The 121,896-nt window shown below is 36.5% G+C and overlaps 2 protein-coding genes across 4 annotated transcripts; one reads left to right on the plus strand and one right to left on the minus strand.

The window, feature by feature from the left end:
• Positions 1–14,812: 14,812 nt before the first annotated feature.
• On the minus strand, positions 14,813–102,252 carry kctd16 (potassium channel tetramerization domain containing 16). Of its 2 annotated transcripts, XR_002753505.1 has the most exons (3): positions 100,620–102,252; positions 75,261–75,375; positions 21,610–21,687 (listed from the first exon to the last, which is right to left on the minus strand). XR_002753505.1 is itself a non-coding variant. In XM_005805442.2 (2 exons), exons 1-2 carry the CDS (start codon positions 101,446–101,448, stop codon positions 21,224–21,226), a joined length of 1,293 nt encoding a protein of 430 aa, XP_005805499.1. In that variant the 5' UTR covers positions 101,449–102,249; the 3' UTR covers positions 14,813–21,223. The 2 variants fall into 2 exon arrangements, 1 of the variants encoding a protein (XP_005805499.1); XM_005805442.2 differs by lacking the exon at positions 75,261–75,375 and having other exon boundaries at positions 14,813–21,687; positions 100,620–102,249.
• A 14,452-nt stretch (positions 102,253–116,704) lies between these two features.
• Positions 116,705–121,486, plus strand: yipf5 (Yip1 domain family member 5). 2 transcript variants are annotated; one of them, XM_005805443.3, is made up of 6 exons: positions 116,705–116,788; positions 118,454–118,573; positions 118,793–118,965; positions 119,674–119,819; positions 119,933–120,114; positions 120,299–121,486. In XM_005805443.3, the coding sequence occupies exons 2-6, from the start codon at positions 118,464–118,466 to the stop codon at positions 120,459–120,461; spliced, it is 774 nt and encodes a 257-aa protein (XP_005805500.1). In that variant the 5' UTR covers positions 116,705–116,788; positions 118,454–118,463; the 3' UTR covers positions 120,462–121,486. The 2 variants fall into 2 exon arrangements, with proteins under 2 accessions (XP_005805500.1, XP_023197488.1); XM_023341720.1 differs by having other exon boundaries at positions 118,457–118,573.
• Positions 121,487–121,896: the final 410 nt, after the last annotated feature.

The following is a 121,896-nucleotide window of genomic DNA, read 5'->3' on the forward strand; positions in this document are numbered from 1 at the left end:
CTGTTCAGGTTATTTTACCTTTGTTTACCTTTGCTGTGCCGCATTACAGCCGCTGTAGTTTCTAAACGTTGGACTAATTACCTCATTCCTTTGTGAGTTTACGTCATTCACAACAAACATCAAATAGAACAAATATATTTCATAAAATTTTAATAAACAAATGGCTTCTACCGTGGTAATTATGTGAAATTAAATGAATTATATCCCAGCTTCAGAAGATTTGTCTTTACCTTTACAGAGCTCTTTGGTTCCTCCTGTCAGCCTGTAGCTTCTCACATTGACGTCATCAAACCAAATTTCAGATCTACCATAACTGACTGACACCTGCTGGCCTCAGGTTTGCAACCAGCTTGTGACTGAGAAACCAGTAACCTCCTTCCAGATGATGACATGAACTTGTTAGTTCCTCTGTCCATTGTAGTAGCTGGTATGTTGTGAAAATCCGGTAGAAATGATGCACTAATCGAGTCACGTTTACATAGAAACAACTCGTCGTGAGGCTTTGCTTGTGAGACTTGCCGTCACGTGGGTCGGTTGTGGGCGGAGCTTGGTAAGGTAATAAACAACACCCAGTGCGCTCTGATGACATCACCACCTCATGTGACTCCCTCCCGGCACGCCACAATCCGGAAACACCCTACTCGAAATCAGAACCGGGAAAACGTTTAATGCTGAAAACAGGTTAGAATGAATGTTTAGCTGAAGCAGGAACACCGCGTGTGCACCCACGATGAACCGCGTCAGGTTAAACTGCAACAAAAAGTAAGTTAGTGATTGTGTACGTGGGTGTGTGGGTGTGTGTGTGCGCGCATGCTGACACGGACTCTATAATTAAGTCTTAGCTCGTGACGCTCCTCTGTCACATCCACCCTTACCTGGGGAGACGAACATTGGAGAAATGTACCACCTCCCCTAAAACCCTGCAAGTAAAAGCAGTTATATAACTAATACGGACAATGGATGAATAGATTTAGCCTATCTTAGAATTTACAAAGCTGTTGTTCTTTGGTGATACATTTAATTTAATCTTAATTTTGTCCTAAAAACATTGTATTGTATGTTTTGGCCATTTGACCATTTACATAATTTTGAAAAATAAATACTGCTTTTACACTCTTTAGCAGTGCTACAGCTACTAACATCCTCAAACTTATGAATAAGTACAATATTTCTTATATTAATTCATCACATATGCTTTTCATTTGAATTTAGGTCTTCTAATCCTTGCATTTGCTATTTTTCTTAATTATCAAGCAGCTGTTGTCAAAACGTTCCACACTACAACTCCAACTCTGCACCTTTCATAGCTGTTCCCACAACTGATGTGATGAAAGGAACTTTTTTAAGTGGAGTGTTTTATAGATTAGGCCAGGACTGTAGAATTCTGCATTAGTGGGAGCTATTCTGTTCGACATGGTGCTGTGCTCTTTCACAGTAGAAGAAAATTATTTGTTGGGGAATAAAGATTGTGAGTTTTTCTATGATGACTCCAAATGGGAACTGCAACCACGGTGTCAAAGCAAAAGTGGCCCATGCATTCAGAGACCATGGGGTCCAGCCTTGTTAGTTTGTACGCTTTAAAAATGAGGTCAAGTTAACAAATGCCTTTCCTGTTTGTTACTGTCTCTTTAGGGTACAGACCTAATAACTGAATATTAAACATGATTGCCTAATTTTCTTCTTTTTTTTGTGGGTGAGTCCAACTTCTTGTTCCAGACTGAGCCAATTTAATTGGATGGAGGGATGAAAGTGAAAGCTCTGCTGCAGTTTCCTAACAGTTGAGGGCATTTTGTCTGATTTGTCACCCACTGGATGCAATAAAGTTTCACATGTTGAACAGGTTTTACTGTAATTTTTTTTTTCTTCTATCATCACACTTAGGGCAGCATAATGACAGACTAAAATAAGTCTAATTGGTGCATCTGAAGGTTTACTTAAGGGAGCTGTAGCAGTCTGTTCCCATCAACATTCAAATATGAACACATTTACTTCCCAAAGAAAAAGCACATTTCTAAAGAATTAAACTCTCAACAAAATCACAATTTGGAATAATAATAATAATAAATTTAAATAATGTCTTTTTCTGTTCTGTTTCCTCAGAAGCCACTGAAATTTTACAGATGAAGAATATTGTAGAAAATATCTATTTTTCTATGACCTCTTTCCATTTGTTGCATATTTTCCACATGCTGAACAAAAGGAGTAAAATTTTCTAGATATAGAGACGTTTCCTTGTTTTTGTTGCAAAATCATAAAAATTAGACCACTGAATAATAAAAAGAAATAATTTGTCTTTGTCTTTTTCTTTTATCTTTCCAAGCACATAAAAGCTTGGCCATAAAATGAAAGGTGGAAGTTGACCCAGATTTCCACATTCAGTGTTTGCTTTTCATTGTTTTCTGAGGCTTACAGAACAGAAGAAAAAAGTAGATGCCTGGCTGCAATATCTTGTGAGGCTGAATGTTATTGGAATAAAACATAGTAGTTAACTGGCTGCAAGGCAGCAAGTAGACATTCAAAATATGAGGAAACAAACTTGTGTTTATTTGAGTCAAAAGGGAGATGTATCCACTTCGTTTAACAGTGGAGGAACTAAAAATGAGAAATTTTACATAAGTCTTTCTAGTGATAAATATTAAAATGATGATACCTCACTGCTAAACAATCCAGTGAAACATTTTAAAGGTGCCTTCAAAAAGTGTTCATGTATCTTCTGTTCTTTGGTTTTTACATCATGACATGCTACAACCTCAAACTGCAATAGATTCTTCCAAGATTTTATGCTTTAGACCAACACAAAGTAGTATATATCTGTAACGTAGATGCAAAAGAAAATGTTATTGTTCCTAATTAGAGCAAAACCAAAAAGTAAAGGACACCTTCTTTAGAAAATATATAATTTAAATATCATGTTCCTGTTAGGCAAAACATACATATTTTTATTTAATTGTCATTATTTAGTAAAAATCAATTTCATCTTTGACATTAAAGGATTTGTTTATTTTTATTGTCAAAAAAGCTCAGTTTTGTTGATCATGATTGATTAATAAAACAGTAAAATATCTAAAGGGGTGAGTACTTTATATAGGCACCACAAATTGCTAATGAAGCTGGAAGAGAGAAAATGTAGAAAACTTTAAGGGGTGTGAATACTTTTGCGATGCATTGTAAAATTTCCAACATCATTTTCTTTTCTGCCTTGAAATACTTTTGTTTAAATCAATATGAACAATGAAGTGCTGTGAAAATAATTTGTAAAACTCTGAGCTGACATTATTTTAGATTTTATATCACTGTAGTACAGGGAAGGGAACTGACTTGACTAATGAGCTCCATGCATGAAAAAGTATCTAATTTGTCTCTTTGCACCTGTCTGCCCTCAGCTGCTGACTCCGGTTTGATGCATATGGAGTCGAGTGCCTCTTATTCTCCACAGCATTCACCTTGCCAGCCTAACACAGGCCCCTTCCGACTGTCCGCAGAGCGAAACTCAGCCTTCATGTTCCATAAACTATAATAACTCAGCTGCCATATTGACTAGCCCCATTGTTCTCCACAATTAAAATCACTGGTGGCCTCTTTGGCAGCGGTTATCAGGCATCCACATAAAGACTAGCCCCTTTCCAGACTCTCTTCACTGCTTTTTTGGTTGCCTGCTGGCTCTTACGTTTCACACTTTATAATCGTAGCCTAAACCTAAATATAATGTTGTTGTCATTCTGCCCAGAAGAGAGAAAAATTGGCTATTTTAGAGGCTTTTGCCACATTTTGCATCCTCCTATGGGAGCTACACAGTGTGAATGCAAAATTACGTCAGGTGGCAAAACACATTTTATGATCGTGCATGGTATCTATTTTTATACAATTCACATCTTAAAATCAAAACTGAAAACACAAAGATGCAGACACACTTTAGGCATTTGTCAATGCTCCTACAATATATTAATCCTAACTGCAGTATGACTTGTTCATTCAAGTTATAGTGGCAGCTACAGTAGCAAGTCTTCTTAAGAGCTGATGTGACTCCGTATTTTTGGCGAAATGTAGAAGCAGTTTTGTGATACACTTTTCATTTCCAGATGATGAGTTAAACATAAGATGATCAAAGTCTTGGATAACATTGTTATACCTGAACCTGTTTTGGACTTTCTTATATTATATTATATTATATTATATTATATTATAAAGAGGACATACTGTGGTCAAATGTAAAAAAACAAAAACTACAAAAAAAACATACTCAACTTATCTGACAGTTTATTAGCCAGAATGATTAGCCTGACACAGTTAAGTACTTTATCTGTACAGCAACATGGGTACATAGTGCTGCGCTTCCAGTGGAGCTTACACAATGTGATCCAAACTCATAAAGCCTTAAATTAATTTTTTCACAAATTTGATACATACAATATTTCACAAACATTCCGATTAATGATCTTTAGGAACTTAAGTACATAACATTGGTGAGAAAAGTGACAAAGATTTCATTCCATGCTTATGAAATATGTTTGATTATTCTCCCTGGGGCTTTATAATGAACACATTATATATTACAATATGCTTCAATAATAATGATGTTTCATACACAGACTGAGAGACTTACCAATTAACCCCAAGGACTCATTCTATGATTGATTTTCGGTATGCATAGCATCTATTTAGGTTTATATCATTTTTTTAGATGTTAGAAACATATTAGAAGCTTGAATTATACTTGCAGAAAATTGCTAAAAGTGCTACATATGTAGTGGCAGCTTCGTTTTTTTTACATGTCTCTTTTTAATTCAGCCTTGGCACCTATGAATTTTGGCATTTTGTCTTGGGACTGAACAACAGAGCTTTCCGGAACAAATTTTGTGGAATATAATTTCAGTCCACTATCCAACACCTTCAAACATCACTAATAACACATTTTCCTGATTGAGCTGCCATGAGCTGATTGGCTTCCTTGTTCTGGGATCAGCTGCAAAGATACACAAGCTGTCGACAGCACAGGCGTCCACATAATGTGAGTCAACATATCTAAAAATATTATCAGGGCAACAAAGAGATGAAAATAGGAGCCAGTTCAGATTGAGGGAATTTGGAGTGTGTGAATATATATATATATATATATATATATATATATATATATATATATATATATATATATACTATCCAGCAAGCATTTCTTTTTTCATTTTTATGCAAGAACTGATGCATTGATTGATTCTTGCACTTCCAAAAAAAAGCACTATTTAATTAAATAAAAATGATCTGCATTGTTACTTAATAAAAAAAACTACAAAACTTATTTTTAAATCAAAGAATTAGAGGCATGCAGTGTTTTAGAAAAAACATAGCAACTTGTGTTTAGCTTGTATTGGGAATCAAATCAGGAAATTTAGAAATTCACTTTAAAGCCCTCTTGTGCTTTTTTTCTTATTCAGTGGTGAATAACAAAAGACATTTTGATATAAGGCATGTATCCTCCTTGATGAGCTACATTGATCTTTTAAACAAACAATTTTGATTTGTCGCAACTCAAAAACTTTCCTAAATAACAGTTTAACTAAAAATTAGCTTTCAAAGAGAATTAAGCATTATGGACTCAAAACTTTACAATTTGTGTCATATTATGATGAAAGTGATTTTTGGTTATAAATCTGTCACTGAATATAGCCACAGTTTTCCAAACATAAGCTGTGTTGTAAAAAATATATATATACCAAATAACAAAGAAATAACACTCACCGAAGCAGCATATAGCATAATGTCTGCCTACAAAACAGATGGCAAGGAGAAGTGTTATGGTCCCAGTAATTTATAATACCATCAGGATGAGAGACAGAGAAGTATATAGATAACTTAATATTGTCAGGTCATATAAGATGATCAGTCACAAGACCCAATTTTTTATGTTGTAAGTCCACCTATCCATTGTCTAACACCCTTGACCCTGGCGGGGTTAGGAGGGGTGCTGGTGCCTATCTCCAGCAAACTTTTCAGGTGAGAGGCGGGGTCACCCTGGGCAGGTCGCCAGTCTGTCGAAGGGAAAAACAGAGACAGACAGGACACACAACCATGCACACACACTCACACACAAGGAGAGTTTAGAGAGACCAATTAACCTGACAGTCATGTTTTTGGAGTGTGGGTGGAAGCCGGAGTACCAGGAGAGAACCCACGCATGCACAGGGAGAACATGCAAACTCCATGCAGAAAGACCCCAAGCCGGGAATTGAACCCAACTGCGCCACTGTGCAGCCCTGGTGTTGTAAGCCGTTCTACGTTATGTGGGGAATATTTAAGAAAGGATCATTTTCAAAGCATTGAGCATATACTGTATGTGTTTTATGTGCTTGCTTTGTTATAATTTTAATTGATAATTTACAAATGCAGACACATAGTTGTGCAAACAAACTGCCTAGAGAAGCTGCCACTGTGGTGGTATTTAGCGAATGCTCCAAAGCTTTGTGATTTAGGCTTACAAATCAAGCAAAACATGATTCTTGCTTAATTATTGCCCATAACTACTTATTAGAGAAATAATAAAATGGAATAACATAACATAAAGAGAAAAACTTCCAGAAAACTGTCCTTTCTATTTGATGTTTGTTCAAAGGGTAAGAGGTAGATAACAATGATAACAATGTTTATGCCTGCAGGTCTGCTCACATCATATTTATCTTTGTAATATAGATTTGTGGTGCATCTCTGACCTACAACCATAATTAACACTGGAAGCAGAGGGGTGCTGTCTGAGCATAAGAGCAGGAGATGTGATATATGTTGTTTGGTTCATAAATACTTAAATCCTCCTTTATTTTTTGTACAAAACTCAGCAGTTTAAAAACATCTGATTATGACTGTAATACTGTGTTTTAGTTTAGTTAAGACATTATTTAACACTTTAATTAAAACGGATATTTGATTAACATGAAACACTATTTTTATTGCCTTATTTACTGTTTTGAAAATCTGCTTTTGTGAATCATTCAGTTCCCTCATTTTTATGCTTTTTGAAGAAAGAGTAACTTTCAGCTGGAAAATGTCTAGATAGTGACGCAATCAGCAGGGGAGCTCTGTAGGGCTCGATTTGCTCTGTAGGGCTCGATGTACTGTGTTGCTTATATGCTCCATCAAAGGATTCTTGCCTTAAGAGACTCATTTTTCATCTCCATGGTCTATCTGCATTGAAATTGTACAAATCTAAATTGTTTGGAGCATGTATTACTGGAGATGTGTGTGTGTGCATGTGTGTAACACTTACTACATTGTGGGGACTAACTGCTCTTTATGGGGCTCATAGCCAAGGCCCTATAAGAAGTTTTCAGGTCATGGTATAAGTGTAAAAGTAGTTTAGGTTAGGTTTAGGGTTAGGTGTGTTCCAGATAATAGTTAGGTGTAGGTTAAGGGTCAGGTAGACTCTAGAAATAAATGACAATGAATGGAAGTCAATTCAAAGTTGTTCTGAAGACAGAAATTCGGAATGACTGAATGTGTTAAGAGGGCATAATATTACCTCCCTCTGGACTTGTAAACAAATTGTAATTAATTTCCTACATTTACCTAATAAAGAAAATTATCAAAATTCTGTAAGAAATATCTGAAACATTGCCCAATAACATAGTTTTTTTTTCTGCGTTAAATATCAAGTTACCAACCCTTCACAAGGATAAATAAAATGCACACAATCGTCTCAAACCAAAACAATTTTGAAAATTCTAAAACAGATGAAACATTAGGATCCAAAGAAATCTGGCCATGCATGGGGAGGTCATGCTTCTCCTCACAAAAGGTCACTGCCAAGATTTGTTACTAGCAACATCTCCATGCAGTTCTCAAAAGCAGTTTTTACAGCCGAACATAAAGATGTAGGTCAGCATGAGGTATTTTTATATTTTTTCAGGAAAATCTGTTTAACTGCACTATGAGTAATCACCTTAAAGACTAGACATGACTACAATGCATAGACAAAAATTGTGAATATATAAATTACTACTGTTATTGTGGAATGCCCCAATGGCAAAATTCTATAAATAAATGAAATGTTACATGATTATTAATATGTATTAAAAAGACTGAAAATGCACTGAGATATTTAATGGTGCTCTTTATTAGTGCAACATAAATGAAATGCCCCTTTCCAGAGAGACCCCAATATCTGAATGGTTAACCTGCACTACCAGTTTAGTTCGGAACATTCATGTTAGCTTGAATAATATTTGTCCCAACTACAAACCTAGATTAGTAAGGTCAATAGAATAACTAGAAAATTTCGGAAGAAATTTAGCCGGGGCCTGCCGAGGCGCGCCAGTGGGGTTTGGGCACGGCGTCGTCGCTACAAATCGGCATCGACGCTAAAGAACGCCGCGACGTAATCAGTGGCACGCGAAGAACCGCAAGAACGTTAAGCGAGGTGGACGTGCACCATTCGGTACGATTTAAAATGTTGTCAAGGCTTTTATTTTGGAAGTTTTGTTAAACTTCATTTCAAAGGGACAAACTAATCCCATGCGTAATAGTCCTTGGGTGAAAATAGTTATATAATGCTCAAAACACAAGTAGCTGATGTAAAAATATTCAAGGCTTTTATTTTGAAATTTTCAGTATGCTTCATTTTAAAGTTCCGAACTAATACCACGTGTAAGAGTGCTTTGGATGAAAAAGTCAAATAAAGCCAAAAAGAGCAATTACGTCATGTAAAAATATTCAAGGCTTTTATTTTGAAATTGATGAAAAAGTCAAATAAAGCCAAAAAGAGCAATTACATGATGTAAAAATATTCAAGGCTTTTATTTTTGGAAGTTTTGTTAAACTTCATTTCAAAGGGCCAAACTAATCCCATGTGTAATAGTCCTTGGGTTAAAATAGTTATATAATGCTCAAAACACAAGTAGCTGATGTAAAAATATTAAAGGCTTTTATTTTGAAATTTGCAGTATGCTTTATTTTAAAGTTCTGAACTAATACCACGTGTAAGAGTGCTTTGGATGAAAAAGTCAAATAAAGCCAAAAAGAGCAATTACGTCATGTAAAAATATGCAAGGCTTTTATTTTGAAATTTTCAGTATGCTTCATTACGTCATGTAAAAATATTCAAGGCTTTTATTTTGAAATTGATGAAAAAGTCAAATAAAGCCAAAAAGAGCAATTACATGATGTAAAAATATTCAAGGCTTTTATTTTGAAATTATTATTATGCTCCATTTTAAAGTTCCAAACTAATCCCATGTGTAACAGTGCTTTGTATGAAAAAGTCATATACGGCCAAAAAAAGCAATTACATGATGTAAAAATATGCAAGGCTTTTATTTTGAAATTTTCAGTATGCTTCATTTCAGAGGGCCAAACTAATACCACGTGTAACAGTGCTTTGGATGAAAAAGTCACATAAAGCCAAAAACAGCAATTAGCTGATGTAAAAATATTCAAGGCTTTTATTTTGAAATTATTATTATGCTCCATTTTAAAGTTCCGAACTAATCCCATGTGTAACATTGCTTTGGATGAAAAAGTCATATACGGCCAAAAAGAGCAATTACGTCATGTAAAATATTCAAGGCTTTTATTTTGAAATTTTCAATATGCTTAATTTTAAAGTTCCGAACTAATCCCATGTGTAACAGTGCTTTGGATGGAAAAGTAAAATAAAGCCAAAAAGAGCAATTACGTCATGTAAAAATATTCAGGGCTTTTATTTTGAAATTTTCAATATGCTTAATTTTAAAGTTCCAAACTAATCCCATGTGTAACAGTTACTGAGTTAAATCAGTTATATACAGCCCATAGCAGCAGGTAGTTCTAAAGGCCAGTTCTCAGTCCTGATCTGTTTCAACTGAGGATAGATAGAACTACAGCGATGCAAATTTGTAGTCCTGACCACCAGCCAATAGCCTCTTGAGTTCCGTTGCCATGGTAAATAATGGTCTCAGCAGGTGTGAGCTGTGAGTCATACATGCTCAAACACACCATTGTGTGTTTGAGCCTACACGTTTTACTGAAAAAAAGCATTGGAAACAAATCCTTCGTGTTCGGGAACCGTAATACATATTCGAAAAGCGTTTCGAGCGTATGAGAGGTCAATGTGTCTTCTGCGATAGTCCCGAGATTCATATCTGTACCTCAGTCAGAGCATTTACAGTGATGAGAGAAAGAAATGTTGTGCCCAGATCTGAAATTCTATTCAAATACATGGGAGAGAGCCTCAGACAGCCTCAGAAAATCCTGTCGCATGACTTTGCTCTGAAGCACCGTGACAGAAAACCGTACGGTCTAGATAAATTTCGAAAACATTTTACCGGAGCAGACAGGCGTATCAATGTCAGGACCGATTTTGATACTAATCGTGCGATATTTGTGGGCGTGATGGCGATTTCAAAAATGATTTGGGCTGAAAAAGTTGTCTTCATCTCTCACTCTAAGCAGCCAGAGACGCACTCTAACTTTAGGAAAAATGAGAAACTTTGGGTCGCTTAGAGGCAAATTGTGGACAAACCGTAACTGGTATCGACGAGCCGTCTTCACTTTCGAAGAGATCACAGACGTATCTACAAAATGAAATTTGAATGGCATTTCTAGGTGAAATTGTGACGACACAGAAAATCCTCAAAAATAGGGTATTTCTAGGATTTTTCCCATTGACTTATAATGGGGTTTTTTTCGTAGTTTTTTGCGAATTATGTCGCCACGTTAAGCCCAAATCCCACCAAAAGTAATAGCTGGAATGGCGTGAATTTTCTGCACGTTTTGATACCTCATTTGTAGGTGTGCACCCAGCGGTACGAGCCGCATTAACGGTTACGGAAGAAAAATAAAGAAGAAGAAAGAAACACTTTCTCCGACAATAGTAATAGGTTCCTGCCATTGCTTTGCATGGCAGGCCCCAATTAATAATTTACCTGTGCATCAGAATATTAACTAATTGAATGGATAAGTTACAATATATTTAACAAGTCATGTGTCTATGCATTTCAAATTTTAGATAAGAATATTTACATAATATCCTTAGCACGTTTAGCTCTCAATAGATTTTAGCCTGTTATTAATGTCCCTGTTCGACTAAGTTCACAATCAGTTGTGAGTTTTATTGCATACCAAGACCTCAAGTAATCTTTGGCTCATTTCAATTCACTGAGAAAAGGAGATAAGGGATTTAATGTGCTTTTACTAATCTTGTCACTGTGATTATGGCTCCAGGACGCAGCTGAAGCTGGATCAGCCATTTATGCACAAAGCTTTGTACCATTGTTTGCTCCACAATGCCTGGCAGTGCGTCTAACTTTCAGCAGTGTTGCTGAGAAAAATCTGCCTGACTTGTGGTAACAACGGCAATACTCACGGCTGATCTGACTGTAGTGCAGGAGCGCACACTTTCATCTGTAATGTGGAAAAAAATCATGTAACTGGAGTTGTTATCCTGGAGATGGATCCTGACAGCCAACATAAGCTCTGCATGCTTTCGAACACACCTTGCTCTCGCTGCTGTTGTTGTTTCTTTGGCTCTTTGTTTTCCCTTTTTCTTCCTCCAACTGTCTTGATACCCCACGCTTCATTCCTGCAGTCTTTTTTTGTTTTATATTTTCCTTCTCTTTTCTGTAAATCCTTCCACCAGCCTTCTTGTCATCCTTTCCAACCACTTATCTTCCACTCCTTCCCTCACTTCACTTTGGCTTCATTTTCTCTCCTTTCTCACCTTTCATCCCAATTCAATACCTTTTACTCTTTTTACACCCTTTATCGCCATCTTCCTTACACTTTTATCCCCTCGTCCATCTTTTTCTTACATTATCAGTTTCTTCATCCAGCCAGCTTTGAGAGCCACATGCACTCCCTCATTCCCTGATCTTGAGAAGATAGCTGATCCCACTGATGCTATTTTAAGCCTGTCATGCATACTCATCCTCCTCTTCCCTACCATGGAAAGCTGGCAGCCACAAAGAGAGACATGAAACGCACATTCTTCCCTCACAACCAGCTCTTCTCCTCCCGATTGAGACTTTGAAATCTGTATAATTAACCATATTGTCTAGGGATAAGCTAGCCTGGCAGCAGATTGCTCTCCATATGCTGATACTAAATAGATAATTTAATGGCCTTGAAGATTTGGTCTGAGGGCTTGGAAAAGGTAAAAGGCCTGCATTTATTAAGATTGTATCTCATGTCATTCATTGTTTGGAAAAGGTCAACCTAATTTCTGATCTATTCTCATTTCCAGATTATTGTTTCAAATCCCAATGTTTGAAAAAAATAAATTAAAAAAGTACAAATGTAAGGCATCATCTGCATTAACAATGGGTAATTTGTTGTTTTTTTATATGACAATTTTGGCAGGGTGACATTTTGAAATAACTGAAGTTGTTCAAGGCCAGTTTTTAAGATAGTTTGGAGAAAAACTGATTATTGATGATAGGAAAAACAAGTTAGAAAATTCATCTGTGGTCTTACAATTATCTGAGTTTGGGTCAAGGCTTAGTTAGCTATTCTAGGGGGGAGACCCAGACTCATTCTGGAGAACTCCAAGTCACTCTGAAGACAGAAGGTGCATATAATCATAAGCGAGTTCTGAGTGTGTCTTCAGATCTCTTTCCATTGTCACAAACCCAGGAAACCCCTTGGTCTTGATCCAGCGTCTTGAAGCGTCTTGATCAGGTGGTGCAACTCCTTCAGCTTATTTCTTTTAATAAGGAGGGGCAACATATCTATTCCAAGTTTTCACCATTTGTTGAAGCAGCTCACTATTTCTAGGACTCAGTCCACATGTAGATGGTGCCAGTCTGCCTATCCAGCTGCCCTTTCATCCAACCGTCACTCACAAAGAAGACACCAACTCACCTAAATTCCTCTGCTTCAGGTAGAATTTGACCTTTGATTTTGAAAAAGCAGTTTATCTCTTGTCAGGTTGAAAATCATAAAATGTTCAATCCCTGTAAAGAAATGAAACATTTCCTCTTTTCACAGCATTGAAATTTAGTCTACAACGTGAAACTGGGCCTTCTGCTGATTATTTGATAAATTTACTGAACCCGAAATGACAGACCAGTACAATAAAACATGAGACAGTAAATACAGTAAATACCATTGAGAAAATTCTGCCGTTATTGCAAATACTAAAAATGTATATAGATTACCGCACTTTAACAGTAAACATATTTAAGCATAATAAAAGTGTACATGTTTTCACTCTATGTTGTACATATAGACATAATTATGTGTATTCTCTAGGAGAGGGGATTATACATAGTCTAACCTTTAGTGATGAATCAATCACATAGTCTTTTTAGTGTCTTGGAGAGGCTTTCTGTCTTAGCAAAAACAGCATTGTGCATCTTGTTTTGCGTGATAATCAAAATATTTCCTCACTTGACTGTTGTGGGCATGCCTAATCTTTTTTGGCAAAATCTTGGTGCTTCATTATTGTGGTGATGGCACATCTGTGAATTGAGCAGCGCATAAGGGGCAATTTCTGTTAGCAGCAGTTGTAGGTTATCCATGACATCTGATCATATGAACCTCTGCAGCTTGATCAGATCTAGTTTGTTATGAAGACTTCGTGACCTGCAGGATACCTTCCTTACTGCACTTTTCTATAGCTGGCGTCACACTGTGCAAATATCAGCCATCAAAACACAAATTTTGTCATGAAAAAAAATTTCTGGTCGTAAAATTTAATTGGTGCATGGTCATTCAGTTTGATAGAAAAATGTATCTCAACCAAGGATGACCTGACAAATATCACATCATGTCCAAAACCTTCTCAGAAAAGTGTGCAGTGTAACAGTAGTCTTATTTTTTGACTTATTTCACCCAACAATGAGGACATCTATCGCTGTATTTTTTTTCTCCTCTCCATTTTTCCAGCGTGTGATCTTAAAAATAAACACATTAGGTCTTGTAAATTGCTATCTATTTGTCGTTGGACTAATGGGTCTGTCGTACCTTTCTGACATGACAGTGTGGCAGCAGTTAATCATGCATTCTGACAAGAGTTATTGTCATATTGAACTTGCTCAGTGTGATTTGTTCAAGCTACGTAATTTTTTTTTTTTTACATGGCAGAGTATGTTTCAGGCTTATTTATGGGTTTTCTTACATCTTATAGCTTCCTGTATTGTCTGCATGTTGGTAAGATGTTGTTTTTTTTTTCAAAATATTTTTTGTGGCCTTTATTTAACAGTAACCTGACAGGAAGTGGGCAGAGAGAGAAGGGGAGAAAGACGTGCAACAAAGGAATCAAGCATGGGAGTTGAACCGGGGATGGCGGCGTTGAGGTCTGTAGGCTCTGTATGCTGGGCATCCGCTCTAATCACTGCACCACCTGATGCCCCAACAAGATGGTTTTCATCCAGCTTTTTTTGCCCTAGTTATAGTTATAGTAGGTTTTTTATTGTTCTGATTACAGATATAAGGAGGTTGGACAAGTGCTTGTTTTCTTGTTGCCATTTCCTGAGGATCAAAATACATGTGCCACTTTTGAATGAAACCTTCTTCCTCTTCCTCCCCATTTTAAGACTGGCCAAGAGAAATGAGAAACTGTGCTACTCTATATTAATATTCTAAGGAGACAGGATGTCTCGGTTTACTAATTGTTACCTAAAAATATTTAAATATGAAACATTCCTTGAATTGAATATGTTAACCTGAAATGTTAGTGTTGATAAACATCATAGCACTAGTAACTTTGCTAAAAAAAAACGTTTCCAAATAAACTCTAATTAATTTTTCTAAAATGTCCTTTGCATGATTGCTCCACTACAGTAAACAGGATTTTAATCAGTACATATACAGTATATTCATGATTAAAAAAATAAGCTTTACTTATTAGTAGCTGTATAGTTCATCTTGTTTATTGGTTGTACTCATACATTTCAAAATGACAGCTTTTTATCTAAAGACTTTCAAATGAATTGTACTGTCTATAAAGGCAGACATAGAAACAGAACATAACACCTTAAATACAGAGCAACTCTCAGCACAGATGTCAGACTTCTTGAAATTCAGTTTTACTGTGTTGAATTACTTTTATCCACAGTTCAAAGGAAAAAATTAATATTTTTAAAGACAGGGTTATGAAATGCTACAGTTAGCAAATAATGTTTAAAAGTTCTATGATGATTTGTAGTGTAACAAGTTTCTATTAACATCAAGCTTGCCGTGAGAGTTGCTTTGTTTTGCAGGAGTTTAGTCATGTTGCAGAGTTGTTTTATTAAGAACTTTATACACCAGTGGAGGAACAGCAACAATCGACACATTTGTGCTTATCTTTTTTTTTAAATGTTCTCTTTTCTGTCAAATATTCGTTTGTCACATACTCATTTCACAAGAACAGACTAATTTAAATCTGTCATAAGTTTATACCAACATGCTCACAATGTTTTGTTGCTTTTTTTCTTTTTGTAATGTGTGTCACATCAACATACATCAAAACACACCCTTTTGCTTCAAACACACGACTCCAGGTCTGCCATTGTGATGTTGGAATATTATGACTTCCTTTTTTTGCCTGGCAGGGTCGTCAAAGGCAGCATAAACAAAGCAAGGGCTTCAGTCATGTGCTTGGGTTTCATTTAAAGGCCATGGCCAAAACGTTAGGGGAGGAAATCAGTTTGAGACATAAAAAGTACTGCAAAATAACATAAACTGGCAAACTTTACATTGGTTCAGGCTCTCCTCATTTTCAAACATCACATTTGTCCTAAGACATAAATTGCACACGTGATTTACTAATTTACATTAATCAGTATAATTTCAAGCAGAAAGAACCTCATATAATCTCATGCACTCAAAATGTTTGAAGATAGATATGAGTTGGGTCTGTGCTGATGTGCTGGACATGGATGCAACTCTTTGCTTTCAAATACTTCCCTGTTTGTGTGTTGTAGATTATTCTATACATTGTGCAAAAACAGCTATAGACAACTCTAGAAGGCCACCAGGTGTCAAACGTTCGTTTAAATTTTCAATCATTCGTATGTTTACAAATGACTTTTACTTTCAGCTGCATGGATGACCTTGTTTCTAGAATGTATCAAAGCAAAACAAAAGAAGAAGAAGCAGCAGAGTCAAGCAAACACAGATCCTGGTAGCAGCTTATTTTTTCCTGTTAAACATGGACTGAAAATGAACTGTGCAAGAAAGCCAAATGCAACTTTGCAGTTTTACAGAGCCTTGCAAAACTATCAATACACCCTGATGTTTTTCCACATTCCAGCAGGAGACAACTGCAAAAATTAATACATTTTTATGTAGACAAGTAGCATTTAACTTTGAATGGGAAGGAAAATAGTACATGGCTTTCAAAACTTACAATTTTTTTTAACTCTGAACAGTGTGGTGTGCACCTGATTTCTGCCAACTCCTTCCTTATTAAACACTTGTCATAGTCAGCTTTAAACATTTAGAAACTGAAATAATTATCCGTTTTCTTGACAGTATAACTAAAGCTTAGTCACACTGGATGGAGAGTGTTTGTGAGCATTACTTTTAAAGTTTTACCAAACAATTCTCATTTACATTTAGATTTATCCCAAAATTACACCACCAATTATGTTAAGTATGGTGTGTTCAGAGAATTCTTTTTCCACCACACATAATGTTTCCCAAAGTCTTGCAGGTAGTCTGCATTACCTGGGTTATGAGTTCCTGCTCCTCCTTCAGAGTTACTACGCGCCTCTTTGCTGCTCCTGTGATTCATGCTCCCTTTGCAAGGCCTCTGAGTTTAAATGGATGGCTATGCCTTGATAGGTTTGCAGATTTGTCATGCTCTCCATTTGGTGATGTTAGTTTCAACTTGGCTCCATGTTGAAAGGCTGGGTAATAATTGTATAACCTAACATTGCTTTAAAATTCTCTATAGCTTCTCCCTGACCTATCTGATGTGTCATTTGTTTGTGCACTAAGGTTCTTCAAAAAAACCTTTGAGACCTTAAAAAAAGCTCAATTTATACTGAGATGAAATAACATATCAGACTCTAATCTCTAATTAAATAACTTATGAAGGAGTTTTATCCAGGGATGTCAGAGTAGGGTACTGAATACATATTCACACCACACTTTTCAGATTTTTATTTGTCATAGTGTATTATTTTACAATGATACACTATTCTGTACAAGCAAACATAAATAAATAAGTACAGATAACTGTGTGTTTATGTGAAATCTGAAAAAAATATATAAGGGGTATTAATATTTTCTAAACTCCATATGAGCTAAAAGCTATGCAACCTTTCTCTCTGAGACAATCAGACATCTCTCCCTGTAATGTAATGTGTGTTTGAACCTTTATGCTTGTCAGATATGTGAATTCAAGCATTAAACAATATTGATGGAAGTTCAGGTAACAGAAGATTGAACTAAAATTAAGTGGTTTTTAATCCAGTGATCAAATAATTGATCCTGAATATTTTTTCAGTTGTGCTTCAGAACAAACAAACTAATATGTATGTTCACCCGTTGAATTATTGAAAACATATGTTTAATGTCAGCTGGCATGTGACATAAAATGAGTCATATTGATCACATGTTTTATATTATAGTTCTATGAGCTTGCAGAGAGTTTCAAAGGTATTGACAGGAACGATGTCAAAAAACCTGTTCCTTGACACTGTATTCAATATTGCTGACAATTCTGGGCCTTAGGAGAAGAAATTTGATCCTTTTTCCTTCTCTTCTGTCTTGTACATGTATATTTATCAAAAAAATTAAGATGTTTTTTCAAAAGGCCCTACATAATATGTACTCTACTGTGGAAAAAAAAAACATGTGGATGCTAGCAACATGAAATAGGTTCAACTTATTGAATTTTAGCTTGACATTACTGTTTCATTTCATGCAGAAAGAAGAACAGCAAACATGACTATTGAATGTATTGAGTAGTCACAAGAACTCAACAAAATTACTCATTTTATCCTTGTTGGTTTTGAGTACACTTGGTTGCTGTTATTCTTTTGTGCAGATGGTTTTTCACTATTATTTTTCCCTGACAATGCACTTTTATTGCATTCCAACTTTACTGAAAAGGTTTTTCCACGCAGTTATGGCTGCATAATCCATGACTGATGCTTTGGACTAAAATATAGAAGACCTACTGATAAATCACTGTAAAACACGTTCAGCACCATACAATTTCTTCCTGTTCAGCTTGCATTTACTTTCACATTTCAAATTTAAACTTACTTTTAGTCAATTATCCTTTTTGAACAATTCAGCTTACATAAAATCTGATTATTGAAATATCTTACTGATATTTGACTTTTTCTGCAGCATTCGGAGACAAAAAGCTGACTGTTCCCTTTAATACTGTTGTCCTAAATGAAATGACAGAAAATTTGTTGTAATATACAGATATGCAATTCATTTTCTTTCACCTGTGATGGCCAAGCATTACATGCCAAAACAAAGAGCGTCATACACATTTTAAGCGGACTACTGGATCACTGAGATAACAGAGCAGCAGCGCCCTGCGGATCGAGATGTTTTATATACACAGTATATTACATTGTTCTACTTGAATATGATTTATTGTGCTTATTTACATATGACATGTAGCCCAGGTGAAAAGAATTGGTCTTTAAACAAAAATTATAAAATACATTAAAGTAAAACTGAAATATTCTGAAAACATAGAAAAATAAGCCTTATTATACCTCGCATTTAACATGAGGAGAGTGGCTGTTTCTCATTTGGAACCTACTGCAACACGTTTCCTGAGCCCTACTATAAATTACTATAAATCTGAGCTGATAAATGGGCATCTGTGAATAATAGCTCTCTGCAAACTCTCACATTAAATTCATTTTGTGGCCAGCATGAGAACATTTCAGTAATTATATTGAAATAAAAGTCCTTTGAATATAAAAATAACTATAGTAATAAAGCATTTGTAGGGGCATTTTTTAAATAAACCTATATCTAGATAAGTATTTAGTAAGTTTGTTATATGTGTTTTAATAATGCGTGCTTTGAAATAATAAAAGAATAACAAACATTTTTAATCATTTCAAAACCCAAATCATTTCAACTTTAAGAATATTAAAGTTCAAAAGCAATAAAATAATTTATGTCAGATTTCTATTAGTTCTTTTCCAAATATATTGCTGTTCTTTGAAGATTTTTTTTTTTACTTACACACAACACAGATACCTTGATGACACCTAAAATATCCTCCAACAGACACTACATTTATTCCATATTTATGTCATTTTAGGAGCCTTTCTCTGAGTGCTTCATTTCTTTTTTCATGCGCAGTTAGCTGGGGACCAACAGTATTTCGTTTCATTGTTGTTCTCACTGTTTAATATTAAGTGTATTGCCGTTGTCTAGGGATTTCTTGATTGACAATTTTTGGTCACAGATTTTGATTCTATTTATTTAACGTAAAGTATTTGCGGATTTCTGCATTTTCTATAAAGCATAAATTTCCACACTTACTCTCAGTGTAGTAATGGTTAATGTTGATGTCATCTTATTGACCAATTCCTCTGGAGTCCTGCAGCTGTTTGAAGTCTTTTAAAGGACCAACTATCCTCCTCTCAGTAGCTTCTGTTACTATGTTATGCTGTGCAAGATGTTTCTAAATATCATTAAGAGTGGAATGTAACTTAAGTTCATGTTTGAAAGGGGACAAGAAAATACTTTAGAGAATATAACATATCAAGAGTTAACTGCAGCCAACTACTTTAATGCAATCATTCAAAAATCTCAATAATGGGGCATATTCTCTATTTTTATTTTTATTTTTGATGAAATGTCTCTTCAGATGACCCAGTAAGTGAAATGTACTCTGGCAAAAAGAAAATAATTAGTTTGACAAAGACTTTTTTTTTTTAAATAAATACAAAAACTTTTACCAGCTGACTGTCATCAATTTTAAACCACATAATTTAAATTGGACTTTAGTGTTTTCCATTATAATTGCAATAAAAAGGTAAAGTAACTTTATTTATCTAGTATGGTAGCAGTTTTTTTTATTAAAGATCACTGCTATACTAATGTCTGTTGCTGCTTTGCAATACATTCCCTTGCCTCTACTAACTTAAATACAAGAGTAATGACTAAAAGAGTAAATTAATCACGAGTTGCATCTTTTTGTTAAAAACCCAAAGACTTCATTAGTAACTGTAAACAAGAACTACATATATCAGCTCTTTCATCAGACCGATCATCAATAACTATTGATTAGCTTGTCAACAGTAAGTGTGGAAGTGTGGCCTTGAACCGTGTTGGCAGAGTTAGAAAACACCACTAGTACAGCCTTTTCTGTCTGTATGGCACTGTCAAACGAAGTGAGGCTTTAATTATACCATGATTTATTGTTCAGTGTGAGTAAGGAGGATTTTTTTTTGTTTTGTTTATGTGAATATGATGACTGTGATCCAATTGTTGGAGTTTTACTCCGTTCTACCAAACCTTTGCTTTTTCTCTTTCCCTCATCCCTCACAACTGACTGTTGATCTACATTCAGGCAGCTTTGTAAAAATTAGAGCAATGTGCTGCTGCTTGGTGCTCTTGGGGCACATTTGCAACATAACCTGCCTCTAAGAAGGGGAATTAATTTATATGCTGATGAAATTGTGCCTCCTTCTGGCTCAAGACTCTCCAAATGTTACCTAAAAGTAAAGTAATCAGCCCAGCTGTTTGTGCCACTGTGGCAGCAGAGATCTCAGGGAGTATTTATGGTGAGAGCTCTGTTGGAACTGCATGAATTATTGATGAGTCCCGATGCAGATTTATCTTTGACCTCCAGGCCACCTGGGCACAAACACACACGTACACACCACCGCACTCATACAATCACGCAGTAAATCAGTGTTTGTCTTTGTTGGATCAGAAATGTTGCTTTGTAATTTTTTCTGTCAAAAGGATGGCTGATTACAGTCCGTGCAATCCATTAGCCATCAGTAACACCAGGTGCAACCAGTAATGATTTCAGTTGTTTGATCAGTTAGCTGATCTGCTGTTTTGGTCCAATGCTGATGCAGTCTGCAAGTTACTGCACATACATAGAGTATTTACTTGGTCTAAACTACATATAAACACATACTGTACATACTACATTTACCAAGAGCCTTTGCAACTGCCTTTTTTGATGATTATTTCTTTCTTTTGACTTTCAACATCCTGTCATGAAGTGTCCTCCTCAAAGTTGATTTTGTTTGAAAAGATTCATGATGGAAAAACACGTAAACTGATCCTTGGCCGTGTGCTTGCTTGCTCCCTCCATGCTTCCCTCCAAAATTCAGGCTCAAAGGCGGTACTTTCTCAGCAGGTCGGTCTGCCACACGTACTGCCTTCCAGGAAACCTCTCTGGGATCTTGATCTTGTGGAAGTCTTGAATGCATTTTTGCAGCTCCTCCTGAACCGTTGGCTTTTCTTTTACGGGTCGTTTCTTGCAGCCACTGGTGTCTCGCGAACTGGCTGTAAGAGTGCGCAGCAAGTCACTCTTTCGTCGCTGGTCAGACTGCTGAATCATGCTAACTGGGCCTTTCTTAGGTGGCCTGTCGAGGGTCTGGACCTTGGCATGAGGGTGCGACTGACGGGTGACTGGACCTCTGATGACTGTTCCCTGGGGAGAGCTGGTCTCCGACTGGCTCTCTGAGCTGGAGGTTGAAAGCTCGTTGAACGAAGTGCCACTCTCGCCTTCGCCATCACCCTTGTGGTTCTTGCAGCAGCAGTCACATGGAGGAGAAGACCAGCGTGATGGACCACCTGTGGAGACAAGACAAGCAGAACAGGAGCTAATATTAGATTCCATGGGGAGCTTCTTTTCCCCCCCACTTTTTCCTTTCTTTGTAGATCAATCTGCTTGAAGAAAAAAAACTTGACAATAGGACAAAGGAAGACACAAATTATTCAGAAAGAAAAAGAAAGACAAAGTAAGAAGCCATAGGGAAGACAAAGATGAGCAGTCAGCCAGTGCCAAATAGTTATCACCTAGAACAAAGTGACATGGCATCAGGAATAACTGGCTTTCCACCACTCTAATCCTAAAAGAGAAGAGGGCAAACGTGTGGCATTCCTGCATTGTTAATCCTGCATTGCACGACCCACTTACATCAACAAAGAGCTAAAAACCTTTTTAAAATTGAAAGCAGAAGTTCAAAATTGATATATGTACATGTAGAGTACTGTGAAAAAGTATCTGCTCCCTTAAATACTTCTTCTGTTTTTGCTTGCTTGTTTCACATAGATGTTTAAGATAATCTCATCAATTTAATGTGAGACACGTATAACTAGATTAAATGCAAAAATTTGTTTTCAGATAGATAATGTTACTTTGACCGGCGATGGCTCAGCAAAATGCAGTCAAGGTGGATTTATTCAGAGCTGCATGTTACATTTGCACCGACACCCATTACACAGTGAGACAAAGAAGCTGGCTTTAATACCTTGGGCAATTTCACCACTCATACCAAGTAACAGGGTTGTCAAAAACAAAACAAGAAAACATTATTTACACAAACCTAATACAAAACAATAAATGGTACTATAAATATTTACATGCATGCAAATCATTAGAATTATAGAATTAAACTAATCTAAGGTCAAACAAAGAAGAAATTTAACTTAATATAAATCCTCAGAGCATTACTCCTCTTAATTGACATGGTCATGCTCCAGGAGCTTTTCAGCAGCACCTGAAGCATTTGTCTCCCTTTGCCGCTCCACCCTGCTGAGGAGACGCACCAGAAAAGGTAAACACTCAATTACCAAACTCAAATTAAACCCATAGAAATTATAAGAAACAAACTGACATTTTCTCCCACATTCTCCCTGAACAGGAAAGATTGCAAGTCTCCCTACCTGAAAGAATGTTCAGCCAAATGTCACAATGCAACTGAAATAAAGAACTGAAACAGAAAACATTTAATCTGTAAATAAACTAAACACAACATAATATCAATAATTCTTTATTAGTTATGTCATTTCATAGGATTTGTACACAGATTACCATCTTGTGACCAGCACAGGTCTTTAGTAAAGGTATAAGATCATATGAGGGAGACAACAGCCAAGCGCTACATTGGCTGCAGTTAGGGGAATTTTTCACTGGAATAGTGTTAATCAGAAATAAGATGGGGTCTTCACAGCCCTGGCTGGGTCATCCAAACATTTCTGATCTTTTTAGAGACCTAAAGCACTCAATGACCCCAGAAAACATCCTAACAGCAAGTCAGAGTGCCAAACAAGAAAACATTTGAGTTTCTTTGTATTGATGAGATCGAGGCATCTGTCCAGCAGCTGTGGTCTCAGTCAGTAATGAAACAAAAGCACCCATCCACATATCACCAAGAGGAAACCGTCGCCTTTACTAAGATCTGTTGTAAACGCACTGGTCTGCCTCAATCATTCAGGCACCAGTGCAGCACCACACCTCTCACTACAGGAAGCAGCCATTCATTTTTCATGCTAACCTCCTGAATAATTGAGAGTGTATCTGTTGCTGATGGACTCTTCGTTGTTTAGTGAGGGTAGATCAAAACCCTGGAGGCAAACACCCTCCATGCCCCACCCTAACCGATGATTGTAGGAAATGCTTTACTTTATATTTATTTCCACATGGTCTGACATAAATGTCAGACCATGACAGCCAGAATCATGACAGATTCTGGCTGTCATGCATCTTCTACTCATTAGGTACAATATTGGCTCATTTTTTGTTTTCCCTGTATTGCTAAGCATTTAAATAACTTTATGTAAAATAAAACTCTGCCTGCTTTTAATTTTCTTTATTCTCTGAAGCATATTTGGATTGTTAATAGCTGTGGCGCCTGCATAATAGACAAATATTTGCTCCTCAGAGTCTTACTCATAAACAGCCACTATAACTATATTTATGAGTATAAATAGGTGGACTTTGTGGACAGCTTAACACTGGGTCCAGATCCCATATGCACACACACACACCCCTTCTTACACACTGTGCCTTCTGTGTTCAAAGTAAACCTCACCCATCAAAGCTACTGACAGAAATAGAACACAACCCCCTTTTTCAACCATCCCAGCTCTGGATCTCCTTAATTACCGCTGGCATTTACACATCTCAGCTCCTGCAGACACAAACACACATTAGTGTGCACGCCTTCATACAGAGAGAGTGGTGCTTCCCAGTCTGGGGTCCATGCCCTCCCCTTAGGGGGGCATCAATGATCACAGGGGGTGCATGAAGCTTTGATAATGCTGAGGTTAAAACGTCACAGTGAAATTTCAATATTATAATTAAAACCTCTTATAAAATATTTGGTGATTTAATATGAGTTTTTATAAGGATAAAAAGCTATTTTTAGCAAAGTAGAGACTGATAATGGCTACCCAATAAACCCAAGAAAGTATTATAATTTATTATTATAATTAAGAAAACAAGTTTCAAACGCTTTGTCACAGACTCTTCCCTGCAAATACAAGTGGAATAGAGAGAAATGAAGTTAGCAAAAAACCAGATAGTGTTAAATCTAGTTTGGAAAGACTTTAGAAATCTGTCTAATTGTTAAGTTCAAGTCATGGTTAACAACTTTCACTCTTCCTGTGTGATTTGCAAGCTTTTTTCTCACCACCTCAATTTGCTAAGATAAATTTTGCTCCAAATAAGAAAATCTTTTCCAGAGATATTTAGCTTAAGTTTGACCCATTAAAATTTTAATATAAGCAGAAGCAGAAGTTATCCAATTGAAGTATTTCCGTAATTATTCATAAAATGCCTAAAAATGTTAAAGACAACAGAACCAGCCATCACTTTCTGATCACACTCTTTAAACAGTCTAAACAGAAGTTGATCTATAAAACCAACTTCACAAGTAGACTTTGCAAAACATATCAAATAAAGATGTTGAGCTGCTCATAAACTACTTGTCAGTTTTGAGCAGCTGCTTAATCTCAGCAAATAATGATTTTGTAAATATTTTTGATCAATGTGAATCTCTTATCATTTGGTATCTTGTCTTTTGTGTGGCACAAGACTTTTGTGTGGCTTCACCAGTAACCAGTTTGGTTATTTTTTGCACAACTGCCATTAAAACATTATTCATTTAAAGCCTGAAGGAACATTTTCTGTCTTCTGTACTTCAAACGGCAAACTATAAAGCAAATAAAAACCTTGGGTTCTGCTGGTGAAATACAACAGTGTGAATAGTTGCCTGCAACTATGTGTTAGAACTACAGAATGTGAGGAGAGCTATAATGACTGTTTGAAACTCAAAAAACAACTAAACCCTTGTAATGACATGAAGGATTTTTTTTGACAAACAGCAATTACACAGTTACACATATGAAAGTATATGGACAGCAGTTGTCAAATTAACAATACACACCTCTCTGTAAGAATCTTTACACAAACTAGTTTTTGTAGAGGTCATACTCTCATTTTCCTGGGATTACTTTTCCATATGTTTGTATATGTTAAATATTATTTTAATGTATGTTTAATTATGTATTACCTTTACCACTGTTAAAGACACAATCTCACTTTGGCAGTAGTTCATTTATCATGACCAAATATTTCTTAACAACATATAGAGTTTGATGCAAACGGTCTTTGGTGTGAATATGTTAAAAGTATTATGTGAATGACAGAAATTAATGCAAATATTAACACTAATACCACAACTATGATGACTGCTACTGCTACTACTAATTTCCTGTTTCTGCACAATTATCCAAGTTCCTTGGTGCAACCTTGGTGCAATAATTTAATCTCCCAATCATATTTTTGAAATATTTTCAAGACATTTTTACAAAAGTGCAATAATACTGTGCTGTGCACAACAATTTCAATATCTTAATATTGGTCAAAGAAAAACTGTCACATGTATTCCATGGAACTGCAAGTAAATAACTAGCATAACTAATCAAAGTAGCACAATATAGAACAGCTAAATAGCATGCTCAGGACAAAAACTGCCTCCCCAGCAAACATTCACACTTTATCATGAGACCAACAAGTGGATACAAGGGGATTTAGAGCGCTGGAAGCCACTGAGATCAATAATGCAATCGGTTAGTGTAAAATTTGCAGCTCTTCTAAAAATGCATGACCTGTATGAAACAACGCAATCATCTAGGTCCAAGAAACAGAATTATGGCAATGAGAATCTCCTTCAAGGCTGTGTTTAGGAACACGAGTTAATTCATGTTGCTCTGAGGGGACAGTGAGTCCGCTGATCGATGAGATGCAGGCACATAACCAGTGGTTTGAAAAATGGGCCCAGTCTCTGGAGAGTCAGCTTCAAGACAATCAGCTTGTCCACATAAAATGAACCTTCTGGCAAACACTGTTATAACAAATGTCTCAAAGAGCCTTGTTCTGAGCATGAGTCTGTGGAGCCTTGTGTCTGTACAGTTGATATATGATTTTGTGATTATACTCTGGCATTTGGTAATTATATCTACCTCCTTCTAGTTCTTCATTTCAAATCCAATTTAATTCACAGGTTTCCAGTGTTGCTAGCAAGGAGTTAGATTTGTAATTTTGACCACTTTTTATTCCTATGAAATCCTAAACTCCTTGACTATCTTATATGTAAAAAAAAAAGGAGGGAAAAAAACATTTTTCAGCAAATGGAGAAGTTAAGCACTGATAATTGAGATCTGTGAAATAAGTGAGTGGTGTCTCTGTAATTTCACAGTAATACCCTAATTACGTTCACAAAAAAGGAGAGTTAAATATGCGGTGTTGATGAGTGAGTCAAAGCAAAGCACACCAAGTAATGGTAGTGGTGATTTTTTTCTTTGCTAAATGAAGTGAAGAATGAAACTGTAAATATGCAGATGAGCATTTTCTCATTGGGATTAACACTGAATGGTTTCGTGGTCATGCTAATGGGAAGGGAGGATGAAACTATAAAGTTTGTTCCTGTGGCTTTCTTTAATGTTCATATTACTTAAAGACATTATCATTATCTTGCATAACTAAGTTAAATGACTATCTATGTAAATTAGGTACAAAGGAAATTGACTCGTGTGTGAAATGATACTGGAATCATATATGAAGCAAAAAATATAACATAGATAGCACTAATATGACTTTAAAGTAAACATTTTCAGTAGGTATTATTTTCACCATCACCTTAAGATTTGAACGCTCACACATCCTCAGTCTAGAATTTTGAAATACAAACACCTTTTGAAAGTGTCAACATTTACCTTGTTAGAGGTTCCTGCTTCAAAGGTCAATGTTTCATATTTTAAAGTGCAACATAAACTGTTCACATTTAATTATCCCAGAGAAAACTAGTGCATTTCTCATCCAAGTTGGAGGTGTTTGTATAAATTGTCAGTTGTTTTGCTAAACTTAGTCATTTAAATTGCAGCATGTCCATACCTTGTTATTCACACTATTTATACAGTTTGCAATGACCATATAAATGGTCATTATAAATAATGACCATATGCCTCCCTATTGTTTAATTTGTCATACTGAAGAATAAAAAAAAAATAGATTATGCAGATCAGAAACCTGAGGAAATATAATGTACTTTATAGAACATGAAGTCTTTGAAATATGCATGTGACTTTTGATGTGCTCCTGTTTTGAATAGTGTGAGCATTTGGTTCCAGAGTGGGAATTTTATTCTAACAACTGCACCTATGTGCAGCGTTTAACTAGATGTTTCTAGTTTTTTCTGTCAATAAGGGCAAAAAAGGATCTAAAAGGAGAATATTTAGTTTTTATTCAATTTAAAGTAGAACCCTCTGGATAAAAGTTAGAATGGAAGTGAATCAAAGATATTTGTTAGGAGCCTTTAACAGAGTGCTTAATCATCCAATGTGCAGAAGGGACCAATAAAAATAATGGGAAAGTAAACCTTTTACAGTACAAAAGGGGCTTGCTTTGGGTTTGTTTGAACAATACTGAAAGTGGAGAAAATGTCCCTTTTGCCCCTCAAACTGAATGGTGGCTTGGATAAAAATGGGTCATTTCTAAACAATTGTTGCTACACATTTGGTGATAGAATATTTTTCTAAAACAAGAAGGTGAATTATGCAGCTTACATCATTAGAGCCTTTGGGTTTGTGAATTTCTACTTATAGATCTGCCACAGGTCATGTCAATGTGTTGTTGGCAAGCGCTAATGTGAGAACATGCTCAAGCTTGACTTCAGGCTTGAATACATGCATGTGTGAGTGTTTGTTTAATCATGGATGATAATATTTGTATGTGCATGCAGAAACATGCCAAATGATAAAGTGTTATGGGTCAGTTTGTGCTTTTCTGTAAGTCTGCCTTTTTCCACATATTTTGTGCATTATCAGTGTGTCTGTGTGCAGATGTGTTTGAAAGCAGATCCTGCACACCTTTTGTTCTGCGTCCCAGAGCAAGTGACAACGAGGTCTGGAACTATTATCTGTTATGTTGTGCAGAAAGAGGAATTCTGGTGTCAGGTGGCGTCTCCATTCGTGTCATCAGAGGTGCCAGACTGTCAGCCATGCCTCTAGTATGCATCATTCAGCGTGCACATTCTTCCTCTGTACATGTCTATGTGAGACGTGTGACATGCAGAAGTGGAGTTGTGTGGTCACTGACTTGTCTTTTTCAGGCAGGTGGGCAGAAGGTCTGATTGAAGTCTAATGAGTGTCACATGCTATTAGACACACACATAAACCCACCACAGCTCCCGACAACAGCTACAGGCACTGATGTATTGATCTCAGCAGGAACCTCTACTACTCTTGTCAGCTCTGGACAGCAAAGCTAATTCACACCACACTCTCGAGATAATGAAATAAATAAACTCAACAACACACAAAGTCAAAGCTAATGGTATGTACTGTAATGAATTTATCATGCTCTCTCATTAGGAATTAGTTGGTCTGCTTGTTTTCTAAAAGGAGCAGCTGCAGGGCATAAAATATATCCTTTGAACAGCTTATTTATTTTGGGGATCAAGCTGAATGAAAGCAATGCAGCAATTATACAAACACTGCATAATCAAAAATAATGTTTGCAGTACAATAAAAAAGTATCCACATCTTTCTTGCATTTTGTTGCTGTAAAACCCACAAACAGCAATATGTAACATCAACACAAAGTCTTGTATGATGGGAAAATGGAAGAAAAAGGAGGCATAATATTTCTTACACTTAAAAATCTGAAATAAAATGACATGCATTTGCTTTTGACTCTTCAGGGAGTGATGAGATAAAGAAGCACCTTTAGGTGCAATAACAGTTAGAAGTCGTTTTTGGGACCTTTGCACACCTAGAGACAAAAACTTTTTACTCATTGTTTTTTGCAAAATTGCACAAGCAAAGTCAGACTAGATAGAAAGTATTTATGAACAATAGTCAGTTCCATCACTGCCATTAAAATTGATTTTGGTTTGAACTTTTACAAAATATTATAAAACTATGCTTTTAGTTTTATGTATTTTAGTTCAGGTTGCATGTTTGAAGGTGAACCTGTGCCACAGCCTGAAGTTCTTTTTTTGTCCCTAAAAGATTTCAAGTTTTGTCAAGAAGTTAAATTTGGCCTAAATTCATCAGAGCACTTTTGTCCATGCTAGCTGTGTCTCCTCCTATATGACTTGGGACAAACATTAAACAGGTTGTACAACTTTGTCTCTGACCTGTCTAATTTATCCTTTGGTCTGTCAAGCTGGTTTTTCAATAAAGTTCACTGAAAAACCTCTGAAACCTTGACAGAACAATTGTATTTATACTGAGATAAAATAGACGGACTCTATCTACTAAATAAGTGATTTGGAAGAAAGTTATAGCACAAAGGTTTTGATTTTAACATAACAAAATGTGGACAAGTTCAATGAGTATTTATGTATACGTACATAATTTACCAAAAACAATCCCTTCTTTGTCCTTTTCTCTTTTTACTTTGTGTTTGATAGAATTGTTTATGTCAGAATAACTGTTTGTTTATTCTACACTACATTGTGCATTAGCTGGATTTCCTAAATCTGTTAAATTGTTAGCTATAAAAATGAAATCATGATACATATTTTTAAAGTATTGAGCAACATCATTCCACCTTGTTTCATCATTTTGTCAGACACAGTAAACATGTGGAGAAGATTTTCTCATTTCCATTCGTAAATGGCAGACAGTTTGACAAATTAATGCAATAGATACAGAAGCTGACAGTAACTAAAGGATTTGACATGCTTCTCCCTGTCTGTGTACGGCCTCTGTTTAGATGTCAGCAACAAGAACTACAAGAATTTATGCTATTTTTGAATCAGCTACTTTTCTTCCACAATTTGTGGCTTGACTCAGCTTTTATTATCAGCCCTGCATTGTTCGGCCTATGGACACCAAGGCGAAATCAAATAATAAATCTAGGCTGCTTATATTCTACAAGAGGTTCTGAAGGACCCTCAAGCGCAGTTGAATGGAGAGTTGACCAAACTGGGAACTATGAAGTTACTCATTGAAGCTGTGGGAAACATGAAAATTTAAATGTCAGATATCAACAATGCATGAGCTGATGGAGCACATAATTGAGGATAAAGGCTACTTTAAAATGCCTTCACTAACTCAAGTGGAATCATTCAACTTTGCTTGACCCAGAATGTTGAATGGTAAATCAAAACAGACTCAGATATTAACTTTATTATGTTGGTTTGTTCTGAGAAAAATATTTTTGTTTCCTTCTTACATTGAGCTGCAGGAAAAATAAGGTTTCCACCGGAAATGTTTTCTTACTTAAGGAAAAGCCCAGAAAACCTCATCTGCTTTTTTTCACCTTTCTCTTCCTCCTGCAGTGCTTCTCCTCTCTGCTCTGCCTGTATTGATAGGTTGGAACATTAGTGCCTCTGTATGGACGATTGCCCTCTGATTGATTTCTGTCATACAGCCTTTCTGCACTCGGAGGCTGTTCAGTGGAGATAAATGATCTTGGCACAACAAAATCTCAACTCCGCCATCTGGGTCTGTGTCCCTTCTCAGTTTCCTACATCTTTTTTTCTGTTTTATCTTTTCTTCCGAGAGATTTCTATTTTAAATGTTTCTGTAGCCTCAGAGAACCTTTTCTGGTTCCAATGGTTATCCAAAGCTAGAATGTAATGTCTACTGAGGATTTTGAAAGCATGTTGGTTATTAAAAATAAAATCTCAGGCAAATGACCAGCAATCACTATGAATGGGTAAACATCATGACTGTCAGATGCCTAACAATGCTTCCCACACCATCACCCCATACAGACTACCTCTGTGATCATAAAAAGTATAAAATGCATAAGAACTACAATCCCATAAAGATACATATACAAGTTTCAATGAGTTCTTTTTGAATACCTTTAGTTTGTGAGAACAGCATAAGCTGGAAATTAATGTTTTTATTCTATCATATAAAAAATTTACAAAGCACTAAACAATTTCAATTCATCTGTACTTTTGACATCAGCTGTAGGATTCGGTTAACTGCTAATCAGTCTTTTCAATCTGTTCTGTTCTTATGCAAATATGTTTGACTATATGTATTCTACAATACTTAATCAGACTGTGTGGATTTTTAATTTTACTATAAATCTATTTAACAATTATATGACAAAGTGGAATGAATTAAAAATAAATCTAATTGAACTACGACTAAACATGACTATAAATTAATTAATTAATTTTTCCAGTTTTTATATAAACACCATAAATTAGACTGGTGCTGTATGAACAGAACGCTCCTTTAAGATCTACACATGTTTTACAAACACGACTCGACAATCAGCTGCAAGGTGACAACATTGCTGTTTCACAACAAATTTACTCGTACTGAATAAGTTTCAGCAAGATAATATATTGGGGAATGTTTCAACACAGATTTTATGAATGCGCTCATGCCAATTCAGCTCAACTGTATGCCATGCACCTTTGCTTTTGTAACAACAGCTGCACATTTTGAAAGCACACATATGCCTGTGAGCTTGCTGAATTAAAATCTATGATATTTAAGAAAAAATTGGATCCATAAAGCTTGGTTTATGGTTTATGGTAGCTAAAATCTGAGAGGGGCTAAACATTTTGGGTTTTCCGGTCAGTTTTTTACAATAAGGTGATCAGCATGCTCAATCTGTAGTTACTTTGTGCAGCTTTACAGTGTTAAATTAACTATTTTTTTATTTGAAATGTATATGTTGTAATCTTTAAGATGACATTGACAGCATGGTCCTCCCTGTGCCACATCATTCTGCCATAAAATCATTGGTAAAATAGGAAAACAAATCTACTTTCTGGGTCAGGATCTGTGTGAGCATAACAAAATGGATTCTATTTTAGTTCAGAAACTCAAATACAGACTAAGGGCACAGAGAAGATCTAAGGTACGTGTCAGCTCTAGTTTTTCACAGAGAAACAAAAGAGGAATCTCATCTACGTTTGATTTCCTCTCACATTTCCCTGCTACTAAGTCACATAATTTGTACAAAGTTTTTGACTAAATTTTACTCTCAAATTATGCGTCTATGCTTGAAAACTGGTTGAATCACATCGATGAAGTGATTTTTGTCTACATGTATTTGCTTCCAGAAGAGGTCAGAAGAATATTAATTACATCTGGCAGTGATTCAGTATCTTATCCAAGGACACTTCACCATGACAGATGCTGGTCAAATCATGTGTCTGCTTTACATCTCTCCTGTCTACCATTTAGCTTTGAGAAGATTAGCTTGTTTGGTCAGCTATTGATTAAACTGTCTGTGTTCCTGAAATGGAGATCTGGGCAAAGATGTCAGTTTTTAAATAATAATGCTCCTTTTCAGAATGCAACGGGCTGTTTCTTCCTATAAGCATCTTTTTGGTCGGAACAATATTTGCAAGCTTGGCATAATAGATAACAAGAATGAAGAATTACATCGCCTCCTTCCCACTCATTTTTCTTCTCGCCTGTCTTTCTTGCATTGCTAAATTATTAGTCTCTTGCACAGCGGTGTAAAATGATGCATTTGTGTGTTGAGCTTCATAAAACAATTTGTTTTTATCTGCCAGCATTTTCTCTCTTCTGTATGTTTTGTAGTGTTTTTCATGGCTGCATCACATTGTTTTGTATTGTTTATTTGGTTGAATTACATTTTTTTTCATCCTCAAGTACAAGTGTTGCACGTTGTTTCAGAGCAACACTACATGAGAAAAGTACCTTACATAGATATATTTTTCCTTTTTTTATTTCTTTCCCTCCTTCCCTCTGAATATCACTTCCTCCTGTCAGTTTGTGCTTTAGGACATCAGCAAACTCCTTCATCAATTAAAGCTTTATGTTTCTGCATATGTACATTCATTGATTGCACATTTACTATGCAAATTCACCAACTGTCACAGAAACATAAACACTTGGTAAAAAGTTTTCTTTGAGATCAAACAATCAATTCTGGCAAAATGCCACTCAGATTGTCAAGCCATGCTCTTCAATCTAAAAACAGCAGAAATCAGTATGTACATATTTGTTGAAGTATATTCAGGGTTCAAAAATCTATGTTTTAAATTTTGTCATAATCTAAATAAAAATTATAAACACATTCCAGAATTTATCAACGCAAGCTCTGTTAAACATCCAATCCAGTGATGAAAATCTTTTAACAAAAGAATATAAAATAAACAGAATTACTAAAATTTAAACCCCAAAAACACAGTTAGGATTCCAGAGGAGAAAATATCTTTTTAAAGGGTTTTTTTTATTATTTGAGAATAGTTAGACAGAAAAGTGGGTAATGAAAGAGGGGGAAGACATGCAGCAAAGGTCATCAGGCTGGTAATTGAACCTGCAACATGTTCCTTAGGTGAGTTGTGCGCTATCCCTGCGCCACCACAGCACCCAGGAGAAAATATCTTATTGGTCAACAAGGTTCACAAACACTGCAACCTTTTTCACTTTGGTGCCTCAAGCTTGATAATGCGAATAGTTTGCAAAATCTGGTGATATGAATGGCAACAGAAAAAGTAATTTCTTATACTTAAGGTTTGGAACACATTACATAAATTTGCTGTTTGACAAATTATTCAAAATGACGACTCAATTTGTCTCATTGAAGTGAAAATTTCAAAAATGCAGGATGAAATAAGAAGCTTAAAAAATAATTTTAAGAAAACTAAATGAGATGTTTCTGTCCATGGTGTAAAAAACATTCAGAGTGATCTAATTTCAAGGCCTGGAAAAATAATAGGAAAAATGTTTTTTTTAAGAAATAATAAATAAAGATTGTTCTAGATTAAGTGTATCATTAATCTTCATCTCAGTTTATTATATGTAGACAGTTATGTAAAATACGAGTAGCTTCAGACCCTAAACCCACTTTTTAAAATGTAGCTGAATTTGTGCTTGTTTATGCAAATGTTCTCATGTGAGCTCAAGTTACATAACATGACTGTCACAGGAAATCCTTGCTTTCATTGAGAACAAAGAATTTTCAGGAGAGAAACCCAATTACAGTTGATCAACTTCAGCTGTGCCACCTACACATGAAAAGGTTTTTAAGCATCAGATAGTGATTGCATTTTCAGGTAGCAACAGGAGCCATGGGTTGTGTTGGAATCCTGTTCACTTGTGTGGTGGCTGTGTGCCTTCACAAAGGTTTGTATGCTCTCTGTTTCTCTTTTCAAGGTTTGTATGTAATTGTTAGTGCAATGGGGCTTACTGGTGCTTTAAAAAAAATCCAGACCATTTTTTTAAGAACACATATCATGCTAAATCCACCTTTTTAGCCTTTTTTTGTTTTTTAACTTATCTCCTGGCATTGTGTAGCATTTTATTTTGGGTAAGATTTCAGTCAATATCTCTCTGTTCACTGTGACTTTTCTATGATGCCACTGCATTTGCTGTGCAACTTCTAAAAAGTTGAACGGTAAATGACTAAATCCAACTTCAGTTGTGCTGAAGTTGCATGCAGACAAGTCAAAAGGCTCATTCTGCTGTACTTTCCGCCCCCAGGGAGTGTAGCCACATAAGTTGAATTTGTTTTGGCACACTTGCGAACCACTGCCTCTGTATCGAGGAAATTTCAAAAATACTTTCTATGAAGAGGTCAGTTCCTCTTTGCTTCTGAGACTGGGGGGGACACAGCAACGCCGTTGGCTCTAAATGAAACTAAACTGACAGCAAAGCTGTGTTGAGACATGAATAATGTACACCATGGCCTTCGGATTCTGCTCAGAACGGGTAAATTAGGAGTTAAGAAAAACAAAGGAATTGAGACCAAAGTATCTGAGTTCTACATTTTATAGCAAAGTGAATGCTGTATAAAAGGATTTAAAAGCATGATATGTCCACCTTAATGAGATTTGAACAACCATTTCAAATGTACAACATAACTAAGTCTTGTCCATAGGATCAAGTTGGCTGCTCGCTAGAGATGGTGTGCAAAAGATTCAAGACGGTAAGTTGACAAGTGAAGCCATCTTTTAAAAGTGTCAGGAAAATAACAATGTGGTCTGATTTGCAGAATTGTCAGAAAATGATATTTCTCTCAAGAGGAGCACTGCCATTCAACCAACCATGACTGTTATGTTGAAGCAACAAGCTAAAGAAGGTAAGGTCTGAAATCTTTTTATAAATGGACCTCAGGGTTATGGTGGGGGAGCAGCAGCCTAGGCTACTAAAGAAAAGGGGGAGAGGGAGTACTGCATGTAAAATTGAATCAATCAGTGCAAATGGAAATTGATGAGGTGGCTTTGATTAGACAACGTGTCAAGCGACGCCGCCCACAACGTGTCAAGCGACGCCGCCCACAACGTGTCAAGCGACGCCGCCCACAACGTGTCAAGCGACGCCGCCCACAACGTGTCAAGCGACGCCGCCCACAACGTGTCAAGCGACGCCGCCCACAACGTGTCAAGCGACGCCGCCCACAACGTGTCAAGCGACGCCGCCCACAACGTGTCAAGCGACGCCGCCCACAACGTGTCAAGCGACGCCGCCCACAACGTGTCAAGCGACGCCGCCCACAACGTGTCAAGCGACGCCGCCCACAACGTGTCAAGCGACGCCGCCCACAACGTGTCAAGCGACGCCGCCCACAACGTGTCAAGCGACGCCGCCCACAACGTGTCAAGCGACGCCGCCCACAACGTGTCAAGCGACGCCGCCCACAACGTGTCAAGCGACGCCGCCCACAACGTGTCAAGCGACGCCGCCCACAACGTGTCAAGCGACGCCGCCCACAACGTGTCAAGCGACGCCGCCCACAACGTGTCAAGCGACGCCGCCCACAACGTGTCAAGCGACGCCGCCCACAACGTGTCAAGCGACGCCGCCCACAACGTGTCAAGCGACGCCGCCCACAACGTGTCAAGCGACGCCGCCCACAACGTGTCAAGCGACGCCGCCCACAACGTGTCAAGCGACGCCGCCCACAACGTGTCAAGCGACGCCGCCCACAACGTGTCAAGCGACGCCGCCCACAACGTGTCAAGCGACGCCGCCCACAACGTGTCAAGCGACGCCGCCCACAACGTGTCAAGCGACGCCGCCCACAACGTGTCAAGCGACGCCGCCCACAACGTGTCAAGCGACGCCGCCCACAACGTGTCAAGCGACGCCGCCCACAACGTGTCAAGCGACGCCGCCCACAACGTGTCAAGCGACGCCGCCCACAACGTGTCAAGCGACGCCGCCCACAACGTGTCGTGTCAAGCGACGCCGCCCACAACGTGTCAAGCGACGCCGCCCACAACGTGTCAAGCGACGCCGCCCACAACGTGTCAAGCGACGCCGCCCACAACGTGTCAAGCGACGCCGCCCACAACGTGTCAAGCGACGCCGCCCACAACGTGTCAAGCGACGCCGCCCACAACGTGTCAAGCGACGCCGCCCACAACGTGTCAAGCGACGCCGCCCACAACGTGTCAAGCGACGCCGCCAAAAACTGATGAGATTTTCTATGGGTGCAAATTCTTCTAAATGGATTTGTAGACCATTAAGCTTTATCCTGTACCTCATTAAATCATGCTAATTTTGTTACCAGTGCAACATTGGTAATATGAATCTGCAGATTACTTGACTTCTATATAGTTTGACTTTTTTTGTCCACCTCCAGTTTATATTCCAAACTGCAGGAAAAATTGAGCATGACATTTAGGATCAGTATCTAGCCAATATTTTATTTTTCCTATATTTTCAACACCATGCAAAACTACCATGCCACCTACATTACTTCAGTTTAACACTCAGTCTTTTGCTACATCAGTGTCACATGACCAATTTTGATTAAACTGTTTCAGAACTGGGCCAAATGACCTTGGAAATAAAAAAGTGGTCACTAATTGACTTTGCATACAAGTATAGTCAGCTGCAATTAATTCTGGACAGAAGTGATGAGGGCCAAAATTTGAAGGTGCTATTTTGCTTCCAAAACATGAAGGTTTAGCGCACTGCCTGCTAAAACTGCATCTTCAGAGAAGCGGTCTAGTCAATCCAGAAATACAAAAGTACAAATGAAGTGGTTTGGTTCCACACACAAAAATGGGACTAAATGTTTTCATGCAATACATATTGTGAATAGTAAACAAGGTTTCATTAGGTTTAAAGGCCTATTGCAAATGTATGTGGAAATTTGCAAAACATTGCTACCTGACCTTCACAGATTGAAAAACATCATTGTAAATGTTGAATGGATTTTAAGCTTTTGAATAAATTTTTTTTGCATATTTCACTGGGGCCTGACCCTTAAAAATTAAAATAAATGAGAAACATAAGTTTAAAAATGTGGCTGCTCTGGACTGGGCACTCTTGCAAACATAATGAAACATGCTGATGGTACCAGACTGTGCAGGCGTGCCACTGATTGCAGCTGTCTCTGTTTACTATGAATCCCAGGAGGTTAGGCACTCTGGTAGAGGAACATCCCAGAACACTGGCTGTTTTTTATCAGCATTGACACCACAGTGTTGAGTCAATTAAATCGCACAACTTGTGCGCCAAGATGCTACAGAAAATCTTAGTGAATACATGTATTTAACTTTGTGGAAATATCTAAAATGAAAGATTTAAACTTGTATAAGAGTCTTTCATCTTATTTCCCTAAAATATTTTCAAGATATATTTTTTACATACTGGAGTAAGAAAATGGTCAATCTCTTTCATGCAAGAACAATTGTATTTAAATAATTCAGTCTGTGGACTGTGCAAACAAAGTTATCAAGTGCTTGTGCAGCAGTTGTGTTGTCCATCTTGTGGTTGGTGTGTATGTGGATGAAGTGACTGTTTGGAGAGTTAAATTATTATAAACAATCATTACTGACATATTCCAGATACAATACATAATCGATTCAGTTGGCAGGTTTTGATGTCAGTTGCAACACATCCATAAATGACCACAGTACAATGACGAAGCAAGCATAACAAATATGAACTCTTCTGCATTATAGGTTTTTAGAGGACTTAAAGGTTTGATAGGTCTGCTATGAGAGAACTGCTCAGTGTCAAGAAGAAGAATTGTGAGCAGGAGCACATGCTTCAAGTTTTGGAATGATTGTGATTTTGCAGTCCTGCAAGCAAAACGTCTCTCCGAAGAATGAAGAAGTGAGAAAAGATGTTTGATCAATGTTCTGTTACAGATTTTTCACCAGCCAGAGGGAAACGCCAGAATTACATAACATCAGTTTGCTGTGATGTGCATTTTATTCTTTGTTTTGATTTTTCTTTTCAATAAAGTTCATGTGTGGCAAATGGTTTACACCATTTCACTGATTTACCTAAATCCAAATGTTGGACATGTTTAAAAAATAAAGTGTCACAATATAAATTTATTTTACGTATAGCAAACAAATCAGCTAATCTAAATTGTTTTAATTTTATTTGGGCCAGCAATGACTTTTCATAAGACAAAATTAAATAAACCATAATAACACCTAAATGGAGGATGAGATGTAACATCATTTTAGCCTTTAATCTGAACTATGTGACATTTCTGGCTGTTTGTCATTAAGGCAGAAACACATTTCTGAGTTTATATGAGTCCATCAAAACCACAACCTCGAGGTCGTCGCTACCGAGTGTCGCTGCAAACAGCATCGTTGGATTGTCGACCACAGCTCATGGCTGCCCATAATCACCCCATAATAGTAAAGAACATACTGCAATTTAGATGTTCCCTACTTGGATGGTACCAAACCAGACATCACTGGTTAGAGTAAGACTGGACAATGGAAAATGGGCTTTAAGGCTGTAATAATTTACAAGAGAAGCATTCTCATGGTCATATAAAGACGGAAAAAAAAGAAGAACCTGTATGACCAAGGTAACAAATTTCATTGGTGCTATTCTGCAAGTGAAATCACATTTTATGGGATCTCATGTCCATGAGCTTTCTCTTGAAACAAAAGAAGCTGAGTTATTTTTCCTCTTTACAGTTCACTTTAAGTATCCTCTCTATGTTACAAGCATGAGTCTGAATATTAGCGGTGAAGAATGCTTCATTGCTATTGTCCCATTTCACCTGAAGTATTCTCAGTAGGGAAGATTTCAGGAAAACAGCTCAAAGTGGGATATGGAAGAAAAGCATGGTCGGTGAACTGGAAAGAATCTGACTTTTCCTTCAGGGAAGGTGGCATTCTTCATTGCTGTAAATCTCTGCATGTTTGTGCTCTCTCCATCTAGACGCTCATTGTATTGCTGAATTGCATGTATTTGTTGAGTGTGAAGCAATATCTTCACTTTTTATGGGACCTCTTTGTTTTAAGTAATCACTGAATCTCTCCAAGAGCACTCATGATGAGACAGAGAAACTGGGGAGAGGAGAGACTAAATTAAATCAGCTCACATAAAGCAAAGGCTTGTAACCAGATGGGTGCGTGTCGGCTTGTTTGTCAGGGAAGTTTGTCAGTTTGTGCAAACACGTGTGAACAAATGGATCTACAGCGTTATTTCAAATATCCTGGCAGCCATGCCAAATCTGCTGCTGTTAGCATTTGTAAGAATGGTGACAAAATCGGACGGCTGGTTACCAAACCTGGCAGTTCATAGGCTGTGCAGCCTTAAAGGCAAAAGCTTTGAAATCGACTTGGAAGCAGAGCTGTTTGGGAGAAGCACAAGCTCTTGACAGCTTCCCAGGGGCCTCATTAGGGACTCTGTATGACTGGTAGGTGGAGGAAGTAGGACACAGCAACCAAACACAGAGAGACAGGAATATCGCATGTTTATCTCTCTCTATACACATTCATACATAAAGACAGGAGTAGCAAGAGAACCCTATCACAGAGTACAAATGTCTAAGTGGCAGTAAAGTGATGTGTCATTGCTAATGTGTCCACTAAAGACCATCCGTTTGGCAAAAGAAACCTTGGGCAGATTATAAGTAAAAAAATAAGAGAATGTCACTTTAAATTTCTGTGCCGTAAAAGCTAGAGGAGTGAATCTCAGCCAAAGTGTTCAGAGAGTTTTGCTGCTGTTTTTGAAGTTAGTTGATTCATGGGCTTGCATCATGTGAATGAATTTCAATGTTTGCTGGGTCATTAACTTTAAACAGCTTTTGGCATAGTCAGACTTTCACTTGGTCTGAAGAGTTGGTGTAAGGCTAAGTGTCATTAATACACTTGCCTTTTTTCAAAGTTCTAGAGTGCATGTAGGTCTCTATTTGATGTGTTTTTAGTTATTCATGCATGAACACACATGTATCTACTTGAATATACTTGAGGCAGGCTATCTTCTGACACCCTACATTTACCTCTTCCACAGCCTTCTGACATTGCCCCGTGTCCATATGCATATCCAAATGTTTTTTTTAATTTTCCATACAAAACGGTTTATTCTTTTGGACTTGCAGACACATGTACCCACAGGCAGGAAACCTACATCCTGCTGTAAAATTAAAAGTAATGTCTTCCTGGGAGCAATTTGAAACTGTTTTAAAAAGATTTAGAAATGACTCAGTGCAAGTTGTCATACATTCTGATAAAGCAATCCAATGAATGTAATAGATGTATTAATGGTAAGTCGCACACAATTTTCTGAATTCATACATCAAAGGTCTAAGAAGGGTGCCCTGTATCTATATTAAGCCCCTTTACTTTTACAACCTTGAAATTTACTGGCACACTAATAATAACTGTAAAGGCCTCAGCAATTTGGGAATAATAATAAAAATGACAAGGAGAACATTAACCTGGGATGCAGCCAAAACGCCAGTGCAACTCTGGAGGAACTGCAAAGATGAACAGCTCAGATGTGAGGATCTGTCGATAGGACAACTATCATTCATAGGATCTGACTTTCATGGAAGAGTGGTAAAAGAAAAGCCATTGTTGAAAGACAGTTATAAGGCTTCCTGTTTAAAGTTTACCGCAACCCATGTAGGGACAGTCATGTAGGGGAAGGTGCCCTGGTCAAATGAGAGTGTATGGAAAAGTTAAAAAATAATCAAAACATAAATAAACTTAAAACTAAAACATACAGATCTAAATTTAGATTGGAAATGCACACATATTCATCCTCTATTTTTTTCTTGATTATGTTTCTGTAACTTTTCTTGTAAATCTACCACTTTATCTCAGTGTTGCTGCCACCTCCAGTCATCACACACCGACTAATGTTGTTTAAAAGTGAACTTTTAAATAACATTAAAAATGTCTTTGTTGGATAAATGTCAATTTCTTCTTCAGTTGTTTCCTCTTTCACAGTGTGTACCATTCATCCTGGTGTATCACATAGCAAAAAGCTTAAGGTTGTAATGTGACAATAGATGAAAGAAGTAACAGTGTATGAACACTTTTGCAAGGCTCGGCAAGTGTATGGACAGAAGGATCTTAAATAAGGAAACGGGATTCCCACTGCAATAAAAAAAAACACCTTCCACAGTCTTTTTCCGTTTTTACAAACATTTTGTAAGAAAACGAAAATATAGCATGAATGTTGACGTTATTAGTGAACTTATTTGCATGTCCTTAAAGAGTTATATTGTGTGAGATTTACATCCCTGTAGCAAGAAAATATATCTCTGTTTTGCTGCTCTTTCTGTTGTATGAATTTGTAATATATCGCTACATTTTGAAGGCTCTCCATGAACTACTTCATCATCATCAACTTGGCTGTCCTTGTGAGATATAGGCCTACTACAAGCCTAATCTTCTAATGGCTAAGTGGTCTCCTCAGTGATGACAGGGTGGAATCGATAAGAGGCACAAAGCTAAACGACACGTCCTGCCTTTTCTGTCTATCTCTCTTTGACTCCTTCTCATTCTCAGCCCATTTTGCTTCTCCCCCCCCTCCTCTGTTTAAATTCACAGTATCCTAGGCAACAGTTTTTCAATCTCAAGCAGTAGTGAAATGAACGCTGCTTTAATTTGTCTTTATTACTGCTTCGTTGGTCTTTTTTTCTCTCTCTCTTTCACAATATTTTGCACATGCTCAATATGAAATAGCAGGCAAGGTTTACAAAATGTCTTTCCACGCTCCATCGGCTTAGAGGTAATCAATGTAAACCAGGGTTCTCAATCAGTGCCACTAATTTACCCCCACCAGCTCCCATCAGGCCAAAATGATGCATTATTCGCCTAATGTCATAGAGTGGCCTCTCAGATGAACGGCTCTTTAATGGACCTTGATGACTGATGGAAATGCTGGGAACATTATACTTGAGAAAGGCATAGATGAGAAAATGTATGAGAGGCGCATCAGACACATCTTGACTATTTGGCAAAATGAGGCCAGTTGGATTAATTGTTTTCCTCACTAGAAATAAAGAAATGGAAGATAATCTAAATGTCTCCAGTAGTGCCTACTTCTACTTCCTTGCCTTTGCTCTTGTTTTAGCATAAACAAATGAGCATCGTCATGAGCACCAGTTGTCACAATCACATGCTTTAGTGGCATGCATTTGGAAGCATATGAAAAACCCTCTTACAGTAGACCTTCACTGTTGGTGAGCAGTTCTCTGACAACCCACACAGCGTTTTGATAAATGCATGTTCATTCGAAGTGTTTAAATGAAATGCACCTTTTACTTCTGAGCTCCAAGAATATATGCATACACTCATGCAAAACAGCAAATGAGTACATTCCCCTGGGAGAATTATGTAGAGTTGAAAACCTAATTTGAAGCTTGCAGCTAGTGGTTGCACCAGATTATCTCCCAAAGCAGGGCTAGAAAATTGTAGCAATCACTGATTTCTAGCACAGTGCAGAGTTTTATAACACTGTGTCACAACTGACCAAATGCCAGTTAAAACAAAAAAAGAAAAAAAAAACAGGAAACAAGAGAGTGGGGGGAGGAGAGGATGGATGTTCTTTCCCATGACACAAAAAGCAAACAGTCAAAGAAGTTCAAGAAAAAGAAAAAAGAAAATAAAACAGAATAGGAATTTGAGTTCTCGAGAAGCGAGCTTTATCACTTGTCAGAGCTTTATTGACTGATATAGCTTCATCACATGAGCTATATCAGTCGATGCCATCTGTCCACAAGAAAACACTGTGGGATCTAAAGCTTCTGATGTGTAATACATAAAATCCTTTGATTTGCTGTTTGATGGGCGATGCTTCAAATTTAATCTGGAAAACAAGCCAATAACATGTCAGGAGTAGCATTACAGTAAAGGTGGACAAACCTCTGAGCGCATATAACAGAAATCAATAAAGCTCAATGAAGTGGTATATTTATGATCATATATGAAAATAAAGCATTTTTACCAATTTTTTAAACATTTTGATATATCATTTATTTCCTGCACATTGCCAGTTAACGCTTATACTATTATTTTCTTGATCTGCTGTAGATTTATTATTTATTTATAGTATTAGTCAGTCAGTTAACCAACACCAGTACATTAGTGTCACTTTTAAACATAATGCACTGTTTCCTGTCAATCAGCCACCACACATTGTCCACACTGACACTATAAGAGCACAGGGTTGCTTGATGGATGACAACCCTCATTTGAACACAGATGGGTTTTTGCTAAGTGGTTCTTTTTGGTCTCAAGTATATGCTCAGCAGTGAAGGAGAAAGGAATGCGCTGATTAAACATAATTCAGTGAAGCGTTTTCCTCTGCTGCATACAAAAATGATAACGTTAGTGCCCAAAGCTCTTTAGGATCATGTATTACATTAGGAATACAATTGTTTTTACAAAGTAATGTCTAGATGTATGTTTTCAATATTGAGCTTTTACAAAAACTAAACTTTAAAACAGTAGGAAGTAAGTTAATGATGAAATGATAGTAAATTACTCAAATTTGATTATTACAGAGTAAATGTACTATAGTTTTGTGTAAACCAGTGTGTTTTGAAGTGATATTACATCCATCTGTTGCTGATGTTTTACCATGTGGTCCAAGATGTAAAATTGTGTGCCGGTATTTTTACATCAATATTCAGAGTTGATTCAACAGAGGTCTATTCTGAAAGCAGATATAACACACACACATATACTGTAACACGCTGCTATGATGTAGAATAAGTAAACAGGCCATCCAGACACAATCTGAGCTTCCAGGCTGATGAATGAAATGACTTACAGAGGACACAAGCTCTGTGACACTGATGGACAGTCTGATATCACCTCCCTAATCTTGCCCCCACTCCTCTCTCTCTCTCTCACACACACACACACACACCCACATCTCCACACTGATTTTTCATCCACTTTCATTCTTCACTCTTTCCTTAAAGTTTTTTACTCTCACTATGTGACTCACACTTTTTGTCTGAGCTTCTTTTTTTCATTTCTCTTTTCTTCTCTTGGTACTCTTTCTCTCAATTGTTTATCTCTTATTTCCTCTTGTCCCTTTGGCCTTTTATGTCATCTCACTGGGGTTTTTTTCTGATTGCATCTCCATCACCCTCCCCTGCTCTCTGTCCCTGTCACACTGTTGTTCCACTCCCTGTCCTTTCTGTCGACATGAATGCACAAAATCTGCAACCACTACTTCGTGTGGAGAGCACAAGGTAAAAACAGGCATTCAGCAACAGTCAGATGAACATGAATAAAACATACAGTAGTTGTCTGACTCTCCTTCACTGTCTCCAGCAACACACAATCTGAAGACAGGTGTTTCATTTTCTGCAGAATCTTATTTCTCATTTCACTGTATTTCATTTAAGCCTTTCCTTTGTCAAGTAAATTTAGCCACTGAATATTTAAGAAAATTTAAGAGCTTCCCTTAAGCTTTGATGACAGTCCATCATATTCTTGCGTAATAATTCCGGCAGAACATTTCACCTGTCTTCTTGGCATAATTAGTAGAGTTAATTTAAACTGTCTGGTTTTAAGCACAGTCCTCATAATTTCCTGGATCATTGCAATGTTAGCCTGCTTTATCCATTTAAAAAAATAAATGAGGTGTGATTTGGGGATCATTGGCCTGGCAGTCATCAAATCAAGTGATCAAGTTGATCATAATCTGGGAACTGTTGAAACATCACTCTTTCTGTCAAGCAAGGTCAATGTCAACTTGAACTGTGATTGTGCCAATCTAGAAAGAAAAACCTGTAATCTGGAGCTATCCACATAGATGAGCCAGATGCAATTTGGATACATATTTGCTAAATATGCCAAAGACTGAACAAAAAAATCTTTGAAGGCATCAAAATGCAAAACCTGAAAACACTTTAAAAACAACCAAATATCAAACAGAATCATGTGAAGTCAAATCAGCAGAAGAGGAAGAGAAGGAAAAATGGAAGAAAAGTGAAAAGAAATAGAGTAAAAAGAAAAAAGGAACAAGAAATAAAGAAAAGACTTGTGGTAGCTGAAGAATTGACAGCCAGAAGAAAACATGGCGGAACAGTCGTTGTTATACTCGGACCATAAAGAGGGACGGACAATGACGGAAAAATTAGAAGCGGCAGGCAAGGCAACACAAAGCAAAAAAACAACAACAAAAAAAACGGGAGTTTGGTGTCAACTTTCAACATTGATCTGCTGGTATGATTCATCTACAAACAAGCAGAGAGTCAGTCGGTAAGGCAGAAACTGTATTATTATTGTGGGATCACTAAGCATGACTGCTTTAGCTTTAGCCTAGCCACCGGCTCGTTAACACCTGTGTTGTTTTTAACAACAATCATGCCGTAAGATTCCTTCATTGCCACTTGTATGTGCCGATTGCACAATATGAACTGAATGATTAAGAATGAGTACTTCCAAATTTTTGTCTTCACTTCAACACTTAGGTCTGATATTTATTTACAGTTGCGTGTTCCAGTGAAAAAAACCCTCCCAAAAACACATTGTCACTTCTTTTGGGAAGAATTGGAAAGCTTAATATTAAACTATCTGAACTCCATTAATATGCATGGATATTGCTTAAAAGCAGGGTTCATGCCAGGAAACAAAACAATGTTAAATAAGCTCTGCCATTTTTGCTAAACAGAATGATCAGATATGTTTGGTGATAGCTACAAAAACAGTGAGGGTGAAATGTTGTTTTTGATAGAAAACAAAATACATTAGTAAAATTGTCTGCTCCATGATTTTCATACTTAGTGATTGTAGACCTCTGCAAGGAACTGTTGGACACAATTTTCACATTGTATGCACATTTTCTAGTTTTTTATATTCCTTTGCTGGCACACCAGTAATATCATATTTTGAGTCTTTAGTATGTTCCAACATCATCAGGCGTAAGCCTAAATTTGAATGATCTTGAAGGTTTCTGGTCTACATGGAGCATTTGTGTAAAGCAGCTTGTTCACCCTGATTCCTTACTTGCCAGCAGATTAACCTGTTGGCTCTTCAGCATAACTCCTCTTAAGCAAGAAAATAAAAAGATTTTTATTCTTTCTGAAAATATGTAACACTCAATTGAATCTACTGAGATAAAATAATTGTCAATTTTGTCTGCCACCCACATAAACTCAAAGTACTCATCTCACTGTTTCTTTAAAGAGAAGTTGTTTTTTTCAATGAAGATGCTGCCTTTTTTCCTCTTTCTTTTTTTACCTGACTTGTTTTCCATCTGACCTGGTTGAGCTGAAATTGAGAGTATTCCTACCCTTCATGGGTTAGTAAAGTGGAAAATAGCGTGGCACTCTCATAGAGCTTGACTGCATCCCACTGATTAGAGCAATCAATCGAGAGATAAAGAGAGGAGGAGGGAGTGCGTGCGTCCATGTGTTGACAGGAGGCTATTGTGACTAAGCAAAATAGACAACCTCAGAAGACTCTTCAACACACTCCACCTTTCTCTTGTACTTATATGAAGTAAAGAAAACAACTATGCATCAGATTCCAGCAAAAGCCCCTATCTTTTCCCCAGACTATTTGCAGTGTATGCTTTCCACAGTTCAGTCAGTAGGAAAATTTGATTTGACATTCATAGCTCTCTGCTCTCTGTTGACATATGTATGGTTACCTGTAATGCGTTACTGTCCTACTCCAATAAGATGTGGCGCACGGGACAGGGCTATGGACCACTATGACACATTATTTGAGGGATGAAGCAATTAAATCTTTTTTTTTTCCTAAAGAAACAGTCATGCTTTGTATGGTCTCAGAATAAAATTTAACATTATATAACATCCTGAGTTGCAAAGTCCAGCTATTGGGTCACATTTCATCTTGAATATTACACAAAACTATTTAGAAACTTATCCTCTGATGTCTGTTAAATGATATGGAAGTAAGACTACTGATCCCGTTTTAAATGCTCTCATTCAACCGAATGACTTTGAGGAGTGTAATGATGCAATCTGAATTTTTAAAGAGAGATGCGTTGCAAGTCAATTTTTAAAAAGCCATAGAAACCCAAAGACTCAGAGACAGACAGATGTCTCCACACTTTCATTACTGTAGCTTGAGTTTATCAGACTCAATTTTCTGTCTGGTCTCCCTAAAGCACTGGGAGGCAACACAGAAACATTCAGAGTTTTGAAGCTCTGGTGCATGTTGTGACTTGACAGTCAAGCGCTGGCATGAATTCTGTACGTCTTCTGAGAGCGATATAGTTGCTGGCAAGGGAAGAGATTAGGTTTTGAAGTCAAACACTTGGACTGACAACAACATATTCTGTCTGTAATAAATCACTAAGGTGACCTTTAAAAGACAACTCAACAGCTCCTAATACTAAAAGTTCAGACTTAATGCAAATACTAAAATGATCAGAAGCAGATAATTTAAAAAAGAACAATTCAGTTTCCTCGCTCATGTCTAGTGCTTTTAAGAAAATTGCCCTAGAGTCAAAAGTTGGCTTGTAACAAAACATTTTCTATCATAAAGAAGTTTCAAGCACTAAGGCCAGAAGTTTATAACTCAGCAGTCATGTTACAGTCTTTCTTTTGAGTAAATCATTCTACAGAAGCAATGTTTAGATAGATGTTGAAAGATTTATTCTTGGTAGTTGACTCTGTGTCAGCTACTGTTTTATTGCTGCTGATTCTGAGCAAAGCTTTTGACACAGAAGACCAGACTGGACAGACCTCTGAATAGTTTAGCTACTCAGGTCAGGTTTAAGGCTTTTTGTTCTTTAAATGGGGAGGAACACCTGGATCAAATGGATGAATTGCCTAATCAACATGACAAAGTGACCTTCAAGGACTGGAGTTGAACAACCCTTTACAAATATTAAATCCGCCACTGTATTTTTCAAAGCTGGTGATGCCCCATACATGTGCACAGAGTTCCCAGGGCAGTTTGTCAAAAGAACTGTTGGCAAGGTTTCATTTTTTCTTTCTTTTCCATTGACCCTCAATCTACCACTATACAGTACAGTTAAGCCCAAAATGTTTAATAACCTCGTCATTTTCAAATATTTCGAACATATTCTTAAAAAGTTTTTTTTTAAAAACTGGATCGAATATTAACAATTTGAAGTGTCCCAACTGTTGAGCCCTGACTTGAATCTGAGAGAAAACTTGTGAAGAGAACTAAGACAGACATTTGTTTTAAATAAAATGTTGATACACTGATAAATTATTCATTTAAAAAAAATTAATACTCCTTTTCAATGCTGAATTTTCTTTATTAGGACACTTACCCCCTATCTGAAATAAGCTTCTTATTGAATAATTTTACATTTAATATTATAAGGGGTATAAATACTTTTGGAATTAATTGTATACAAGACAAGAAAATGTTCAGATAATAAGTTAAGTCAAAATTTAACATGGGAGATGGGCATGCCAATATTTATTTGTAGTATTTCATAATTATGTTTTATTTCAAAACATTGTTTTTACCCTTATTTTAACATGCTTTGTTAGAATTGTTTTTTTTTTAATTAATATTGCATTTTGAACAAAGTCATTATTATTGTTTAATTTGCACAACCACTTAACATCACACTGCAATATTCTGTTCAATCTTGGACTCATTACAATGTAAAATGCTTTCTTCTTTTTTTCATAATGTTGCATTTATTTGCAATGCAGATTACTTCAAAGTTCAAGAGCTAAATCTGACATCAAAGGCAAATCACTTCGGAGCAAGATGAATGAGCACTACGCAACTCTGTAACATCTATTAAATTGTTAGCATCAGGAATAACAAATATCCTTATCTTAGTGTAGCTTATATTCCCTATTCTTCCATCACATATTATTATCTTTGTTTTAGTTTGGCCAAAAAATATGGAAGGCTATCTGGGTTAGGTTTTGCATCAGTTTTTGATGATAATCCAAGCACTAACCAGCATGGCACAGCAAAAATAATCAGCATTCTCCCATTCATGTGAAAGATTATTGTAATACATGTTTTATTTTATTGTGATTATTTTTTTTTAATTTTTGGCCCAGAATAGGCACATAATGTTTTGTACCACTATTATTAAACCAGTGTTTTTATTTTTCCCTGTTTTTGGTCAGTCATTAACTTTGTAAAATGAGAAAAAGTTAGTAAATCAAAATTTTATGATTCAGATAAGTTTCTGTGCTTTGAGTTTTCTAATAAATAGTGTCTCATCTGTTCAGCAATTCTAAACACAAAGTTAAAGCTGAAGAATCAGAAACTTGGATTTTTTTTCTGTATGCTCTATAGTTGTTCACCGACTACGACTGTGATTAGTGCCCTAAATATGCCCTCATTGCTCAGAATTTAATTTGAGCATAAAAACATGAACTAATTGTGTGCATATTTAAAGAGACACTTTAAAGCTCTCTCACAATTCTTTAATTCATTACTCTATCCATCTAATGATTTTATTCACTGATCTCTGCTTGAAATGCTGAATCTTCCCTTCTTTACTCTTGATCTCTCTTCTGAGTTAAAAATGGATCACTCTGGAGGCATCCTGAAGACTTTTCAGGCATAACCCTAAACCATCTGAGCTTAAGGATTAAGAACATTAGTTCTACTAATTTTAACCGTGTAGGACAGTATGTCTTGCATGTGGATGAAAAAAAAAATCCATAGAGAAGCACGGTAGTACCTATTTTTAAGATTGCTGCTTGCTGCTGCCAATCTGAATACCACTGCTTTTCTCTAGAACCTTATTTTATAGTCTACTGGACATTAATGACAAAGTTTCAAAAATACATTTTAAATTGCATTATGATGTTTTTGGTACATTGTGTTTTTCTTGGGGCGTTCTTTAGTTTTTCACCACCGTTTCTGTTTTTGTTTATGTGGATGAATATATTACAGGATCGTTGGTGTGTTATTTGAAGAACTTGATAAACACCATAAGATTAAAACCTGATTACTGTTAGAAAATATGTTTTTATGATGACCACTTTCTGTTTCTAAATAATTTCTATCTTGCCCATCGCCCTAAGAATCAACTTATTAGTTACTCAGTTGAAAAATTGTAAATAACTTCAATCAAGCAACTCTGTGCCACCTAATGAAATAAATAATAAAGGGGTACAAGCTATGTGAAAATCCACCTCCCTAGAACACTCTGACACATCAGATATTAGCTTAGTTTTAAGGTGTTGAAATGCTGAATAAAACGAGAAGACCAACATTAAAGATCTATTGTCTGCAGAGTACATGCAAATGAATTTAGTCTGAAATGAGGCACATTAATACTGTTATGAACAGGAATGAGTGGAGATGATTAATATAAGTGTAAAGATGTGATATTTCTGCGGTAATAAATAGAACAATTGAAAAGGGAAAACGAGAAGATGAGAAAAATTTACATTTTTACGCCGGTTGAGTTAGGGAGAAATGTTTTAGTATAAATTGGAGTTCACTGATGCAAGCATCTTATAATTAAAAGATTTCAGTAAAAGCAGAGCAACAACAGCTCACAGGACAAAATGTTCTCTAACACTCATATCTACATAAAAAATCTAAACAATTTATTCAGTGAACACACAAGATTTCAACTTAGGTTGTTTTTACTATCTATTTTTAATATATTGTGTACTGTAATCTTTAAAAGGATTAGACTTTTCAAGACTTTTCTAGAGTTCTTATTTCAAAACATGAACATCTAGAGCATTTGCATGATGTATCTTTTATGTTTGGAACTAGTAGATAAAATCCATCAGTCAGTGAGGAGGTGAGCTGTGTCAAAGTAACTCCAGCTGTCACGAGATGATCATAACTGAGATGTCAGGGTCCAAAGTGGATATACATCATTTAGCAGAGATGATATAACAAAGAACCTGTAAGGACAGATGTGCTAGGCAGACTTATCAGAGGAATATAGAAAATGAAAAAAATGGAAAAAGGGAGTTCAAGTGGAGATAATAAAACATCAACAGGTTCTTTTTTATATTATTTTTGTGAAAGATGTGTAATTTTGTTTAAAATACTTTGGAGGATTTAATACAACAGTTAAAATAATGACAACTGTGACATTTACATTTATCTTGGATTTTTTTATATGTTGTAAATACACAATAAATTTCTTAGTAGCTTTCAACAAATGTTTACAAATATAATTCCTTCTGTCTTTTAGTTCTTTATGTAAAAACCTTGACAGTATAAAAACCTGATATTAACTGATTATTTAATTGGTGTGTGGCAACAGATGGGGGAGGGTCAGAGCTGCATTATTACCGTGCAAAGCATCGCTCAGCCCATACTTTCCATGGCTTCTCATTAAAGAAACTTTCAACCACAGAAACCAAATGATCAAAAGTAATTTCCCATAGCTAAGTGACCGCTTGTGTTGTGAAATATATGCGCTCCTTCTTAATAGTTGCTTAGTTCTGCAAACAAGGCAACTTTTTCTCAGACACCAGAGAGGCTTTGGGTGATCCCCTCCTTTTGCATCCTCAAAGGGCCAGAATGGAGTGAAAAACAGGATGCAACTTTTAATTAGAAATAGCTAATCAAATACCACTTTCATTTATTACACTAACATTTTCTTCCCACATTTGCTTATAAATTCCAAAACGCAGTGGGGCACCCAATCATCATTGACTGAAAATGCAAACAAATTAACTCAGTTGGATCTTGTCCTTCCAACTGTAAAACTGCCTTTGATGTGCTACTTCTGCATGTGCCGCCCTTGGCTGTGAGGCATATGATCAGTGCCAAAAACTGATTTCCAGATGTATTACAGGACCTCAAAAGCTTTTATAGTTTTTTTCTAATCAAAAATGTCTATTCTGAACATTAGCCTACACAAAACCTCTATTATTCACATTAAAATCTCATATAGGCTCTGTTCATCAACCTTGCTGCTGGCAAGTTCAAGTATAGGGGACTATTTAAGCTGCCTATTTCCAATAGTACAAGTAGATACTCAAATTTTCATTTATATCAGATTGAATTTGCATGAAATGACCTGGGAATTGTTTCTGCTTGTGCATTTTGCTGCTGTACATAAAGTATTATTTCATTCCATGTCTAGTTGGCTTCAGAAAATTGGAGAGCTATAACAGACTGGATCAGCGGTCTATTTTAATATAAATCACATCACAAGTGCTGCTGCTAAACTTCCATTTTCCATGCAGCTAATGAAGTGATCAGATAATGACATGATAATACGTCCATAAACTATATCTACATATGCTGATGCATTAAAAACTGGCACTAAATACATTGACCTGGGCTTATAGGAGATGCCAAGGGGTGTTTGTTTATTTTGGATCCACTAGCCTCAGCAGACTCATAATTGGGCATTAAATTAATATAATGATGTTATGACCATTTTGTTTTCTAATATTTATATATATGATAAACATAAAAATGTACATTAAAGACTTTATTCACAGTCATTGATATTTTTAAGATGAGCTAAACTGACCTTTCAGAATGTTGTTTACCTCTCAGTGGTTGCATATGACTCAGACAGTTGTCTTTGCGGGGGGTTTTCCTCAGGGTAGTGAATATTTTTCAAATTGTATCTTATAACTTCTTTTTTCATAGCTCCAAAAGAAAGATTTTGTTTTTATGTGAGACATTTGCTGCAATTCTGACAGGCTATGCAAACAAACAAAAATAAAAAACAAAATTGTCTTAAATTAGATGGAAATATTCAAAAAGGATTTGAATTATTAATTGAAAATAAGCAACTTAAAGGCGCTTTTCTTTCCAAAAGCTCACTAAGCCATTCCAAATGAATTTTTTAAAAAGAACAGACCAAGAATATTTTTGTTTAGATTATATTTTTATGAACTGAAACTGCACTAGCTACAGAGTGCCTTTAAAGAGCACTTATAAGGAATGAAAATGCTGTTAGATTCATTCTGGCAGAATTCAAGTCCTAATAGCAGAGTGAGGAAAGAATGAGAAGTTCTGTTATTGACATCAAACAGAACATATTGTGCTTCAAGAGATTGAACCACAGAGTAGAAGTGAAAATGTTCAGAGTTAGATATTGAAAATAGACTTTACTGTTTACTTAAAAGACAATTAGCCTGAAGGTAAAAGTACAGTTGTTTTATCTGTCATAATTTCTACAGTAATTTTGAATAATTTAGAATTCTGCTGATGCCTGTTGTTCAGATTAAAGTACTTTTTAGAATGTCAATTCATAAGCAGGTATTAAATATATTTTTAGCCCACATTTCTGCATGAAAATGTTTTTTAATGCTCTACTCTCATCTTGTTATCTTAGATGCCATGTTTTTGTGTGGAAATTCATCATTTAAAAATAAAGTCTTGAAAACAAGCTAATCTACACAATACTTTGCCTAGTCACTAAAAGAAGTTAACTTTTCAATAACATTTGAACTTATAGACTGACTGTATATAGATTGTATTTTCATTACTTTGTAATACAGTTGCCCACTCTGAAATTTTTATGTAATATTCATTTCTGTAGTTATATTGCTAATTTATTCTCTTCACATGCGTTACGTAATGCTAGTCATTCTATTTTATAATGCGATGAATAAACTGTTGCATGACTCAAAAGCACAGTAATTCACAAAGATAGCAGAATAATTTTGGTAGTTCAGACAGGGTCAGTCAGAAGAATACATGCACTCACTGATATATTAATTTTGGTTTTTTTTAGGATGAATTTGAATGGGATTATTTTAGGATGGTATTTGTTAAAAAAATCAAATATGTGTTGAATGCACCATTTCCAAAGGCAGTGAAACAGAGTCTGAGCATGATGCTGCTTACCTCATGCTTGAAACATTTTAATATTAGTTTCAAGGAAACTTCAAATTTCAAATTTGTGCTACAAAAGGCTCTTGTTCCCCATTTTTATTGGCTTTTCCGCAAGTGAATATCTCTCTTTTTGTGATTTCTTTTTATCTCTTCACATCAACTATTTATTGTTCAAAGTACAACATTTACTATTTCTATTGAAAGTGTGCGCTGCGACTATGATGTAGTTCAACACAACTCTAAATATCTAGCCATGTGTTATAGCAAAGCTTCCTACCCCTTCCATTCTTACATATTGTTTATGTCTCATCTTTCACTCATTTATCACTACTAGAAACCTAATTGCCGACAAACAGATGATTAAAGAGTAGTTCAATGATTTAAGAGTAATTATCCGGGCATCATCGGATGAAGTCATGCTGACAGCAACTGGCTAGTACTCATTAGATAAACTGTTGCATCTACTTTAATTCATACTGTGTACACATGACTCTGAGAGCATGATTACCAGATTTATGACATGCATTCTAAAAGACATTGTCATTTTATTGACAATAAGGAATTTTTCTTTCTTTTTTTTTTTGTCTTGTCTGGACTTCTGAGTGCTGCATTCCACTTCACAGTTATATTGTTGCTTTCTTTGCTTTAAATAAGGTCTATCAATCTCTGAGATGCATTTGATGGATTTACATGTAGATATATTTGAACTGCTGACTCAAGACTGGAAAGAAAAGATGAAAGCTATTTTTCAAACAGATTCTTGGATAAGTAGGTATGGCATTTTTGCTGACCTTGCAGTTCATCTGCTGTTTAGTAAATCATCTGAATTGGTTGCCTGTGATGTTTAACTGTACATGGTAGTTTCATTTAACAAAGTGGCATACAAATTTTAAATATTATAAATAAGATTTTAATTCAAAATTGACCAATGAGGGAATTGTATTTTAATCTTTGTTGCAGGTGGAGGTAAAGATCTCAATTCAACTTAATAATTTCAACTGCTTTAAGTTCCAATTCAACGCTGAACACACTGCTGTGCTCTTGGTGCCCTACAGTATTTTCTTATATGGTTGTACACTTCACATTTCTCAGTCCTTGTAATTTATTTCCAAAGTAGAATGGGCGAGACTGGTCTGCAGCCTGGCTATAATGGAATAGTGTGGTGGTTAATGGAGATGCATTGTAGGCCAAGATTTTATGCTGAATGCACTTTATGACAACAGAGAGAAATGTAGTTCTGGGCTATAGTCATTAAGCTCTCACTCAGTCCTCTTTATGCTCAGGGGGCGACTGACGTGACAGGGGAAATATTAAAGATCTTTGATGACACATGGCAAGTAAAAAGAAAAGTATAGGATTCTTAAAAGGTCCATGAATTTGCCTTGTGTTTACATTTTAAAAATGTCATACTTCTTTTATATTCAAGTGCATGAAAGAGCAGCCGCCTTTTGTTAAGGAACTCTGATTTAGTGTACCTGACGCATTTTTGTCTCTTGGATAAGTAGCATTTGTCTTTTTAGTGTTTTTATTATTATTTTTGAGTGGGGTTCTACAATTATTAGAAATGCCTTTCAGATCAGTAGTAGATTACTGATCTACTACTAAACAGAAAAATTTGGAAAAGTTTCCATGATCAACTTGACATCTTTTTAGAAATGCACAAATGGCCCCACGTTGGATAGTCTTTACCTTGTTCCGACTATTATTTGAAATAGTAAGATCATTAATGCTTAAAATGATGGCTGACTCATTGGGTCTGGAATACAATGTATCTATTGCAGTTGAAAAACAAATACCATAAAACATACATTCAGCCTTCAGCCAGCTTGGTTTGATTTTTAAACCTATGTAAAGTTAAACTAAACCATTCTCTGATTGTTTATAATTCTTTAAAAATTCTAAACATTTTTGTTTATAATTTACATCAACAATCAGAATATGAAGTTAAGGATTAAGACAAAAGCATTTCTATATTTCCCACCCTGGCCATGGGAGGATCAGTAAGTGGTTTTGTGCTTGCGCCATTTATTTGGAGAAGGGATGAGGGGGGAATTGAACTGGTTCCAGCTGGGATGGGCAAAGGGCCCATGGCAACAACTGCTACTCACAGAAAATGAGTAAGAACAATACTTGCTTCCATGTATTTCCAGTAACACCAGAAAAAGCTGCTGGAATTGTCTCTAGTTATTTTTTTAAATCAACTTGCTAAAGGGATCTTTAAAGGGAACTTGCTTAAGAGTCACTTAATAAATCAGAATATGCCAAAATGCTGCTGTTAAAAGAAATAATCTGATGTTGTTTTATGATTATGTTGTGTTCATTAGCTTTTGGGGCCAAATTATAAATTAAATATTTAGTAACAAGTAAGTTGTAGACTCAAAAATAAAAACATATTATATGAAAATTGGTGTCTCACACCACAGAATCTGTAATAAAGCTACACTTTTTTTGAAGTAAGAAAATCTAATTTTCTTAGTTCCCAAGCAAAAATACAAATGAATCCAACATAGCTGTCACATGCATTACAATAGATATTTTTATTTATTAGCACTACTAACGTCTTGTTTCTTATTAATCTAGTGGCACACATAGTGATGTTTATTCTATATTAATGAACAAATTCCATTATCATTTAGTTATTTTCCAAATAACAGTTTGACGTCAGTTAGAAAGATCTACTGTTTTTTTCAGATTAGAACTAGAATAACTTGAATGTCACATCATTCTCAGATCTAAGCTCCAAATCTATTTGAAAAAATGCAGTGTAACTGCCATGGATTTGCTTCAGGCCTTTTATAGCTTAGTGCCATTGAATGCAGTGTACAGTGTCCCAATGTTTCACCCGTTCTCTTTCTGGAAACTCCTAGCAGTACTCCATGGAGTACTCTGAGATTCAGACACCTTAACTGTATCTAGACACAGTGTCTAGGTGGTCATCTCACTCAGTCCTCTTTATCTAGACACCTCTTAAGTTTACCTATGATTTTTGAGTGGTTGGTTGGTGAACTTAGCAAGTCATCAAACTTTCTAGTTAGATGCTATTATCAGCAGGATAGTTCAATTTGCTGAAAGTTGGTTGAGGATGAACTTTGCTCGTTAGGATTCAGGATAAAAGCACAACGTAAGATTTTATGGCATTGTACACAGCATTGCTATTTTATGATTATCCATCCATCTATTTTCTGTACACACAACCATGCACACACACACTCACACCTACAGAGAATTTAGAGAGACCAATTAACCTAACAGTTTTTGGACTGTGGGAGGACTGTGGGACTGTCCACGCATGTACAGGGAGAACATGCATGCAAAGACCCCGGGCCAGGAATCGAACCCAGGATCTTCTTGCTGCAAGGCAACAGCTCTACCAACTGCGCCACTGTGCAGCCCAATTTTATGATTATATTTCTTCTTAATATATTGTGCTGCAAAATAATTCAAACGTTAGCAGGTCATCTCTGGGCCATTTATCAAAAAGTAAAGAATGCATTATTTAAATGTTTAGAACACTGAGAAATATTTATACTAACTCCTCATTATAATATTATGTATCTCCTGTTTAAAGCACTTTACCCAAAGAAACTCAGCACCTCTCTCTTTGTCTGCATTTAGGTGTATGTGTGTGAGATAGAGCAAGGCCCACTGTTTAAGACTGCCACTGTGAGTTTGTCTTTCTTCCTTTCCTCTCCTCTCTCCATGCCAGGCGTTGGGCCCTGAGCTCATCTGTAGCTCAGAGGATCTGGAGTGTGGCCAGAAATGCAACCTCCACTGCCAGCACAACACTCGCCTTGACCTCAATATGCTAGCCACAAGAAGATATCAGCGGGGCTTAGGGAAGCAAAGTTGCAGCGATAATAGCGAGTCTTTAGATGTCTCACCTGCAGGCGTGCTTCTGGCTATTCAGTGAGGCATACTGCCTCATTGTGATTCCCTCTGTTTTTCCTTTATTGTTCTCCATTTTTCCATTCCATGGCTTTTACTGTTGTTTTCTTCATTTCTTATGTTTACATCAGTTATTTCTTTATTTGGTATCATTAAATAAATGATGATAGTCTTCTTAGTCCCTGAATGAAGACTAAGAGGAAAGTCTTCATTCAAGACTTTTCTCTTAGTCTTGAATGAACATAGTTCCCTGCTAATAAATTACCAGTGTGGAAGACTGAACCGTAAGATTAATTTTAGGAGACACTTGACACCCTTAATTTTAAGCTTTCTTTAGATGCAATTAGTGGGAAAACAAATTAGGCCATGTCTAAGCACAGCAAGGGTCCTATTCAGCTAGTTGACACTGCCAAGCTAGATACCAGGGTTTATGTAATTGGAGTTGCACTTCTTTGTAATTGGCTTACTTTTTTCTAAATTTTTCATGTGTAATGGGAAAAATGTGACATAAAATAATTAGAAAGTGATCAGATTATTTATATAATTTTTTCCATTTTTATGCTCTAAGAAACAAATAGATTTTTCTCTACATGTTATACTAATGGAAAATGTGGATAATTTACAGTTTAGGAACTGAAAAGAGAGATCTACCATTTTTTCTGTCTTGGTTTGGTATCTGAACATATTCAGCTAGTTCATTATATTTATGACAGTAATTCTGTTATGTACCACTTTCACACATAGTGGTACATAAGTGAGAAACTGTTTTCCTGTATAAGTGTGAGTGTTAATAGTATAACTTGGATATGAGGTTTTCCATATGACTTTAAAGTTTCACTCCATACACTGTCTACTGGGGAGCAAGTCTGAGTTTACAAGACTGTTACAAATTTAATGACTCAATGCAACTGAATGGTCGCTCTGACAACATGCTTGTTCAGGAGGAGGGATTGCTGCAAAGTCTGTGACTTCATGCAGTCAGTTGTGATTCTAGGTTCTGTACGTCGCTAATTAAATGGTTAAAAAACATTTAATATATGAACTGATTTTCCATAATTTAGCGTATGTACAGTACAGACCAAAAGTTTGGACACACCTTTTATTTCAATGAGTTTCCTTTATTTTCATGACTATTGACATTGTAGATTCACACTGAAGGCATCACAACTATGAATAACTCATGTGGAAATATGCACTAAACAAAAGAGTGTAAAACAACTGAAAATACCCCTTATATTCTAGTTTCTTCAAAGTAGCAACCTTTTGCTGTGATTACTGCTTTGCACACACTCTGCATTTTCTTGATGAGCTTCAAGAGGTAGTCACCTGAAATGGTTTTCACTTCATAGGTGTGCCCTGTCAGGTTAATAAGTGGGATTTCTTGCCTTATAAGTAGTCATGAAAATAAAGAAAACCTATTGAATTAGAAAGGTGTGTCCAAACGTTTGGTCTGTACTGTATGTGTGTAACGTGATTCGTGTGCTGAGGAGCGATCATAAACGACAGAGAACAGATTTGAGGTGAGGCAAGCAGTTTTCTTGCCTCATGGCATTGTGACACCACAACTGCAGAGTAAGAGACAGTAACAGTGAGCTAACCATACAGTAAAGTCAAGTGCAGCGATATATTTACAGTTTTCTTCTCTTACCACAGCAATCACTTAATACTTAAAAAATAAACATTAAACTTAAAACCATACTACTGCCACAGACTGAATGTTCTGCTCTTTGTGTACGAAACATTTGAGTGGCTTTTTTTTTGTGACGTTATCAGTTGCTATGGCAACAAGTCTGCGCGTAGCTGCGCTGATACAGAGAGCGAGAAAGAAGTGGTTTTGAGTTGTACTTTAACGGGTTTTCCCTTTGCTGTGGAGCACAGCACAAAATTAATAATGTCTACATTTTCAAGTTTGATTGAGTTAATGGAATTATTCTACAGCGGCAACGCGGCTACAGATGGCATGTGAAAAAATTGTCTTTTTGCCCTCCAGCATTGTTTGCATGCACAAAATTTCCTTATGTAAACAACAACATGCAGGGGGTATATATTTGTAAATCTGATTATGATTAAGTTACTGCCTTACCAGCTATGAACCTAATTGCACGTCACTCATATATATATATAAGTTCTCCACAGTGTGTTATGGTCATTCCCTCACATCTCACAGAAAAAGACTTTGCCCTATGGGAAGTAAAGAAATTCTGGAAGCAATATGCACTTCTTCATAGATGGCACCATTTCATGAATACTGATGCACCCCTTTACTACGAATGCCATACTTTTACAGCCTTCATAAATATTAACCAGTGCTTTATCGTTGTCTTTTCTAGGTAGAATTGTATTCCTGCTTTTCTTAAATACATACTCATTTATCCATCAAACATATCCAACTGTTTTCTTGTTTGGTTAGGATGAGATTATGAAACCTTTGCTCAGATATTGGTCCTTGTTGTGTAACACAGCCTAAGGTTACATTTCCTTATGAAGTGACACTCTTGAGTGACAACGTTTTTCTGAGGCACTATTGACATCCTATTCCTGCTGCCAGTCTACTTCATCAGCAGCTGACTTTTTGACCTTTACGGAGTAAACTGTCCCCCACATTCTGGAGTTTTTTCACTGCATTTTTCATTATGCAACTATTCTTAAGAATTCACAATCAAAGAACTGCTGTTAGTGGAGATTTTGCATATAACACAAAACAAAACAATGCAAACAAAGTCAAAATGATTCAGATTTAAGCAAAGGTTCGAACAACTGAAAAAGTTAGAAAGCTAACCTCTGACAAACACTAACACTGAAACCCAAAGCCTTACCTGAAACATTTGGTAATGCATTTTTGCCTCATCAACCAAGAATTAAGGCGATGATAATCTTCATATTCCTTTGCCATCATCAGGAATTCCAAGTGGCCAAATATATCATTGACAAGCAATTTAAAATATTGCATAAAAGCAGCTCTGTGTAACTGTAATATGGCACAAACTGACACTGTGGTGGCATGTATAGTTTGATATACTGTGAAGCTGTAGTTGTTGCAGTGTACACTATTGACCTAAGCTGCAAAATGTGCCATCAGCGCAAAATCCCCTAACTTATTTTCTTCCAGTCTTTAAAAGTCCACCTAGAATAAAACAATAAGAAAAAGCTCAGTCACATACAGTATGTCTCCATTTTGTACATTTTGAGATCACACGAGTGACAATCTTTCAAATAGATTGACAGATTAACAATTTCCTATCAAAGGCCTAAACAAGCTGGGCAAACATCAAATCCACAGCCAGTGGGAGATGCATAAAAAAGGAGAATTGGATATTTGCCTCCTCAGAGAACGAGATAAACATAGAGGGGGAGAGCTGCCAGTGTGTCTGACATTTCCAGTGCTGGGATTTTGCTGTGTGAGACCTTGAGGGAGTGGAATTGAGGAGGCATACCATCGCTCTTTAACATTTGTTTGGATTATGTTTGCACTGACTGTCTGCACCAATATAGCTTGTAGGGGTTGAAAACTTGTCATAAAGCTACTCGGAAAACCACAGAGAATGTAAAACACAGAACAAGTGATGGGAGAACAATTTCAAAGGTCCAAGGACTTGATAGAAAAAGTGACATTTTTGTGTCATTGTGAAGCTGCTAAAAGATATGCATCTAACATCGGTAAGCAGTATCACAGTACATTATGCTGCTACAAGCCCTTAGAGCTTTTACACAAGAGCCAGAGATGTGCCTCTATGCTTTTAGAATGCAGATTGCCTGTTTCTTTGCGAACTTTGTACTTGTACTGCAAGTTGTACACCCAAACACACCAAATATGTGATCATGCCGCAACTGGAAAACAAACAGCATGCTTAATGTGATGGTACACTTGCTTTGTGTTGTCTTGTGGTTTGTCACTGTGTTAAATAGGGCTTTTGAGAAACATCAATCCCTCTTTAATAACCCACTTGATACAGAATTTAAAAAAAAAAAGGCTTATGACTTTTTGACAAGTGAATGGAACATCTCTTAAAATGCTTGATTTGCGCTTTATTTTGTATTATTTGCAGTGTGAATCATAATTACTAGATTGTGATACTGGAACTCCTGCAGCTGCAGATGCTGTTGTGGTGATCATGGAGCTCAGCCAGGATGAAGGTAAAATTTTGCCAGTTGATTTAAACTCCAGCTCTTGCCTCTGGTCAGAAAGATATAGGAAATGATGAAAGAATCAGATTTTGAATGCAAGTAGCTGAGATGAGCTTTATCTCTGAGAGGGAGGGGTGAAGCACTTGGATTTTTTAATATACGTCTTTGTAAAAGCTCAAAGTAATGTCACTGGATCCCCACATCAAAATGAACTATGGAGTGGTTTGTGCATTTTTTATGTTGATTTGTGGACATTTTCATTGGAAGATGTTTTGGACCTCTCTCAATTACATTTTTGACATATTAAGGCTTTATCACTCAAGTTTATATGATAGTTGTTTTTTTTGTTCACAGTGTTTTTTTATTCAACTAGTAATAACATTAAAGATAAAATGTAAAGTTGTCTACATATGAGGTACAAAAATAATAAAATTCTGTAAATTCACATAGGTAGGTAAAAGCTGTTTTATTAAATTGTTCCCAGATTTAGACACATTGCTTGTAAATGATAAAATATAAATCAAATTGTAAATTGAAATGTTTTCTTCTGGGTGAGTTATTGATTTGTAAGTATGCAGTATAGGATTTGTTGAAATATGACACAGCTGCAAATGCCTAATTGAAATGCCATCAATACCGTTCTGAATCCTGTTTTGCTCCTTGCTGTGTATTCTCTCCACGTAAGCTTTCATTTCTAAGTGGCATGGCTTTCCAGCTGCTCCAGTAGTAGGACTATTGGACAATGCTGGCTAGCCCATAAAAGTTCCTACTTTTCAGTTAAGAAGAGAATAAAGGCTGAGCTTTCAAATACACTCATAAATGGAAATAATTTCTAAATAAACATATTTTAATATCACAAATAAGCTTTTTAATGTAGAACATAAATATAAAAAAGTGTAGGTCAGGTATATAAATGACTTTATTTCATAGTATGTCATATTCCTGTCTGAAAAGCATAATAGTAATGTATACTGATGTCTGCTGCATGACTGAGAGCTATTTACATGAAGCATACAAGCATATTAAGTCATCTATATTTATGTAGAATGAGTCAGTGGGAGGTGTATCTGCTTCTTGAAGGAGCGCTTCACTTCAAAGACGAATTTTAACCACTATTATAGGGTGGTGATAAGGCATTGTGGAAGAGTTGAGAGTATGGATAACCATAAGAGATGAGATTCGGAATACATGCACACATCTTACTATAACATCAATGAATAAAGTTATCTAGAAATATTTTTATACAAGTTGAGTGTATTCTTCATGCATAGAAGACTATTTCTCTGTCATATTGCAATCTAGTATCAGTAATAGGTTCACACAGTGTTTTATTCCACTCAGTTACAAACCATTGCCAGTACATGTTCTGTTCATTTCTGCTCTCCCCTTTGTCTTTGTCTCTCTATATGTTGTATCAGCAGAGTAAATATGCCAGTTGGACTCAGAGTTTAAAGGTCCAGCATGGACCTCACAGAGACAGGGTGGGGAGCTGTGGGCTAAATGTCATTTTCAGTCTGGCCAACGCAGTTCACGGCTAGAGGGGAGGTCACAAGGTCTGATGAAAACAAATCCATCATTTTGCTGCTCAGGTAACAGACCAGAGAGCTGAGGAGGAGACAGGGTAACAGCAGAACCATAGAGGTAGATGGAAAGATGGATGGGAATCATCAGGAGTTATGCTTCTCTTGTGGATTGATTATTCTTAGCAATGCTTGGCTGGTCACAGATGGGAGTGGGCTCATGATGATTAAAGCTGGGGGTCAAAAAAGAGGGAGATTCAGTCTCAAATCCATATGATCATAATTCCATCTGATCTCCAATTTACCAAACACTTCAAGATCACATCTTACACTGATACATTGTCTTCCATTGGCCACAGTTAAACAACTTTACCTTAGTAAATAAGGATAATGTGTCATGTTTCATATTTACATTTTTCCAAGATATTACTACATACAAGGCATATTCTTGTACCACTGGCTGGACCTTTTTTTTTTTTTTTTCCCGAAGAGTTTTTGCGGCGCTAGTGGCTCGTATATTTTTGACAGAAGGCAGACAGGAAGGAGGGTGAGGAGAGGGGGAAGACATGCGGCAAAGGTCGTCGGGACCGGGAGTCGAACCCGCGACGTCCGCGTCGAGGACTAAGGCCTCCAAATGTGGGGCGTGCTAACCCCCTGCGCCACCACAGCACGCCCCTGGACCTATTTATTAGAAAAAATTAATAGGCTAATGTATATGATTTTCATTGTACTTTTTGTTACCAGCAGATTGTTCTTCCCTAGTTTTAAATCTTATTCAGAAACTCAAAATTTTCATAAACAGCCAACTGCAAAATCTAATCTCGTACCGTTTAAATTGTATAACACAATGACATCAAATATTTATTTATTCTGAGAGGAAAACATCTTTATTCTTCTGTCTGATTGGAAGAGAGCGCTGACTCCATCAACTCCTCCTAAAGTTTAGCCAGACAGGGTAATTGCTAATCGTTCAACCCTGAGACACACCTAACAAAGCGTGCTGGAGCACTCGCCTTCAGTACACGCCTTCTTCTGTGGCTCTCCGACTGTGTGAAAGTGATAGGATGTCCCCTGGGAGCAGAATAATGTACATCTAGCTGCAGCTTCTAATGGGCTAATGGGGTGAACGTGGAAAAGTACAGGAGAACAGCTTTCACTCTGGCTGTTGTGGATAAAGAAAATAACAAGACACAAGTGGTGATGACAAAAAATAAAGGAAATGGATGGAGAAAATGTGAAAGAAAGAGACAGTGAGAATCAGATGAAGTGACACTGAATTGAAAGCACAAAATAAAGAGAGACGTTGAGCAGTTTTAAAGAAATTACGGCTGTAGTTAGGAGTAAGATGGATAAGCGGAGGAAGTGAAGAAGATAGAAAGGCATGCAGTAATTATAAAGATAGAAAACGAATGAGGCAGACAGGGAAAAAAGAAAGATGGTGAAAGGAACAAGAATATGGTGCTAGGAGAGAGAAACTGCTAAAGCACTAAGAGGTTCAGCGGAAAGGCAATTTCGTGCTCTAATCAGATTGCTATTGAATGTGAAGGAATTATACTATGGCCCTAAAGCAGGCTGGGCAACAACAAGACACTCAGCATCCAGGGCAGTTGGACCTTTGTCAGTTATACAAGCCATTGACAAAGAACAGAAGAGTATTTTTAATCTTTTTTTTCTGTGTATCCCCTTAATGTTTTGTGCTCTGTGTTATGAGATTACTGAGTTGTTATGGAGACAAGTGAATTAGAATATACAGCTGAGTTTGGGAAAAATGTAAGATGTTGTGTGTTGGTTATAACATTCATGAATATACAGTGAAAAACTATACTATCATGGGACCAAATTTATTACAGTTTTAATTCATGCTATAAATATTGCACAATATTGCAATATTGTTTAATTTTTATTTTCATTAAAAAAACAATGTTTTTTTCTGTTCAGCTCATAATTAAGCAGTATGTTCTCTAAGTTTATCATAAGAGAATAAAATATGTTGACGTTTGTGGTCGCAATGTTACAAAAAGTGGAAAATTCAAGGATGATAAATACTTTTGAAAGGCATCATAAAGCAACAGTTTAACAATGGATGCTTTGACTCTGTTGCATCTAGCTTTTTCACAAAGATACAATTTTTATTCACTTTAATAAGTGAACTTCAGTAAGCAGGCCAAGAATAACTGTGTTAATTAAAAATAAAAATAAAACACCAATTAGCTTTAACAAGATAGTTAGCCACAATCTTTTAGCACTTAGTGCAGAGTTTAAAAAGATTATGATACAACTCTAAGGTTCTGTAAGGTCTTTCTTAGACCTCTTCATCACTTTTTAAAGACTCATTTTCAGATAGAATTTAATTCACGTTGACACGTCTTCCTTTTCGCTTTAATTTTCTTCATCTTATTTTCTGAAGCACACAATATCCCACGTGTTGTCATAGTCAGGTACCAAAAGTGCAAAGGCAGCCAGAAAAAGCCTGAAGAAAAGACAATTAAAAAGTCCAGAGTACTAGAGATGAAAACTATCCAAAGTATTTTACAAGAAAGTCTGGTTCACTGGAAACTCCTTGAAGGTTTAACAAAATGAAACCCTTGAAAAAGTGTCAAATTTTGTTTTGTATATTTGATGACATTTATTTTAGGGTAAATTTGTTAGGCATAAAAAAACTTCCTTTTTACTTACATTTTCCAGATCTTTATTAAAGATGACTGATACCTGAAAGACATGACAAACATCAAATGATGACTGTCCGCCTTTGAAGCTGTCTTTTATCTCTCTTTGCTGGTCCATCTTCTTTCCCTTTCAAATGCTTCTTGATTGGTTCGAAATAAGCTGATTAACTTGTTACAGACTAATCTCATTCCTGTTTCCGGAGCAAAATCTTGAGCTCCTTTTGTTATGTGTTCTGAGTCATTGTCCATTTTACTGTATTCTAATTTGCGCTGCTGTTTTTGGCTGAATGTGGGCCTCACAATTCCTCCTGCTGATTAACGTCATTACCAAACACTGAGAGCTGTGGAGCATTTTTGTTTTCAAAACAAACAAAAAAGCATTTGGCTTGCAACTAAATTTAATTACCCACCTGTTGAGTGTTCTTACCTTAAAAATGCAAATCCCAGTTTCAAGAAAATTCATTAAACTGTTTACAGGTGCTAAATGTGTGCACACCTGAGGCTGTGTGTCCTTCAAATTCTGTAACAGAGACCAAAAGGAAGAAATCCTAATATAGCATCACAAAATAATTTTTGCAATATTAAGCATGTGTGGGGAACGTCCCCTTATTATGATGTACAAGACAGTTGGAGCATGTCAGACTGGAGTTACCCTACAGTCAGACGTTATTCTTAAAGTTTTGAAGAATAGTCAAATAAATCAGGTCATGACTCAGAGTTTTCTTTTAAAGTAATCAACAGGTAAAACATTTTCCCACTCTGTTACTTTACTTTATTCTTAACTAAAATAATCAAGGTGTTTTTGCCTTCCAAAACAACACTGTCAGCTCCCTATTTGTAATTGATTTGCTGGACCTTCTTCTACCTCCTCTATGACTTCCAATGACTGCACAATTTCTGGGCTTAAAACCCTTCTCATCATGTCCTATCAGCCTGAACGTCTAGAAGAGGTTGCTTGGTAAAGGGAAAACTTTTCGACACAATTTTCTGTCCGGTCAAATTGGTGCAGTGGGAAGAACTCAAGTATCATCGGTGATGGAGCATGGAAAGTTTAATGAGAAAAAGGATGCAGAGGGACAGACAGAAGTAGATGGATGGATAAAACATATAGGAAGGTAGACAAAAGATAAGAAAACTGAGTTGGATCAAATATAGGAGGTAGAGAGCAAAAAGAGAGAGAAGATAGTGAAAGTAAACATATCCACAAGTGATCATATAGCTCCGCTGAGTCTTGTCTGCAGGATCGACTTGTTAGCCCAATATCCTTTAAGCCACTGAAGTCATCTCCACTCACAGACTCTGCAATCTGTACACAGCCCTGCTGTTTAACTGGCATTCTGCTATACAATTGTACTATTCTGCATGGACATGTGCACGGAGGAGTGAATGGTGTGGAATGACGAGGCGGTGTGTCGTGCCTCAGAATATGAGAGAAAGTCAAAGCAGAAATCAATGTGCCTGCAAACTTGCGAGCCCTCACTTTCTTTCCATCACTTCGGTCCCTTTCTCTTAGTCTGGTTCTATCTTTGTGTAACCAGACTACTTTGATGTGGATAAGACTTTGAGGAAGAAAGACTTATGTTCCCTCCCAAGGCCTCAAACAGAGAAGGAAATGTTTGAAGATATAATTCAATACAGTCTAATTGTGTGTGGGTGGGCAGAAAGCACAGTTTTATTGTATAAAATAAACACCTCAAAATCTGTGATGAAATCATACATCTCATTTCAAAAAGTTTTTATATGTTATCGTGAAAACTGATGTTTTCACGATAACATATATGTCTAAATCACATGCATATTTTGAATTTCTAAAACATAGAAAATAACTCACCAGTTTGTAATCTGCATATGTGAAAAAGAGGCAGCATTTAAATGTTTCAGTGGCTCTGAGACGAGGTGCTTAAATATTTCAGCACCGCAGAGAAACGCATAAGCAGAGATGAAGGAGCTGTGTCCCAATTCCAGAGTAATTTCAAAGGAAGTTTTAGGATCTGTGTTCACTAAGGAAAACAATGTAGTCATGGATGTTACGTCATCGGATCGTAACCCACTTTCTAGCAGAGTCACAGCGAGACAATTTTAGAATCACAGAAACTGAACAAGGGAAAATAGAGAATGGATTTTGCAAAATCAATTAATTGAAGTTTTACAAATTTAGCTCCGGTTAGAGTGAAAATAGGGCTGAGAACTACCTGCTTAGTTATTGGATAATGAGGGCTAACACCAAAACATCAAGGAAAATCTATTCCTTCATGTCTTCAATGAGCTTTCAAGCAACAACATCCACACCATGTGAGGATATGATCAGAACAGTGAGATGAAAGGTGAAATGTATTAATCTTTAAGTCACAGTAATAAGAAACAAACCCTTAGGTTTTTGTTAGAAAATAAATAGCTCACTTTAGTTTATCGGAAAATCACACTCATACGATTTGTATCAGTGTTCCCCAATGCTAGTCCTCAGGGCTAAATGTCCTAGATGTTTTGGCTGTGTCCCTGCTCCAAGTACACCAGGTTAAAAAAATTGCAGCACCTCTGCAGCATTCCATGAAGTGCTGCAAAAACTTATTAGTCACCTAATCATTTAAGTGAGGTATGTGGCAGCAGGGAATTACCTAAGATGTTCAGTGGGCCCCAATGACCAGATTTAAAGACCATTGATTCAGATCATCAAAATAATGGATGAATGGATGGGTAGAGGTATGGAGGGATGGAACCAACATATTTCTATGTCATAAAAAAGGCACACCTGCAAGTGGAATGATTATTTTTGTAGTCATATTAGTATTAGCTTATTTTTGTTTGTCTTTGTCATGCCAGTTTTGACTCTTTAATCTGGTAAATGGTGATGCCACCAAATAAAAACAAATGCCGGTACAAAAATAATTTTTTTGAAGCTTGCAGATATTTTACATACAGATCAATGTATACTCCACTAAACAGAGCATGACATGAGCTTTTATAGATAATTATAATCATAACTTCAAAACCTTCAAAAAACAATGACTGAATACTATCAGTCAAGTAAAATGAAAGTCAACAAAACATGGGCGTATAATTGATGTTCTTAGAATTGTTAAAACACAGACTTTTGTTCTACTTCAGCAAAATGAATCATAACATTATTAGTCATTCAATGAGTTACTGAAGCTCTATATAGTTTTTACACTGCTGTGCTTATTTGGTACTAAAAATAGAAATAAATGTACAGAATGTGTGATGGTAAAGCCACTCACTCTGAGTGCATTCCTTTCAAAGGAGTGACTCCACATCCGCTTTCCAATTTATCAGTGCTGAGCAGTCTTCTTTATTTACTTAGGATGATACATGTGTTTAATTATCCTTCACTCTGTGCATGTGCTTATTTTGTCCCTTTGGGGAATGAATGTACTGTCTTCTTGTTTGGGTCAGCTCTGTACTTTATGTGTCATCGTCTAGTCCTCTATTCATTTACAGACTTCTGCTTAGAGGCAGCATCGAAGAATGCACTGAACTATCACAGTGGAATGCTTTGCATAATTTGCATCCGTGTCGATCAACATCAGGCTCTAAACCTCTGAAACTCGTAGCCACTAAAATCCCTCCCAGCAACTCTCCATGGCAACTTACTCCAGAAACTAAATTGGGCCTAAGACAGACTCAAATCTATCAACATCAGAGTGACATAAGATCCATAGGCGTAACACACTGAGCATTACAGAGAACCTTCAAAGGAATGTTTAGTTGTTCAGTGAAGAAAACCACTCAAAAAGGTACAGCAAAGATGTTGTGGAGCAAATTAAAACATCAAATTACATAAAGTGGGTTGTTATTAGTACTGTCAATCGATTAAAATATTAAATCAGATTAATCACACTCTAGAGCTTATGATTAATTGCTGTGCTTAACTTTGTAAGCTTAAAATACAAAAATGCACATTTTCAGAAAATGCTTAAGGAATATTTTACTGTTTCAAACGAAACATCTCAGTTTTCCAGGTTTTCATATTCAGGGAGACTTAAAAGAAGTCATTTTGTTGATTAGTAGCCCTAATCAGATAGAATGGATTAGAATGTCTACTGGACGTCCTCATGTTGAGGTGTTCCAGAAAACAGTCCGTCCTATCATGTGAATATATAGAGCCTCAACCAAAAACTACCCATCGATTCTTTGCGTTTATTCTGCTTATATGAGCTTGAGTCAAAGGGGCAACAGGTCCAGAAGGGAATCCCAGACATTGCTCTCTCCCCAGCAATATCCTCCAGCTCAATTTTTTGAATCTCAAGGCATTCCAAGGTCAGACAAGATATATATTTTCTCCAGCGAGTTCTGGATCTTCTCTTGGATCTCCTTGTCCCATTGGGAGGACGTGCTTGTCCTCCAAACAGAGGCAAATATTTGGCAACCTGACCAAATGCCCAAAACACCTCAACAGACTCCTTTTGTTGATGTGAAAATAGAGTGACTCTACTGTTAATTACCCTAAAAAACATGGGGTAATTAATATAGCAAACACCACTGTGGTACAAGCTGTCAGTTTGAGTTTTTGTCAAGGAATGAGAAGAAACCCTTGTATGATTAACTTTATGTGTAGTACACTTTTAAGATGCAGAAAGTACATCTCTTGCCACTTATTGAAGCACATTTTGTAGGTTAAGTTTCTCAAAGCATCATTCCCTGTTAACACAAGACATTCTCAGAAAAGACAGCAAAGAAATGTTGTACAAGTTCATTTATTTACAGTCTAATATAAAAATCAGACTGTAAGTTCAGAGCAAACAGTTTAAAATTGTAGTATATATCAAATTAAAGTTCAAAGCATCAGACTGTCTTTTATGTCTGTCTCTGAAGATTCATAGTTCAGAGTTTGTGATGTAAAGTTGAACTAAAAATATTTGTGAGTCATCCTTGTAAAATATGTAAGTTACTGCTCATAGTCTGCAGGATGCAAACTCTTTGATTAAAATATCTATTATGTGAAATTCACCCTTACCTTCTTAACATATTGTAATTTTGTTTAACCTTCTCCATGACCACACTGACACTCATCCAAGTGGCATTTATAAAACAATTTCCTTGACCTGTAGGTTTATCTCAAAGGTTAGATGGATGGCTGTAAGTGCTGTGCTCTTGAGTGCAACCCAGAGCTTGTGATTGTTTCGGCTGAAGCTGCTCAGGAGTGATTTGTTGTTCGGAAAACCTCCCCCAGGTGGTGACATGAATATAAATCGTGTTTCTTTAAAGAGCATGCTTGAGGAGGAAAATTAAGATAAATTTACTGGACAAATGCCGGCTACTGATTGTAGAAGGGTTCCAACCGCACTTCTGGAGAGAGAATTTATCCCCAGGCACCAAATCTATTAGTAATATTTTCCTTTAAAAAACAAGATTCACAGACCTTTTGTCACTACGTGTTTATCTTTTACTCTAATTAATTAACAATATGCCGCTGTAAAATTGCCTGAATTTAGAGAACTATAATACCTACAAAGTTGAGGGAATATTCTAGTGTTTTCAAAGACATAAGTAAGTCTCTTTCAGATGTCTGCATTCTCTTTACAGTAGGCAAGTTTTTAAAAAATACACATTTTTGGCTCTTTTTAGATGCTTTGTTGTACAAGATTTGCTGTTTATTTAAATATCTGTGTTTTCCAAAGCTGTGGGGCTTGATAACGTTAACAGGCCAAATATTTTCACTGTTTACATAACCACTTTCTTATAAAGTGCACATATCATGATTTATCTTTTCCTTTGCAGTTATGTTCAGGCAAGTGGCTCTCAAAGGTTATATTCATTCTGAGGTCCGAAGTTAGAAAATATATAAAACAGGTGAAAGAAGTTGAGCAAAAGATTGACGGCCTTACACGAAGAACACCAACCTCAGATTGTGAACACCACAATCTGCCTGTATTTAAGCTTCATATCAAGATTTCATCTTGATTAAAAAAATGCCTAAATTGATCGATCAACTATTGTTAAGAAATAAACTAAAACATCTCTCTTGCAGTTTCACCTTGCCACATGCTCAGGTCTTAGAAATGTATGGGACTGCTAAAATCACTTATTGATGCAGAAAGCTGCACCAAAATACTGTAGTTTGTCTGTAAGCAGGAAAGCATTTTGTCAAGCTGAAAGATATAGTCACAGTACAAAGGAGTACATCCTCTTTCGATTATTCTGTTTTACCAATCAGAGATAATAAATCACTTAGTTCTTAGCAGTACTTAAATTTTAGTAAAGATAAACTTTAGGTAAAAGAAACAAAACAACATAGAGCATGTTACACCATATTATTTTAAATAAACAAAGACAGAATAGTTGCCAGTCTGTTCACAGGTTGGTAGGTTACAAAGTAATGACACTGCTGATTAAAATGTTAATTTAAAACCTTTTGAAGGTAAATGAATGCACTATTGACTTTATTCTTTCGAAAAGGTTTTCCTCTAACACACATTTTTTATTTATTAACATTGTGCTCTGAACATCTCATAGTTGTATGGAGCTGAAATATAAAGTAGTACTGAAGCCTTCAATAAAAATAGTTAATAATCTAAAATAGCAGATTGTTCAGTTTGCTGTTGGGGAACAAAAAAAAACACAAGCTTTTTCCTGCAAAGGTTCGTACAGTATGAATTTGCTGTTGTGGAGCACAAGAGCCAGACTTCTCTGAATGGCAGACTTGCATGTTAGCACATTTATTCTAAGCACTGTGGCTGTATTAATATGTCTCTGTTTATGTCACTGTACAGAAACTATTTTTGAAGTGAAATCTCTTTATCGTTCAAAATGCAAGATGGTCTGGTAAATGAACATTTGCTCTCTGTATCAAAACGTCCGTTTGATCACTGTGGCACTCCATCCGGCCGGCCCCCGTGACCCTGCACAGATAAGCAGGTATAGCTAATAGCTGGATGGATCCTCCCTTCTCTTACGCAGTACTTTTGTGTATTAGGTATCTACATAAGCTCCTGGGTATGAGTGTGTGTGTGTGTGTGTGTGTATGTGTGTAAGATTGTTTGTCCTGTGTGCCTCTCTGTTGCCCTTGGATGGACTGGCGACCTGCCCACTGTGTAACCTGCCTCTCTCCCCATGGCCGCCAAAGAGAGACACCAGCCCCTCTGCAAGGATGAGCTGGAATAGACAGTGATGGATGGATGGTTGGTCTCTAAATAAGGAGACACTTATTGATTAAACGTCTTATAGATGATTTCAGGACATTGTTACAACGAATTGCCCATAAATTATGACTGATGGTTGTAATCTTATGATAACATAACTAGGTGACCTTTGGCTCTCAGCCACCAGATATTTCCAAAACAGATTGCTTAATCGAAGGATTTTGCACATCTGTCAACATTGAGGGTAAACAAAAAGTGGCCATAGCAATCTAAGATCTATACCAGAAGTTATTATTTTTATTAATGCCATTTTGTGCTGTCTTCTCTTTACTCCACAAATATATTACTAAACTCTACAAATAATTTATTATGTCTTTATGTGAGAAAAACACACAAAGCAGATCCCATTATATAACTATTTGTTTCTTCAAGTTTGTGGCAGACTCTTCATGTGCACAAGTACAAAAGAAATAAAACCCTAAAGTCATAATGGGGTCGACTGTCATTTTACTACAAGTAGCATAAAAAAATGAACTATGGCAGGGTAGGTTTTTTTATTTATTAGGTCTTGATTATTCTTTTTTATAGGAAGGATGAAAAAAATATATGATTGTACAAAGATATGACATAAAAAGAATGTGTAGTTGTTCAAATACTGACTACACAGCTATGCTCAGGTGTTGGTTTTTTTTTTGTTTTTTTGTTTTTTCCATGTCTGTCCTCTTTCTATTAGTGGGGCATCTGTTCCCAGAGGAGCTCAGCTTTGAAATCAGTTCATACACTGATACAGCTGCAGATTTTTTGGAAACAAATATTTAGTACTTTAGAGAGGAAGATTTGTGCCTGAAAAGGTTCGGAGGGTAGTGGTAGTCTTTTTGTTTTTTCTTGAAGACAGTTAAAATAACTGATTTATGTTAATTGTTAAGAATAGGAAACTAAATGAGAGGAAGTGAAAGGAAAGGAAGAGAGAAAAGTGGACAAAATAACATAAAGCACAAACTCAAAATCCAACTGACAGAGTGTATGTTTGTCAAAGTTTGAGAGGCTGCTGCCACTCTTTCCAGAATCACAGTGACACTTAGACAGGCAGCAATTTGAGAGATGACCTTAGCTTAAATCCTCCTTCTCTGGGTGTTGCTAAAACATCTTAATTCACTTCAATAAAAATGGCTTTATAGTAGCACTGAAAACGTTGGTCATTCTTTATAATCCTGGTATACATTGTTGAAAAACCTGCATGTGATCCCATGGACTTTTTTGTGATGAACCAACTGTAAAGTAATCATGAATTGTCAAGGTTTTATTAAAAATCTAAAAAAATGTGGAGCTGCATTTTTCTGCAGTTGTGATTTGTTGTTAACTTATGTGTAAGTTCATTTGCATTTGAATGGCAGTGACCTTTGGATTTATGTATACAAACCCATTTGCATAGATGTCCCAAAGTGAAATTAAATTTTTTGTGCTACATGGTTTTATTATGTGATTGTTTATTTTTATTACTGCTTACAACAGATGGTGATATACATTGTTTTGATTTAGTTTTTAATACAGTTAAGTTAAGAACAGTTTTTACATTTGTGAAAATCTTCTACAATAATTGTTTACTTATTCTCTTTTAAAGAAATATAGAAAATACATAGTCAGTCATAAAATGTATCTATTTAGACTTACTGCTTTAGCCTTCTTGGATAAAGTTGCACTTCTTCTATTGGATGCTTCAATTCAATATCCTCTCCTTGTTCAATATCTTCCTTTTCTTCTAACTTCCCTTACAGAGCAACCTTCCCTGCAGAGATTTGATCAAACAAAACTGCAGGTCAAAACACTGTAATTTATTAATGGAAACAGTGCAGTCTTTCCTGAACTAATAAATGATGAGCATCCTGGAATGACATAAACGATGCATTTAGACTGTTTGGTGAAACGTTTTGCGGAACTGAAAAATACCAACCATTATGTCAATCTTAACACTGATATTTTTTGTTTCTTTAAAAAATGATTATTATTTAGCCAACAATAAGTGCAGTTTGTGAGAGAACCACTCATTATCTCTGCTGTTTAAATGGTTTAAAGTCATCGTCTAAAAAAACAGCACCTCTACCGACACATGATTTATAAACTCCCAGCTGGAAACCCAGCTGTTAAACTTCTGCAGTAGATTTTTTTTAACACATTAACATCAGTCTAAGCCTAGGAATTGGACAGCTACGAACCTGCACCCACTTTGATTTTGCAACACTTTGATGTCTGTAGCAGATGTTGCCTATTCTTATCTCATCTGTCAGGAAGCCGTTTTTATTGGTGTTTGTCAGCTTCAAAAGTCTCTTCTGTGAAATGTGCCGACAAAAAAGATTTACAGAACAGCTGGGGAAGTGGTGGACCACAGGCAAGCATCTGTACTGTGTTCACCAGACCAACCAGCAAGTTAAAGTTTCATTTGTGCATGAATTTTATGATTTAGTAATATTGTTTATGAACTGGACCATTTTTTAAATGAGGTCCAACAGAGTAAAGTGGGATGATACATAAAATTAAGTTTAAATGCATTAAGTTTGTGGCTGAAATGAGACAAAATGACCAAAGGTTTAAGGTGCAGTTTATTTTCAGTGTATGTCTAAAACATTTTAATACAGTTTCACAGTTTTTATTGGACAAGTTGTAAACTTGAGGGTTTAAAGTAAAGCAGTTGGTTTTATGTTGTTTTATTTTAAACAAGGCAGTATTTCTGATAATGTGAATAAAACACACTCTCAGCAAAGATGGAAGTATTGCACTAAGCTGTCATGATGCAAAGACAAAACACTAAGCAGATGCTGAAACTGCCACTGTTCATCATCAGAGATAAATACATGGTATTTAGAAAAACTAATCTCTTAACTCCTTTTCTTACAGTGTGATAACTAACTGTCTAAGCCACCTGGGACCTTATTTCCTGAGATCCAAGATGAACATTTATGAAATAAGGATGGCACCTCAGTGAATATTTTATTTTTCACTGCATGCTATGAAGCTAGAAGTCCCCAGAGCACACTGAGACACATAGAAATGGAATTCAATAGTGAATTAAATTTGGAATCAGACATGTCCTGAAGCCATCAGCACCAGAATTGTAATATACAAAAAGGCACCAAGTACGTTTCAGCCCAAACAATCAAAACCTCAAAGACCTCAACCCTGGAAATTACTGTGAAAAATCGTTTTCAGGCAGACCTCAAAGCAGCGTCTCTCTGAAAGGTTCAGCACCAAACCGTTTTCTTTGTATTTTTCTTGCACAGCCATAAATTGAAGACTTGTTTCAGTAAGATTAAACGATTTCTCTTTCATCTTGCCTTTCCATGATGTCCCGCCAGGTTTTGAATCATGTGGTGCATCATCTAAGTGTCACAAAATAAACTTTAGATTTCAAAGATGCCTTCATGGGCAGTGGATGGTGTGTTAGATAAAGCAGTCGGTTTAAACATTAAAGAGCTTCCCTTTCTTATATAAACCTGATGCTTTCTAAAAAGATTGGAGAAAAAGTTCAGAAAGGTTATGCCAGTCTTCTTACCATTTACTAAAAATTGTCCATGTTTCCCTTCACTGCTACAAACCAGACAATTTTTCATAATAATAATAATAATAATAATAATAATAATAATAATAATAATAATAATAACTACATATAATTTCATCCAATGTGTCAATTTACTATCTACATATTTCAAAATTAAATTTCATTAAGTTGTGAATGCTTTTAAAAATAAAAATCTAATTAATTAATAATTTAACTACTTTATATTTACTGAAGTTAAAGTCAATCAGGAACAAACTTGCTCTTTGAATTTGCCTTATCAAAAAGATTCAAACATCAACTTTATCAATGTTTAACTCTTAAACATTACAGTCTGAAATCTCATTAAATGATGACTATCCACATTTTTTATGCTTACAGGGAAATAATTCTTAGTTCCCCTTTTAGGTTTACCTGAACAAATCCAATTACATCTGTTGTCAGATAAACATCCTGAAACTATTCCATGAAACACAGCAGCTTATACGTCTCATACTGGAGATGTAGGTGACCAGTATTGGATAAAAATACAAAGTGTAGAGTATGAAGAACCTTCCCAGTGGTGTACTACATTGATTTAAAGGTTGTGCTGTGTGTCAAAAACTGTGCATTTTGTGTCTGTTTCATGTGAATTTCATTCTATTTGTGTTTTAGCAATCTTTAAGTGCGGCATTGCGCTGTTTGATGGATTTTTAAGAACATGCACACCATTACTGCTGCCATCACGAACTGAGGGGAGCCTCTGAAGGCTCTGCCAACCAATATCTTCCCTGTCAGACCGCTGCTTTATCTGATGATCCAGGAGCAAGTGAAGCAGTGCTGAAAGTCAGCCCACTGAGTAGAAATATCACTTGATAATAACGGATCAGACCCCCTATTCTATCAGACATGACCTTACAATTTATGGTGCAGAAAATGCATGGGATGCACCTGAGAAACGTCCTAGTCAGACAAAGATTATAGCCTTACTTTGCTGTCAGCTATAAAAGCAAATGAAGGGGTAGGAGTGGATGTGTAATTCTTCCTGCCACAGTTGAGGTGCCTTTGAGAAATACTGAAGCTAAATAGTAATTGTCCTAATGGAGTTGTTTAGATGCAAACAGCAGAAGATTGTTTACTCCCAAGAGGCCATATGAGAAGCAATCCAGAAAAAAACATTATCTCAGCAGAAACAGGATAAGATACCATGGAGCAAACACATGAATTTATATTATCTAAACAAATGCCATCATCTATCCTATCACGTAGTTTCAACAGCTTGGGGGTCAATGTAATTTGGTAACTGAATGATACTAACATACATAAAACATTAGATGACTGTAACTAAAATGTGGGAAAAGTTCTGATTAAATGCATGTGTCACAGCATATGTGAATAAACAGGTTATTGTGTAAAACTAAAGTGAACTACTTCCTGACAAATATGAAGTCTTGATGAAGGAATCATGTGCTGTACTTTTTAAATTAACAAATTAAAAAGAGAGAAATGATTGCAAAATGTTGGTTCCACCCTCCCTCCGCCTCGCGTCCTGTGCCACAGTCTGGTTTGGAAACAAAAGTCGCCTCTCCTCAGCCTAATCTTTCAGTCAGACAGTTCTGCTATAACAGCACCAACTGTGTGCTGCACTGCACTCTTACTGTGGAGGATGTTTGGACTTTCCTGTCTGAAGAAGCAAAATGTGAGAAAAGTCAGGTGTCACACATTCGTACAAGCAGCGTCCAAGTAATGGTTTTTTAACTAACCCAAGTCATAAACCTAAAAGAAAAAAAACCCTTTCCCTTCCTAAAATTTTGTTCAGTATGAATTATCATATTTACAGATGGGTACAGCAGCATAATTCATTTCCGACATGATAGTTTTTTATGATTTACTTTAATATTTGGATCATCAAGGTCATAAAAACTCCAAGACATCTGAGAAGGAATGTTCACCAACATTATGAAACTGTCTGGAATATAGAGAGCTGAAACCAATCCTCTACCTACATGAGAACCTGCAGCCACTCCATCAGTCTGAGAGCTGCTCTCAACTAAATTCAGAAACCAACTCATCACATCTAGGCGCACCTAGTCTCCCCAAAATGAAGTCGTTGTGGCTCACATTCATCACACCCTAACAAAGTTGATCACAAGAAGTCCTCCGTTCAATGTGAATGCACAAAGTCATCACTTCAGCTGACTGGTAGCTGCATGAAATATATGAGAAGCATCCATTCATATTAGCATCCCACCCACTGATATGACATCCCTCACTTTTTTTACTACACCACTGGATTCCTGACTTTCCTTAGAGTGCATGTATAGTAGGGAAGTGTATTCAAATTTATTACTTCAAAATTTAGAATTAGTCATCCTTTAATTGATACTTATGACATTTTCATCAAATACAAATGAACTCCCACATGATTGCAATGATCAACAGATGCGCTCAGAATACTACATAAGGAACAAATGTAGAAGGAGCAAAACATAACCGAAGCAGTCTGCTTTCACTTAATGTGACATAAAATGAAGAGATACATTAAAAGCATTTAAATAGCATTTGGAAAAGCGCAAATGAGACAGTCACGCAAGAGGAGCAATTCAGATGCTCAAAATCCAAATGAACAAAAAAATGCATTTCATAATGACTTGCAAAAATAAAAATAAAACAAGCCGGGATGTATGATAGAAGAATTTTAATGGATAGACTAACAGAACGTTTTGCATAACTGTGAAATAGAAGGAAAATATGCACAGATAGATATATGGTTTTAATGTATTTACAAATATAAGTAAGAAACATTTGACATTTATCCCAAGTTATTCTACTGATTCTAAATAAATTTGAGCTCCCTTTAAAGGCCATCTGATTATCATATAGAGACCATCTATGTGTGAAAGCCTCATAAGTTTGTTGGAGAATATTAGTGAACAAATAGTATTATGAAAGTCAAGAAACACACCAGATACACCGGACAGATTTAGAATAAAGTTGTGGGGAATCTTAAACCAGGAAAGTAGCTGTTCTTGTCAGATAGGAGCAAAACTGAACCTTTGTTACCTAAAGAGAGTGCAAATTCGTGTTGTGGAAAGATAACGTTGCACATCACTGTGAACATGCTGTGAAACATGGGTTTGGTTGAATCATGCTGCAGAAATCTTTTTTTTAGGCAACTAGTGGGAAGCTTATCAGATTAGGAAGATGGATAGAGTGAACTGGAAATGCAAATTGAAAAGGAGAGCATTGATAAGTTGTGTCTACATTGCTTCTTATACACAAAATGTATCTTCGGTTTATAATCATTTTTATCAAGACTGTTTTCTGTTTTCAGCTTTTACAGTATTTCAGTCCATCACATATTTATTCTTTTATCGATTTACATACAAGGATGCATAGAAATATAAATACTTGAAAACAACTGACATTTTAAACTAAAGGAAAGAAGAATAAAAATGAAATGTAGAGAGTTAGATATTCTTGTTTAAATCATGTATTTGGCCTTGTTATGCCAAGACAAGCATATCCAGAGGAGGACAAAGTAAAGTTATACAGTACCTTTTTATATGTGTGTTTTGTTCACATATTTCTGAAATCAGAAACTTATTATTATCAATACACAATAGTAAGTTAAAAGGTCAATTCAGCCAATAATAAACATAAGACAAGAAATGTTATTTTAAACATTAAAATAAGTTTCTAAACTATTTGAAACTTGGTACTGACTTTGTCTGAAAGTGTGTTCTTTCAGACAAACTTTTCATCATTCCTATGAAACAAATTCAACCCCATTGTCAAAAAGCACATAGTCAGTTACTAGACTACATGCCAGTGCAAGAAAATTGGACACCATATCCAAGCTTCACCCTGGAGTCAAAAACCCATCTACTGTAAATTTCAGTTTATTTTTTACATTAGATTCACAACAAAAACTCAAGTGAAAATATCATTTTAATAGACATTGGTCTGTAAATTCATCAAACTTTCTTGTCAGCACTAACATCGTGGTTTTGATGAAGACTATATAAAGTTAATTCTAAATTACATCTTGTGAGAGTGTTGCATCATAATTTGATAGTTTGTACATTATTGTAGGTTTTACATTAGGCAGGTTTGAACATTGTGAACTTCAAGCTCTTCAATCTACCTGTAAAACATTGAAAATAACCTGCTCATACAGTACAACTTAAAGTGATTGATGTAATTCATCCTTCTGTGTTGCATGATTTTGTGAAGGGACTCAGTCATGAAGGGTACCCGGTATGATTGCAATAACAAGCCTGTATATTTTACTGGGTGTCTAGTTTTGCCTTTCTAAGACAGATTGAGTAGATTTCTGACCAAGATAAGAAGCCCAAAGAAGATTTACTGGTCTTTTGCATTACAAGAATGCCATAGCTATCAAGGTATTCTGAGCACGTAAACCTAATAGAAGACCCTGAGGCGGACTCCAAACATGATGAAAGGATTAAATGTTTCATCTGGCCTGGAAACACCACAGAATCTGCCAAAAAATCGCTCGAGGATTTGAGTTTGACAAAAGGGCATCAAGAATAGAGGTTTGTTTTAGCTGGACTACATACGTAGATAAATCATTTTTTTTAATTTAATTAATTTCTTGGATTATCTTGTTCAATCCTGCAAGAAAATCTAAACTATTTGAAACTTGGTAGTGATCAGGAAGTTGTTGGAGGTTCTGTGCGAGAAGCAGCAGGCAGTAACTGAAGGTCAGACAGGCTCTAAAGAAATTACCATTAAGGGAGCAATATTAATTTGGATTTTTCTCTTTTTTTATTTTTTACCTTATTATAAGGAGACTTACTTAGCATTATAAGATCTGAAATTACTTTTTTATCTCTAATTATAAGTTTAAAATGCTGACAACCAACTAAAACTCATAGGTTTTAGTTATTTATGCTGTAATTCAGTATTTTTAGACTTTAACATTATTATTAGTTTGTATTATTTGACATGTTTTGTCCAGAATGTTCTTAGATGACCACATTTTGTTGATTAGATCCAATAGCTTTAATTTAGGAGTGGCAGATGGCCAAAAAATCCCTCCTTTATGCCAGAGTGTACCTCGACAGTGAGCGAGAAGGTGACTGGAAAACAAAAGAAAAGAATGAAAATACTTTGACTGTGACTGATTTAGTCCTGGGGCATTTGGAAAGAAAAGAAAAGAGAAACTCAGATGAATACAAAGCTTCGAAATCAAACGCCCTCACAAAAAACTATAGCCAAATAACAGCTAAACCAGACTCTTGCAGGACAAAGAATGGTCAAGTGAGGCAAAAATTGAGAGAGAGGGAAAGTCAGGAAGAGATAAAAGAGTGAGCAGTAAAGACACAAACTAATTTCAGCTGACAGTCAAGGACACAGTGACAGGAAACGGGAAGGTAGAAAAGGATTGTTAAGAGATTTAACTATATTACCAGAAAATCTCAGCAGTGTAAACCCAGTAAAAGAAACGGCAATAAAAAATCTAGCATGTTATAAGCTTTGCTCCTTGAAATGTATTGTCTGACTCAGTAAACCACCAGCCAGGTATTTTTCATGGAAAACAAAGGCTTGGGCTCTTATTATAATGCTTTTGTGCTTCAAACGCTCCAGAGGAAACTATCTGATCGGCTCATCTGGCTGAGAATCAAATGCTTAAAGCAGCAGATACAGAACAGAAAGGTGTGACCCTGAAAGAAAAAAAAAAAAAACAAATGGAAACAAAAAATTGCTTTTGGCAATTTTTTTATTCAACGCCCACTTATACATTTCAGCCCAAAAAAACTAGCAGTGTGCTATGACTCAATCTGGGTATATGGTGATATTTTTGTAGAGCTGTTTGTCGGCTTTAAGGATGGTAAAAGCAAACTGCACATGGTTCATTCAGTGTTCAGACTCCATTCTCTGAATATGGTCAGGTATCAAATGGAAATGTTTTTAAAAAGCAGCAAAGGTACAAATAAAAACTTAATTTAAAGTAATATCAGAATATTTGACTGCAAAAAAAAAAAAGAATTTTGTACAGGAATATTCACGCATTATATTTTAGGGAAGCAAATTGTTTATCTTGTTCACTCTTACCATTACTCCTTTATTTCTGATCTAATGTTCTTTGACCTCTTCTGCTACATAAATATGTAAGATCATGTTAAACTTACTTAATATTGGACTGTTCATTATTAAGATTCTTTAAGGTAGCTAACAATAATAATAACAACACAAAAGTAGTACAAACACAAAATAAAAATTAAATAACCTTTAGTCATCTAGAGGACCAAAGGATTTGTATTCTAAATTGATTTTATTTATGAAGGAATCTGCATCTGAGAAACATCTTGAATATTTATTGAGTCTTTGGTTGACTAACCCCCACTTGCTTTTGCTTTGTCTATTTTAAACCAATTTTTTTTCACTTTGTTTGTTTGTGCAATCTGGCACATCTCTCCAATTGTAAAATTGTCTGCTGAAGAAATAAAAAACAAAGCTGGGCCATTAGTGCAACCAAGCGTGACTGAGAGGCGAGGCTGGGTGAAGTTACGAGAAGGAACTGGGGGAAGAGTGATCTCTGAGAGGGCTGTTTCTTCTTGGGTGTTGCATGAAAACATCAGAATTAAATCTGAAAAGGCCACCGGTCCAGCGCTCACAGGAGCACACAAAAAGCACAAAGAGTGAACCAGGTTGAATGAGATTTGCTCTTCATTGAGGAGGAGTCATTATTCTCTGTCACAGTTACATTACAGCTCTAATCCCACCATTTTACCAGTGATGAGAGATTTTTAGTGATTACAGGGGATCACTGTATCTAAATGTCAGCCAGTAATGATTTTAATTTGCTAAACAAGTTTCTGATCCGATGGATGTGCGTAAATGCTTTGCTCCATTTGCCTGTTTCCCACCCCAGCAGACCCGAGTATGTTCACAGCCAAATGAGCATTACCACGCTCCAGAGATCAGATCTAGACTTTCAATCTATGGTATGGCTGGAGTTTACAGAATCGACTGTTGGTCTGTGCTGGTGTGTTGATTTAGGAGGACATGTGCTGTTTACTAATCCTTCTAAAGCTTCAGCCAGGTTAATCTTGCAGTAAACAATGTGTCTCTAAGCTGGACTGCAGTCTGATCTTATCTGTATAATGTGTGCGAGTGTGTACCTGTGTGCATTTGTGTTATCAGATGTTTACACCCTGATAAACTCGCTGTTGTCCTGCAAAACAAATTTACAAACAGCAGACCATAATCACACATGGTCACAGCTGGCGAATCATTATCCACACTCTGCAAATAATATTGTGGATGCTTTGGGGATCATCGCAGAAGTGGTATGGATGCATTAGGTCAAACTTTGCAACCCATTATTTTCGCCAACAGCCATGGCGTCTTTTGGGCTGCCACAGATGATGCAGTCCTCTGTGAGCATCACTCAATAATTTATTTCAGCGTGAATAATAAACAGCGGCGCAGGCTTGGTGTGATACTGAAATCTTTTGTTTGATTGTTTTGGTATTGTTCGTTTTTGCTGTTGAGACAGAAAATAAAGAAAATCTTAAACTCTTAAAATCCACCAAATGTTAACCAAGCAAAGCCACAACTAAAGTGAGTGAGTTTTTTATGAGTTATCTTTGGAGTGGCCCATTTATTAAAAAAACCCAATAAAAACAGTTAAATAATAGCTTTCTTTGATCAAACCAGTAGTGTAATGTAGCTCTATTCATGGCAACATTGCAATGATTCTACCAAAATTATTTCATCTCATTCTACTCTATATGCAGGCTTTCTGACAGAGATCTACTTGATGTTTTCCAAGTTAAATGTTTAAAATGGCTTACAGGACTGGAAGAAGTGGCTTTATTTTCTGACAAATTCAGCTACAAATGATTTTGCCACTTGGGGTCAATCAATTCTGTGTACCTGAAAGTGATTGACCCTGTCATGTATGGCTGTATATTTTACAAAGATTGGCTCTTTCTTCACATGAAAGCATTTTGTTTAACTTTGGCTGTGATTAGTTGATTGGTTGACTGACTAATCTACTGTATAGGTTACTGCACTTAGGGTGTAGATGATCTTTGTCACAACATTTTGTTTAATGTCATGTCTAAAGTGAGTTAATATGTCAAACTACTACTATATGTCTTTGGATTTTTGTAAATTTTTGCAATTATATAGGGTGTGGTTGCTCTCGACTTATTTAATAATCAAATTCCACTAAAACTCCACTCTGCACTCTAAGGTGGGCATTAAACTACGGAACATGTATACTTCAGCCAGGTGCATTCAAAGCTTTCTAGAGACCAGAGAACTGAACTCACTGGTTCAGGTGAGAGCTTTGATTTGTAAATCCAGCTTTGTCTTTAAAGCCGCTTGAGATGAAAGCCAAGGAAACATACTGAAGCCGACATTGTAGGCCATCAGGGGCGCTTCTGGCCCAGCTCAATATGGGTCATTGTGTGGGTAACATTTTGTGTCTTTTGTAATGAATCCTGGGGCATTAATCAAAATCAACCCTGCTTCGCATAAATCAACAGAGGGGACACAACCGAACAGTGAAGTGTGTTCAAGTGAGCAGTGTGAATTATAATCATCCCTCTAATGAGAACCATTTTTCATCTGTGAGCTGTTTGTGTAAGGCAACCTCTATGTGTACATTTGGATAAGAGGGGGGTTATGCATGCATGGTGTGAACATAAGCCCATCATATATGAGAGTATTTTTAATGAACAGTGTGCTTCACAGTTACTTAGGGTTGAAGAAGCAATAATAGAATGTTCTTGCAAGCAGCTGAGTAGACTAAGATGACTCGGAGGGATTACTAATGAGACACAGAATTAAAATTTAGAGTTATGACTTCTCCTGTCTCATAACTTTAAAGTATTGTCACCTTATAAGTGAATTGCTGTTTTAATACTACAGAGCTCTTAATATTAATCCTTAATTTATGCAATTTACAGGCAGTAAACTTTTAAATGGTAATAATTGACAGTTTAACTTTTTTTGTGAAAACTGCTAATTTTCTTTGTACATTTCATAAAAGAACCAGTGTTTTTGGACAATCTGTGATCAATGCAGAATCATTCAGCATATGTTTATAATGTGGTTTTCCTGCTTCTCTCAGTCTAAGTTATCCTGAACCCTAAACAGCACCAAAATATTTCTCCTTTTGTTTTTAGCAAAAAGAAAAGTAGAGATATAAATAAATCTAAAATGGTGCTATGAATAGTTACTTTCCAGTGATACGGTTCTAATTATACATTCATTTTCAAATTCAGTCCGGAGGCTTTTAAAAAACAATTAAACAATTTAACAATTAAACAATTCATAATTGATGTAGAAACTTGACTCAGATACCAACTTTCACTTCCAGTTTGGATGTAACCAATAGACACACTGGAGGTGCCATCGCTCTCTCTTACTTAATTTCTCATGTGCATTAAGGTGTCAATTCCTTGCCTTCCTTCAGTCAAGCAACCTCCGAAATTTGTGCATGGGAAATTTCTGAGCTCATACACCCACACCTGCACATGTGAGCCTGTAATGTTACAGAATAAAGTTGAAAAATGTTTCAAATTTACCATCAATACAACCATCACTATTGCATCCTGTGTGTTGGGTTTCAGTCCGGGTGGCGGAGACGTTCACCTTCTGTTTTTTGTCACTCCTCATATTTTGAGCCAATTATAATCAGTTCTGCTACGTGCAACACCAGAGAGTATATCCCCACCTTTCATGCCCCTTTTTTAGCTTAGACATGCTAACAAGCAATAGAAAGTTTCTTAAAATTACATTTTAGCTTTTTTTAGCAGTGACACAATGCCACCCTGGACAAAGAGTTATAGAACACATGTTGGAAACTGCCACTGTTTATTAGGTTAGCATTTTCCTCTTTTCGTATGAACATATCACATGTTTTCTCACAGTAATGATAAAAATAGATTTGAAACAAATGTTATTTCCTTCATCAGGCTCAATATTCTGCTTTCAGAACCAAAAAGGACACAGTGGGCATGTATCACAAGCTAGTATTGTAATTTCTGTCTGAGTTAATTTCCCTGGAGTTTCTGCATTAGTGCCACTGGCTTTCTTAATGGACATTAAGACTTCACTGCCGCTTCCAAATGAAATGCCACTGACATTCTGCCCTAGGAAGCTACAAGACACTGTGGAATGGAATTAAAGCAGTATGACCATATGCTCCATCAAGCTGTGGACCTCTGCTGGGAAAGTGACAACGTGTGACTCTAATGAGGCACAAAGAAGCAAGAAATGATCCGAAAACAATCAAACTGTGAAGTTTTGCTCTGATGTTTTAAGGACCTGTCTCTGAGGAATTAGTATCTGTTTAATCAGACACTTATCTTTGGAAATTAAGAGGAAAAAATGCAAGTATATGAGAAGATAAGTTGGACCTGCAGGGCTTTGCAAGCATCAGGAAAACCTGTTGAACCTTTGTCACATTAGAATGCAGAGCAGACACTCACGTGGAAGGAAAAGGATATGGTTTCAAAGGGTTTTGCAAAAAAAAAAATCCAAAGTCTGCCATTAGCATTCATTTTCAAATTCAATTGGCTCAACCTGAAAAGTGACTTTAAATAAGAGGTCATTGATGAGATAGTTTCACCACAACACCCACAAAGTCATGGTGAGGAAAATGTTCGTTAAAAGCTTTCACACTGATATAAACACCCCATCATGTGAAATTAGTCTTTGATCCCAATGTTAAGGGGACAAGATCAAAAACTTAATTTATTCAAAAAATAAAACCAGCTTAGCAGCAGAAAACAGCTTTTGCTCACCCCAAGCTGTTTAACACGATGCCCTGAAATAATTTGCTCAAGGGGAGAGAAGTTTGTCAGCAGATTGTGAAACAGTATGAGACCTGCATGAAAAGGGTAAAACAAGAAGTTGATGATGGCTCCTTCAGACAAATCATTACATGTAATGTTAACAAAATCACTGTAGTCCACATTAAAATTGCATAATTAAATGTTATTAATTTTGCAGGTAACGTTTGATGCAGAGAAATTTTGACTTACTGCTGGCATTTCCCCAACATCAAAGAGCAAAGATAAGCAGAATCATGGTAGAAACATCTCAAGATTCAGTATATCCGGCCAATAAAATGGTACCACTGTACAGGGAATAGTTCTATATATTAATATGCCAGGGGCAAAGTGTATCAGAAATAATAAAAAAAAGGTTGAGCTGCCCCAGATTTTCCATCCAGCAGGTGATCAGATCAGCAGGTTTGGGTGTTAATTTAAAAGAACTCGTGGGTCCAGTTATGATCTTTGTTACTCCCCTTTACTAAGTATTATTACACTCAATTTAAAAAAGGTCAGTAACTAAAAAATCAGCTTGCCACCGACTGTCACAGTTATTTTGAGCTTCAAATGTTCATTTGACATCACATTTTATTCACTAAGTGGTGATTCATCATGGAAACTAAAACCCTTAATAAACTTTTCTTCTTTTTTTTTGATTGAACTTTAAAAAATTTTTAGTTTTAAAAGGCTTTTGTGAAACAAAAGATTTGGTTTAAAAAAACCCTCAAACTGCAGTATTTTTCTATATTTTTATTTATTTATGTTTTACCCAGGCTTCAATAATGCCTGGGTAAAAAAGGTAGAATAAATGCCTTCTTGCATGGACTTTTTTACACCATTCTTGGTGAGACTCTTCCTAAGTTGAGAACATAATCATGTTTAGTCAATAGATAATTTATAAGAAAAAATTCCTTAAATGTCTTTGCCAGGACACACACTTTTAGCAAAGTTGGTTTCATGACAGATTAGAATAAACTTGAAGTATAACAGGTTTTGTTTCTGTAAAAGAGACAAATGCACCTTAACTGTTTTGTTTGAAAATGTGCATGTTACGTGAACTGTAACCTGGTCACTGTGGATTTGTTTTTCTATGCTTCCTCCTAGTAACACCCAACCATCTCCTCCTATCCCTTTACATTTCATTCAGAAAGTGCTTAAAATTATTCACTGATATGATATGTTCCTTCCAGGCCATAGAATTAATTCTCATTTTTTTACTTCCACATAATCATGTGTAACCTAATTAAACATAAAACATATCTAATACCGCCATATTCATCTATGAAAAGTTCAATATATCCCTCCTTCTTGTCTGCTTCTTCGTCCATTTTTTACCTCATCTCATTCTGATAATCATTCACCCCTCCGTCTTCATTCCTGCTTTATTTTTCCTAAATCTAGAGCGTTTTTAAATTGGCCAGGTCAGTTACCCACTGAGTCAGAAGTCCCATGCTCATTCTCCTCTTCTTCTTATCCTGTATCTCTTTGCTTGTCTAAGCCAGTGAAGTCAGCATGCTTGGGGAAAAGGCCTGGGTGAAATTTTCCGTGCAGGACAGTGAAACTCCACTGTATAAGGCGCACTGGGGATTTAGGCTTGGGAGTTAGATATGCATGAGGAGAGCCATGTAATTATAAGGAGCCATGGTTGCTATGAATTAGGTTTACAGAGACAGTTTAGAAGAGAAAGAAAAGAGCTCAAATATGCAATAATATCTTTCACCATTCACAAGCTGGAAGCCCAGAAAGCCTTAAAGTAATACTGTTGATAGAGATGCAACGGTCAATCAGCCAGAGACTAGAACCAGACAAGTTTTACTGATTTCCATTTCAAATAGATGTTTTTTCTATTATTTTGGTCTACAGTTGATCAACACCAACGAGGATCTAAGAAGAGCATTTCTATTCATGTAAGAAAACTTTCAATTTGTCTCATATTTCCCAGTTTTAAACAATAATAGATTTCAAGTGACCTTCTGAGTGACACATTTTAAACTTAAACCCACTCTCACAGAGCCATGTTACATAATAACAAATTAAAGACAATTTATTGAACCTTGTTTGTTATCTATATCTGCTCACTGTGGACGCAGATGCAAATGGCAGGAGAACTGCAATCCCACAAAGAAAACAGATGCTGCTGTAATTAAGCAAGGCAACTTCAAATCCAGCGGAACTTCTGTGAGCCATTCAAATTGTGTCTATTGCATTTCCAGCCAATCAGGACATGTGAAAGTACAGGGCCATTAAAGCATTGATGCATTGCAGCAGCCAGCCGCTGAGCTGGGCCTGTGAAGAGTCTCTCCAGCCGCAGCTTCTGTCATTATAGCAACGCTCCACACCTCATCGCACTGTGGAACACTTATTCCAACACAACAGGGGAAGAGCATCAGCATTGTATCAGCTGTGAGCACCAACTGGGAGAGAACAGAAAGTCAAGAGTCACAGAGGAGGAGAAAATGGACTGATAGATGGCAGAGAGGGGAGGCTGTCCTACAGGACTGTGGGAAACTTGTTTTTTTGTGTTTTGCTCACTTTGTTTTCCTTTTCATTTCTTCCTGGCTCGGTCTCTTTCTGTCAGAGCTCTGTAGTCCTGCAGAGTCTCCAGGGGATGGGATTATAGGAGTCTACGTTACGTAGCTACGGTAAGCCTGCATAGGAGAAGGTCAAGGGGAGGCGAGACAAACAAGAAAGTCTGTAATTTCTCCATGTCTGACCCACTTTTTCTGTTCTTTTGTCTCAGCTGTTGTCTCTTTATTGCAACCTGGGTCCCACGTCTCTCTGTGGTGTCTCACAAAGAAATAAGTATAAAACATTGCTCCAATCAGGTGACATTCGTCATTCTAAACTCTTGGGTACTCTTTATAACATTAAGGTTCAAGTAAACTCGATTTGGAAAGTAAATATTGAATTCACTTTTCTTCTAATTCTCAATATTTCTTTGCTTCCTCTGCTATTTTTTACAGATCATTTGTCTTTTCACCTTCTTCTCTTACCCATTATTGCTGCAACACAGTTATTATAATAAAATGCTGACATTTTATGTTTCTCTAAACTAATGATAAGAATATAATATCAGATTTGACTGTGTGGAGTATGAAAGGCTGTTTTTCAACCCTTACATTTGTAAGCCTATTTGGGATGCCTCAAGCCAACAAAATAATAAGAGCCTAATGGGAAACTTGAAAGAATCTCAAGCTGTTTTTTAAGGGATATAAAGTAAAATTTAACAGTCTGACATTAACAACCAGGGTGCTACCATCTGCTTCACACATGCAGTCTTACTACACTAGACAAAATAAGTCATCAGACAGGTGTAACAATGATGGTGTTGGCAGAGCCAGCCCAAGTCATAAACCAAACTAAATCACTGCTTAGGGTCCTTAATGTCAGCAGAGCCACTTCTCACACAGACTACAACAGAGTCAGATTATAACAACCTGTTCTGAAGATTTCTAAATATTTTAAAGACAAAATAAAATAAAAATTCTGTTCAGTTGAAAATCTAGATGAGCTATGTAATTTAATTCTGCTACGTTACTCATTTCTGCTGCTTGACTCGCATCTCATCCAACTTGTATGCAATCTCTTTATAAGCAAATGCAAATAAACTTTGCGCCTCCTTCCAAACTCTGCTGAGTTTGGATTGAAAAGCTGCACACGAAATATGACTGCCAGACCAAATGAGCAAGTTAGAGAAATAAGCACATTTTCACATTTTATTTATGGCTATTAATTTCATGAAGGACATAATATTGCTTATCTTGAAGCCAAGAAAGGCTGTGAAACATGGTCAATTTAATTGCTGACTTTGGGGTGTTGGTGCCAGGAGGGGGATGAGCTTAACTGGAAGTGGGCCCCCAAATTAAATTCTGCTTTGGGCCTGGCATGATCTTGAGCCAGCTCAGTGCATTAGACAAAGCTCCAAGGCAGTCAAACCACATAATAACGGCTATCTTTGCTAAAGATCAAACCGTGTTTTCCTCCCGTCTTTATTCTTTCCCAGTCCAACCATTGCAGATTTGAGGTATAGGCTGATCCTCTCTCTTGCTGAGGCTGTTTCAGCAGCTGTTCCGATCAAGACTCTCCACTGAGCGGTGAAGGCTTGTCTTGGCCTCTACTAATCGCTTTCCACACGCTTGCAGAATGGAGCTCTTGCACCTAATGTCATCACTGACAGGTCTGGGAGAATCTCGCAGGGATGAACACCATGCAGCTTAAGTTGCTGATGAGTGAGGTTTGCCGGCTGTGTGCGAGTATAAATGCATGTCTGCAGCTGGTGGAGTCCAGGTGTGTTTTGCTGATGGCTCAACGGGTGTGCGAATGCTTCAAGTAGTGCAGAATGGGTCATGCATTAAAGTAAGCACTAGCCCATAACCGCTTCCACCTGCCAAAACGCATTTGCCCCACGAGGAGTTACTCATCTGTGTGTAACAAGCTAATGGTGCAGAGTGGCGCACAGTGGCATACATGAAAGCCCCCTTTGTGATGACACTCATTTCACCTGATGGCATTTTGTTGTGTTAAAGCTAAAGCTGGGAAAAATACATCCTAAGCCAGAAAAATAGATTTTTCTATTTACATACCAAATTTTAAGAATGTTTCCATGATGCCATATCCGCTATTTCATGTTTGTCTTTAAATGATTCTGTTGAGAGCTTTGCTGTTAGACCCTCAAGTGGATTCAATAAAGTGCTGTCAACAGAGATGATTAATTATCATTCACTGCAGACATGCAGCAAATTGGTAAATACATTTAGCCTTTTACACCCCCAGACATGATCAAGAATTTGAATAAGAAAAAAAAAACAACCAAAAATACATAGAATGAAAGAAAGAGGCTGATACCTGCAGTCAGTGGAGTGAATCTGGGTATTGAATAACAAGTTGAAACTGACCTAAGAGGCTGAGGCTTTTGGCATGAAAAAATTGAATCTTTCAAGTGGGCAATTTTAGAGTTCTTTCGGTGAACCTGGAAATTAAATGTCAGTTACTGAACACAAACAACCAGGATAAAAGATATAGAGTCATATAAAGGTGTTTGTAACTTTTGAATCTGTCCGAATCTTATTACGCTCCAACCACAAACTTTAAGGTCTTTTATTGAGATTTTATAAACATAATTGTGAAATGGAAGGCACATCATACACAGTTTTAAACATTTTTTACAAATAAAACTCCAAACATTTATTTTTACTATGGCTCGATTAGCTTTGAGCAGCAGTAGACTGAACACTAAATTCAAGGACACAGATTTCATTTGATAGTTTTTTGCAGACAAAGTAAAAAAAAACACCCCATTTTCACAGCGTAAAGAGAGCGTACTCTGCATTTATCTTCCTTACAGATCTGTCATGTTAAGTAAGTAATCTCATCAAAGTGTTGTGGATGCTTTTAGAGAGTAATTCAAAAATATCTCTTATATTTCAAATTAATCACCATTAGCAAGAAATGATAAGCTGCATAGTTTTTAAGTAATTAGTCCAGGGTGCCTCAGGAAATCAAGTTTAATATCTGATCTGATATAATTTAAAAAGTTTTTATAAAAATGTTTAGAGAAGAAAAGTTTGTTTTTAATATCCATGCTGTAGAAATGACCAAAACAGTTTTGTCTTTGTGTTGCATAATTATTATAAGGGCAGAACTACATTATAAACTGCCGGTGACCATATTGACTGAGATCAGCGTCCATGTCTAAACAGTTTTTACTTGGGCAGCTTGCCCCTCTTCATTCAACAATAATTTCAGCATCAAAATAAAAAGTGTTATTGCTTTGATGAGCTAGCATCTCCACTATTTAGTCAGCAAAAGACAAATGAGTTTGTGTTTAGTGCTAAAGAATGTATTGTTTATCTTTAGATCACATTGTCGTCAATTAAAGCTGTTTCAAACACAGAGGTCTTGCTTCTCTCTAAGGGCTGTTTCATCCATTATAGGAATATAAATATACATTTGGAGCTTTTATTGTTGTATTCAAACCATTTGCTTTTAGCAGTGAACTGACATTACAGCAAACAATCTAAACACATTTCAAACACATGAATGAATTGTGGGTTATCTGTCTATTTCACATGGGATCAGAATTATTCATGCTGGTTAAACAATAACATTCGGATGATTGTCCCTTGCTAAGCTGGAAAGTAATCAAACATTTTTTATAGTCATCAACACTGTGCTGTCTGAGTATTTGTCCAATGATTTCAGAATTGGGGAAGCTCACTTAAACTGGTTTCTTGCAGTGAAGTGTGTGTGTAATTCCAGTGGTGTTGAAGTGTTCTTTTGATCATTGTGACCAATTTATTTTCATCTGGTATTTTGAGTAAGATGAGGGAAACCTGGACACAACTGGGTATTCCAGTGAAACCCACATCAAAACTAGTCTAGTCAAAATTAGAATGGATATTGGAGGCTGACATTAGGCTTCGGGAATGACTCTGACCTCAGCCCTAATGAAAATGTATGGACGTGGCTTAAAAGCCGAGTCAGTGCCAGGAAACCATCAAATTAAAATGAGCTCTTCTATTTCTGATCAGAAGACTGGTCCAGTCAGAATTATCCCAGAAGCTTGTTGATAGCTATGGTTCATGTCCAGCATACTGAGTGACGTTTCACCAATTATTAGTCAAATCAAAATAGTTTTTCATATAATGAGTTCACAATACAGTTAAAAAAAGCCCAGAATTAAATAAAAATTAATGAACATTATACATGTATGTAAACTTCTGACTTAATTGTCTAATCTTAATTGCTAAAAGCTACTCAGCTGTCAAGTGGGTATCAGTACTAATCAGTTATTGTTTAAAATAACAGTAGATGGCATGTTGAGGCATCATAGATAATAATATAAGCACATCTATGTGAACATGGATCATAGAAACCATTTTTTTGTTACAGACATAATAAAAACACAGCAATTATAATATAAACTAGATTCCTCTGTTCTGAAAAGAGTCCGGCTGTGAGGGTTTGCAGCCATTCAGCAGCATCAGCATGTCTGAGGTGAAATTAGGAAGATCTAGATCGGAGCTGATGCCGCAATTTATCCCGTAGCTGATCGATAAGGTTAAGGGCAGAACTGTACCGGGTAGTCAGATTCTTCTACTCTGAGCTGAGGAATTTTCTTCATTGTGTAGAAGTCAATTGGAAGACCTCTCAACAATTGTATTTTAATTTTAAAAGCACACAGTTGAGTAAAGCCTGGTCAAAATATAAAAATCAGACCTGATATCACACAAATCTGAAATGAGACAGCCGAATTTGACGGTTGATGCAAAATTGGTGGCGGTGGGCAGACAGACACAGATATGAATAAGAAGTGAGACAGGAGGCGTGACGGTGCAGTCAGGCATGTAAAGGCAACTGGTGCCGCCACTGTGCTCCCTGTCCCTGCAGCGCAGCGAAATGAAGAGTGGAGAGAGGGGAAGGTGGGAACCAAGACGAGAGAGAAAAGACAGCTGTGATTGACTGGAGCAAAATGACAATACATGAAAGGAGAAGACAAGGGGAAAAGAGATGGAAGAGGACGAAAACAGAGGATGGGGTGGGGTAGAGAAGAGCTAGTCAAATAAACAAGAGTCTGTCAGATGATGCATTTAATTCACTGTGTGACTACAGCATTAAACAAGCTCCCTGCATGCTTCTCAGGGAGCTTGTATGCTTTCACATAACTACTTGGTTGCTGTTGTGTGCCCTGCATTCTTGATGAGTGTGCATCTTATTGTGTGTACAGTTTGCATTGAAGTAAAGACCCTCAGCTCCAAGTGAGTTGCTCCTAATGAGCAACTGTTGGCAAAATCCAGAAGCTGTTACTTTTGTCAGTAAGCAAGAAGATGCAACAGCAGCCCACAGATATGCTGCCAGGTATTGCATTAACAAGCTGTGTTTGCTTCTCCTGTTAGCAGCTCTCACCACTACTTGATTTACCTTGTTAGAGCTACGTTTGGGAGTTATGAGAGCCAAGAGTCATTGTCATTGTGTTTCATGGAGGCCATTAATGCAGAGCTCAGTTATCCTGAATCCAGCCCACTAAATTATTCTCATGTGCTTCCTTAGCAGCTGGTAGCTGTGTCAACATGTGATAATATCAAAACTGGTACTTAGAAGTTTGACAGTCAGCATTCTCTTTACTAGATAAATAAATAAATAAATAAATACGCATTACAATTAACTGAAAGAAAGTCAAATCAAAATACGTAGACATTAAACCTACGATTAAGAAAATGAAAAATGAGCAAATTGTATTTTTATGAGGCACTTTGCAACATGTTTTGAAATGTTTCATAAACTACCACATTTTTTTAGTTTTGTCGCATGACATTGCAAGAAAATCGCCTATTCACTTGTTTTTATTGTCAGCCACCTGAAGGATTTGATAATACTTTTAAGCTGTGAATATTCAAACCTGAATGCAAAACATTCTTTAATTTCAGTTTTCACAAGTGCTAAATGCAATCTGGTTTTTATTAGAAAAAGGAAAAATGCTTCCTTCTCACATCTGTGGGTTACCATACTCGTCTCTGGGTTTGTATGTTTTTTTTTTTTTTTAGAATATTGTAAGTCAAAAGTTTTTACAAAGCACTATCCATCCAACCATTGTCCATACTTTCTGGATACTTGCAGGGTTGTGAGAGAAGGCTGGTATACACCTAGCACCTAAGGGCACCTAAAGGCAATTTACCGTGCCAGAATAATGCATGTCTTCTTTTACTGTGGGAGAAAGCCTGAGTGCCCACAGAGAACCTACGGATGCATGAGGAGAATTTACAAACCAGTGGTAACTACTACACTCAACAAAAAATATAAACGCAACACTTTTGTTTTTGCTCCCATTTTTCATGAGATGGACTCAAAGATCTAAAATTCATTCCAGATAAACAATATTACCATTTCTTTCAAATCTGTCTAAATGTTTGATAGTGAGGACTTCTGCTTTGCTGAGATAATCCATCCCACCTCACAGGTGTGCCACATCAATGCTGATCTGACATCATGATTAGTGCACAGGTGTACCTTATACTGCCCAGCTTTCAAAACTAACATAATGAACTTTCACCATTATGGCTGACTTTCTTGTCAGACCACAAAGCGCTTCACTACATTCAGGCATTCATCCATTTTTAAAATGAAGCTTAGCAATAGCAGTTGAGAAAGTAAACAAAGCCATTCATTGTGTTTGTTGGCCACACTTCCAAGTATTGAGCAATTAAAGTCAGAGGACAAGGAGACATTTTACTGCTGGCAAAGATGTCGCTACTCCCCCTGGAGTCGTTTACAGTCCACAATTTCGGGTAAGCTTCATTAAGCATTACATAAGTTGCAACCAAACATTAGTGATTAGGTAAAATTGAAAACTTCAACAGAGTCCACCATTTCAGGAAGCAATCACTTCTCATTAGCTGAGTGTCCAGATTCTCTGCATGAAGCAAAGCTTAGAACAAGTTGTTGGTTTTTACCAGGCTAAAGTCAACCCAAAAAATACTTTAAAAATATTTTTGATATTTTTAATGTAAGCCATTAGATCTTGAAAAACTCCAGGATTTATATTTCCCACTTCCAACAGATTCTCACTCTGTGTATTGATGATGGCAGCTTAGCAAGCTGTCTGATACTGTTTAACTGAAACTGCGAGTGACCTCCTGTGACTCGAAAAAGGAAACATTTTCTTCCTTGAGTACACACTCAAATCAGAAAAATGTTTGCTCTGACTCATTCCCAAAGGAAGCAAATGGACTGAGGCAGAAACAGACAGAAAAATTGTCTCCCTCAATATAACTGAGACTCTGAGATCCTCGGTTCACTTAAGTCTGAGTTTCATGAATTTTCTTTGAATTATTTAACCATTGCAGGAACTAATTTATTACCAGATTGTAACCAACATTTACATATTAGTGGGTGTGATAAGATAATCAAGTGAGGTTTCTCCCACAGGAAGGAGGGACTTTAAGCTCAGGAGAATCACTAATATAAGATCTTACAGTAGAAATACACAGCGCAACAAAAAGGCTATTCTTCACTCACTTAGTATGAGACTATTGTTCCAACTTATCCTTGATACAGAATGCATGGATCAATTTTATAGAAGAAAAAGACCGAAATCTGCTACAAGAAGATGAGGGATAACAATATGCCTGAAGAGATGTGTTACTTTCAATTCCTAATGCTATTATGTAAATATGAAGACATTTTCAAAAGCTTTTTTTCTTCCTTGAATTCAGAAAAAAAATCAAGGATTAATACTGTTTGCAATAAATTCTACATCACAATAAATGAGAAAAATATATTTTATTTAATTTTGACACCGGACAAATTCACCACACACTGAGGACTGAGATGTGAAAGATTGCATTTGTCACATTAAGAAAATGAACATTAACATATTTTATTAGGATTTTATTCCACCAACCAATGCAAAGTTGTGCATAATTGAGAAATAGAATGAAAATGACACATGGCATGCAATGTAAACTCTGTTTAAATACGACACTCCTATGAAGGCCTCAAAGCTTTATTTGAGAACATGAGTGCACAAATAGCATCATGAAGATCCAGGAACACTGCATGTTATTGAGGGCATTAAGACATTTGATAAGAAAATGTCGATGTTCGTATTCATTTCCTTCTACTTTACTAATGTACTACTGTGTGTTGTGTTGTTACATACAATACTGATAAAAAATGAAAGTATGTGATTGAATGTGTCAAGACGTGAGTAATACTGCAAGGCTATGCCAAAAGCTGCACTTGTGTATGTGTGTATGCGTGTTCAGTGCAAGGTGTTTTTTAAGTGATTTGAAAAAGAGAGAAAATATTTTCAGCATTTAATTATCTTCAGGATGAAATAATCACCCACTTGCCCATTGCATGACACCATCCAAACTTTTTTATGTCGTTTTCAGCACTGCAGCATTATTTTATTTATTCTTTTCTCTTTTTCTTTTGTGTCCTCTCAAGCCTGCTCAGTGCTAAAAGCTCTTTGGATTAAAGAGAAAACTTTCTTAGTTTTTGGTAATTGTGCAAGGAATTCAGGCACAGATTTGAGATAACTCATGCACTGTTATGTGAAAGAATATGGATCATTTTGTGGCTTCATAAAATCTTACAACAGCCACTATAAAACACATGATGAGCTCTTTCCTACACCCTCCCCCTCAGGAATCCTAAATAGCAGCTAGCGAGCCGCACAGATGGAGAATTCGAAGGATAGCAATAGCAAAGCCAGAAGGAAGTGCAAGAAGTTGAAAGAAAATGCTGGCTGGTTGAAAGAGAGAGGAGGTGGAGAAGCAAATTGCACCGTGATGAGAAATGGCAGACCCCATGACAGATCGTTGCTCTGACAGCTTCCTCAGTGCTGAGGGGAAATGATTAAAATCTGGTTAAATCTTCTGAAATATAAACTCTTGCAGGAGATCCAGCCAAATGCTGCAACATGCTGTAATAGGTTTGAGCACAGTGAGATTAAAACACAAATTAGCTTGTCAGTTAAGTGTTTGTTGCTTCCACTGAGTGATAACAACGCCTTGACTTAACCCCAATTATGAGAGGTGATCTCTAATTGGTTTTGTTCCACACGGTTAAAAAAAAAACCTTCAGATTCCAACCAAGCGTGGAAATATTTTGTGCATGGCTGCAGCCTAGAAGACGTACCCTGCGGTTCCAGAGAGATAAACGTGAGGCATTTATTTACCCAAATCTCTCATAAACTCAGCAAGCTCTGATTAAAAATGTTTTGCATTGTGTCAAAGGAAATTAGACCGAATGTATGAGTTTTAGCACTCTGATACAAAAAAGCTGCTCTCTACCAATCAGATTTTTTAGATGTTTTTATAAAGTCTCCAGGCAAATCAGGTGCGCCTCCTAGTGGTCATTTGTCGAGCTGGCCAAGGGTTACATGAAGTCCATACTTCCAATTGAGTCCCACCAGCTAACATTAAATATGTTTTATTACAGTAAGCAAATACTGCTACTGGATGAACTGTGGTACAGTTTGCACTCTTAATTTTGCAGCAAGAGGGTCTTGGTTCACCCTTCTCAAGACCTTCCTGTATGGGGTTTTCATGGTCTTCCTGTCGAGTCAAGGTTTCTCTTTGAGTTCTTTGGCATCAGTACCAAACTATAGTGAAACTGTAAGAATTAACTGGTTATAGAAAACAAATTGACGTTTATTTTTCTGACTCTTTTGGTTATAGCAGTTGCGTCATAAAGGCAGTATGGTAAGTATGGTAGGGGAGAAGCATCCAGTTTAATTGGTTTAAGAAATGAGCACACATAGAACTCTGTCATTTTGGGAGTGAATAATTCCCAGTCACAGTGAACATGAAGTTGGACCCCAGACAGTACATGGAAAAGAAATTATTAATCTGATACATTTACCAGTTTGATTCACTATCAAACTGTGAATGTTTCCTGAATGATGAATCCATTATTCATTTTAAACCCTAAAAAAAGTTTCATAAAATGCTACAAAAGTATACTATAAACTATAAAATAACTATTTGTGTATTTGCCATTCATTAAACCACAAGTTTCTGTCTGACCGGTTGATTAAGAAGCAGTTTAGTTAAGACTTGAGCGGTCTGGTTCTGGACGTAACTGGGAGTACCACCCCCACAAAGTCCCAGGACACCATCCAACCGTGCACCGCCACTGCCCTCTGCAGAACACGATAACAAAGATTTTCACACTTACGGTAGAAGACGTATTCAGTGTAGCTGGACCAAATCTTGTCCTCTGTGTGCTGGTTGACAAACGAGGCTGTGACTGAGGAGTTGCAGGCCACCATTTGGAAACCGCACTCCGACAACATATCAAACGCTCTCTCCAGATGCTTGAACTTGAGATAAAACCGGGAGGTGTATCGCTCCGGGGTCCTGTCCGGATCCCGGCTCTCGTTTAGAGTCTCCCCGAACACCTCTTTAGCCAGAGCCACCCTGCCGCAGATCAGTATCCGAGGTACTCTCCTGAACTTGGCGTCGCTCTGGCTCTCCCGGCCCATGGTGCACGACCCCCGGTATCCCACCGTGATGAAACCGCTCTTCCTGTCCGCGGGGACCAGAGAGGGCGGAGGGCACTGTCGGTGGTCGCTACCCTGAGAGCCATCTTCGTGGTCGCTGTGAAAGAAGTCGTCCGGACTGTGCTTGATGTCTTCTGGGGTCAAAAGCTTCACCAGGTCGGGCAGCTGGAAGTATTCTGCCTCTTTCCGGAGCCTCCCTTTCTCGGGGAAGTGGTCCGGGAGGACGACTTGCTTGTCCCGGAGGTAGTCCAGAACATATCGGAATAAAAACCCGTCCCTATCGATGAAGAACCGGCCCTTGGGGTCTCTCGCCAAATCGTTAGATGCGTCTTTTTTGGAGGAGAACAGCTTACCGAGCAACGAATTCGGGGTCCCCACCAAAGTTGAGTGGCGGGTGTAATAAACCTGCCCTCCTACGTTTAACTCAACAACATCTGGGAAACTGTTCTGAACTGAAGCCTGCAGGTCTTTGGGAATAGTTCTGCAGTTTCCACTCAGCGCCATTCTTTTCGTCTCCCTGCAGGAGCTCTCAATATAATGAAAAAATAGAAATAAAGGCTGTCAAAAGGTGCGTCCTCCTGTATTTGGTGACAGAGTCGCCAACTTCATCTCAGAACCATCCCCTTTTACGTTTCCCCTCCATCGACATTAATTCGGTAACATTAAAACCCACTAGTGTATGTTTATTTATCCGTTGCTGGGCATGCAGCTCGCCTCGTGGGTGACTTTGGTGGAGGAAAAGAATCAGTGCTGCGAGAGTGGAAAACTGAATTAGAGGCTCACATTAGTGGCTGTAGGCAGTAGACTGCCTCTGGGGAAAACAGCATTATATGTACGCTGAAAGAAACCTTAATGCATTGAGTGAAGAAAACTTGCCTTGCATGCGTATATATATTTTTTTGTTCCTGGTAGTATTTCCAAACAAAGAAAAAAGCTTTCCATACGAAGAAAGTAGATCAACTTATTTTTAGGATATAGTCCAAACAGGGGGGAGAGAAAACGCCTTGGAGTGATGAGAAACTTCGCTGCTGATTCTGTGTTCTGTCTTTACAGTCATAAAAATAGATGTTCTTTGCTCTTCTTAAATTGTATAAAAATCAAAATCCATGTGTTCTTTTTTTTTCTTTCAGAGCAGAAAGTCCGCGCCGCCGCCGCTGCCGCTGGTACAGGGAGCTGTCCGTGGTGCTGCTCTCCTCCTCAGCCTCCTCTGCGCGCACCACCTCCCCTTCCCGACAGAGTTGGGTGGTGTCTTCTTTTCTCTCCTCTGCTGTGCTGTCCCCCCTCCTCTTCCTCTAGTTCACACAGTCATACTAACACACATGCACGTTCTGTAAGAAAAAACAAAACAAAAAACACAATTGTGCATTTTCTTCGATATTTATCACACTTGTATTCCTACATGTATAATGCATGAAGGCCGTGCCGTTGCAATAAAATGAGCAAACTTGTTTATGTGTCAAATTTAAAGTTTTCGGGATTTCACAACCAGTACTGCATTCATCTTTGTGCCTTTATTTCTACATAAATATGGTCTGAAGCTTGATTCGATTTGCTATAAGCTTCTTTCAATAAATCAAATATGGATTTCCCAATTTAAATATGACCAGATTTGCCTTTTCCAGAAATGTATTTGGATATTTACTTTCCTAGAAATAAAATATTTACAGCCCAGATGAGCGATTCTCAGTGTAACTGAGCGGGAACAACGTGTGGGGTTTCTCTCCTCGGTTCAAAAAACGCCCAACAGCGCCCTCTTCTGTTTTCTCCTTCCCAGACTACGGAGGGACCCCACACCGTTACAGCTGTTTAGTTGACAGAAAGTGTTCCTGATGCGTGAAAGATAAACCTCATCAAAATTTTAAACAATACTTTGACTGATAATTTTGCTTGATTAGTCCAATTATATATGTTGTCATATGTAATTGGACTAATTTAAGTTTTGTTTGTATTTGTGAATATGTTTTTGGTGACCTTCGATGTTTATTGTGTGTGAATCTAATGGCTTGCTCTATTTTAGCGCTAATTGACAGAGTGCCCTTGTAATTGAGATTCTAGGTTCATTTTCTGGTTGGATGAAATTCAAATAAAATAAACACTTAAACTGTTCAGATATTCAAACTATTAATTTTCAAAAAAGTTTCTATATATGTATTTCTTTTCTTTATCTGCACATATAACCCTCACACCAAAAGACATATAAGCAAACAGGCATTGAAGTGAAAACAAAACACATTCTTGCAGAATTTACAGACACTCTGCAAAGCAAGATGTAAATATAAGTACTGTTTTGAATTTATTTCAGTGTAGAAAAAAATAAAAACAACCCTTAAATCTTTTCACATTTTCTCAGGTAACAACCATGAACTTTAAAATATTTTTAAAGGTATCTTGTGAGACAGTAGACAGGCCAATTGACCAGTGATGTATAATTATGAACTGGAAGGAAAAGTATACATGGTTTTCAAAATGGCTTTTAACTGACTGTTCTGAACAATATTAACTCATCATTTAATGAAAACATGTTTATGTAGATTCTACAAAAATAGATTAAATGCTACGGTAATAAATGCTGAATTTAATGATGTGCGATAGAATTATCAGATTAGATTTCATTGGACTCTAAGATCAGTCCTATTAATATTCTTGCGTATTGCAACTTTAATGGTGTGACATGTAACATTAGAGTGATTTATTTTGCTGCATTTCTTAAAGTATAATTTGAGTGTTTTTTTACAGTAGCATTAACACAAGTTCAATCTGTAATCATTTGTTCAGGAAGTACAATTATATACCAAGAAAAACAAGATGTCAGCTTACATCCATCAACACAGCATGGTCAATTAATTATATTTTAAATCTATTTTCAGCATAGCTGTCAGGTAACAAAACCCAAAAGAATGTATACTCATTCATCATTAAATATGATATAATTTACTATTTATCTCCCCAAATCAATTAATAAGATGGGAAAAATGGAAAAGAGGGAAAACAATGCAACAAGTGATCAAGATCAAACATTAGAAAACACATTAAAATGAAAATGACACACAGAAGCAGGAGAGGTGTGCCATGTGGGACCTGAGCAGTCACTCAGAATTAGGCCACATTGGCAGCTTCATCTTAAATATATATGCACATTACAGGCTCCCTGCTGTGCTACTATTTAAAGAGCAGATGATTGACCATCTGCTAGGAGTTAAACCTGTTTCCTCTGTCTCTCTTCCAAGATATCTTAGAATATAAAACGACAACCACAAAGACAACCAGAGCATTACTGTTTGATGCATGATAAATTATACAAACATAGTGAAATATTGAAAATACTGCCTTGCATTTCTGTATTTGTATTTCTACCCCTTTAACTTTTTCTTATTTTTGAATGACAAAAAAAACATTTTATGTGACAGACCAACACAAAGTAGCACATCATTGAGAAATGAAAGGAAATTCTATATTGTTTATTTTTTTTATATATAAAAACAATTATGGATTTTCTTTTACTTTACAGTTATATTCTACTTTGAGTTGATCTATCTCATGAAGTCCCAAACAAATAATGGACGTTTGTGATTGTGATGTGAAGAAATGTGGAAAAGTTCAAAGGATATGAAAACCTCTTTCAATGCACTGTATCTCAAAGCTTCTTGGTAAAACCTCATTCACAGGCTTTCACACCCACTATAGTTTCCCTCTGACATTTTTTTTAACTCTCAAAATTCGTTTAATCAGTTTTGCATTTGCTCCTACAAAATGTATGATAAAATATTCAGTCCCCAAGCACAGCAGTGACATTCATAATTTATTATTTTTCCATGAGGGCCACCACCAGCTCAGAGATATTTTAAATTTTTCACTTGAAAAAGAAATCGACTTATTGCTCTTACAACTAAATCATGGGTGCTTCTCTTCCTTGACACAGATCTGCTTGTGAGCACAGTCACTGTCTTTCTGTGCAATGCACAAAAAAATCTATTAAAGGGAATTTTCAGTCCAGTCACAGATGGTTGAAATAAACAGCATACTTCTCGCACTTCCATCTCTCATTACCGCCGCTCACTGAATGATGCCAGGCGATGAGAAATCTCCAAGTACAGCAAGCGGACATTCAATGCATAAATCCCCTTCACTCGGAGAGGGGGGGTATTTACTACAGTGACTCCCTGTGCTCTCAGAAAGGGATCATTATTTATTTATTCATTCATTTTTCAGGTCTGAACATTTGCAGTGCCTGAGAATGGAAATGATTTTAGTTTTAAACAGTCTATGAGTTAAAAGCTTCATGGTAGATAAGTTGTTTGTCCATACCGCTCCTGAAAGTCTGCTCTCATTCAGGAAAAGGTAAAAGTGCAAAACAAACTAAACCAGCTCTCCTTTGTCACCTAAGAGACACTGCATTAACCATTAGAAAGGCATTATGCAAATTTTTTAGGTAGTGTAATTGGGGAACACTAAGAAGGCCATTATTAAAGAAACCAAGAGCAGTACATGTTGATTACAAAAAGAACTATTTGTAGTTGGAGTTGTTCAATTCTGCAAACTTTTACAAACATAAAAAGCTGCTGTATGCATAAGTACATAGTACAAAAGCTTAGGAACAGCCTTGCTAAAGTCTAAATCTGAGGGGTCACCTGAAGAGATCAGAGGTCAAGAGGTGTCTTCATAAGTTCAAAGATCCAAACAACCTCTGCAAACTGCAGTGATAAAAGTCAAGATATGTGGTGCTTTGACTACCAAAAAATTCTGAATGTTGAAACCGAGTTGAAACATATTTCAACAAACGTATAGCTAAAACTGTACACACTTATTCAACTGGGTTATCACTCCATTTTTATTTAGTTGTACAAAATAAATGTCATAATATTTGTGAAAAAGTCATTTAGAACAATTTCTAAAAGAAAGTAGAAAGATATATCACTCTCATAATTCACAGTTATTAGCTCTTCTGCTAAAGATGGGTACGGATACATTAAACAAAAGATTATTGTTAAAAAAAATTTACTTTAATGTCCCAGCCCCAGACTTTGTTGTTGCTATCTACTAGTGATATTTAAACATTTTTCTCTCTCTTATCAGCCATCTTTTTTTAATTGTTCATTGAGAGGTCTTGCTTTCCTTTGATTGATTCTTTATGCGTGTAACTTGGGATAAATGGCTTGAATACTGATACAAACGCACTATGTTGAAAAAAATGCAGCTGGATAAATAATTTGAATTACAAAAAAGAAAAGGAGGAACCTGAGGAAACATGTCTTCACTCCCTGCTGCACCTGCAACCATGACCAGAGTGCTGCTAAAAAATGAAACATTGCCATTCCTTTTAAAAAAGGAAAGCTATTTTCAGCCACGATTCTATATTTATTTATTTATTACTGCCAATATATATATATATATATATATATATATATATATATATATATATATATATATATATTTGGATCACAAAGCAGCAGTGAAGGGAGGTGACTGCTGTTCAAATTCACCAGGCTTTTCAGCCTGGTAGCGATACGTGAACAAATCTCATTATGGCATGTTTGCTCCATGCAGCATTGATCTTCAAACGTAAACTCCATGAAGTCGTCGTGGGAATCAGTAGCAAACCCAAGTGCCCCAGATTTCTTTTTCTTCATCAAATAAACTATTTTTAGCTGATCACATCTAAGAGAACCGATAAAACAGTTTTAGATGCACAAAATAATCAACAAATATCCACATGAAGATTTAATAGTTAAAAGGACAAACATGTTCTTCCAGAGAGAAGAGCCTAAATTGGCCCAAGATGCTGTCAAATTAAAACAAATTCCTCTGTTTTCTTAGCTGTGTAATGTTTACAACAGAGCAACTAAGTAACCTTGTCTAAGTATTTTTATTTGTTCAAGAAGAAATTTCAGTTAGATTTCTTGTGGCACTACTACACATTGCTCTTTAGACCTCTCTTTATCCAGTTTGTACACAAGCCTCTGTAGTTTTCTTTACACTGTTCTCCCAGGAGACAAGTTTATTTAACCGTAGGTCCACTGAACATTACAGCAGTTTTGGCAGCCAGAGCAGAACAGGTTGACCAGAGGCACGATAAGCGGAAAGCTTTTCTGCTCAAACACAGCACTTGGAGCAGAAAAGTTGAAAATCTGAACTCTTTTCTTGGCTGCAGCAGCTGTTACCTCACTAACTGACCCAATCTGCAGGCGAGCGTGGGACTAAACTGATTTCAATTCTACTTTGGATTCATAGTTGTAGTTCATATGAATGCAATGCAAAGATGTTTGCATACTTGATTATAATTCTGTGACATAATTTGTTACACCAGCCAATAAAATGTGGTCAAACAACCAATGCAGTCAATATATTTTATCAGGCCTTTTTAAAATAAAAGATTGACACAAATAAAAATCTTAAAAGTCTAGCAAGTATATATAGCCTTATTACTTCATACCTTGAAAAAACATGTCTTGTTGCTATTACACCTGGCTTTAATAGGTCAGGTTCAGTCAGACTGGATGAAGAATGTAAACATGATTTTGTATGTGTTCCCAAGAAATTCTAATTATATTTACATCTAAGCAATTCCAACTTTAAGTTCTCTTTTATTGTGAAGGTTTTATACTGACTGTTGGTCCATCTACTAGATGCATGTTTTTTTTGCAGCAAATTGTGACTTTCACTTACACAGAAAATGCTAAATATGCTTTAGTGTTGATCCATAAATGCACAAAATTATACTTTACCTTGATCTTAAGGAGAATTTAACCAATTGATGGTTGACTGATTAATATTAGTCTATGTGACCAAAAGACAAAATACCTGTTGCCTAAAAATGTTCTGAGAAGTAATGTGTTGACCTTTAGAATTTTTGCACCGCAGGTTTTGACCAAGTATCAATGTTTCTAATGGAAGGCATTATCTATGACTGCTATATACAAAAGACAACAAAATCATGATTGTGGATGTCAAACTTAAAGGCAACATCTTGCTTCAGCCTTACAATAGTGGGAGATTGATTCAGTTTGCACCATGTGGCACTTGGAGAGCAGTTGGCCACAATGAAGTTGTGGGTGTTGTGAAAGGATGGCAGGATGTGATAGCTCTGGAGAGAAGGAAGAAATTATTATTCATCTCTTCGTGTAAAAAAAAGGAAGCATCCAATGATTCAGACTGTGTGCCAGTCCTGATTCATTGTTTTATGCAGAGACGCAGATGAGCTGCGATGAGATGTACATCACACCCAGAATGGAACCGGAACCATTCCAAGTTCAACATACTCAGATTCTGAATGATTCGGGAATGATATATCCTGTGCCTTTTTGTCACGACAGCAATGGTTCCATGTAACTTACTAGAATTTAATGTGATAAATCAAGAGAATCTACTGAGTAAAAGTGAAGTGGAAAGATAATAAAAATATTTTACATTAAGAAAAGCATGCCAGATGAGTAAATATAGTCCAACTTTAGGTAATTTAACCTAAATCTGGCCATTAACTCAAACTGACTAGCCACGCAAAGAGGAGACTTATCAGAGAAGCAGACTAGAGGACAGTGTAACTCTGAAGATGAGTTCTGGTCCAGTCAAAGGCCAGAACTCATCTAGACAGCAATGTGGCAAGACCTGATGACTGATATTCAGATACAAAACATCTAATTGGACTTAATTTGTGATATCATGTAAAACCAAAAAGTCTGCCTCTAAGGTGCAAAACTGGTAGAAACATACATTAAACCAATTTTTAGCTACGATGCTAAAATTACATTTTAAAATGTTATTCATTTAAATAGAGATATCATTGATTTATTAAAGTTTTTTTAACTTCCTCCTCATCCCCCATGTCCAACCATTATTGTTCCAAGAGCTTGACAAATACACTTTCTTTGTTGTCAGTGGACTTCTATTTCTCAAAGTATTTGCATTTGTAGCACCATTCCTCTGTGGGGCAGCCCTAAGCAGGGATCATGGAGCCTAAAGGGAAACTCACCCTGTTGACATGGAGAACTATGTAGACTAGATGTTGCTAAGCATCCACTCTCCCTCGGCCCCTCGGCCTCGGCTTACGGTTCACAAGGGAACTCTGCAAAGGAGCAGATAGCCGTGCTCGTTTACTTTCGCAGTCAGCTTTCCTGCAGTGTGTAGTTTCTGTCCGTGTGTAGGAGTGTGTCCTTGTCACAGCACAACATATCTCTTTCTTGCCAGGTTTTCCTGTGGAGTTCTCACAGACTCTTGGGATTAAAGAATAGTTTCGCAGGTCCTCAGTGTGACAAATCACTTGATGGAACCAAATCTCTAGAAGTATTTTAAACTGTAAAGCCATTTTAAAGGCATAGCATCCAATTTTACTTTCCATCTAATACCAGTAAAATCTATTTGGCAAATTCTGAAAAGATGTTCAGTATACTATATATTTGAGCGTTGTGCGTAACTAAATATATTGCATTAACCCATCTGCTTTAAGACTTTCAGGCATATTTACAATACAGAGTAAGAAAAAAATAACTGGTGAAAAACTACAGAGGTTTAAAGATTTACACATTCCTGTTAAAACGTTAAGTATTTTGATGTAAGAAATGAAACCATTGTAAATAGTTTCCAAACTTTATTCTGCCTCAACTCAACACACACAAATTTGTTTGAGAGAAATATGTGAAAAATAAAAACAGAACTGAGCTGGTTGCATGAGTTTGCACAACCTCAATCTAATGTGCTGTTAAACTACCTTTTGATTCAATCTCAGCATTCATAGTAGGAGTCTAAGTCTGACTATTTGCCTGCTCTCTCTTGCCAAAGATCTCCAGATACATTGGTTTGTGATGAATTGACGCCATGTTTCCCTGTGGGTACGGTGTTCTTTTGGTAATGTGAAGTGTACTTTTTGTGCCAAATTCACCCTTTGGAATTGATGCCAAACGCTCTGTTTTGCTGCTTTAGACCATAACACATTTTTCCACAAGGTCATGGGAGAGTTTAGCCAGGCCTGAATCCATTCTTTCAAATACAGGGCTTGTATCTTTGCCATCTGCCCATGAATTATGAGAGAATTCAGAATATTGTTCTCACATTCAGAACAGAATCTGCAGCTCCTAAGTCATTACTGTCAGACTCTTAAGACAGTAACGATATGTTATTGTGTATGTATACCGTGATTCAGTTGACTTTGAGTTTGGTTTTGTCTGTTCCATATGCCAGTTATTTATTTTGAGTTATGCATGTGTTTTGATATTTACCTCTGTGTTAGGTCTGGTCATTTGTGTTAGGTTGGAGTTGTTATTCCACATTTATCAGTTATTCCCTCATGTTTCCTTGTATTGCCTCCAAACTTCTGTCATCAGTCAGTTTCATTGAGAGTTTGCTCCCCTTGTAGCTTCATTGCATTCTGCTGATTAGAGTGACCTACTACTGGTTTCACTAATCACCTCCCCAGCATTTCTGGGCTTGCCAATTGTAGTTACTCCTTGTCAGATCCACCTGCTGCCAAGTCCTCTCTCTGCTGCATCACTCTGTTGTTCCATCTTTTTTTTTCTAGAGCTGTTCTTCAATTAATCTCTGTTCTGATCAGAATGCCATCCAGCAATCTGCTTTGTATATATAATTGTATATTACACCATAGCTTTTTCTGTAGCTAATAGCAGCTGATAGTTACAATGAGAGCATTTTTATCCTTTGCAACCATGTTGCACCCTATATTTGTATCCTATAGCTAAAAGATACAAATATTAAGAAAATCCCACAAAGACAGTTGATTTGAATAGGACAAATTGCATCTTAATTGTGGAAACAGTCTTGAAAGTATTTTTCTTGGCTTGATGTTTTACAACCCGGAAACTTGACCTTTTATAAAGGGTATGACTTTTCATTTTCACTGTAGTTGTCTCCCTCTGAGTATGCGGCATCTAGCAGTGTGAGAAAGAGAATGTGACAGTTGGTGAGTAGACGATGTAAAACTGAACATGCAGTAGGTCTCTGTTCGCTCCTGCCATCACTGATTTCCTCAGGAAAGCTGAGCATCCATTGGGAAATTATTGCACACCAACAACAGCAGTTGACAGGAAGTACACATTTTGCAGATGTTGGCAGATGCAACTGAATGCAAAAACAAACATGACGCTGTTTGGATTTCAGGTGTGTGTGTGCGTGTCAGAAGTAGAGCCCTCCATTTATGTTCTATAAATATGCATCACCCTTCGTATTTATTACTATGCATTGTAAAAATATTTGAAAAGATATTTCAAATTTTAAAGTGATGGTATGAATTTTCTAGACACAAAGTGCCATTTTGTAGCATAATCAAGGAGCTACTTGAGTTGCTACAAAAATGCTGTATACAGTATATATTATCAAACATAATTTAAATGAAATTTGACTTCACAATTTCAGGCTTCTGTCTCTTTAAGAAGCTTTTACTCTTTCCTATAGTCTGCCTTTAGCACATTACATTAACCTTTCCCAGCTACTCAGGGAAAGGTTCACCACTGTTCCACTTATTTGTGAATAATTTATTTTGCCGAGAATTAACTCTCAAAGCATGAGAAATGATTTTGTAACCATGGCAGATGAATACATTTATTTCTAATTAGTTCTTTATTTATTTAAGATCAGAGCATGATGTGTTGCTTTTGAAGTATTTCTCCTTAGTTAGCCAGCCAGGAACTGTTAATGTGATTTCTTTATTCTACATTTACACAGTAATCACACTTGGGTGAGGATAATAAAAAGGAATTTAAAAGATGTGGTTAGTCAAAGATAATCCAAAGGGGCAATTACTTTTTTCATAGGCCAGGTTGGTTTGGAGAGCTTTTTATCTTTATTAATTGAAATTATAATTTGAAAACTTCTTTTTTTATTTACTTTCCTTGTCTTTTTCTGATAGTAAAGTTTGCTTGATGATCTGAAACATTCAAATACAAGTAAAGAAGAAATCTCAAAAAGACAAATACCTTTTTAAGGCACTGTGCTCTGTTAGCAGTCAAATAAATTGATGTTGTGAGTCTCATCACTGAGGCCTATTTTTGCCTCAATTGAGTAATGTTGAACTTGACAAAGCTTGACAAACTTTTGCTGAAATTTTAATCCGTGTGACACAAAAAATGGGATCTTTTAGTCACTTGGTGAAAAAATTAAAGAAACAATACAATGAAACCTGCCAGCAGCCCAGGAAGAATGGGGAAAAGGAGAGTGGTGTAACTTTTTGTGATAAGAGACTTATTTTAGAAGTTTCTAAATCTGTTTTGACATGTGGGACACTGGTGGGTTGGCTACAGCTGTCCCTGATGCCAAACAGAAACAAGTCAGAACCAAAGCATTACAAAATCCAGAACAGTCCATCTGCAAGAAGTTGAGTGAGTTTGTTTTGTTTTTTTAGTGGCAGTTAAAGATCAACTGACGAATATTGCAATTGAACTGTGTTGTCTGTGTAGCTGAGTCACAAACTGAGAAATTGTGTATCAGCATCTCACCAGAAAATATTTAGTCTCATGTATTAGTGTGCTATGTTTTGTTTGAGGTATACTTTTTTGTATTAAGAGTTTTTCACTTAAAGGAATTATCAAGATGTCGACTCCCTACTCTCCTTCATTTCTATCACAACTGCCCAACAGCTCTAAAATGATTACTAATGTCAGAGACTAACTGCATGAACCTTGAAAAATAAAAACCTACTAAATACAGCTTCAGAACTGCAGTAGCCATTTCTTTGTGTTATAATTCTTTTTCATAGTTTGCATTTTATTTATAGTAATGGCAAGTGGATGACTGGACGGTTTTTATCGTTTGCCACACCATGACAGAAAGATTTTACCTTTGATCATTTTTTAGATGTCTCACACAATATCAGCATTTGTTCAAAGGCAATCAGTTCAACTTAAGATAATTTTAAGATAAAATAAATGGGATTCTCTTCCAAATGAGAAGACGGTTGGATAATTAATAGAAGAAAACACTTCTCTGAGTTCACACTGCTGAGTGGCTGTTTTAATCCGTGTGACACATTTGTCACTACGGGCTTCTGTAGGGACAAATAAGAGTCACTACAGAAGCAATACATAGTAGACAACATTGCAATATATTTGCAATTGCTGTTCACTGAAATAGCTTATGTGGAACATTTACACAAAAGAAAAAGGCTTTTAAAAAGCTGGTCACCATATCGATCACTGTGTGTGGAAAGGAGAAGATTATGTATTGGTCAGACATAAACTGTATGCTATCAGTTTATAGATATCGGAGTCATATTACCTTATTGACTACTTCCATGAATGGGTATCTCAAGTTGCTATAAAAAAATTAGTGTTATTTTCAGAGCTTTGGTAAGCCATTCAAATCTGCTTTTGATAAATGAGACTTCAACAGAATAGAATAGAATAGAATAGAATAGAATAGAATAGAATAGAATAGAATAGAATAGAATAGAATAGAATAGACTTATATCAGGAGACATAGCAAAAGTATTCCTACCAAGTCACCATTCAAACATTATAAAAAAGACAAAAACACAAAGTAGCAAAGAAATATCAGAATTTAAAAAGAGATTCTTCCCATACTTGCAATGTAGAAAAGGGTGCACAAATTTATTAGTAAATCATTTTAAAAATTTGTCCTCTTATCCATATCAGACATCTTCTAATTTGTGATGTGTACAGTATGGAGGGTGGAAAATGAATTTCATGACGATTTATCAGAGAGGTAAATCTGACAAAGGTTTTAAAAATATGTGCCCAATTAATTCAGCTATAAGCAAACCTACAAGTATCACTTACATAAAGTTCACTCATATTTATTTTATTAAGTTGCCTGTCACTTTCTGTATTTTACAACAGAGCAGGAATTTTGATTTTCCTGTCTCCTTAGTGCTTGTGGGGACAGTGTGAGAAATCCTGATGGAGGAGACAGTAGGTGGCTGTCAACGAGGGTTTGCTTCATCAGACAAAATTCACTGCTTTTAATCCTCTCATTCACCCAGACAGCGAAAGCAGGATTACAGCAGAGGCTATATTAAAAAAGGCAATTATGACAGTACATGGCAATACACTGCCCTAAATTCAATTACCCTTTCTGGCACTTTTTAATTTTCTTTAATTAAGGGGATTAGGTAGAAATACATGTTCTTCATAAACCAGAGTGATTAAGAGTCTAAATATGATGGAAAGCAATGAATGAAAAATGACCCATTTTAACTCCTGATTAGTCACAGACTCTTTCAGTTAAGTATTTTTTGTTTCATGTGTCAAAGCAATTTTGTTAAAGGATTCATTTGTTGATCCAGTTGAGAGTTTTACAGAAGACTTTGATTTTTTGGTATTGATGTACCTTCTGCAGGGCATTTAAATGGTGGTTCTGATCAATGATCAAACTTTGAGGTCATGAAGAGTGTGGTTTTCTTCCTGGCTGTGGAAAAATGGACCACAACTTTATTTTTCAGGAGTTACTGGATTTTTTCACTGTCTAGTTGAATCGGGTAGTTCAGGTGTCTTTATGAGTGATAGAGAAATGGAGCAGAAGGTGCTTAGATAGATTGGTTATGCTCTGTAGAAATGAGAAGAATCAGTTAATTAAAGTCATAATTAATCTTGCTGTAGATAAAACATTGAATTAGTTCAAATAAATTTAGCAATTGAATTTTCAGAAGCATTGTTATAAAACTAATTGATATAATTAAATCAGTTCTTATGTAGAAGAATCTCTAAAATAGATTAATCAAGGTTAAAACCAAACAGTCTGAAATGGAAACCATTATTAAACCATTCAAAAAGTGCTGGTATTACAGTTTTACTTGCACATGTTGAGGTGTCAACCTCACTGTGGCATAATGATGGTTTTTTTTAAATTTGATTAGTTTTCCAAAACAACTTACAACTTTGTTAATAACAGTTGCAATGTACAAAAAAATACTTTTTTCTTTAAAGCAATACGGTAGTTAATCATTGCATAAACGTATTTGTTTTTCCCAAGACTATTCAGAAACCAGCCAAATAGTTTTTGATCATCCAACTTTTAAAAAAGCTGAGTGCTGTGTATCATTTCCCCTAAACAGAAAATGAATACTCATTTTGAACAAACTCAATATGTCTCAGATGGAAAGAGGGTACTCTTTCTGAATGTGTTATTTTTTCACTCGTCATTTTGAAAGAAATTCTCTGTGTCTTGAGGCCAGGACAGAGCAAATGCTGTATAATTTATTTCCCTTCCACACCGTTGAAATTAATTTATGTCTAATGTATTTTTCTGTCATGATGGCTGAGAGGGTGGTTGTTTCACCTCTGAGACAGGAAATATTTAAATTTAATAAGTTCTGGGTAAGAGATCCAGTCAGTGGGTGTTACAGATATTTTGAAGGTCTGCTGCTAATGTGAACTGTCACCTAAATTAATCTGTTTTTTTCTCTTTTACTTCTCTCTCTTTATTCTCTTGCCCTTCAAAAGCAATGAAATGAGTCTTTATTTTTGCTCACGTTTGCCTATTTCCTAACTCACAGTTCAAAATGACATCTGTTATTCTCATTTCCTGCTGTCCCACCTTCCTCTCAGCATAGGTCATGAGCCCCATTATTTTGCATAATGCACATCATCAAAGAGCCAGTATCCGCCTGCATTATGGAAGTGGTGCAGTTCTCCCGCTCATGCCGCGTGATTGATCTTCTCCCCTGCATCCTGTTGAAAGAGAGTACCTTTGTTCTTTCCAGGAGCCCAGTACATGTCCTCTTGCGTTATCTTTGTTATCATCTACCCTGTGTATTTATTTACAGCTGTTAGACCTGTGGTTTCTCTAGCTATATATCAATCAGCTGATGTGGTGTCATAGGGGACAAAGCAGAAGCTGTTTTTAATTTATTTATTTATTAAAGCACATATATTTTATGGGATGTATTTATATAGTCTTGTTTTAGTGTATTTCATTAAACTATAAAATTTTTACCCTTTTTCAAAGGAAAGGTTTTTCTCTGATCTTTTAGTTATTGATGGTGTTTGAATCTAAAATTTAATGCAATATATTTTTAGTCAGTTGCAGCAAACTTTCATCTTCAGTCAAGATCCTGCAGAATGATGGCCACATTTATTGGACCCAGTTAAAAAAGTTTTAAAGGACACCTAATAAATTAATGTTTTTTCAAAGTAGCATAATCCAGCTGTAAAAAAAAGACTTAAAGTCTAACTTTTAATATGCATGAGGGAAAATCACATATAAAAAAATACTTTTTCCCTAATATCACCATCGTTGTTTTCAATGCTTTGTGTAAAATCTAATTTTAACAATAGGATAGGACTTCTATGACATTTCACAAGGTTATAGAGTGACCACTGTTGTTTGCAAAAATTGCGTCTGGAATCATTTATGTGTTGGCTCATTATCTTGCTAAAGGTAATCCATTTTATTTATCATTTTATATATATAATTCACATCAATTTTGTACAAAACCTCCTGCCATTTCAAAAGTTACAAAATTCACTCTGACTATTCTCTCACTGCCTTAGAAGAACAAACAATCTCAAACCATCGTAGATATTCCATCATCCTTAATAGTGGGCATGGGGTGCTTTCTCACAAATCTATCATTAGTTTCATGATAAACCCAGTTGGATAGTTTGTTGCTGGATATTAGCCTATGTATCCATTCGCTGTCTTCCACAATCTTTATTGTGTCTGTTAGTATGCATTCACATACTAACAAAACCTAAGGCTGTATACTTTAGTCTCATCCTGACTTTTAACACAGTCGAAATACCAAAAAATGCCAACAGGAGGCAACTCTTTTTCTTCAGCGAGTTATATGCTATGTCCCTAACGGCTTTCCGTCTTTCTCCTGACACGTAGCAACCACAGTGGAGTTGGCAGGGCTCAACTAAGTGTTGTCCAGCTGACATCACAGGTAATAATCTTCTTTATTGCTGTTAATATCATCAATACGTCTGTTTAATTAAATAGGAAACGTAAGCTGACTTTGGCTTTACGTGTACGGATTCTAACAAATGGTTCATCATCTGTTAGAGTTAGCTAACAAACTAGCCACAGAGTAAACGGGAAGGTTAGCTGCTAAAGATAAAAGGCTATATTTGCAGTTTTTCTGATGTTTTCCTTTCATTTTGAAGTCGTCTGATATTCTGTGTACTTTACTGAATATTGTTGTGTACTGTGTTGTGAAAGAGCGTGTTTTAGGTGTGTTTTTCATTCTGCTTAAAGAAGCGTTAGCATTTTGGGAGTGCTAATGGTTTGTTCAATTAAGCTAATCAACGTAGTTGTTACCAAAATACACGTAAACATGCATTTGTCCGTTCTTTGTTAAAAGAAGCTGTCATTATTTCTTTACTTTGAAAACAAATCCTATTTAGACTTTTGTGTGTATTTTGTCTTGTGTCTTTATTGATATAAAATTAAAAGGTTGCTAAGAATTTCAGTCGTGTACAAGTTCCCATTTTTAGAACACAATAGCAAAAGTTAATCTCGGTACCTGCTTATAAACCTTTCAGTCTGCTAAAAATTTACAGGCGTTTTTAACGCTTAGCTTTGATTGTGGAGTAAAATAAATTAGATTAAACCGTTAAGCTTGCATGACCAAAATGGTACTGTAAATTTTAGAAATGAAATAATTTCAATAGGGACTAATATAGTGACAGTGACTATGTTACTAATGACAACATTAGATTATGTAAAACATTAGGGAGCTCAGGAAATAACAATCTGACCTGTAAAATGAAGAGACAACGTAATTATAGGTGTGGTGTTTACCAATGAATGATCTACTTTTTATTTTTACTTTATTAGTGATATTGTCCTATATCTTTTTTGTCCCTGGGTCAATTAATCCCTTCCCTAATTTGTTATGCTGTTTAACACACATAAACAAATAATTTCATTCCTATATACTCAACCAATTCCATATCAGTGTATTTCATTTCTCTGTTTTAGTTGATTATTTTCATGTATTAGGGAGAACTGAATATAGATATATAGATGTCTCATTGTCACCCATTATTTATGCCTCTTTGTTAAACAAAATTTTTATTTATTTTGTTCATATTAATTTTGTTTTATCCTTTTGACTTTTACATAACTTGACAGGTTACAGACCAGATAAAATAACAACATAACTCTGACCTTCCCTGCTGCGTTAATACAATTTATTGGATACATATAACCACCTTTTCTCAGTAGTAGACTATAAGTAGCTTATAACAAAATTTTGAAACTGAGTACAAATCATCCTCCTGGCAGATACAGCTTCATTTTAGATTTACAAAAATGTGAAGGTGTGAAATGCAGGTGTCCACCAAGGACAGGCGCCATTGGCTGCCCTACTAATTTTGCTGGCTCACCCACTAGTTTAATTTTGTTGAATGTATAATAGTTTTTTGCATGAAATGTGTTTAAAATGACAGGTTTAATAAACCTCACTCTCAAATAATCCCAGGATAATGTATTGTCAACACAATTCTAAGAAACAAACAATTACAGGTGTGTACTTAATGTCATTGTAGGTATTATAGTGTCACAATATTAAATGTAAATAAAACCATTTGTATCTCTTTGGTATTAGCAGAGTAAGAATGTCGGGATTTGATAACTTCAACACTGACTTCTACCAGTCGAGCTACAGCGTAGATGACCAAAACCAGGGCGGATATGGCTACAGCAACTCTGAAAACCCTTACAACAAGTAAGAGAAACAAATTTCTTTCTTTTTTCTTCAGTTGTGATATTTCTGGCTTTCTGAAGTCTCATTAAAGTTGAAACGTACCTGAACAGTTTAACTCATGTCTACGGCATTCATTTAGTCCTTTATTTGTTTTTAAGCTCTAATTAAAGATCACAAACTTCCTCCTTTTTGATAATTTCCTTAACAAGCTTCTATTTATTGTTAATAAATTGTCCGCAGGCCGTATGGTCAGTATGATTATTCGCAGCCGATGGGCTACCCATCCCCAGGAATGATGCAACCCCAGCAGCCGTATACAGGACAGATCTTCCAGCCCACACAGACCTACACCCCAAATGCATCACAGTCCATGTACAGTAACAGCTTTGATGATGAGCCGCCACTGTTAGAAGGTAAGTGGGCCACAGTCTGACCATAGCTGAAAGTAAAAAATAAACTATAATTTTTTGGAATTCCCTTTTGATTCATTTTTAAAAACTTGGAACAAAAGCACCAATTGAATTCTAAGCCCAAAATTGCTAGGATTGGTGTGCTTTGTTATTCAGAACAAAAAACCACAACTGAGGAGCTATTTCCAAATATGTTGCATTAAAAAGTCAGAATAAACGTTTTACAGACATTTGATACAAAAGGCTACCAAAGTTGAGCCAAAAAGTATTTCCTAAAGTTTTGTTTTCCTTTTTCTTATGTGCTTAATGTGACTTTTTGTTGATGCATAAAACTGTTCCCAAACCGATATTCTACTATGTTGTTTCTTGCTACTGTTTCTACAGTAGTCATGTATTAAAGTGGGAAGGACATTAATCTCATCATAAAAATGAAGAGATTATTTTTAATCTCATTCTAACATAACCTTAGATTATCTTTTGCGACTATGTGACTAAATTTCCCATTTTATCTTGACCACACCTTTGTTCTAAATTGAGTTTCCCAAACATATTGATTAGTTTTATTATGAAGCTTTAAAATTATGATGGCTTACATAGACCTTGACCATGATCACTGAATTCATATGCAGTAATTTTTGGCATTAGATATGTTTGATCATACTTGACCAAGACATCCTTAATGTAGGAGATTTTGTTCCTTTTTGTTTACAGAATTAGGGATCAATTTTGACCATATCTGGCAGAAGACTCTCACAGTTCTCCATCCATTGAAAGTAGCAGATGGGAGCATCATGAATGAGACAGACCTGGCTGGTCCGATGGTCTTTTGTTTGGCCTTTGGGGCAACTCTTCTCCTGGTAAATAATGGACTTAATTATGTTCTTCAGTCTTCACAGTCGGAGTAGGCTTCAGTCAATAAATCCATATTCTCTGTCTGTTTGGCACTTTTTTCCCCACTTCCCTATTACAGTCCGGTAAGATTCAGTTTGGTTACGTGTACGGCATCAGTGCGATCGGTTGCCTCGCTATGTACTGCCTCCTCAACCTCATGAGTATGACGGGCGTGTCCTTCGGCTGCGTGGCCAGTGTGTTGGGATACTGCCTCCTTCCTATGATCATCCTCTCCAGCTTTGGAGTTGTTTTGTCATTACAGTAAGTACATGGTCAAACTGTCTAATATGGACGACCTGGTCAGGTTTATTTATTCAAAATACCAGAATTATTAGCAGTCATGGATTTTAGTTCAAAATAAAACTACTGCGTGTTGTTGTTCAGGTTTGTGAATGTTTATTCAAGCATTGGTGACTCTAACTTACTGCTGTCCTGCTCTCTCTAGGGGCATGATGGGGATTATACTAACAACAACAATTATCGGCTGGTGCAGTTTCTCTGCCTCAAAGATCTTCATATCAGCGTTGGCTATGGATGGGCAGCAGTCATTGGTTGCTTATCCATGTGCTTTGCTATACGGGGTCTTTGCACTCATCTCTGTCTTCTAAAAAAATCTTTGCACAACAGTTTAAAATAACTGCTCCCCACTTTCTGTATTTTCAGTCTAATTAGCATCAATGTAATTAGTGTAATTATTGGCTAATTACACAGTTGCTACAGAAAAATTGGAGCCTCCTTGTCTAAATGGCATCTAGGATTTTCTTCTTTGTAAAAGCCGCCTCCTCTCGCCACATTCCGACCTGAAGCCATGAAGGCTCAAGTGATTCGTATCATCTAGGAATCCACTGCAGCTTGTTCCCTTCATGCATCTTAAAGAAGAGGACTGTTAAATAAATCTGATAGAAAAACAACCTTCTCTGGACCATTTTTGACCCTTATATGGCATCATACAGCCCAATGATTTTTTTTTTTCTATTTGAGGAAAAAAAGTTTATTTCAGGCAAACACCCACAGGATCTAAAACAGCAACTCTAAGGGAAGCAATCAACTTCCTGTCTGCATTGGTCCACAGCTGTTTATGCTGCTTTTCCTCAGTGAATGTTTTATTGCTCAAACCTTTTTAATCCATGGAGCCATGGTCTTCTTCATCAGAAAGATATCAGCTATGCTGCATCTTCTGACCTATTTTATTTGATCTTAAGATATTCGTTTGAGCGTCATTGCATTCAGAAAAACACAACCACAGTTGCACAGGGGTGTTGTTGTAACAAGTAAAAATAAATGGATTAACTATTGGGAATAAGTAGTCTGGATGAAACTCTCCTTTGTCCCGACATACTTGTTTCTATCTACAGTTCTTTTCTAATTTTAGAGACTCTTCTCTTTGTATGCTTTGTGTTTTCTGTACATGTTTGCTCATCCACATTAAAGTTGGTTTTGAAAGTTTTTGTGATTACATAATGCTTTATATGATCATCATTCTTGTGGAAGTTGCACATATTACAGAATAATGAGAGGATAAACGGATTGAAGATGCAGACCTTTTTGTTTTATGACGGAAGACATTTTCAACCACCTTTTGTAAAAAGCGTCTTACTCGATCAAAATAAATCATTTACAAGCTTTGTCCACACCTTTGTTTTGTTGTCTTATAAATTTAAAGCGGCAGTTAGTGAAAGGTTTTGCAAAAGTACTTATCAAACTTTATAATATTTCTAACTTTTTTTCTTGTAGTGTAATACAAAATAGTCTAGCATTACATGGAAGCGAAATGACTCGCAAGTTACGGGCTGTGCATTAATCAGAAGCAGCCAGTAAATCAGCAGTAATGCTGGAGGAGCAGCAGAGAAGTACAGGCAGGAGATTCTGTTGACCAATTTCAATGTTAAATCTGACCTCTAAGGGAGAGTGGAAAGAAGAGAGTCATAAAGGAGACTTAAAAGTTGTCTTTTATAACCTCCATGCAAAATGCAGTGTTTAGTGGAAAACAGCCTGTTCTTAAAAATTGACATTTACAGATTCCTTCCATCCTCTCATTAAGTT

The sequence above is a fragment of the Xiphophorus maculatus genome, chromosome 11 (genome assembly GCF_002775205.1).
Source record: "Xiphophorus maculatus strain JP 163 A chromosome 11, X_maculatus-5.0-male, whole genome shotgun sequence".
Lineage (NCBI taxonomy): Eukaryota > Metazoa > Chordata > Actinopteri > Cyprinodontiformes > Poeciliidae > Xiphophorus > Xiphophorus maculatus.

Bases quoted from the DNA above. Each gene is read 5' to 3' on its own strand.
- kctd16 (XM_005805442.2), bottom strand. From the start codon at position 101,448: ATGGCGCTGAGTGGAAACTGCAGAACTATTCCCAAAGACCTGCAGGCT. The intron at 21,688-100,619 runs GTAAGTGTGAAA...TTGTCTCCACAG, and splicing joins CACTGAATACGTCTTCTACC to GTGGTCCATCACGCTGGTCT.
- yipf5 (XM_005805443.3), top strand. From the start codon at position 118,464: ATGTCGGGATTTGATAACTTCAACACTGACTTCTACCAGTCGAGCTAC. The intron at 118,574-118,792 runs GTAAGAGAAACA...AATTGTCCGCAG, and splicing joins TCTGAAAACCCTTACAACAA to GCCGTATGGTCAGTATGATT. The intron at 119,820-119,932 runs GTAAATAATGGA...TCCCTATTACAG, and splicing joins TTGGGGCAACTCTTCTCCTG to TCCGGTAAGATTCAGTTTGG.